Source organism: Aquarana catesbeiana, linkage group LG01, assembly GCF_042186555.1.
Source record: "Aquarana catesbeiana isolate 2022-GZ linkage group LG01, ASM4218655v1, whole genome shotgun sequence".
Classification (NCBI taxonomy): domain Eukaryota; kingdom Metazoa; phylum Chordata; class Amphibia; order Anura; family Ranidae; genus Aquarana; species Aquarana catesbeiana.
In genome coordinates, this window is record NC_133324.1 from 352,560,871 (window position 1) to 352,705,049 (window position 144,179).

The 144,179-nt window shown below is 43.4% G+C and overlaps 1 protein-coding gene across 1 annotated transcript; it reads left to right on the forward strand.

The window, feature by feature from the left end:
- Positions 1-19,509: 19,509 nt before the first annotated feature.
- RNF31 (ring finger protein 31) lies at positions 19,510-105,738 on the forward strand. Its single transcript, XM_073632763.1, has 22 exons — positions 19,510-19,629; positions 39,358-39,542; positions 39,700-39,843; positions 42,446-42,601; positions 42,714-42,773; positions 50,449-50,497; positions 51,330-51,492; positions 51,583-52,198; positions 52,283-52,480; positions 54,748-54,996; positions 62,603-62,785; positions 63,754-63,960; positions 69,271-69,444; positions 79,819-79,917; positions 83,618-83,707; positions 86,168-86,282; positions 86,368-86,486; positions 93,087-93,200; positions 94,382-94,439; positions 100,823-100,919; positions 105,341-105,509; positions 105,602-105,738. The coding sequence occupies exons 1-22, from the start codon at positions 19,581-19,583 to the stop codon at positions 105,656-105,658; spliced, it is 3,351 nt and encodes a 1,116-aa protein (XP_073488864.1). The 5' UTR covers positions 19,510-19,580; the 3' UTR covers positions 105,659-105,738.
- Positions 105,739-144,179: the final 38,441 nt, after the last annotated feature.

Below are 144,179 nucleotides of genomic sequence, written 5' to 3' on the forward strand. Positions count from 1 at the left end.
CCAGTGCCCCCCCCTCACATCAGGTGTCCCTCCCTCACATCAGGTGTCCCCAGTGCCCCCCCCTCACATCAGGTGTCCCCCCCTCACATCAGGTGTCCCCAGTGCCCCCCCCACTCACATCAGGTGTCCCCAATGCCCCCCCCACTCACATCAGGTGTCCCCAGTGCCCCCCCCCTCACATCAGGTGTCCCCCCCTCACATCAGGTGTCCCCAGTGCCCCCCCCACTCACATCAGGTGTCCCCAATGCCCCCCCCACTCACATCAGGTGTCCCCTGTGCCCCCCCCCCCACTCACATCGTGTCCCACAGCGGTGCGCGCGCTCACCCCCCACCTAGAACCCCCGCCCCTTTCCATAACAGACTGGCAGCGGGGCGGGGGGGTAGGCGGGGCGAGGCGGAGCGGGGCGGGCCGAGGCGGGGCGGGGCGAGGCGGAGCGGGCCGAGGCGGGGCGGGCCGAGGCAGGCCGAGGCGGAGCGGGGCGGGCCGAGGCGGAGCGGGGCAGGGGGTGGGCGGCGACGCAGAAGCTTCGTCTAGCCCCCCCCCCAGCCGTCTTCCTGAACTCCAACAAAATGGCGGCCGGCGGAGACAATGTCTCCGCCGGCCGCCGACCTCTAGCGGCGGCGGCGGCGGTTTCAAAAACCGGAACCGAATTTTTCGGGACAATTCCCGGGACGCCACAAATCCGGGAATGAAGTCCAAGTCCCGGGAATGTCCCGGGAAATTCGGGACAGTTGGCAGCTATGGGATTGCAGGAGTTGAGATAGGCAGATGAGGCCTGGTACTTCTAACATCCACATACCAAGGTGTTTTTCAGAGAGGCACCGGTCAGTTCATTAAGGGAAGAGGAAATAACTACTGGTAAAGGAACCAAAGATTAAGAGACAACTCATACTTCCTGGAGTCATAGACTGTAAATATTGCAAGTTCTTTTCTAACATGCTGCAAGGAAAAGAATAAAGTTTGTGTTCAAATGTTACTGGACTGTCTGCTGATGTAATTTTTGTGCAGGGGAGGACAACGGAGAGCCACTGACAGAAAGGTATGAACTAACAGCAGCTCCCAAGGGAGTAGTGCGCTACATATATATATATATATATATATATAAAATGAAAGGAACACTTTTTAATCAGAGTATAGCATCAAGTCAATTAAACTCCTGGGATATTGATCTGGTCAGTTAAGTAGTAGAGGGGGTTGTTTTTTCCCTACTCATAATTTCTGACTGTTTTTCACTAGTTTTGCATTTGGGTCAGTGTCAATACTGGTAGCATGAGGCGATACCTGGACCCTAGAGGTTGCACAGGCAGTCCAATTCCTCCAGGATGGCACATCAATACATGCCATTGCCAGGAGGTTTGCTGTGTCTCCCAGCACAGTCTCAAGAGCATAAAGGAGATTCCAGGAGACAGGCAGTTACTCTAGGAGAGCTGGATAGGGCTGTAGAACCCATCAGCAGGACCGGTATCTGCTCCTTTGTGCAAGGAGGAACAGGATGAGCACTGCCAGAGCCCAACAAAATGACCTCCAGCAGGCCACTGGTGTAAATATCTCTGACTAAACAATCAGAAAGAGACTTCATGAGGGTGGCCTGATGACCCGACGTCCTCTAGTGGGCCCTAGTGCTCACTGCCCAACACCGTGGAGCTCAATTGGCATTTGCCATTGAACAACAGAATTGGCAGGTTCGCCACTGGCGCCTTGTGCTTTTCACAGATGAGAGCAGGTTCACCCTGAGCACATGTGACAGAAGTGAATGGGTCTGGAGAAGCCGTGGAGAACATTATGCTGTCTATAACATTGTTCAGCGTGACCAGTTGGTGATGGTCTGGGGAGGCATAGCCATGGAGTGACACACAGACCTCTACAGGCTAGACAATAGCACCTTGACTACCATTAGGGATCGGAATGAAATCCTTGGACCCATTGTAAGACCCTGCGCCGGTGCAGTGGGTCCTGGGTTCCTCCTGCTGCACGACATTGCCCAGCCTCATGTGGCGAGAGTATGCAGCCAGTTCCTGAAGGATGAAGGAATTGATACCATTGAATGGCCCCCCACGCTCGCCTGACCTAAATCCAATAGAACACCTCTGGAACATTATGTTTCGATCCATCCAACGCTGTCAGGTTGCACCTAAGTCTGTTCAGGAGCTCAGTGATACCCTGGTCCAGATATGGGAGAAAATACCCCAGGACCTGTGGCGCCCGGTCCATAAGGGCCGCAGGATCCCCCTAGTTTGCATGCATGGTTCCGGACTTATGCCTTTCTATGGGGTCTGTCTTTTTTTTTTTCAAGCACATGATTAGAACCTAAGGCTCTAATTGGCTTGAAAAAGGTTCTGCTCACAGCTCAGAGCACTGCTCCCGAACCCTCCCACTTAGTGATACTAGTGAGTCAATATTCTCTATCGGTTTCCGGCTTCTCTTCCCGGCCAGGAGGCAGATCTAAATAAGACTGAGTTAGCCCGGGAGGAGAAGCTGGGGAGGTGCAGGAGGAGAAGCCAGGGAAGTGCGGACCTGGGGGGATGGTCTGCCGCTCCCTCAAAAATGTTTAGCACCAGCCGCCACTGCCCAGGACACCATCTGTCGTCTCATTAGGAGCATGCCCTGACGTTGTCAGGCATGCATACAGGGACGTGGGGACTATACAAACTACTGAGTACCATTCTGAGTGGCTGGTTTGATCACTTGGTACTATACTAGGGCACAGTTCAGCATATCATGCCCTGGCTGGCCTGAAAGGTGGAGGTGGTTTCAGGCCTGGTTTCAGGCCTGGTTAGGTTGGACTTCGGCACAGTATGTGCTGTATATGTAGTGGTGCCCCCGTGGGGTCGCTGCGTGCTCTAGTTCCACACGTCACCCTGATTGCTGTTCCAGGACACCTCTCAATGACCGTGTAGAGAGAGAGAGGCTCCCTCCCAGCTCCCGAGCTCCAGACCCAAGTTCACCCACCCAGAAAGGGTGTTCCCTCAAGGGCCACGACAGTCTAACACTCCATCATTCAGTTCTTCCACCCAACTCCTCCCACAACAGGCTGACCATGAGTATATATAGGAGGCCTGCCCCCTGACAATCCTAGTTGGGGATTGGTCAGGGCTCCCAAATACACCCCATGTCACTCTGGCCCTGTGACCTGCCTCTTTTGCAGAACCCTCTGGAAACAAAGGAGGTGCCAGAGAGATGAAGTACACATACCTCCCAACATATTGAGATGGGAATGAGGGACACCTACTTGCAAACGTATGTAGGCATAGGACACGTCCACTGACACACCCCATTAAAGGAGAATTAACCCAAAGAAAAAAGGTTAATTAAATTCACAAGGTTTTTTTTTACCACTAGTATTCCCTTACATTGGCTTTTAAAGTTTACAAATGCAGCAATTTAGAATTTGGATGAAAGGTTTAGCACTGGGAAACACTTTTTGGAAGATAAAAAGTGCATTTTATATAAGACTATATAGATCAGACCAAAATGAGGGACAAATGAGGGGGAAAGAGAGACAGAGGGACGTTGCTCCAAATCAGGGACAGTCCCTCGAAATCAGGGACAGTTGGGAGCTATGAGTACAGTACATGTTAGTCACCTGCTGCTACACTAAACCACTCCCCAGCCCCAGATCAAAAACAAACAGGCCTAGCTCACAGCTAGGCCTGCCTAAATTTACCTGCACTGGCAGTACAAACAAAAACACTACTCTAGCAGCCTACCTACCTAAGGTAGAGGGTGTTACACTCACCCCCCACCAGAATACAGCTGGTCCCCAGCTGAGGAAAAAAATAGAAAAATGCAAGGGCATCCCATTAATTTGTTGGATTGGGAAAGGGAAACAACTTGGACAGGGCTATGGTACAAATAATTTCTGTACAAAAATAAATATATACATTTTTGACAAGTATATACACTGTACATCATGCATAAACAAACATAGCTACAGGTCCCTGAAGCTAAACACATGAACATTTTTGAGCCAGAGCATTTCTCCCTCAGAAAAAATACTCTGCTCGCAGAATTCTTGTCCTCTGGAATGATGGGGATGGACAGCCGTCCCATCCCTGAAGATCCTAGAAGAAGACACAAATCATAACATCCTACACTTACATGCTACCTATACACTGCACATCACCACTGAAAGGGGGTTATGATCCTTCCAGCAGAGAAAATTAAAATTTGTGAACAGTCCTTCTTTTGCTCCTGATAGGAGGGGCCCCTCCCTGGACAAACAGGCTCCAAAAGAGGTGGACAGGAACAGTACACCCAAAGTATCCATGGATAGACAGTCCCTTTATCAGGCACCCTAGGTGGTAGGCATAGGCTGTTCCTGCAAGAGTCAGAAAGGAAACACACCCAACTTTGCCACTTCCCTGCAGTCCATGTGGCTACTTCTATGGTGGCTGCACAGCACAACAGTCCTCCTTACACATAGAAGCAGGGATCCAACAATCCCCTCCTATCCCCTTCCTCGCTGATAGAGACCCAATGGCTCCTGGTAGGTCGACCTGTCTTTACAGCCAGGACTCGATCCCTGTAGATGGCACACCGCAATTTCTACTCCTCAGAAATGTCCACAAATTGGGCCCAGGCTTCACTTTCTGGCACCCACAGGGGGTTTGGGGACGTGCAGAAAATCCCAGATAAGGTCATCCTCCAACTCTCCCCAGGAGTTCTCCACAATGTCCATTATCTGAGAGGTGACATATGGGTAGTCCAGATCCCACTCCAGAGTAGGGATGAGCTTTCTGTTCGAGTCGAACATTGGCTGTTCGATCGTTCGACGAAGATCGAACATTATGGGGCGTTCGCGCCAAATTCAAGCGGGGCAGGCCTGTGCTGGCCATCGGGACTACCGGGAGTTTCCTGGTGGGCCGATTGGCAGCGGGCCACTACACTTCTCTGACTGTCAGTGTCAGTGTCTCTCTCCGAGTCTCCATTGTCATTAACGCCTGGCGGCTCCTCTCCTGCACTCGGCGGGCGGCGCCGGCGTCACACAAACACAGGCATCATCACGCTATTCACTCCCCCAGGCACTCCCCCTAACATTATAGCCTTGGGTGGCCTCCAGGGGCGGGCTGGGCCGGGGGGCAGGGTGGAAATTTCCCCCCAGGCCGGCGCCTACATTATCTTTAAAACGGCCGCTGGCTGTCTGTTAATTTTTTTTTTCCAGCCTGTGACAGGCGGCGCCGCAGCGGCCTGGGTTACACAGTGGGCGGCAGTGCTAATAGATGTCAGCCACGGCGGCCGCCGATTGGTTAGCTCGATGCTGCTGGCCAGCCTGTACTGCATTGTGGGAGTTGTAGTCTGGCCGCGCTAAAGTTCCTGGTGGTGTGAGCGCAGCAAACTACAACTCCCACCTCCCAGGAGTCTCAGAGGCAGGCCAGGTCGTGTGGCACGTCAGGGGAGGGGGCACAGTATGTCCCCCCATGGGTTAAACAATGATTGTAACCTGTCAGTGTTCCTCACTCCTTAGTTCCCCATTAAGATTTATTACCCCCCTTTCTTATTTCCATGTAGGTAACACATCTATTAAGAAATATATATGCCCGATCCCTCTCCTTAATCATACTTTCCATTTCCTTATTCTAGCACTGTTTCCTTCTTTATTCTAATTCTTTTTTCTTTTTCTTTTTCCTTTTCTTTTTCTTAAAGTAGTTTTTGTAATTTACAGAGGTGGTGCACCCACGGACTGGTTCGTTCTATCTATTTACATAATTTTTGTTGTCTTCCGGTTTGAATGGCAGTCTATTCGTTGCGCTGTTGCCAGGCCAACAGATAGCTGATGTAACCACGTCTGTAAGTGGGAGGGCTATATAAGTTGTCCGCTCTGGCAACGGCGCATGCTCTGAGGAAATCCCTGTGACGGATGAAACGCGTCAGCATGACGCCATCACGCTCCATCTAGCGTACACACAGACCCACCCATCAGCCCCGGGTATCCCGTCCGCCTCTGTGTGAAGCCTTGTCGTACGGAACCAGGAAGCGGATGCTGATCCACGCCGCATTCAGGTGGCACGGCCTCCGCTCCTTACTATTCCTGCTGGAAACTGAGTACACAGATCCACGAAGCCCTATTCAGTTGGCCTGATCTGGATGCAGCTGTTCCGCACCACCTGAGATGGTCTAAGTAGGACTGGAATGATCTGCATGCCTGCCGAACCTCGGTACCCCCGGATTGGTGAGACTGTATCTGTTCATGTTCAATCGTGACTGCTGTCACCATAACTATACAGATGTCTCCCACCTACTGTTCAGTTTATATGCTGTGACCACTACCGATGCAGGCATATTTATAGCTTCATATATGCACAGTCTCTACACTACCACTTACCCACATTACTAGCCACTGTACGATACTCAGCTGCAAGTGCCCTAACCAGCTATCCTCACGTAACATATCACAAGGCTCATCCAAGGCCTGTCACTGGCATTCTGCAAGGCGGACTCCCCTCAACCATACGGCTGCACACACCTACCTCCCAGCCTTGACCAATAATTCTGTTGATATACTCATGAGACTTTTTTGTTATGCTATGCTCCATTCATTAATCAAGCTGGGCGTCTCTGTGTGTGTTTAATGGTGGCCATCTGTGTGTTGTTCTGTTCTTAGACAACGTTGTCTATTTTATTTTCTTAGTGGTGGTTTTTGGTTCACTTAATGTCATATTTCTTGATTTTGTGTTTGGTGTATATGTGGAATTTTTCAATTTCTATATTAAATTATTCATATTTTTGCTAATTTGCTGGTTCCTTGTTGACGAATTCTTTTTCCCTGGGTGGAACTGGTATCTATCCCATTCCCTCCCCTTGGGTCCCCCTTTTTTGTGATATGCCCTAACATTATAGCCTTGGGTGGCCTGACCTCTTTGTCCCGGCGCCGTGACGTCACTCACGGCCGGAGGGCGGAGGCGGCCTGGGGACGTAGGAGGAGGCGGAGCCAGGGCGTATACTGTTTTTGTGTGTGTTTGCAAAATTAAAGTGGGCCGGTCTGGATGAAGTCCAGGGCCAAATTTTTGTCCCAGTCCAGCCCTGAAGCGGGGTGTCACGCCCCATAATGCACTGCGTCATCTCAGTGCATTGCTTGGCTGATGATTGGCCAAGCATGCACTATGACCCGCATGCTTTGGCCAATCACAGCGCCGTCAGCAAAGAGAGCCATAATTGGCCAAAGGCAGGGTGCCTTTGGCCAATTATGGCTCAAAGGTTAAGTCCATGCCCCACACTATATAAGGCCGCCTGCACGTCTGCCTTGTGTAGTGTGTTGCTGGCGTTAAATTGAGCAGGCAGTCTGTTCCTGGTGTACTGTTTCTAATCTACTTCAGGCAGGCAGGTGATTCAGTTAGCTGCAGTGTATTTAATATACATATCAAGTCAGAATGGTATATACATATATCCACTGTATCCAGTTTAGCTAGATGTCACTGCAGTCCTTTCCTGGTGTATTGTTTCTAATCTACTTCAGGCAGGCAGGTGATTCAGTTAGCTGCAGTGTATTTAATACATAGCGTATTTATCAGCGTATAACCTTAAAATCAGGGGAAAATCGTGGGTGCGTGTTATACGCCGATCCCCGCTGATCCCCCCCGCTGTTTGTGAGCGGAGCGAGCTGGCCACCGATATACATACATAGCCGAGTGTACTCGGCTAGGCTTGGCTAGTTCCTCTCACAGTTACACCCAGTCCCTCCCTATGATGGACATAACACAGGGACTGGGCGTGACTGTGAGCGGAGCTAGCTGAACCTAGCCGAGTACACTCAGCTATGCATGTATATGGGTGGCGCTTGGCTCCGCTCACAGTCAAGCCCAGTCTGAGAGGAGCGCAGAGGAGCCGAGAAGAGCTGAGAAGAGTCGGCTCTGTGTATCTCGGCGCCGGCTGCGCCATTTTCAAACTGCAGTGACACTGACAAGTCACTGCAGTTTAACTGCAGCCTGGGCAAGACTGCAAATGTCACTGACAAGGCTGCAGATGGACACTGACAAGGCTGCAAGGCTGCAGGTGGACACTGATAAGGCTGCAAATGACACTGGCAAGGCTGCAAATGACACTGACAAGGCTGGAAATGACTCTGGACAAGCATGCAGATGGACACTGACAAGGCTGCATTGATGGGCATTTAAATGTAAGTTTTTTTCCTTAAAAAGTTTTTTTCCTTAAAAATCCCTCCTAAACTTGGGGTGCGTGTTATACGCTGGCGCGTGTTATACACCGATAAATACGGTATATACAGTCAGACTGGCATATATATATATATATATATATATATATATATATATATATATATATATATATATATATATATATATATCCACTGTATCCAAATAAAATTAAATAAATCAGCGCGAAATGGTGAGAGAATATGTACTAAAGCTGCTGAACACTAGGGTCAAAAAACAAATCCCTCAAAACAGTATAATATCAAATAGTGCAGCGCTAAAATTAAAATACAATATATAAAACATAAATGCAGTCCATAAAGGAGATAAAATGTCTTCAAGTGCAAACGAACACCCGTAGGAAGAGAAGTGGTTCAGGCAGCCCTCCACCAAAGGATAAGATGGCCTCTCACCTGGGGAAATGGACCCTTTAATTACAGAGGGTCAGAAAACGCCTTATGGTTGTAATCATACAAGATGCAGCATCCGTCAGGGTACAGGTGACACACACTCCAATAAGACCATAGGGCTCCGGAATAAAACACTCCAATGGGGTCGGGACATGAAACAAAATGGCAACAAATAGTGCTCTCTGTTTGCAAACTATTTATTTAAAATGTTAAAAATGTGCACTCACATAAGTAGCACTCAATATGTGCATGTCAGCAGTCAGATAGGAGAAACCTCCGTGTAGCTGTGTGGACGAGCGGCGGCCGCGGGTGACGTCACGGCGTATCCTCGTTCTGGACGCGTTGCGTCCCAGTGGGCGGGGACTTCATCAGCAGATGATGAAGTCCCCGCCCACTGGGACGCAACGCGCCCAGAACGAGGATACGTCGTGACGTCACCCGCGGCCGCCGCTCGTCCACACAGCTACACGGAGGTTTCTCCTATCTGACTGCTGACATGCACATATTGAGTGCTACTGATGATGAAGTCCCCGCCCACTGGGACGCAACGCGCCCAGAACGAGGATACGCCGTGACGTCACCCGCGGCCGCCGCTCGTCCACACAGCTACACGGAGGTTTCTCCTATCTGACTGCTGACATGCACATATTGAGTGCTACTTATGTGAGTGCACATTTTTAATATTTTAAATAAATAGTTTGCAAACAGAGAGCACTATTTGTTGCCATTTTGTTTCATGTCCCGACCCCATTGGAGTGTTTTATTCCGGAGCCCTATGGTCTTATTGGAGTGTGTGTCACCTGTACCCTGACAGATGCTGCATCTTGTATGATTACAACCATAAGGCGTTTTCTGACCCTCTGTAATTAAAGGGTCCATTTCCCCAGGTGAGAGGCCATCTTATCCTTTGGTGGAGGGCTGCCTGAACCACTTCTCTTCCTACGGGTGTTCGTTTGCACTTGAAGACATTTTCACTCCTTTATGGACTGCATTTATGTTTTATATATTGTATTTTAATTTTAGCGCTGCACTATTTGATATTATATCCACTGTATCCAGTTTAGCTATATCTCACTGCAGTCCGTTCCTGGTGTACTGTTTCTAATCTACTTAAGGCAGGCAGGTGATTCAGTTAACTGCAGTGTATTTAATAAATATATATATATATATATATATATATATATATATATATATATATATATATATATATATATATATATATATATATATATATATATATATATCCACTGTATCCAGTTTAGCTGGATCTCACTGCAGTCCGTTCCTGGTGTACTGTCTAATATACTTCAGGCAGGCAGTTTATTCAGTTAGCTGCAGTGTATATATACATCCCGGCTTTGTATATATAGATATATATATATATATATATATATATATCTATATATACACTGTATCCAGTTTAGCTAGATCTCACTGCAGACCATTCCTGGTGTACTGTTTCTAATATACTTCAGGCAGGCAGTTGATTCAGTTAGCTGCAGTGTATTTAGTATATATACATCCCGGCTTTATATATATATATATATATATATATATATATATATATATATATATATATATATATATATATATATATATATATATATATATATATATATATATATATATACACACACACACTCTAGTACGTATTCAAATACACTTTCAGGCAGGCAGGCAAGTGATTCAGTGATCTGCAGTGCATTAAATATATATACAGTCTCCAACATATATATATCCACTACATTCCAGTCTAGCCAAGCCTATATCTGACTGCGGGCCATTGCTGGTGTACGTTTTTAAATACACTTTCAGGCAGGCAAGTGATTCAGTGATCTGCAGTGCATTAAATATATACACAGTCTCCAATATATATATATATATATATATATATATATATATATATATATATATATATATATATATATATATATATATATATATATATATATTTATATATATATATTTATATATACACACTGCATTCTAGTCTAGCCAAGCCTATATTTGACTGCAGGCCATTGCTGGTGTACGTTTTCAAATACACTTTCAGGCAGGCAGGCAAGTGTTTCACTGATCTGCAGTGCATTAAATATATATACAGCCTCCAACATATATATATCCACTGCATTCTAGTCTAGCCAAGCCTATATCTGGCTGCAGGCCGTTCCTGGTGTACGTTTTCAAATATACTTTCAGGCAGGCAGGCAGGCAGGTGATTCAGTGATCTGCAGTGCATAAAATATATATACAGTCTCCTACATATATATATTCACTGCATTCTAGTCTAGCCAAGCCTATATCTGACTGCAGGTAGTTCCTGGTATATGTTTTCAAATATACTTTCAGGCAGGCGGGCAGGTGATTCAGTGATCTGCAGTGCATAAAATATATATACCATCTCCTACATATATATATCCAGTGCATTCTAGTCTAGCCAAGCCTATATCTGACTGCAGGCCATTCCTGGTGTTCGTTTTCAAATACACTTTCAGGCAGGCAGGCAGGTGATTCAGTGATCTGCAGTGCATTAAATACATATACAGTCTCCAACATATATATCCACTGCATTCCAGTCTAGCCAAGCCTATATCTGACTGCAGGCCATTGCTGGTGTACATTTTCAAATACACTTTCAGACAGGCAGGCAGGCAGGCAAAAGATTCAGTGATCTGCAGTGCATTAAATATATATATATACAGTGTCCAACATATATATATATCCACTGCATTCCAGTCTAGCCAACCCTATATCTGACTGCAGGCCATTGCTGGTGTACGTTTTCAAATACACTTTCAGGCAGGCAAGTGATTCAGTGATCTGCAGTGCATTAAATATATATACAGTCTCCAACATATATATATATATATCCACTGCATTCTAGTCTAGCCAAGCCTATATCTGACTGCAGGCCATTGCTGGTGTACATTTTCAAATACACTTTCAGACAGGCAGGCAGGCAAGTGATTCAGTGATCTGCAGTGCATTAAATATATATACAGTCTCCAACATATATATATCCACTGCATTCCAGTCTAGCCAACCCTATATCTGACTGCAGGCCATTGCTGGTGTACGTTTTCAAATACACTTTCAGGCAGGCAGGCAAGTGATTCAGTGATTTACAGTGCATTAAATATATATACAGTCTCCAACATATATATATATCCACTGCATTCTAGTCTAGCCAAGCCTATATCTGGCTGCAGGCCGTTCCTGGTGTACGTTTTCAAATATACTTTCAGGCAGGCAGGCAGGTGATTCAGTGATCTGCAGTGCATAAAATATATATACAGTCTCCTACATATATATATTCACTGCATTCTAGTCTAGCCAAGCCTATATCTGACTGCAGGTAGTTCCTGGTGTATGTTTTCAAATATACTTTCAGGCAGGCGGGCAGGTGATTCAGTGATCTGCAGTGCATAAAATATATATACCATCTCCTACATATATATATCCAGTGCATTCTAGTCTAGCTAAGCCTATATCTGACTGCAGGCCATTCCTGGTGTTCGTTTTCAAATACACTTTCAGGCAGGCAGGCAGGCAGGTGATTCAGTGATCTGCAGTGCATTAAATACATATACAGTCTCCAACATATATATCCACTGCATTCCAGTCTAGCCAAGCCTATATCTGACTGCAGGCCATTGCTGGTGTACATTTTCAAATACACTTTCAGACAGGCAGGCAGGCAAGCGATTCAGTGATCTGCAGTGCATTAAATATATATATACAGTGTCCAACATATATATATCCACTGCATTCCAGTCTAGCCAACCCTATATCTGACTGCAGGCCATTGCTGGTGTACGTTTTCAAATACACTTTCAGGCAGGCAAGTGATTCAGTGATCTGCAGTGCATTAAATATATATACAGTCTCCAACATATATATATATATATATATATATATATATATATATATATATATATATATATATATATATATATATATATATATATATATATATATATATATATATATATATATATATATATATCCACTGCATTCTAGTCTAGCCAAACCTATATCTGACTGCAGGCCATTGCTGGTGTACATTTTCAATTACACTTTCAGACAGGCAGGCAGGCAAGTGATTCAGTGATCTGCAGTGCATTAAATATATATACAGTCTCCAACATATATATATCCACTGCATTCCAGTCTAGCCAAGCCTATATCTGACTGCAGGCTATTGCTGGTGTACGTTTTCAAATACACTTTCAGGCAGGCAGGCAAGTGATTCAGTGATCTGCAGTGCATTAAATATATATACAGTCTCCAACATATATATATCCACTGCATTCTGGTCTAGTCAAGCCTATATCTGACTGCAGGCCATTGCTGGTGTACATTTTCAAATACACTTTCACTGGCGGTCGGCACATGCTCCATCACTGACTGATTGGATTCTAGAGATGGACCATATTGAAAGGATGGAGACTCTTCTATCACAGGAATTGGACACGTATGAACAATGTCGTCAAACTTGGCTTCCTTGGAAAGTGCTAAGGGAATCCCCTGAACTACGGAATCTGTATGTGGTTTGGAGGTAGGATATGAAACTAGTGCAGAGGCGGTTTGAGTGATACGACCCTGGTTTGAGTAACTATTTCGGGTAGTGTATTTATTCAGAACATTACGGTCTCTTTTTTTTTTTTTTCTCTTCATTTACTTTTTTTGTGTTGTGTTTTGTGTGATATAGCTAACATTACTGTGGGAGTTGAAGAAAGGGAGTAGGAAATTATATATTTTATTTTATCTAAATGGATGAAAGAAAATAAGGCAGGGATATCCCTATTAGGGTTTAGGGATGTATGGTCTTGGGCGGTGGTGGCGGAACTTGGTGCAGGGGATGTTTTGGGACCATGCCTCCCTTGAGTGTGGGGAGGGTAGGGGAGTGTGGCCAGGACGTTTGGGGTTCCGGGGTCCGCGCTCACGGGTCTGGAGTATGACCAGGGGTTGTCTCTCCCTTGTTTGTTAATGATTTTTTTTTTCTTTTTTCAGAGACCCCTGCAGTGTGTTGGTACATCTTTGTTTTATGTTTTATATATTATTATAATGTGGTATATATTTTTTTTTTATTGGCACCCATTGGATGAGATTAATGCTTGTCTTTTCTTTTTTTTTCCTTTTTTTGTTATGTAAATTTAACATTTTTTCAATAAAAACAGAATGCTGTAAAATACACTTTCAGGCAGGCAGGCAGGTGATTCAGTGATCTGCAGTGCATAAAATATATGTATATGTATGTATATGTATATGTATGTGTATATATATATATATATATATATATATATATATATATATATATGTGTATATGTGCAGGGACTGTCTAAACAAGGGAAACACACGCGAAAAAACTTCCATTTTTAAAACTTTCTTTTGCATTGATACAAGTCCCCTGGGGCAGGACCTGGGTCCCCAACCCCTTTTTAGGATAATAACTTGCATATTAGCCTTTAGAATTCACACTTTTGATTTCTCACGTTCGAGTCCAATAGACTTTAACGGTGTTCAAATGTTCACGTGAACTTTCAGTCGGTTCGCATGTTCTGGATGCGAACCGAAGCGGGTGGTGTTCGGCTCGTCCCTACTCCAGAGCAACCCTTCTCTGTATCTCCCTCTGGAAGCAGGAGAACCTGGGTAATTCTTTAGGCTTCCCCTTCCCTGGCTAGACACATGCATTCTGGGATCTCACCACCCAGGGCCTGTAGGTGGGCGCTCTGGTCTGGGTAGTAGGGATGAGGCCGATGTTCGAGTCGAACGTGGCCCCGCCCCCCTCTGACACCACGGTGACATGGACATTCATTGTACTGTTCATTTAAGCACAAGAGAATCCATTTTGTTCTCACTGTTGAAATGTGTTCTGTAACCTTCACCTAACACACAGACACTTCTCCTACTAAACGGTCTCTACTCCCCCCTCCCTTTTCAAGGTTTAACTTTTGCAATTGTTCTATTCGCTAGTTTTTAATAATATATTTCTATTTGTTAGCTTTTAATAACATATTGCTATTTGTTACTTTTTAATAACATCTCACACCACCCCTTTCTTATCTATGTATAAAATAACATGTAATAATAAATTTTTCACTGAACGGACATTTTAAACACAGTGATTGAGTCCTGTGAATCTGTTCCTGCAGCTGCAGTATTAACTTTGTTTTAGAGTCCCAATCAGAAATCAGTCATATCAACGGGGAAGCCATGGGGAATGTTCCCGTGGTGTCAGAGGGGGCGGGGTTACCCGGTTACGTCACCGGGTGGCCCCGCCGTCAGTTATATAAGAGCTGTCACAGCGAAGAAGCGTAACACGGCGGGAGCCTCCCATGGAGGCGGATCGGTTGCAGATTTTTTTTTTTCTTTTTCGGTCCGTCAGGTGGCGTGATAGAAGAAGATGAATGGACATCGTGGGACATTTTTATTTTTTAATAAAGGACTTGTCCCAAGCTGTCTTGTCTTTTTTAACATTTTGACACTTTTTTGTGAAATGGTAAGGGGACTTGTACCCCATTACCAATTCACACAGGGGGGGGGCCGGGGTCTGGGGGTGCCCTTGTTAAAGGGGGCTCCTAGATTCCGATAATCCCCCCGCCCGCATACCCCCACAACCACCGGGCAAGGGTTGTGGGGATGAGGCCTTTGTCCCCATCAACATGGGGACAAGGTGCTTTAGGGGACTACCCCAAAGCACTCTCCCCATGTTGAGGGCATGTGGCCTGGTACGGTTCAGGAGGGGGGTGCTCTCTTGTCCCCCCCTCGTTTTCTGTGGCCTGCCAGGTTGCGTGCTCAGATAAGGGTCTGGTATGGATTTTGAGGTGGACCTCTACGCCATTTTTTTATTTTGGTGCAGGGTTCCTCTTAAAATCCATATCAGACCCGAAGGGCCTGGTGTGGATTTTAGGGGGACACCCACACAATTTTTTTTTTCATTTTGGTTCGGGGTTCCTTTTAATATTCATACCAGACCCAAAGGGGCCTGGTAATAGACTGGGGGGGGGGGATTCCATGCTCTTTTTTTCAATTAGTTTTATCTATATTGCCGAGACCCGACAATTCATTACAGCCACGATCAGTTTTAAATGACAATTTTTCCTTTAGAAATGTCATTTTGCTGTGGTACTGTTCTAAACACGGGAAAAGTGCGCCACTTTACAGGCATACTATAGACACCCTCCAGGCACGATATTTAAAGGAATATTTAATTTTTATTGTTTCACTTTAAGCATTAAAAAAATCACTGCTCCCGAAAAAACGGCCTTTTTAAAAAAAAATGTTTGCATTGATACATGTCCCCTGGGGCAGGACCCGGGTTTTCAAACACTTTTTATGGCATACCCTGCATATAAGCCTTTAAAATTAGCACTTTTGATTGCTCATGTTCGTGTCCCTTAAACTTTAACGGTGCTCGTGTGTTCTGCAGAATTTTTTTGCCTGTTCGCATGTTCTGCTGCGAACTGAACAGGAGGGTGTTCGGCTCATCCCTACTGGGTAGTGGAGGGTCTGCTTACAAAGAGTCTGCTGCAAGGGACAGGGGTCCATACTGTAGGCTGAGCATCTTCTCCTGCCTCTGACTGGGACTCTGGGGGATGGGAACCTCCTGTCTCCCACTCCTCATCTTCGGAACTTTCCTCATGGGATGACCACTCTATTAGTCTCTCCAAAGACCCAAACTTTTTCAGTATTCTGGGAGAACCCCAATCTGTGACCTGGCCCTCGTTTACCTCATCCAACTCACCTGGAGGCACACCTTCCTCTGGCAAAGGCTCCCTCCGGGTAGGTAAAGCAAGGGACTTAGAGCTGGCCAGCTCTTTAGGGATATCATCCGGCTCCTGCACACTAGCACAGGCAGTTACCAGGCCCATTGCCAGGCCACGGGTCGCAGCAGCCTTCTCTTTGCCACATATGTCCTTTATCTTCATGCAACACCTCTCCGCCTCTAGGGAGTGATCCCTGGCCCTCTTTGGCCATCCGGGTCTTCCACAGCTGCGGTACACAAAGTCCGGAAAACAGGCTAATAGTGTAATACTGCTGCTCCTGCTGGATGGGTCCCAGCCTGGTAAGTGGCTCCCCACAATGGCCGCACCGGGCCCAAGCAGTCACCTCCGCCCTCGGAATCCGGCACTCAGGGCACAGCAGACAGAGTTGCTCCACTCCGTCCACCACTCCCAATGCGAGCCCTCCGCGTAGCTCCAGCTGGATGCCAGTATCCACAAGCGCCCGCTCCTGCATGTCAGGTAACCACTGGAATGTGGGCATCAGCCGATAGCCCTCCACCATCTTCAGCTGCCTCGTGGTGTCTGCTGCTAGTGGGAACGTGCTAGTTTACTCCAGGGTGTGGCTCCGCCCTCCAACTCTCCGTCTGCTCGGCCACTGAGGAACTAATAAGCAGGCTCCATTCTGCACGTGCTGCTTTAACCCCTTGTTTGACAAGCTGAAGTTAGCAAGCATGCTGATGCTAGCAGGTTTTGCCCAGACACGTTGCTCAGCGCGAACTGCACCAAAGTAACTAGAGACTGAGAGCAGGAAAAATGTCCAGTGGTTGCCTATGGCAACAATAAAGTCAATAGCCAATGCCTCCCTGTAAAGAACTGACTTAGTCCCACCCGCAGGCACCCCCAGGCTGCTTCCTATTACCCGGGGTAACAGTAGACATTCTAAGGCACACTTTACTGTCTTTTAGCAGGAGTTTGGAGCGAATTTCAAGTTTCTGGTAATCCAGTGGGAAATGTCCACGCCGTACAGAGCACTGGACATATTTGTAATCCATGGGCGCAATCGCCCGCCTTGGTTGCCATGGGTGACGGCACATATTTTACAGTCACTGAATTGCAGGATCGGTACAAGTTTCCACCCTAGCACTGGTTGAGGTGACTGGGTAGCAGAAACAGTAATATTGACAATCCTGGATGGTTGCTATTGACAACAGCACTTGTTAAACCTGAATTGCAGGCAAACGCACAAGTCTTTTCCCTTAGTTGTATCCTCTATGCAACAGGACAAGCAAAGTCCCCCCTCTTCTGCATTGCTAGGGGCGACGGCGAGCAGGTTAACCGTGACGGTGAATCTCGGCGGGACCTCCAAAATGTAGCGGTTCCCCAGTGGGGTCGCTGCGTGTTCTAGTTTCACCCTGTTTGGCCAGACATTCATTTCAGACACACTTTGCCAGTCAATAAACAGTTCTTTAGCTTGTTTTTGTTGTTTTTATTTAGGGGATTAAACTTGGACGGGGAAAAAGGACATTGGATGCCCAAATGATGAATCTTGCTTGGTTGAAATAAAGATGGTTGAATCTAAATCGACAGTCTCTAATACTTCACATCTCCTCCAGCACCCTACTTAAAATCACTTGCTTTTCTCTGTTGTACAATTCTAGATTCCTGTCACCGTTAGCACATGGTTAGGCCTCACTCTGAATAAGTCACAACATTTTACTAGTAGCCATTTGCAGGCAGGGGTCTGTAGTCCCGTTAGTTGTAGCAACCAATTTAGATGAAAAAGGATAGTTGTGCTGATACTTGGTGGACTACTGATCCCAGAAAGTCCAATGCAAATCCTGCCAACCCTCCTGGCTGCAGCAACTTGACTCCGACACCACAGTCTCTCCCTCTGGCCTCACATCCAATCCTGGCATGTCTCTCCCAGAGATTCTCACTGTGCTTCTCAATCACCAACCCTGGCATGGATCCCTCCTGAATGATTTGCCCGGCAGTGCTCCCCACTGTCCTCTTCCTGCTCCTGTCCCCCCCCCCAGAAAGGGGGTTCCCTCATTGGTCACTACAGTCTAACACTCCATCATTCAGTTCTTCCACCCGACAACTCCTCCCACAACAGGCTGACCATGAGTATATGTAGGAGGCCTGCCCCTTGCCAGTCCTAGTTGGGGATTGGTCAGGGCTCCCAAATACACCCCATGTCACTCCAGTCCTCTGCCCTGCCTCTTTTCCAGAACCCTCTGGAAACAAAGGAGGCGCCAGAGAGATGAAGTACACGTCAGTCACCTGCTGCTACACTAAACCACTCCCCAGCCCCAGATCAAAAACAAACAGGCCTAGCTCACAGTTAGGCCTGCCTAAATTTATCTGCACTGGCAGTACAAACAAAAACACTACTCTAGCAACCTACCTACCTAAGGTAGAGGGTGCTACATATATATGTGTGACTGTTTACCCTGTGCAAACACAGAACTCTCATTGCCTGTTCGCATTGTCCGCATACTAAACCACCGCACTTTAAAGTGCAGGCAGCTCTTTGTTCCAGCTGCAGTGAGCCCACAGTAGGGGCCATTGTGATGCACGTTTTAGTCACAAAATTCCTTTTTTTGTGTGTGTCAACTTTATTGCACAAAATGAGACTTCATTCCTGTCAATGCAACATTTCTGCATTTTATTGCAGCTTACTGCACCGCACCACTGGACTGCATTGCAGTGTGAACAGAACACATAAAAGCAATTGTTTTCTGTGTGTCCTAGCGGTGACCTATATTCATCCAGTGTGGTAAAAAGCAGGTTTACCGCATGTGAACAGATCCCTGAGCACTCATGGAGCACAGAAGCAGGGATCACTGCAGTCTGGCTGGCAGAGGTGATGAAGCAAGCGTTCACAATGTGCATGCAGTACTTGGGCATGTTACAAAGCAACAGTGCCTAGTGTGAGTACACCCTAAATATACTGTGGATTTGGTTCCAGGAACCTGCAACTGCAACTCTGCTGCATCCATATTAAATACCATTTTAACATTTTTAACAAACATCATATACCATATTTATCTTTTTTTTGCCGTGTTTACTCTGAAAACAGCTACATGGAGTCTAACATCATAGTAACCCACACACTGTCAATTACAGTTACTGTACTTTTACTAATGCTGACACACTGTTATTTACAGATAATTTTCACTAATGCTGTTTATGATCCATGCTGTCGTGGGAGGAGTGATGCAGTCATGGGATAGGTGTACTAATTCCTCCGGCCACTGGGTGTCGCAGTGTCTCAGTTGACGCGCATGACTTGATGTCACTTCTTGGAAAGAGGAAGTACGAGAAAAGAAAGGAGAGAGCAGGTAAGTGCGGACGTAGCTTGATAAGAGGGGTATAATACACACTGACAGGAGGTAGGTGGCTCTCTGGGGATATATATTAAAGACTATGCGTGTACAGAACTAGGGGAAGCGGCTGACAGAAAATAAAGCGGGGTTGTGCTGCGTGAATGTCAACACTTTGTAGGACTACAGGTTCCAGCGTGTGGAGGCAATGAGGACATGGGACCCTGACCCTCAGCTGTCCCCATTGGGGGGGATCCTGCTATCTCTGTGTTCCTCCTTCCTGGTGTGAAGACATACATACACCAGAAGTCTTCTATTACTCTAGTATCCAATCACACCATTTCTTTCCACACTCGCTCTGGGATATAGAAATCTTTTTACAGCCGGACTAGCAATATAACAGAAAAGTATTGTAGGAAAAAATACCAGCAGGACTAACTGATCATCCTGAGTGGTGTGACATGGATATAGTATGTGTTTATCTATGAATGTACTACTAAAACTTCCTGCTCCCTCATGTCATAACTCTATAGCAGCCTTTCTCAACCTTTTCAACACAGAGGAACCCTTGAAAAAACTTTCCGGGCTGGGGGGAACCCCTGCTAATAATTACTTTATCCAAAGCTCATGGTACATTAATGTGTAGGTCAGTGGGAAAAATGCTCCTTACACTTGTGGTCATTAGGAAGAGTTACCCCATTATGCCCCGTTTACACGATCGGAAATTTCGCCAGCAAAAGTCCGATGTGATTTTTTTTTTTTTTTGGTCGGAAATTCCGACTGTGTGTATGCTCCATCAGACTTTTACTGATGGAATTTCATCCAGTAAAAGATAGAGAGCAGGTTCTCTGTTTTTCCAACGGAAAAAGTTCCTGTCGGAAATTCCGATTGTCTGTAGCAATTCCTACGCATGCTCGGAAGCAATTCAACACATGCTCGGAAGCACTGGACTTCATTTTCTTGGCTCGTCGTAGTGTTGTACATCACCGCGTTCTTGACGGTCGAAAGTTCAGAGAACTTTTGTGTGACGGTGTGTATGCAAGGCAAGCTTGTGCGGAATTCCATCGTGTGTATGGGGCATAGCATATAGCTACAAAGATCAATGATGTCTGTGGGAACTTGCTCAAGGAACCCCTAGCAACCTCTGGAGGAATCCTAACGTTCCATGGAACCCCGGTTGATAAACAGTGCTCTATAGCAATGACCAAGGGTGTAACCACAAGTCATGTGACCCCATAGCACAGTAATGATGGGGAACTCCAGCTAGCTCTCTGTGGCTGCTAGCTCTGTCAGTAAACTTCATTGATCTTAAAGCACAGTTCCACCCAAAAGTGTAACTTCCAATTTAAGGGCTCCTGTTTATGAAACTGAGCTTTTTGGGGGGGGGGGGGAGAGCAGGTACCCAAATTTGACAGGTACCTGCTCCCACTTCCGTTCTGGCTGCCTAGGCGATCGGAAGCAGAAGCTTTCCCTCCCGAAGTCTTCTGGGACATATGACAGGTCCTAGAAGACTTGGGGACCAGTCACGGAGTGCAGCGTCGCATGTGTAATGGGCACACAGCTTGAAGCTGCAAGCTGTCACAGCTCTGGGTGCCCATAGTAGAGATGTTGGCGCCGCTGAGGGAGGACACGGGAACAACACAGCCCGTGTAAGTGCACCGCTGGACCGTGGGCCAGGTAAATGGCTGTTTATTAAAAGTCAGCAGTTACACTTTTTGTAGCTGCTGACTTTTAATAAACAAAAATATGACTGGAACTCCGCTTTAAAGCTGAACTCTGCCCACGAAAACTTTTTTTAACATGATATTAAAGGTTCCCGTTATGTTTATTTTTTTATTAAAAAAAAAAATCATACTTACCTGCTCTGTATAATGGTTTTGCACAGAGCAGCCCCAATCCTCTTCTTCTGGAGTCCCTGACTGGTGGTGCTCCTCTTTGGCAAGTGCCCTCATAGGCTTCCTATAGGGGCACTCGTGTAGGCTCGGTCCTGAGCCGCCTTGTCTGCTCCTCGTCATAGCATTTATTTGACAGCAGCGGTGCCAATGGCTCCTGCTGCTATCAATTCACCCAGAGAGGAGGGACAGAGCCAGGAGAGCGTCTGTTCTCATGCACAGCGTTGGATCGGGAATGGTCTGAGGTAAGTATAAGGGGGATTCTGCTACACAGAAGGTTTTTTACCTTCATGCATAGAATGCATAAAGGTAAAAAAAAAAACCTTTAGGCTTTAGAACCACTTTAAATATATTCCCCAATAGCTACAAAGGATATGCATTCACTATGTATGTACCAATGGCCTCCGCAAACCCAGATATTAACCGGTAAAAGTGGCAGTGACATCACTGTGCTGCACTTTAAAGAGATGTGCAGAATTAAAAAAAATAAAAATAAACATTCATACCCCCCCCCCTATGCAGATGCAACATCGATCGGATGCTGCAGCTGTGCCCCACAAACACTACACTGAGAACTGAGCAATCATAGACAATCACCGCTCTGTGGTCTGCCCCTCAGCGCTCACTAGCGTGTCGGGCTGTGGAGGGGGCGGGAGTGGCTGGTCAAGTTCTCTGCAGCGCGCTGAGGGACTGAGCCAGCTGCCAATCAGGCATCTGGGTGGATTCTGACATTGTTGAGATCCCTGCAGAGCCTGGTCTGGCTCGGTGACGTGAGAAGTCCCATTGTCAGAATACAAGAGCACAGCGGGGAGAATTCCTCCATCCACCTCATTTGTGTAGATGGGGGAATCCATTTGTTTTTTTCTTAAATGCTTCTTACTACACAGAGAGGGACCAGTGGCCATTCTGAGTTCTGACTTCAGCCATTCTATACTGGAAACTTAAAGGAGAAATGTAGCCAAAGCTTCTATAGATTACAGAAGTGTAGTTCGTTCTGCACTCTTGTGATCCGTTTTTAGCCAATAGCGGGCTGAAGCCCCCTGTCGGCTGATGTCACAGAGCTGGTCCAGGTCCATATGGTCGGGATCCGCCCGGAAGCCCAGACCGACAGCTGGCTCAGCCTCTCAACGATCATCTAGGCCAGCCCCTTCCGCCCACTCCACAGCCCAGTGCTGTAGTCAGGTAGGGGCAGAGCAGAGAGCTGGAGACTGACAGTCCCTGTCTCTCTGCTCACAAAATGCTAAGAACTGAGAGATTAAAGACCTCAGTGCAGAGCCGGCAGGGGACAGATGCAGTATTGGATCGATGCTGCATCCACCTAGGTGAGTATAAAAGTTTTTTTAACATTTTAGCTTTCTATAAGGCCAGCTTCACACTGAGGTGGTTTTCAGGTGTTTTAGCTCTAGAAGTAGCCTCTAAATAACGCCTGAAAACCACCTCCCATTCATTTGTGTGACTTTTCACACTGGGGCGGTGCGCTTACGCGACATTAGGAAAAGTGCCGCATGCAGAATCCTTGGGACAGTTTGGGAGCAGTATATACAGCACTCCCAAAATGCCCTGTCTGTTGAATCGAATGGGCAACGCTTCCAAAGCGCCGCAACACGGGTGGGCTTAACCCCTTCTTCAGCCGCTAGCGGAGGTTAAAAGCACCCTGCTTGTGGCCGAAAAGCGCTGCTTGAACAGCGCTAAAGCCCTGCTAAAACGAGCAGCCGCGGCTCAGTGTGAAGCTGGCTTAAATGATAGATTCACCTTTTAAAAAAGATTTCTAAATTTTACATATTTTTCAGAAAACAAAACTTGCATTTATTATTTTTTCCTGCAGGTGCCTGGAAAGCATTGCATCCATGATCAGTGGATCAGGGGTGCAATGTCGGGCTTCTGCAAACAAGCCCTGCAACTTTCAGGGCTTTCAGTTACAAAACTGCAGGGCTTGTAAATTAACTACAAGAGTGCTCTTCAGCGCTCTCTCAGTTCGTTCAGAACTACAAGCAGTCAGCCGCGGTGGCTGATGGTAGTTATGGTCTATCCATTGATAGGAAACTGTGAATAAATGATGCGGCCACGTGGGTGGAGTACTGCATGGCCGTGCTGTTTTTGAATTGTGACAGTTTTTTGGGGGGAAGATCCCTGTCCACTGTCACACTGAGGCCTAAATACAGTTGGAACAAGTAACATGTTCAGAAAGGTGAACCTATTCTTTAATAAACTCCCTTATGACCCAACCCCCCCCCTTTCTACCCCAGGCCCCATAGCAGCTTCATGGGCTGTCGTTGACAAAAACAAACATACATACTCGCCTCAATGCTGCATCAATGGTCTGATGCTGCAGCTGCCCCTTGCTATCTCTAAGCCCGAGAACTGATGATCGCTCAGTTCTTGGTCTGCTCTGAGCAGAGAGCTGTGACTGTCAGTCTTGGTGTTTTGCTTTGCCCCAACGCTCACTGGAACGCCGGGGAGGGGATTGAGTGGCTGGCTCAGGGTCTCAATGGCATGCTGAGAGGCTGAGCCAGCTGCCGGTCAGGCATCTGGGTGGATCCTGTCATTATTGTAAGGATCCTTCAAGAGCCTGGACTGGCTCTGTGACATTAGTTGACAGTGGGCTTCAGCATGCTTTTGTCTGATTCTGAGTCACAGGAGGGCACAAGCAAATGCACCCCTGTGACCCAGAAGAGAAGGATGGCCAAATAAGCTTTGGCTATAATTCTCTTTTAACCCCTTCCTGCCGAAGGGGTTAAGATGTGCGGCCTCGGCTTTCGGGGGTTATACCGGGATGATGCCCGCAGCTGCAGTTTTTTTTTTTCGTTTTTGGCCACTTTGAAAAAAAAAAAAAAATTTCTAAACGCGGCATGTAAACTCGGCAAAATGGACGTTTTAAACGTGGGTTTTTATCTGTCAAGTTAAATCGTTCAGGAGAGGTTGTAAAAACGTCCTGTGTACATTAAGCCTGAATGGATGGTTATGCCTGACATCAGCATATTGAGACAAGTAAGAACTCCTGATCTGCATACTTGTTCCACGTCAGTCACAATGACAATTCTGAACTAACTGCATCAACATAAGAGCCAGGGAACTAGCATTTTCCCCCCTCATCTTCCAGGACAGCTACTTGAGGGATGATTGGCTCCGCCCTCTACAGGAAACACATATCAGACACAATTTAAAAGGCTACGTCTGGGGTGTTTTTCTGTGTTTATAGACCGAGAAGGGCCCCCTGTATGTATTGGGTTACTTGCCTCCCTGGTGGTTTAGCAGCAGCAACTCCCTTCCATATCCAGCGTCTAGCTGTGTGGAGAGGCATCTTCCTCGTGTTTTCCCCGCGTTGGGTGTACCAAAATGGCTTTGGAGGACTTCCGGTGATGCGGCAAGAGGGCGCCGGAAGTGACATGACGCACTTCCTGGATGCTGTTTTCTTAAAGGATCTCAGCGTGGTACAAAGCAGGGGACTCGCTGCTTTGGAAACAGTCTGCCAAGCACAGGGCAGAGTAGTTTCGCAGTGCAGCAGCGGTCAGAGGAGTCTCACCAGCTGGTTTATGTTCTCCTCTATGGAGTCTTAGGACAGGACTGAGGATGGAGCACCCGCTCGAGTTGAGCCAATGGTGGCATCCGGGTCCAATGCTGCCCCCAAGGTAAACCCTTATCTGTGGATAGAGAGCTACTGAAGCAGGGGAGTCTGTATAAGCCTTTTTTATGGTTTTGTTTTCTGTTTTTTTCTAGGTTGACAAACCTGTAAAGAAAAAATGTGGGAACTGTAGAGCCAGGCTTACTGATAGTTGTAAGAAACTTTTGTGAGGATTGTATTCCATCAAAGGCAGGTTTTGGGGCTACTGCCTCTGTAAAGGAGTTGATGATTTCTATGAAGAAGGTAGTGGCCTCTTTTCGGTCCTTTAACGACAGAGTAGCCGGGCTAGGTCCTTCCACTTCTAAGCCTGTGACTTAGGAGCCTTCAGTCTCAGCTAGATCTCTACCTCTCTTAGTATCAAAGACCGTTAGTTCAGGTAATGTTTCTGACCTGGAAGAAGGTGAGAATCCGGTATCTATGTCTGAGGAGTCTGCATCAGAGAATGAGGATACTGGAAGCTCAACTAAGTATCTTTTCCAGTTGAAGTTATTGACGAACTATTAAAGTCAATATACAGGTAGTCCCCGAGTTACGAACGGGCTAGGGACTGTAGGTTTGTTCTTAAGTCGAATATGTTCGTAAGTCGGAACAGCATTAGCAGAACAGCAGATATGTCGTTTTCCTATGTTCCCGCCGTCGAAAAGGGTCCATCGAATGTGTCCGCTGTCGAAAAGGTTCCGTCGAATGTGTCCGCTGTCGAAAAGGTTCCGTCGAATGTGTCCGCCGTCGAAAAGGTTCCGTCGAACGTGTCCGCCGTCGAATGTGCCCGCCGTCGAAAAGGTTCCGTCAAATGTGCCCGCCGCCCCGTTCGTAAGTAGGAGTCGTTCGCAAGTTGGATATTTGTAACTCTGGGACTTCCTGTATACTGAACAGATCGAGATGCCTCAGCAAGCCCAGTCTGTTCAGGATAAGATGTACAGAGGTCTACAAGGATGGAAAACTGTCTTTTCCTGCACGTCATTCACTCAAGGATATGATCCTTTCTAAATGGAAAGAACCTGAAAGAAGGTTGTTCCAGTCTAGAGGACATGAGAAGGTTTCCCTTTCAGTCTGATTTTGAGGAGGTTTTTTTTCAAATGTCCTAGATTAGTAGCTCCTATGTCTCAAGTATCTTAAAAAGTCAGATCTTTCATTTGAGGACTTTGGAGTCCTTAAGGATCAGATGGATGGGAAGGCCGACTCTTTATTACGTAAGGTCTGGGATGCCTTTGCTTTTTCTTTAGGGCCAGCTGTAGCGTCCACCTGTGTTGCTAGGAATTTAGATGTGTGGGTCCAACGTCTGGATGACCTTCTTTCCTCCGACACCCCCATAGAGAAGATCAGGGATTCTCTGCCCCTTATTACCAAGTCAGTTGCTTTTTTTGGCTGATGCGGCAGCAGATTCTGTAAAATCTGTTGCCAGAACATCAGCACTCATTAATTCAGCTAGACGGGCCATTTGGCTGAAATTTTGGGAAGGTGATCTTGCCTCCAAGAATAAACTTTGCAGCCTACCCTTTGAGGGCAAGCTCTTATTTGGTTCTTCCTTAGAGGAAGTCCTAGCTTGTTCCTCGGAGCAGAGTAAACTGTTTCCATCTTCTCAAAAGAATAAGCCCCAGAATAAGAGGCCTTTTTTTGCGGCTTTCAGAACAAAGTTAATTTTAAGACCAATAGGCAACAGGCAAAGAAGAAGTGGTCATTTAACAAAGACAAGCAAAAAGGGGGGAGGGGGGCACTCTTTACTCCTTCAGCCCCTACCAAAAATCCCCAGCGACGCCAGAGCGGGGGTAGGAGGGAGATTGTCCCATTTCATCAAGGAATGGGCAGAGATTAACAGCAATCCTTTTATCCTCCAAAGGATAGAAAAAGGTTACAGGTTGGAATTCAAAAGCCCCCCACCCTAGAGGTTTTTTCTTACCCATCTGCCGAGTGATCAAGAGATGGCAGGCCATGGTGAATCTGATTGCGATGTGGGAAAGGAGGAGGTTATTTCTCCGGTTCCGGAAGATCAAAAATTCAAGAGGAATTTATTCTCGCGTCTTTCTGGTAAGAAAGGCTTCTAGCGGGTTTCGGATGGTCATCAATTTAAGTGTCCTGAACAGATTCATAGTCTACAGATGATTCCGGATGGAAAACGTTTATTCTGTAAGGAATCTGTTATTACCAGGAGTGTTCATGGTAAACCTGGATCTTCAGGACGCTTACCTTCATGTACCAATCTGCCAGAATCATCAAAAGTTCCTCAGATTTGCAGTTCTCATGGAGAACGGTCCAAGTCATTGGCAGTTCAGAGCCCTCCCTTTTGGTTTCTCGGCAGCACCAAGGATTTTCACGAAAATTATGGCCAAAGTCATGGCCTATTTTCGAATACAGAGGGTAGCGATCGTTCCATATTTAGAAAACTTTTTGGTTTTTGCCTGAGAGAAAGAGAGCCTTGTTCAGGATCTGCAGTTGATCTTACGGATCTTTCAGAAATTGGGGTGGAAGGTCAATCGGCAGAAGTCTTGCCTGGTTCCCTCCCGAAGCATGCCCTTTTTGGGTTACCTAATAGACACAGTTGCCCAAAAGATTTTTCTTCCGGAAGAAAAGATTTTAAAGATTCTTCTCTCTGTGCAGAACTTCAGGTTGCTCCCACAGGCCTCCTTTCATTGTCAGATCATGCAGTTATTGGGCTTAATGACTGCAGCCATTCCGGGGTGCCATGGGCCCAATTACTTTCCAGGCCCCTTCAGGCGTTTCTTTTGCGTCATTGGGATCACAGAAAATGCTCTTTAAATCAGCTAATACAGGTTCCAAGAGAGGATTTTCTTAATCTGTCCTCTGCAGGGACGGAAGAACTGGGCACAGTATTCCCCAATGAAAATTACTACAGATGCCAGTCTGTGGGGCTGGGGAGCTCACTCGGGGGACTGGCAGGCCCATTGAACCTGGCTGCCAGAGGAGGCATGCCAGTCATTAAATTTGAGAGAACTGTGAGCAGTGGGGAAGGCTTTAATTGCTCTGGAGGAAAGGGTCATTTCAAAAGACCTGTTGATTTTTTCAGACAATGCCACAACTGTGGCGTACCTAAACAAGCAAGGGGGCACTCGCTCGGATACTCTTCTATTGTTAAGCCAGCAGATTCTGTCCTGGGCAGAGAACAATGCCTCTTTAGTCAGGGCGGTGCACGTCAGTGGGACAGCGAATGTTCTGGCGGACTATCTGAGCAGAGTAAACATCAGTGGCAGCAGTTGGGAACTGAATCAAGACATGTTCCAGGAGATTGTGTTAAGGTGGGGTGTTCCCAGAGTGGATCTTTTTGCATCCAGTCTCAAGAAGAAACTACCGGCTTTTTTCTCGCTGGAAAGAGTGACTGAGTCCTTGGGGACAGATGCGCTCTCTTTCCCGTGGAACTTCACTGTAGCCTACGCCTTCCCTCCGTTTTCCTCTCTTGCCTCTGGTAGTTCGGAAGATTGTTCAGGATCAAGCAGAAGTTATCCTGATTGCCCCTTGGTGGCCCAGGAGAAGTTGGTTCTCCTCGCTGAAAGCTCTCTCAATAGAACCCCTCTAAAGCTGATGTCAGAGTGGAGGGATCTTCTCCATCAGGGGCCGATGCTCCATACAAATGCTCAGACCTTCAATTTGATGGCCTGGAGGCTGAGCGGCGCATCCTACAGCTAAGGGGGTGTTCAGAGAGGGTTTTTGAGACTATCCTGGACAGCGGTAAGTTAGTCATAAGAAAGATCTATGGGAAAGTTTGGAAAACTTATTTGCTTCCTGGCAGAAGAAGACAGGAATGGATTCTTTTTCTACTCCCTATATACCTTTTTACAGAGGGGAGCGAAGAAAGGACTTTCTGTCAGCACCCTAATCCCCCGTACACACGATCGGATTTTCCGACGGAAAATGTGTGATAGGACCTTGTTGTCGGAAATTCCGACCGTGTGTAGGCTCCATCACACATTTTTCATCGGATTTTCCAACACACAAAGTTTGAAAGCAGGATATAAAATCTTCCGACAACAAAATCCGTTGTCGGAAATTCCGCTCGTGTGTACACAAATCCGACGGACAAAGTGCCACGCATGCTCAGAATAAATAAAGAGATGAAAGCTTTTGGCCACTGCCCCGTTTATAGTCCCGACCTACGTGTTTTACGTCACCGCGTTCAGAACGATCGGATTTTCCGACAACTTTGTGTGACCGTGTGTATGCAAGACAAGTTTGAGCCAACATCCATCAGAAAAAATCCTAGGATTTTGTTGTCGGAATGTCTGAACAAAGTCTTAGGGTTCAGGTTGCTGCCCTGTCTCTGTTTGCAGAAAGAAGACTAGCTGAGGACATTTTGGTCAAGAGGTTCCTTTCAGCCAGAACTGTTAAACAGATTCCCCCCTGGGATCTGTCGTTAGTATTATGCTTTAACTAGGGCTCCCTTTGAGCCATTGAAATTGATTTCCTTAAAGATTACCTTTCTTTTGGCTATAACGTCAGGCAGAAGGATTTCTGATCTAGAATCCCTTTCCTGAGGATTTTAGAGGACAGGGTAGTGATCAGGCCCGATAATTTGTACTTGCCCAAAGTTTCTTCCAGCTTTCACAGGTCCCAGGAGGTAGTTCCTCCTAGTTTTTGTTCCTCCCCCAAGAATGCGGAAGAGGAAAGATTTTGTTTTTTGGACATGAGGAGATGTCTTCTGCTTTATCTGGAAAGGTCTAGTGAGTTTAGGAGATCCTCCCAACTCTTAGTGTTGTTCAGTGGCCCCAAAAAGGGGACCAAAGCATCAAAAAGTTCCATTACCAGATGGATTAGGGAAGCAATTTGTGAAGTTTACAGAACGTCAGGTCACACCCCTCCTTCCAGAATTAGAGCCCGTTCAACGAGAACTTTGGCCGCGTCATGGGCAGAAAGAGCGGGAGCATCACAGGAAGAAATTTCTAAAGCTGATGTCTGGTTCTCCTCATGCGTTTATCAAGCATTATAGAGTCCAGATGCTTTCCAGCCAAGACCTCTCCTTTGGTAGGAAAGTACTTCGGCCTGCCGTCCCTCCCTAAGGTATAGAATCTTGCTTATCCTCTCAAGTAGCTGTCCTGGAAGATGAGGGGGGAAAACCCCTGTTAGTCTTACCGCTAACGGTATTTCCATGAATCTTCCAGGACAGTGTCTATTTTCCCACCCTATTCTGTATTCGCTAGTCTCCTTTTGTTTACCTGGTGGTGGTGTTTTAGTGAGTTTCTGTTATTCCTCTGCTGAGTGAACTTTTGGTGAAGGTTTACTTGATCTTCAAACAACTGAGGGTCTGAGGAGAGGGAGGGGCCTTTTAAATTGTCTGATTTGTGTTTCCTGTAGAGGGCGGAGCCAATCTCTCAAGTAGCTGTCCTGAAAGATTCATGGAAATACCGTTACCGGTAAGTCTAATGGGGGTTTTCTGTAAAATTGCCTTGAATACATCCTTATTACAAAAAGTGGCTTGAATACATCCTTACTACAGATTTATGGTAAAGTGTATGTATGTTTGGCAATAAAATGTCTACAGTATATATACATTTCCCCAAGTTTTATTATTGTAATGTTCTAACTTACAGGACAGTACCTGTTAATCCCTTCAGCAATCCAAAGTTGTGTTATCGGCCTTACAAGGTTATTCTATTCTTGACTACAAAACAGGGCAGGGCTGACAACACTGCTTGGGTTTTCAGTGCAGCACAGATGGCGCTCTCAGCTTAAACAGGACCTTAAAGGCTAAGTTCACCTTTGGGAGCATGTTACATGTTATACCCAAATTTAGAGTGTAACGTGCTCTTAGTGACCCACCTCCCGCTGCAAGCATTCCTTGCTTTGTGACAGCAGCCCGGGAGCTATCCCCCCCCCCCCCCAGCACCCGCTGTCACAATTTGAAAATGGTGCATGGCTCCACCCACATGGCCGCATCATTCATTCAGAGTTTTCTTGTGAATAAATTAGACCAGTGTTTCTCAACCTTTTTTTCAGTCAAGGCACCCTTTAAAAATGATGGACAATCTCTAGGCACCCTTTAAAAAGTATGGACAGTCTCGAGGCAACCAATTCTAAAATGTAAAAGCTATTCTAATAGTTTTATATAATGCAACAACATCCACAAGTCCAAGAAGGACACCCAAGATTAGAGGTGATTTATTCTTCCAAAGCAAATGCATTTTGCAAACTGCTACTGACTAGTATTCCAATGTTTCTCTTCTCCCTCAGTTTTTCTCCATCACTCAGCTAATATGGCCCCAACGCTGATGGAGAGGGGCAGGGGAGGGTTAAACAAGGATGCTATGCAGGCGACTGACATCCTCTTCGTCAACTGATGATGCTATTGGTTATTAGAACACCATTTGGATAAATAATGAAGAAACTCCTGCGCTGTCAGAAATACCTATGCTAAGGGGCACTGCTGCAACACCTAAATGGCTGATCCAAACAGACAAAAGTGGTATGAATAAAGTGAGTGGTGATTGCGCTGTGATAAAAGGGGAAGGGGCTAGCTCAAATGTATAGAGAGGTGAATGAAAAATGAAACAATTATACAAAATATAAAGGTATAATGAGCATGAGGGCTAGTATCGTACTAGCACATAAAAAAATTTGTAAATACTGAAACAAAAGAAAAGAAAAATCTCAGTGCAAAAGGGCTAGTATCATACTAGCACATATGTGGTAACTCAGCAAATACTTATTGGTGACTCCAAGTAAATAAATAAATGGTGAACAGTCCCACCACCTTGTAGTACAAAGTGCTCAAACAATGAGTCAACAGTTCCAAAAAGGCAAGTCCACAAGCCACAGGGAAGGGAAAAAAGGTCTTCAGTGGGGACACCTCTGTGCTCGCAAGCAGCTCACCTTACTGCTGCAAGACAACAGCTTGTAATCCAATAAAAAATCACCAGCAGGCAAGGGTCCCATCCAGTAGTTCAGGCGATTCGGGTGGTGGGTATGCAGGATGGTATATAAAAAACATAAGCAGACAGTATATAGTATAACTCCGTGGCGGCCAGAGTGGAAAACGGGACAGGACACAGAAGGGGGATGCACTCACTTTTGTAAAATGAGTGTGGGCGTCAATCCAACGAACGCCAAGTTCGTATACCTCAAAAGGGTGTCTTCAAACTGTCCCCGTTTCCTCAATGCTCGTCACAATGGGATGAATATATGTGGAGTGTTGGAAGAGAGTGCACATAGCGTGATCCCGTATATAAATCAGTTTATTAGGTTAAAAACAACATGGTACACTTACATTTAGCAGAAGGCTATAGTAAAAAACATCCGCGAGCGCCGAGCTCGTATCCTATTGTCAGTCTGTGACAGTTCCCGTGCTCCAATCCTTATGCGTATTGTCACGTCACGTGACTTCATCAGAGGAACAATGATGAAGTCACGTGACGTGACGATACGCGTCAGGATTGGAGCATAGGAACTGTCACAGACTGACGATAGGATACGAGCTCGGCGCTCGTGGATGTTTTTTACTATAGCCTTCTGCTAAATGTAAGTGTACCATGTTGTTTTTAACCTAATAAACTGATTTGTTATTGGATTACAAGCTGTTGTCTTGCAGCAGTAAGGTGAGCTGCTTGCGAGCACAGAGGTGTCCCCACTGAAGACCTTTTTTCCCTTCCCTGTGGCTTGTGGACTTGCCTTTTTGGAACTGATGACTCATTGTTTGAGCACTTTGTACTACAAGGTGGTGGGACTGTTCACCATTTATTTACTTGGAGTCACTAATAAGAATTTGCTGAGTTACCACATATGTGCTAGTATGATACTAGCCCTTTTGCACTGAGATTTTTTCTTTTCTTTTATTTCAGTATTTACAAATTTTTTTATGTAAGCCCTCATGCTCATTATACCTTTTATATTTTGTATAATTTTTTCATTTTTCATTCACCTCTCTATACATTTGAGCTAGCCCCTTCTCCTTCCTCCCCCCCCCCTTCCCCTTTTATCACAGCGCAATCACCACTCACTTTATTCTTAGAACACCATTTGACCACAGAAAAGAGTATCCCCCTTAAATTGGGACTTTAACCACTTGCCGACCGCCTCACGCAGATATACTGTGGCAGAATGGCACAGGCAGGCAAAGTAACGTATGGGTAAGTTACTTGCCTCCCGCGGGCGGGGGGTCCGACACCCCCCCCCCCCCCCCCCGGTACCCGAGGCGGTCGGCAACTTCACCATTCGTGGCCACCCCCTCGCGATCGCTCCCAGCCAATGACAATCTTCCTCTGCTGCTGTATAGTAAACAGCGGCAGAGGAAGTGATGTCATCTCTCCTCGGCTCGGTATTTTCCGTTCCGGCGCCGAGGAGAGAAGACATCTGAGGAAGTGCACAACACACACACACTTACAGTAAAACACACCAGGCACACTTTACACCCGTCCCCCCCCCCCCCGGTACAGTGACACCAAGCAGTTTTTTTTTTTTTTTTTCTTTTTTCTTATTACTGCATTGGTTTCAGTTTGTGACAGTTAGAAGTGGTAGGGCGGTTAGTGGTAGCCCCCTTTAGGTCTAGGATACTCCCCTAACCCCCCCATATAAAGTTTTAACCCCTTGATCACCCCCCGTCGCCAGTGTCACTAAGCGATCGTTTTTCTGATTGCTGTATTAGTGTCACTGGTGACGCTAGTTAGGGAGGTAAGTATATAGGTTCGCCGTCAGCGTTTTATAGCGTCAGGGACCCCCATATACTACCTAATAAAGGTTTTAACCCCTTGATTGCCCCCTAGTTAACCCTTTCACCAGTGATCACCGTATAACTGTTACGGGTGAAGCTGGTTAGTTTTATTTTTTATAGTGTCAGGGCACCCGCCGTTTATTACCTAATAAAGGGTTAGCCCCCTGATCGCCCGGCGGTGATATAACTTAGGTTTTAGGGTCAGATAGAGTCTGCGTCGCCCCAGACAGCGTCAGGTTAGCGCCAGTAGCGCTAACACCCACGCACGCACCATACACCTCCCTTAGTGGTATAGTATCTGAACGGATCAATATCTGATCCGATCAGATCTATAGTAGGGTCCCCAGCAGTTTAGGGTTCCCAAAAACGCAGTGTTAGCGGGATCAGCCCAGATACCTGCTAGCACCTGCGTTTTGCCCCTCCACCCCGCCCAGCCCACCCCACCCCACCCAAGTGCAGTATCGATCGATCACTGTCACTTACAAAACACTAAACACACATAACTGCAGCGTTCCATAAGTGCAGTTCAAGTTGGTGAGGTGACAAGCACAAGTAGTGTCCCGCTGCCACCAAGAGGAAGACAAACACAGGCCCGTCGTGCCCATAGTGCCCTTCCTGCTGCATTCGCCAATCCTAATTGGGAACCCATCACTTCTGCAGCACCCGTACTTCCCCCATTCACATCCCCAACCAAATGCAGTCGGCTGCATTAAAGGCATTTTCTTTATGTCCTCCCGAGTACCCCTACCCAACGAACCCCCCCAAAAAAGATGTGTCTGCAGCAAGCGTGGATATAGGCGTGACACCCGCTATTATCGTCCCTTCTGTCCTGACAATCCTGGTCTTTGCATTGGTGAATGTTTTGAACGCTACCATACACTAGTTGAGTATTAGCGTAGGGTACAGCATTGCACAGACTAGGCACACTTTCACAGGGTCTCCCAAGATGCCATCGCATTTTGAGAGACCCGAACCTGGAACCGGTTAGTTATAAAAGTTACAGTTACAAAAAAAAGTGTAAAAAAATTAAAAAATACAAAAAAATATATAGAATAAAAAAAAAATAGTCGTTTTATTGTTCTCTCTCTCTATTCTCTCTCTATTGTTCTGCTCTTTTTTTACTGTATTCTATTCTGCAATGTTTTATTGTTATTATGTTTTATCATGTTTGCTTTTCAGGTATGCAATTTTTTATACTTTGCTGTTTACTGTGTTTTATTGTTAACCGTTTTTTTGTCTTCAGGTACGCCATTCAGCTGCAGCGCGGATTTATTTATCTTGACAGCAACAGCGTTTGCTCCCACGATATATAAAGCCGTGACTCCAGCGGAGGTGATATATGCCGAAGCATGGGGGCAGCATTGGCGAGTGAGCGATTTGCTCCTAACTTTTGGGGCAGATGCCCCCATGCTGCAGCATATATAAATGGTGCATGTATGCCCATCATTAGAAGTGGGTGGATGAAGGGAGGTATTCTAATGGTGGGCATACCCACCAATCAATCTCTTTTTTTTCGTTCAGCCCACAGGCTGCATGAAAAAAAAAAGATTACAATATATGCCCAACAAGGACCAGCAACGTACTGGTATGTTGCTGGACTTTGAGTGGTTATGCCAGAATGATGCCTGCAGGTTTAGGTATCATCTTGGTATCATTCTTTTCAGCCAGCGGTTGGCTTTCATGTAAAAGCAATCCTAGCGGCTAATTAGCCTCTAGACTGCTTTTACGAGCAGTGGGAGGGAATGCCCCCCCCCCCCCCCCACCGTCTTCCGTGTTTTTCTCTGGCTCTCCTGTCCCAACAGGGACCTGAGAATGCAGCCGGTGATTCAGCCAGCTGACCATAGAGCTGATCAAAGACCAGAGTGGCTCCAAACATCTCTATGGCCTAAGAAACCGGAAGCTACGAGCATTTCATGACTTAGATTTCGCCAGATGTAAACAGCGCCATTGGGAAATTGGGAAGGCATTTTATCACACCAATCTTGGTGTGGTCAGATGCTTTGAGGGCAGAGGAGAGATCTAGGGTCTAATAGACCCCAATTTTTTCAAAAAAGAGTACCTGTCACTACCTATTGCTATCATAGGGGATATTTACATTCCCTGAGATAACAATAAAAATGATTTAAAAAAATGAAAGGAACAGTTTAAAAATAAGATAAAAAAGCAAAAAAATAATTAAAAAAAAAAAAAAAAAAGCACCCCTGTCCCCCCCGGTCTCGCGCAAAGGTGAAGCAAGCGTCGGTCTGATGTCAAATGTAAACAGCAATTGCACCATGCATGTGAGGTATCACCGCGAAGGTCAGATCGAGGGCAGTAATTTTAGCAGTAGACCTCCTCTGTAAATCTAAAGTGGTAACCTGTAAAAGCTTTTAAAAATGTATTTAGTTTGTGGCCACTGCACGTTTGTGCGCAATTTTAAAGCATGTCATGTTTAGTATCCATGTACTTGGCCTAAGATCATCTTTTTTATTTCATCAAACATTTGGGCAGTATAGTGTGTTTTAGTGCATTAAAATTTTTTAAAAAGTGTGTTTTTTCCCAAAAAAATGCGTTTGAAAAATCGTTGCGCAAATACTGTGTGAAAAAAAAAAATGAAACACCCACCATTTTAATCTGTAGGGCATTTGCTTTAAAAAATATATAATGTTTGGGGGTTCAAAGTAATTTTCTTGCAAAAAAAAAAAAAAAAAAATTTTTCATGTAAACAAAAAGTGTCAGAAAGGGCTTTGTCTTCAAGTGGTTAGAAGAGTGGGTGATGTGTGACAAAAGCTTCTAAATGTTGTGCATAAAATGCCAGGACAGTTCAAACCCCCCCAAATGACCCCATTTTGGAAAGTAGACACACCAAGCTATTTGCTGAGAGGCATGTCGAGTCCATGGAATATTTTATATTGTGACACAAGTTGCGGGGAAAAAGAAATTTTTTATTTTTTTTTTTTTGCACAAAGTTGTCACTAAATGATATATTGCTCAAACATGCCATGGGAATATGTGAAATTACACCCCAAAATACATTCTGTTGCTTCTCCTGAGTACGGGGATACCACATGTGTGAGACTTTTTGGGAGCCTAGCCGCGTACAGGACCCCGAAAACCAAGCACCGCCTTCTGGCTTTCTAAGGGCGTAAATTTTTGATTTCACTCTTCACTGCCTATCACAGTTTCGGAGGCCATGGAATGCCCAGGTGGCACAACCCCCCCCCCCCCCCCCCAAATGACCAAATGACCCAATTTTGTAAAGTAGACACCACAAGCCATTTGCTGAGAGGTATAGTGAGTATTTTGCAGACCTCACTTTTTGTCACAAAGTTTTGAAAAAAGAAAAAAACACTCTTCGGTTCTTTCCCAAGAGCCGGCCAAGGTGGGACCGTTTTGGATATTTATCCACCCGGCATGCAGCCGGCACAATACTGGTTCCAACGAACGCTTATCCCACTCTGGCTCATTTAATGAACCTGGATCATGGTAACACAATATGTACACAACCTATTTAGGCTCTGGGTCTGGCGTCCATGAAAAACACGTTATTGTACCTTTGGGGGTCATAGGTGCTGCCTGAACACAAGTCATTCCACCGGAATCCATACACTTGTAAAATACTTGTAAAATACTGATGAAGGTATCAGAATACCGGAAACGCGTTTGGTATCGGGGTATATCACCCCTAGGAGAGTACATCTAATATCATATTTGTATAATTCCTGTTCTAATCTTGTATCAATTTTGTATGGAATGCACTTTCTTCTTTGTATGTTATAGACGTTTTTAAATACATTAATAAAATATACATTTTTTACCTCAAGAGTTGGTGGTCTATTAAAGTCCCAATTTAAGGGGGATACTCTTTTCTGTGGTCTAATACGTTAGGGATGGGACCACCATACTCTACACTTGTCATGATGGAAGCCTCCTTTCTATTAGAACACCATTAGCTAGGAGGTTATAATAGTGCACAATGTAAACCTGTGACTTGGTGTAACTAAAAAGGCAGCGTTTATCCATATGCTGACTTGTATACAATTTTTGGGCAGTTTTTAGGCATTTTGCCTGGGCACCCTGGTTGAAGAAGGCTGAATTAGACTACAAGTACCATTGGGCTCTGCGGCCTAAGGCTTGTAGTTCTCAACGAACTGTGAGGGCTCTGGTGAGCATCCTTGTAGTCCATTGATTCTTCCAGCCAATCGGTAACTGCGTGCCTGTATCGAATGTATGGGCAGACAGTTTACTGAGTGTCTGCAGGTTCAACACATTGCACCCACTATCTGCTGATCTTGGCTGCAATGTAAAAAAATAAATAAATTTACATTTTGTTACCTGCAAAAAGATGTGCATTTAATACTGTAATGTTCGATACAAGTTGCCGGCAGGTTGTTTTTTATATAGTTTATCAGCCATTCCTGTTAATACTGTATATTCACATTTAGTATTGGAACTGCCCGATTCTTCATTTTATGCATAAATCTAGTTCTGTTCAAGGGATATATTTCTATAATTTTCCTCTCTTTCTTTGTAATATACAAAGGTGTAAAGAGACGTTTGTATGCATAGTAATGCATGTTATTTTATATACGTATATTGCTATGTATTTTTACATATCAGATTAGTTAAAAAAAAAAACACAACTGCAAAAAAGCATTTCTGCAGAACTCTATACTTATTTTTATTTTTTTAAATATTGCATACATAAGTGTAAAGATTATACAGTAGATAGGTATATTACCGGAAACTAAAGCAATATCTGCACCATTCAAGTCCCAGCATTGCCTAAAACACTGTAAATGAGGATATATAACAGTAATGGTAAAATCAAAGCACCATTATGACCTTAATCAACCTCCAGGGAAAACTGAGAGATAGTTTAAAAGAAATCCTGTAGAAATATCAGGAAAGGAGTCCATTCTTAGTCTGCGAATAAATTAAGAGTTCCCTGAAGTAAGTCTATAACTGCTCGTCGATTAAGATATTTCAAGAGGATACCCAGCGGGTTCAACCAGGTCTTGTGAGACAAGTTTTTGATAGTTGCAGTAACATATGTAGAAGAGGGCGGTTGTTTGGTGGCTGCATTTGCTAAACTTTTTTTTGCATTGGATGTCCGCATTGTGCCATGACTTGTGAATATGCATTCCTATGGATTCTGATAAGTCATTTCCAGTGTGAGAAGAAGATTGAGACCGCAAGCACAAATTCTATGCCAGGCATGCCAGTTGAGGATTTGGAGACATCAGAGGAGGCAAATGCTCTTTGTGGAAGTGGAGAGCATAGGCTAAATTTTAATCTGCGGTAAAACAATTTGATCAAGAAAAAAAATCAGTGTACAGTGATGTACAATGAATCCAATCCCTATTATATCTTGAAATAGAAGCCAAATTACACAGTTCACACTCATGCAAATTCAGTCCACCATTGGTAGGGTGCTGCTGTAAAGAATGAAAACTAATAGTCGCACTTCTTACATCCCAAATGAACTCTCTGAATGGCCTGTAAAGACTGCTCCATTGGATTAGGGAGGGCTTGGGATGTTTAAAAATGTTTGGGTAAGCTACAGTTTTAATGAAACTAGTCCTTGTAATTCTATTTCTTAGGTCTTTATGCTGGCTATATTGGCAAGGCCATGGCGAACGAGCAGCTCAGAGATGTTCTGGAACTTGCTTTAATTAACGAGCCAGAGGCCGTAACAATGGATCTGCTTGACAAGATGTTCAAAGTCCCTTTCAGAGAGCGATATCGTAGGCTGGATTTACCGAGTCTTCTTTCAGGAGGAGCACAGGTAAATGTTAATTATATTCTTTTATTATATAGCATATACCAAGAAAGCTTGAACCCATGAAGACGTTCCCTCTTCTGCATTTTTACTGTAAGTTGCATCCATGAAGATTCACTTATTCTAACAATTGCTGTCTTTTTTTCCCTCTATATGGACTCAGGGACCAGCTCTGCGGTCTGTAATCACAGCTCTCAATATACTAGAGAAATATGGGAAAAACCTTCTTTCACCAAATCGACCCAAATTCTGGAGAAGTGTCAAGTTTAATAATCCTGTATTCAAGACAACAGTGGATGCTGTTGAGGTGATATTTTTTATTATGCTAAAATGATGTCATTTGCAAATGGAAAAAAGGCGTCTTATTTAATTCTTGCACCTTAAAAAATACACAAAAAAATAAAACTAATGTAAACAGAAACATGTAAATATAAATGGTAACAAAAATAGAAACAATAATAAAAATAGCTAAGGGAATATAAGGGGTTAATTAGGCCTGATTAGGGTTAACTAAGGGTTAAAAGGGGTTAAATCAGAATACATTTTATTTATTTTACCCGTTACATTATTGTTCAGCAATTCCTATTCTTGATGTATCCGATATTAAATCTTGGTCCAATCTCTAGCAGTTTCTATGGGCAGTGTGTGGCTGTTCAATAAATTGGAAGTGATTTTGACACCTTTAGTGCTGGTTCACACCAGGATCCCACAGGAACACGGGGCACAAGTTCCTGCATGTCCCTTTGCGGCCCGATTTTTGCAGCCCGTTCATTTGAATGGGCTGAAATCGCAACAGAATTTGGGAAAGTAGTGCATGCACTACTTTAAAAACAAAACTGTGTACTGTGGCACCATGCGATTTGGTGTCCGCAAGCGCACTGCTTTTGTGATCTGCCTTTGCGGTGCTGTGGCACCCACAGCACATCACAAAGGCAGTGCGTTTTGAGGTGTAAACCGGCTCTTACAGAGTGTGGGACGTGAACTCGAGCACGTAGATTGAAAAGGTGTAAGGTCCTCCTGAACTGTATATTGTCTGCTCTCCTGTTTTAGGAAAAGTAGCAAATTATTTTAAATTAAACGTGAAATTTAAAGTACAACTTCACTAGAATCAAAGTTATACTTTTTAGAAGCGGGTGTAATTAACATTCATGTTTCAGCTCTGACAAAGCTGGAAGGTGGCAAGGGAGTTTGGGTCGTTAAGTATACCTTGTGTGGGAGGCACTGTCTCTTTGCCCTGAATGGGCAGAGTGACAGTGCTTTTTTTTTCTTTTTTCTTTCTTTTTTTTTTTTTTTTTTTAACACTTTATTAGACATATTGAGAAAAATGCTCAATATGAGCACCATGAGATATATAATACAAGCAAGCCTTCATATAACAAGATATTGGAGAAAACAAATACAGCTTTGCTTGGATCATAAAACAAAAAGGAAACCTAAAATAAGTCAAAGTTGCACACCTGGGTACATAGAAACAGCGGTTGGAGGACAACGTTTTAGAAAGTTTAATATACCATACCCCTAAATCAGTAGACCCAGCAATATATGTTTTCTTAATTGCTGGAAATAGAGTGGAAGAACACCACACATCCCATATTTTATTATATTTCTTAGGGCAACCTCCTATGTTCGTACACTAATTTTTCAAAGGGCAATAACTGATTTACCCTCTGAATCCATGTTCGGACAGATAGAGGACTGGGTTGAATCCATTAAGCGCAATAGCCTTCCTGGCCAAAAATCTTTCAGCAAAACTCGTTGATATCTCTGCCACTGTTCCTCATCTAATATACCTAGGAGACAAATCCTAGGAGTGCATGGTACAGAAAAGAGAACAAGAGATCTGAGTTAGAAGGTATATATCTCAGAAATGAGTCCTACAGTGCATTTTTAAGTAGATAAAGTCATGCTATGGCTGACCCCATTATGCAGCTCACTATTGGTTAAAGTGGAACTAAAGTCTGTGGTGATTACCTCTCCTTCAGTGGTCCAATATCCCTTACTGGCATCTTGTACCTGTCTTCTCCTGGGTGCTGTGCAGAGTCTGTCTTCATTGCTCGATGTGGGATGATGTAATTCAGCCATCCCAGCAAACAGGATCTGTGTCGGAATGTAAACCGAGCTGTGCTTGCGCAGCTCAGTGTGCATTCCAAAGAAGACTGCAAGCAGGCAGGAGGAGTTATTTTATTGTGGAATAGATATTGCATGTCTCCTTAGCAATAAAGAACCTGCCTACGCACTGTTTTTTAAACTGAAACTTTAGTTCCTCTTTATTGATGCTATTTGATTTTTTGTAAAATAAACAAAGAAGCAATAAGAGGTGAAACATGACTTTCGTAATGTATAACATTGTCAAGAGCAGTGTGAGATTCCAGTGAAATCGTGGCTGTGGCTGTGGGGGCCTATATACAACTGATGACCCCTGGGACACCAAACTATTTGAATGCCTGTAGTTTTCTTTCAGTTCCTAGGGAATGTTACTAGGTTTAAAGAAATTACAAGTTTATGGTTATTAGGCAGCGCATCACAGCAATGGGCCAATAAGGAGGTGAGGTAGGGGATAGGGTCAGCTCAGGGCTAAACCAGGAAGTTTTGTGGGGTGTGGGAATTTTACCTTTTTAGACCGTTAAAATCCTCTAAGGCAGGGATCCTCAAACTACGGCCCTCCAGCTGTTGCAGGACTACATGTCCCATGAGGCATTGCAAAACTCTGACATTCACAAACATGACTAGGCATGATGGGAATTGTAGTTCCTGAACAACTGGAGGGCCGTAGTTTGAAGACCCCTGCTCTAAGGCATTCCTTATCTGAAGGTATGTGCAGACACTTTCTATTGGACATACTGGTTTTTTTTTGTCTGTCTTTTCTTTAGTGTCCTTTATTGTTAATACCCCAGTTTAATGTCCTATAGGGTGGACGCCATGTGTTGTCATTGTATGGATACACGCACTCTCTTCCGGATGGCCTCAGCTTTCCAGATTCAGTGGCTGAGCCAGATACAACTGAAGTTGCTGCAGTAACTGCTGATGTCCTTATCCTCCATCGAGAACTTAATCTTCTGATTTCAGTTAGTGTTGCATTGTTAAATCTAAACATTATTATTACTTTTCATTTTTCAAAAATGTCCTACTCCCATTTTCTTTTAGTTTGCTGATATTGTTATGGGGTTCCTTTTACAGAATTCTCACCCACACCAGGATGAAGCTGCTCAAGAACTATTGGGAGCAAAACTGCCACAGGTAGGGTGACATGACCATATAGAGTAGATCATGAGGATATGCCGTGCTTAGGCTTAATGCTGCGTTTATTTTGCCTTAACGCATTTCTGTCATAGGGGAATGCACTGCTATCAAGGATAAAGTGCAGGCACATTTTTCAAGTGGTTGTAAACGTCAGACATGAAATATGAATAAATCATATCCCTCTATAGTGTGTACTTGTCTCAATCCAGAGCACTGTCATTTCTGTCTGATGTCTTGTTCCTTTACTATCTGCATGAGTCACGCAAAAGATGCCAGAAGAGGGATCTCCAGTGCACAGCCTGTGATTGACAGGCTTAGCTCTATTCCTGTGTGCTGTGTGAAGGGGGGGGTGTCGTCTCCCCCCCCCCCAAGCAACTTTGAGCTCTCCTCACTGAGCTCTGCAGTGTGTAATCTTAGCTCTCTGCTCCCTGTTTTCTGACAGCTCAGACAAGCTTTATAAATACTGGACTTTCTACGAATGTAGAGAAGAGAAGACTGCAGATAAACAGGCAAAACTTATCTAGTAGGATTTTTTTTCATCCCTGTGTGTCACCTGAGTCCAGTCACTTCACTGGGAATATGTAAGGGTTTACAACTCTAAGTTCTGTAGTGTCCAAGTCTCCACTGTTGGGCAAGTCAAACTTGCTTATTGGTAGTAAAGCTTGAAACTAAATGGAAGGTTATATATAAATACATCATCCAAATAAGTATTTGGTTATCGGTATGAGGAGACGCAGCAACCAAAATTGTATCAAAAAAGTTTATTCCAAAAATGTAAAAGTAACACATTTAAAACATTCAGAGCAAAAGTTCATATAAGAATGTAAACAATTGGCCAAACTGTGTTAGCTTGTACTGTTCTGTCGAGGTTGACGCGTTTCGCAATCTGCTCCTTTGGGACCGTTTTAATCTTGACAAACAGTAGGCCTATCCAAAAGAAATGCAACATAATTAATTAAACCTAAACATGCAAGGTAGACAGCGTCGCATATACAGCACAAATAAATATATGGAATTAAATGAAGAAAGAGGGGAGAAAACCATTTACATGCCTTCTAAGTTAGGTAAAATAATGGCACGCCATGCATAGTGCAGATGTAGCTTTGTATTTAATAGGATAACATCATAGAGAAAGAGAGAACCCTTTCAAAATCATCCTGGCAACAGGAAAAGACCAGGAGGTTAGCTGTCTTGTCATATAACACCTTTTTGAACTTAATCAAAAACATAGAGAGGGGAAGGGGGCCAGCAAGGGGCGGACACTCTCACCTCAAACCGAATGGAAAGAGGAGAAAGGAGAAAAAAATCAGATCAGAATGTGGAATCAACCACACATCTATTGATAGAAGATATCTCTTATGATGTTAAAAATAATTATCTATATTAGATATCATAATCATCATATGCTCCTTCCCACAAGTTGCATATAAAACCTTAAAAGACAAAAGTAGCTGCGCTATAAAACTTAGATGATAAATGTAAATAGAACAATTCAATCACCTCTAAATATAATGATTATGCGCCCGTTATAACGTGACAAGCAGTGAAAAAATTAAAAAATACATCAAAGAATAAAAAACATGGATAAATGAGTATATTCAGTCCATTCCAAAGATACAAAGAACAATCCTTCAAGGGTAGGTAAGACAAGCATCCATGCAGTGTGAATCATGCGACCATAACACCCAGAAGAGCGTGGTGACAGAAGGGTTCCTCCACCAATAAAAATGCTGCCCCTTACCAGCTCCTAAGATCTCTTGTTACAGGAGATCATGCAGGCGTGTGGCTTTCTACCCCAGCCTCGAGTCTTTGATAAGGATGGATCCTAATGTTTCTCCCCACCATGAATCTTCTAGGCAGTGGATGGGCACTCCTGGCCATATAAAAGTTACAAAGGAGGAACAATTTACATACTTATTGTGCGGGACACAGAGCCACAAGAAGGGCTTTTTCTTATATGGCAAAGGATCAAAGTATCATCCGTTCTAGAGCAGCATTAATTTTGTGTATGCTGGTTGTGATGATATATGTAAGTTCCCAGAAGAATGCAAAAAAACAGAGGAGTTAAAGGGACCCAGGACTAGGTATTAGCGGACCACAGATGTAGGGGGTGACCCCATATATCCAACCACCTCAACTCCACCACCTTGGCCAGGCGGAGACCTGTGAACAGACCTTCCGTCCCCAGATCATATCTAAATATGGGGCCCCATATAATTAGATGAATCTGCAGCACCCAAAAGGTGCATGGCGCGCCACTCATCCACTTCAAAACAAGAAGGCATCATTGGTCCCTCCTGACAATTGTATGCTGCCACATTACATATTACAATGTCTACCTGTAACATATCTAAGAGCCTGTGCTTAACATATAATCTCACCAAAATTCCATATTAACATTTTTACATCGCATGTTACATTTATGGCTAAAGCCTGACACATCCCCATCCCCCATAACTCAAACCTTGTAGATGAATCTATATCTCAACATCTGTCCACCATACTATGCTGGTACAGATATATAGATGTTTTTATGTTGTGGAATTCGAGTGAGGCCAATCTACTGAAATTTATGGATCACCTAGCAGATAATGTTTACAATCTCAAATTTACTATGCAAAGTAATTTGACATCAATCCCCTTTCTGGATGTAAACCTCTTTAAGCAGGTGGATGGAACACTGGGTACATCGCTATATAGAAAACCCACAAAATACTCCACGCATCTAGTGCACACCCCCAATTTCTGATTAAAAGTATACCTTATTCACAGTATTTGCGGATCAAGAGGAACTGCTCAAATGCTGAGGATTTTGAAAGAGAATCTAAACTTTTACGATCCAGACTTCTCCAAAGGGGATATTCAAAGACCACTTTGAAAAAGGCCTATAACAGAGCATGCCAACAAACTAGACATGAGGCCATATGAAAACATTGGTATCTCCTGACTAGGTATCCCATTGTGAAAATATATCAAGGATTGTCCCCAACTGACCTATAGGAAACGTAGATCATTTAAAAGATCAATTGGTCCAAAGTCATTTTCAGAAATCTCCTGAGTCTTTTGACTCTAGGAAAGGGATACATTTATGATCACATATATTATATTAGGAAAAATCTTCTCTATACTACTATTGGAAGACATTTAGCTCTCAAACACAAATGTGATACATCTATGATTCAATTTACGGTTTTAGAGAAAGTTGTAGAGGACCCCAGAGGGGGAGTTTTTGATAAGAAACTATTGCAACATGAGACACGATGGGTTTTCAAGCTGAATGCTTTGCCACCAGGGCTAAATGAAGCACTGAGCTACAAACCCTTTCTGTGAGGTTTGAGTTATGGGGGATGGGGATGTGTCCGGTTTTAGCCATAAATGTAACATGCTATGTATAAATGTTAATATGTAATTTTTGGTGAGATTATATGTTAAGCACGGGCTATCTTAGATATGTTACAGGTAGACATTGTAATATGTAGCGTGGCAGCATACATTTGTCAGGATGCCTTCTTGTTTTGAAGCGGATGAGTGGCGTGCCATGCACCTTTTGGGTGCTGCAGATTAATCTAATTATATGGGGCCCCATATTTGGATATGATCTGGGGGTGGAAGATCTGTTCACAGGTCTCTGCCTGGCCAAGGTGGTGGAGTTGAGGTGGTTGGATATATGGGGTCACCCCCTACATCTGTGGTCCGCTAATGCTTTGTCTTGGGTCCATGGGTTTTTTGCATTCTTCTAAGAAATTTACATATATCGTCACGACCAGCATGCACAAAATGAATGCTGCTCTAGGACAGATGATACTTTGATCCTTTGCCATATAAGAGACTGGTGGATTCTGTCTTGTGGCTTTGTGTCCCGCACAATAAGTATGTAAATTGTTCCTCCTTTTGTAACTTTTCCATGGCCGGTAGTGTGCCCTGCATGAATTTTGATAGGAGGGGTTCCCCTGTTGATTATTGTCGGGAAGTGGCGTTCACCGCACATGCGCGTACTTTCGTTTCATTTCATCTCATTGTAGCTGTGGTGGTGATGACGACGTGCGCGAAGAGGGACGCGCTTTACGGTCACGCCCATTGGCGAATACGGAGTGATGCACTGATATCCCTGATTGCAGGGAGGCGTTTGATGTGGAAGGGCGGACCTCCCACACTCACGTAGGACAGGTTTGCGTGACACAGGTGTATTCATTAGGTGATTAGACGCCGTTTTTTTGGCGCCAAACACAGATACTTAAGACTGTTGATTTTCAGTGAGACAATGGTGGCTGATGCTATGCAGGAGATGACAGTCTTGGAGGTAAGCTGCATTGGATGGCTGTGGCTGGCGGATTGATGGTTTTGAATATTGGATTAAAGTAATGGTTATATATTGTTTTCAGATGTCTGCTTGAAGTGGGGTCAGGCTATTTGTAGTGAGACATGCTTAAAGAAAATGGCATATCAGACTAAGTGGATCTTCTCATATACAGTATCTCACAAAAGCGAGTACACCTCTCACATTTTTGTAAATATTTTATTATATCTTTTTTCATGTGACAACACTGAAGAAATGACACTTTACATTGTAGCAAAGTAGTGAGTGTACAGCTTGTATAACAGTGTAAATATGCTGTCCCCTCAAAATAACTCAACACACAGCCATTAACCCCTTCAGATCTGCGCTATAGCCGAATGATGGCTACAGCGTGGATCTGCTTTGCTGGAAGGCCGTCATTAGACGTCCTCCCCTTTGCACGCTCCCCGTGCATGCTATGATCACTGAGTCAATGAGACTCGGGTGATCACAGATCCCGGCCCCTTACCACATGATCAGCTGTCAGCCAATGACAGCTGATCACGTGATGTAAACAGAAGATCGGTAATCTTCTCTTTTTTTTCTCCTCACGCTGATGCCAATCGGTGTCTCATCAGTGCCACCTAGCAGTGCTGCCTACCAGTGCCGATCAGTGCTTATCACTGGCACCCATCAGTGCCGCCTCTTAGTGCCCACCAGTGCCGCCTATTAGTGCCCATCAGTGCCGCATTATCAGTGCAGCCTATCGGTGCCTATCAGCGTACATCAATTAAGGAGAAAAATTACCTATTTGCAAAATTTATTAACAAAATATAAAACGTGTTTTTTTTTTTTTTTTTTTTTTTTTTTTTTTTAAATTTCGGTCTTTTTCTTTTTTTACCACCAAAAGAAAGCTCTATTTGTGGGAAAAACATGATAAAAATTTCATTTGGGTACAGTGTTGTATGACCGCGCAATTGTCGTTCAAAGAGTGACAGCATTAAAAGCTGAAAATTGGTCTGGGCAGGAGGGGGGTTTAGGTGCCCAGTAAGCAAGTGGGTAATGTCTAAACCGCTGGCAACAGAAGTGAGTTCATCCCTAAGTGAAAATGTCCAAATTGGCCCAAAGTGTCAATATTTTGTGTGGCCACCATTATTTTCCAGCACTGCCTTAACTCTCTTTTGCATGGAGTCCACCAGCGGAGCTGGTGGATGTTAGAGACCTTGCGCTCCTCCACCTTCCATTTTGAGGATGCCCCACAGATGCTCAATAAGGTTTAGGTCTGGAGACATGCTTGGCCAATCCATCACCTTTAGCCTCAGCTTCTTTAGCAGGGCAGTGGTCGTCTTGGAGGTGTGTTTGGAGTCATTATCATGTTGTTATATTGCCCTGCAGCCCAGCCTCTGAATGGAGGGGATCATGCTCTGCTTCAATATGTCACAGTACATGGTGGCATTCATGGTTCCCTCAATGAACTGTAGCTCCTCAGTGTTGGCAGCACTCATGCAGCCCCAGATCATGACACTCCCACCACAATGCTTGACTGTAGGCATGACACACTTGTGTTTGTACTCCTCACCTGGTTGCCGCGACACACGCTTGACACCATCTGAACCAAATAAGTTTATCTTAGTCTCATCAGACCACAGGGCATGGTTCCAGTAATCCATGTCCTTAGTCTGCTTGTCTGCAGCAAACTGACTGCGGGCTTTCTTGTGCATCATCTTTTGAAGAGGCTTCCTTCTGGGGCATGCAGACCAATTTGATGCAGTGTGCAGCATATGGTCTGAGTACTGACAGGCTGACCCCACCACCCCTTCAACCTCTGCAGCAATTCTGGCAGCACTCATACATCTATTTCCCAAAGACAACTTCTGGATATGCCGCTGAACACGTGCACTCAACTTCTTTGGTCGACCACGGCGAGGCCTGTTCTGAGTGGAACCTGTCCTGTCAAACAGCTGTATGGTCTTGACCACCGTGCTGCAGCTCAGTTTCATGGTCTAGGCAATCTCCTTATAGCCTAGGCATCTTTATGTAGAGCAACAATTCTTTTTTTCAGATCCTCAGAGTTCTTTGCCATGAGGTGCCATTTTGAACTTCCAGTGACCAGTATGAGAGCGATAACGGCAAATTTAACACACCTGCTCCCCATTCACACCTGAGACCTTGTAACACTAACGAGTCACATGAAATCGGAGGGGAAAAATGGCCAATTTGGCCATTTTCACTTGGGGGTGTACTCACTTTTGTTGCCAGCGGTTTAGACATTAATGGCTGTGTGTTGAGTTATTTTGAGTGGACAGCAAATTGACACTGTTATACAAGCTGTACACTCACTACTTTACATTGTAGCAAAGTGTCATTTCTTCAGTGTTGTCACATGAAAAGATATAATAAAATATTTACAAAAATGTGAGGTAAGTAGCCTCTTCCCCTTTTATGATATAGCAGTATTGGATGTTTCATTCACCCTTCTGTGGGGTGCTTCTGTATATATTTGCTGGATTCTAAATGGAGGGCCCTTATTGTGTTTTTCTATATACTAGGAATATCTGGCACTGTAATATACCTGTACAGGTTAATACTGTAACCTGAGCTGTTTGACTTACTTATTATGGCAATTGTGATAGGCTATGTGGATGTATGGCTCTCTCTTTCTTTATGATGTTATCCTATGAAATACAAAGCTACATCTGCACTATGCATGACACGCCATTATCTTACCTAACTTTGGAGGCATGTAAGTGGTTTTCTCCCTTCTTTCTTCATTTATTGAGGATATGCTGTATATGCGATGCTGTCTACCTTGCATGTATTAGGTTTAATTATTTTATGTTGTATTTCTTTTGGATAGGCCTACTGTTTGTCGAGATTAAATGGTCCTGAGGAAGCAGATTGCGAAACGCGTCAACCTTTGGACAGAACAGTAAAAGCTAACACAGTTTGGCCAATTGTTTACATTCTTATATGAGCTTTTGCTCTAAATGTTTTAAATATTTTACTTTTACATTTTTGTAATAAACTTTTTGATATAATTTTGGTTGCTGCGTCTCCTTCTGATACCGATTTAAAGTCCGTACATTTGTTCTCTTTTTTTCTGGTAGTAAAGCTTGTTATCTCCTTTCTGTCTCCCATACCTTCATGTTGGCCTATCACTATGATGTTAGAAATGTGGGTGTGTGTTGGGGGTGGGGTAATCAAGCTTTGGCACTACTAGGAAGAATTGTCGATGATTTGCACAGGGTATTCAGCATTTAAAGAAAAACCTGGAGATTACTTCTTCTCTAGGTGGCTGCAGTTGATACCTAATGACAGCGTTTTATTTTTTGGTTCTTTTGAATGACATTCACTTTTAATTTCTTTTACGAACATTTATTCTTTCTGTTCCCATAGCCATCTTTCGTTACAGATGCCATTCCCTTCACTCAGCCTCACTCCTCAGGTAATCTTGTAGCATATTTGTAGTTATAATAATTTCTGTCTTCAACTTTTGTTGCATACAGTATGCTCATTGCAAAGTTGTTGAAATCCTAGTATTCCAATTTTATAGGAAACCGTTATGTTTTGGAAAGGTTGCTGTTTCTACTGATTTCTGCATTCTGATACCATGGTTTGTAAAAATCATCTATTAGCTTTTCTGTTCCTTTTTTATTGAAAATATGGCAGAGGTTCTGTGATTGGTAGATATGAGTAACAGACATCTCTTTCATATACTGTCATATCGGATACATTATGTGCTGCTTAGCTCTAAGCATGATGCAGATATCCTTGTGTGAGCAGTGAGAAGTATATATTGATCATGCACACAACATAGTAGATACATTTGTTCTGTTATTGAAAAACTAACAGTAAAGTCAAATAAGCAGTTTCTGAAAAATAGTGGCCAAAAATATGTGCTGTTGATCTTGTCCTAAAATGGCTATACAGTTATTTTTCGTTCGTCCAGCAGGCTGAATGAAAAAATCGTACAGTACAAACTCCTCCATCCACATAAACGAGGTGAATGAGTGATTTCCTCCCCTGCTTGGCCACTATTTTCTGACAGAGGCACCCGCCACTGTCAGAATACGTTGGTCAGTGTCTATAGCTGAAAAGATTTTCAACATGATCCTTTGTCAGAAGTCGATTAAACAATTGGGTTCTGTCAAGTGGAGGATGCCCACACACTGATCAGATTTCTATCAGTGTGTGGCAAGCTTTATTTGTCAGTTGCTTACATGGATTTTTTATGTCTTCTACTGATTAAACAGTGGATCAACTTTGTTTTTTCTCAGATGGCATTTCTGCTGGATGCTGCCTATGTGGTGTGAAGAATGTCTCTGTAGTGTGCACTTCATGTAATGAGACCCTCTGTTTGGCTTGTGATCAGCGAGTACACTCTCACCCCAACCGATCACATCACCTGCGCTCTCCTTATGGTATTTCCACTACTCACAGGTACTGGCCACTTCTTGGTTTTAGTTATTGTAAGGTCAGCAAAAGACCATCTAGCAGACTTAATGTGTTTTTCTTTTTTTTTTCTCCCAGGCTTAAGGAAGAGGAATTTATTTCACACCTTTCCTCTCGTCCTCCTTGGGAATGTATGACTTGTAGTACATTAAACAAAGGTGGTTCCGTGCTGTGCATCACTTGTAAACGTCCTCGTGGCTGTAACAACATCATGTCCAGCATGTTACAAGAAACTTCCTTACAGAAGGATATATGGGAGTGCCAAGCATGTACCCTACAAAACCCCTCTTCTGCTGTGCTGTGTGCAGTTTGTGACCGGCCTCGACTAGCTCGGAAACCATCTAGAGAAAATGCTGAGTCCACTGTGTCATCTAAAGATGGCACAGATACTAGGGATCGCTACAAAACTATGCCCCTTCCTCAAAAGACTAGCCCTTTGTTGACGGAGAAAGAAATACCGCAGTCATTTGCATTTGGTAACAAAATGGAGAGTGTGGAAAGAGCTAACCAAACATCAAGGATCTACGGTGCAGAAGATATTGGTGCTTTCCCAAAGAAGGATAGCTTAGATAACACATATACATCTGAGAAATCCATCAATGACCCAATCCATTCTTTAAGAAGCAGTCTGGCCAATGTTGCTGAATCATCAAAAGGAAGCCTTGAGCAAGGAATAAAAGTGAGAAAACTAGAGGTAATATATGGGGCAGCTAGCTCTCAGTTTATGTGCCATGATATGTTCAGATTTTTTGCGTGACTATTGTTCTATGATCTACAGGGCTGGGAATGCTCCCACTGCACCTTTTACAACAAACATAGTGGACGTGTCTGTGAGATGTGTGACCGCACAAGTGGAGTGGCAAGTCCTGCCGGAGATAAAAAGATACTTGACGCACACAGGCAATTACTAAACCAGGAGGCGATGAGGCAGAAGCAGCTAAAAGAAGATGGTGTCAAATTGGTGGCCTTAATTAAGGTAATGGTAATTTGTCACTATCTTGCACATTGCATGACTTATTACAGATCTGTACGTGGGCACCAGCCACTTCACAATATTTTAAATCTATCACTGCCAGACTTATAAGCTGTATGGAGACACAGAATATGCAAAAAAATAACTGTATTGTGTTTTTTTATGCATTCTTTAAAGAAAAAGGTTTTCATTTTTATAACAAGAGATTACAGCAAAACACAAACCACCTCAAGAACTGTATTGTTAATTACTGCCCAACAAATGTACTCCAATACTACTGCGCATGTTTTTTAAACCAGCAGAGTGGTGGACGTGTGTTTCTGGTAAGCTGTTCTTAAATGTTACTGCAGAAAACACACACGGCTAATGCGCACATGAATGGCTGTGATCTGAGCTTTTGAGAGCCCTATGTTCTGTACTAACGATCAGGAAGCGGGAGGTCTGATACCTGATCACTGTGACAAACAAGTCCTTGTAAAAAAAAAAAAAAATAGGTAGATCAGAGTTTGATCTAGGTCATTGTTAGGGTCAGAGTCCGTGTATTTTAGGTAGGATTTAAAAAAAAAGCTTTTTTTAAATTCGTATCAGTATGTTTTAGGTAGGATAAAAAAATGCGCTCTATTCTGGGCTGCAATTGTCAGGAGCAGGTCAGTTTATTTTTGGTGGTAGGTTTTGATAATAGCAAGAAATATACAACTAAATTTTTTTTTTTATTACTGCCAGTTTTCCTTTGATAATGAAAACAAAAATCAAGATTTATCATTTACCACTTTTGTCCTGAGAAAAACAAGATATAGCACCCCTAGATACACTAAGTAGATATGTACAGTCTTACTAACACATGTCAAATGAGAAAAAATGTGTTCAGGTTAGGATTTGTTTTACCCCCCTCATGACAAGGTTAAGGAGCCTTAAAGTGGTATTAAAGGAGAAGTATAGCTAAAGCTTGTTTGACCGTACTTCTCCTATGGATCACAGGAGTGCAGTTGGTTTTGCACTCCTGTGACCTGTTTTCAGCAGAGAGCTGGTTGAAGTCCGCTCTCTGCTGACGTCACAGAAGTTGGTCCTGGCACCGCTTCATCCCGACAATGGAAGTCGGAATCCGCCAGGAGCCTGAACCCACACCCAGCTCAGCCTCTTGGCAAGCTGCTGAGAGCCTGAGCTGGCTGCTCCGCCCCCTCCACAGCCCTGCGCTCCAGTGAGCGAGGAGGGGGTAGAGCAGAGAGCTGTGACTGATGGTCTCCGGCTCTCTGCTCAGGAAGCTGTCAGAACCGAGTGATCGGCGGTGTTTGATTGCTCGGCTCTCAGTGTAGAGGCGCCGGGGGACAGATGCAGCATCGGACCGATGCTGCATCCACCTAGGTAAGTATAAATCTAAAAAAAAAAAGACAAACCCATACTTCTCTATTAAAGGATCAGCTTTTTTGAAAAACAATAACAAACATGTCATACTTACCTGCTCTGTGCAGTGGTTTTGCACAGAGCATCCCCGATCCTCTTTTCTGTGGTCCCCCACACTCCTGGCTCATCCTCTTGTGCAAGTGCCCCCAAAGGGAATCCCTTCCTATGGAGGCACTCATGCAAGCTTGATCCTGAGCCACCCTGTCTGCATATATAAACACAGACAGGGTGGCTTGGCCTAACCCCCTCTTCCTTGTCACAGAAATTGATTGACAGCACTGGGAGCCAATGGCTTAATCTGCCCTGTGACTAGGGAGAGAGCAGAGAAAGCCGCTGCTCTCAGGCACAGTGCTGGATCAAGATCGGGCTCAGGTAAGTATAAGGGTGGATTGAGGAGGGGAATCCTCTGCATGATGATGTTAAAAAAAAAAAAAAAAAAATGGAGAAGGAGAGAAGAACGAAGATTTAGTGCTGATTAAGGATAAATAAGGGCTGATAAGGGATTAATTAGAAACATAGTTGGTTTTATTTGTTTTTTAACTAAAAATGTAAAACTGCTATAAAAGAACCAGAGAATTCACAATGAAGCACTAATATTATTGCTACACTGTAACTCTTCTTAACACTGCAGAAATTCTGTGAGTGTCAGTTTACACTAGAGCAGAAAGATCCACTGCTGTGTAAATAAAACAAGTTGCGGATGTCAAAATGACATCTACATATTTCCAGTGTAAATTCACTCGGAGAGCTGCGGGGGAGGAGGGCCTAGACATACTCCACGCACCCAAAATATTTAGATGGAGATATTTTGGCATGCTTGGCACGCGCATAACAGTGTCCTTTCAACTTTTTTCCCCTGCAACTAACAGGAAGGAGAGGCTCATGGTGTGTCCCCTGAAGAGGTGTACAGTACCGTTCAATACTCTGGAACAGAGGTGCCCTTAGGGTGGCTGCAGACAGAACTTCCCTATGTACTGGAACGGGTGATTGAAGCTGCCCAGAAAGCAGCACCTGACCTGGGGGCTTTTACAGCAGAAGAGGCTCGTACCGCATGGGTGGCTAGTGGAGGTGACATGGAAGATGCTGTGCACTTATGTATTATACAGCGGAGGAGTAAGGTACAATGATTAAGACATACATGTTCTTTGATCACTCATTTATTAATGTTAAAGAAGTTAAGACTGACCATCATCCGTCTTTGTTTATTAATGTCCATCCTTAGGGCCCTTTCACACTGATACGTTTTTCCTGTGTTTTTTTCCCTGCAAGAAAAATGTTTCCCTTTAAATCCTATGGGACTTTTCACACCTCATTACAGATGCAGTGCTTTTTAAAAAGTCCTGCATGCTGCATCTTTGGTGTGGTTTTGAAAACTGCACAAAAACCCAGCTTCCCATTGAAATGAATGTCAATCGTGGTAAAAACACACTGCGATTTTGCATTTTTGGTGCTTTTTTGAGTCACATGTCTACTTTTCTCTGGTACAGGCAACTTAGAAACGCATAGCGAATGCTGAAGCACAGCAAAATCGTGGTAAAAACAGATATGCATTTTTAACGCGGTTTTGCTACAGAGTACCCGAAGTCCCAGCAATGCTACTTTTTTTTTCAAACTATACTGACAAACTGCATGCTGTCATATTTTTTTTTTTTTTTGTATTGTTTTACTGACGAAAGTTGCAGCTATTTTCATTGTTACATCAAAAAATAAAATAAAAGTCAAGTAAGATTTTACCAGTGATATTGGCTAGGGCAGATCTGCATTAATAAGTGTCCTGCACTAATTATCTTGCATGTGAAGAAAATGGGCAACTATTACCATCCCTCAAGGTGTTTAGCACTGCTGTTCTGTTTTTTGTTTTTTTTTTCTTTAAGGCACCAGCCTTTTGCTGTTTGTTCAGGCTCCGTTCATATCTAGGGGTTGTTATTATACAGGCATTTTTCGGGCGTTTTTGCACAGGCGTTTTGAAGTTTAAAAGGTTACCAATGTAAAACGCCAGTAATCTGCCAAAAGAGAAGCTCCTGTACTTTTTTGAGCAACGGGTATTTTGCTTTAGGCCCCATGTACACAGGATGCTGAGGCAAAGTCCTCTCAAAAAATTTTTTTGACACCTTGAAACCGGCGTTTAAAACGCCCGTTTAGCCGCGTTTGCATGCTGCGTTTAGCCGCGTTTGCGTCTAGAAGCGTTTATTAAGATTCCCTCATTTAAGACCCTCCCCAAGCTCAAAAAACATTGTTAGTTAAGGCCCCTTTCACACTGGGGCGGTGGGGGTGTCGGCGGAAAAAAGGCCACTTTACCCTCGTTTTAGCGGCGTATTTGGCCACTAGAGGTGCGGTTTTAACCCCCGCTGGCGGCCGAAAAAGGGTTAAAACCGCTCGCATAACGCCGCTACAGTGGCGGTATAGCCGCGCTGCCCCATTGATTTCAATGGGCAGGAGCGGTGAATACACCGCTCCTTCACCGCTCCAAAGATGCTGTTTGCAGGAGTTTTTTTTCTCTCCTGCCAGCGCACCGATTCACTGAAGAAACAGCAGCGGCAGTTTTAGGTCGGTTTGCAGGCGCTATTTTAACGCAATAACGCCTGCAAACCGCCCCAGTGTGAAAGGGGCCTTACTATTTCAGCCATTTTCACCAGAGTGAGTAGCAGCAGCAAAGAAAGCAGTTGTCTACTTGTATTTGCCTCCTATTTCTGTGCTCTTTTTTGCAATGGATCCAATAATGAGCATATGTGAGGAAATGCTCCTGACATTGCTCTTGATGAGGCTAGAACAACGTAGAAAATTGCGTGAGAGGTCCAGAGTCACCTGCCACAAGTTGTGGATTGTCCACTTGCCATGTCACCTGCCACAAGTTGTGGATTGTCCACTTGCCACGTCACCTGCCACAAGTTGCTTGTTCAAATCTAACAACATATGGGTCAAATTCCAATTATACTTCGGATAACAGCAATGCTAGTGGTGTATTGGATTGGACCAAGGCTCATTAGGGTATATAAATGGTCTATGAATCATTACAATTACAATTTTTTTAAATTGTTTTTTTAATGGTTTTTCATCATTTGCCATCATTTTTGAGATTTTTAATGTAAAAAAAATAGTGTACATGGTCACATAGGATAACATTGAATGAGTTCAGGGGCAGTTGAAAAAAGCGTCCAACTGCCTCTGAACGTGCGTTTAGCAGCGTCCCGCGTACATGGGGCCTAAGGCGACAGAACGCTCAGATGTGAACAGGGGCCATTGAAATTAATGGGATTTGTCTTGTTGGGCATATTTTAGAGCTGAGGCTTAGAGCAGAAAAACACCCAAAAATGCCTAGATGTGAATGGAGCCTTAGAGAAGACCTGGTATGTCTTATTTAATTGGAGTATCCAAATTATAACATACAGTTGTTTTCAAACCTTTAATGCAGTGGCTTTAACCAGTGCCCAGAACTGCTGTTCTCATTACTGGGTGCGTGTTCCACTATCAAAATGCTGCTGTCTATAGACATACTATCAGCCTGATGCATGTACTAGATGGAAAAAATGGAGCTGCTATGCTGGCTTCACACAGTCAGATTTTGTTCCAAATTTGATCTTATTTATAATAGAATTATCCTAGAAAAAAGAGGGCATTCTTTATGATTTATTCATGTTGGAAGTAATTAGTGTTGTAAAGACTTGTAAAGAGAGCAACATTGGTTTAGCAGTACATTGAGTCATATTAAAATTCAAAGGCCCCAAGTCAAATTATATAGAGAGAAAAATGGCTCCTCCCACTGGCCATCAGAGCATGCCTGATGGGGAGCTGCAAAACCCAATGCTGGTTCTGCCCAACAACAAATTGGCCAAAAAAAAAGCATAAAAAATGCTAAATCACGGTAAAATCATGTGAGCAAAAAATGCAATGCAGAAACTACCAAAAGCAAACTGCATAGGTGTGAACCGAGCCTAAAGGCTTTTAAAGTGTCTCCTATGGATAATATAATGTACGTAGTTTGTTGCTGTTACACGGGCGTGCACATTTTTAAAGTGTGACATGTTTGGTATCTATTTAGTTGGTGTAACATCATCTTTTATATTTTACCAAACAATTGGGTATTATATTGTGGTTTTGTGCGTTAACCACTTGCCAACCGTCCACAGTATATATGCGTCATTACTTTGACATTAACCACTTAAAGTGGTTGTAAGCCCACTAACAAAAGCAAAAAACCTGCAAGACAAAGGCATAATGAGCTAGTATGCATAGCATGCTAGCTAATTACGAAATACTTACCTTAGATCGAGAGCCCCCGCAGAGGTCCTTGTACACTGTTCCGGCCAGCAACATTGCTCCCGGAGTTATTTCCGGGTATTGCGGGCTCCGACGCTGTGATTCGCCAGAGCCGCGATTACGTCACTCCCGGGCAGGCACGCAGGAGCCCGCCGGTAAAGGCACACTAGCTGAAGCAACGGCACCAATGACGTCGGCACATGCTGATACAGGGGATATCTCCTAAAACGTGTTTAGGAGATATCCAGGGTAGCTACAGGTAAGCCTTATAGGATTACCTGTTGTAAAGGGTTTACAACCACTTTAACCACCTCAATACAGTGCACTTGCACCCCCTTCCTGCCCAAGCCAATTTTAAGCTTTCAGCGCTGTCGCCAAAATAATTTTTATCATTTTGTTCCCACAAATAGAGCTTTCTTTTGGTGGTATTTGATCACCTCTGGGGTTTTTATTTTTTGCTAAACAAATAAAAAAAGACCTAAAATTTTGAAAAAAGAAAAGTTTTTTTTCTTTTGTTTGTGTTTATAAAATTTTGTAAATAAGTGAGTTTTCTACTTTACTGATGGGTACTGATAAGGCGGCACTGATGAGGTGGCACCAATGAGGTGGCACTGATGGGCACTGACGATGGGCACTGGTAGGTGGCACTGATGGGTCGCACTGAAAGGCTGCACTGATGGGTACTTATGGGTGGCACTGATGGGCGGCACTGCTGGGCACTGATATGCGCCACTGATGGATGGCATTGATAGGCATCACTGATGGCACTGGCATGCATTTGGGATGGGCACTGATTGGCAGCTGCCTAGGCACTGGTTGGCATTTCCCTGGTGGTCTAGGGTGGCATACCTGGTGGTCCAGGGTGGTGCCAATCCCTGGTGGTGCTTTTGGCATCCTGGTGGTCCTGGGCGGGCATCCGAGGCTGGGCTGCGCTGATAAACAATCAGCACAGACCCCCCCCCCATCAGGAGAGCAGCCGATCGGCTCTCCTTTACTCGCGTCTGCCAGACGCGAGTGAGGAAAAGCCGATCAACGGCTCTTCCTGTTTACATCGTGATCAGCCGTGATTGGACATGGCTGATCACGTGGTAAAGAGCCTCCGTCAGAGGCTCTTTACTGAGATCGGTGTAGTGATGTGTCTGACTGACACACCGCACCACCGATCTCTGCGATGCGTGCCCCAGCGGTCGTTCTGGGAGGAAGTCATATGACGCCCGCCCAGAACGAGCTGCGCCGCCTGGCTGTCATTTGACGGCGGCTGGCGGGCGCGAGGCGGTTAAGGACTGGGCCTGTTTTTCAGACTCTGTGTTTACAAGTTAAAATCATTTTTTTTTTGCTAGGAAATTACTTAGAACTCCCAAACATTTTATATATTTTTTTCTTACACCCTAGAGAATAAAATGACTCTCTTTGCAATACTTTCTGTCACAACGTATTTGCGCAGCAGTCTTTGGAAAAAAATACACTTTTTTTTTTAATTACAAAAATAAGACAACAGTAAAGTTAGCCCAATTTTTTTTTATAGTGTGAAAGATAATCTTACGCTGAGTAAATTGATACCCAACTTGTCATGCTGTAAAATCGCACTAGCTCTTGCCATAGCGACAAACTTTTACCCTTAAAAATTTCCATAGGCATCATTTAAAAATTTCTACAGGTTACCAGTTTTGAGTTGCAGAGGAGGTCTAGGGCTAGAATTATTGCTCTCACTGATTGCGGCGATGCCTCACAAGTGTGGTTTGAACACCGTTTTCATATGCCGGCGCTACTCACGTATGCGTTTGCTTCTGCGTGCGAGCTCGTCGGGACGGGGCGCTATAAATTTATTTTGACACTCCTTTTTTAAAAAAATAAATACATTTTTGGGTCACTTTTATTCCTTATACAAGGAATATAAACATCCCTTGTAATAGAAAAAAAGCATGACAGGACCTCTTAAATATGAGATCTGGGATCAAAAAGACCTCAGATATCATATTTACACTAAAATGCAATAAAAAAAATAATAAAAAACCCTCCTTTTAAGAGCATTGGGCGGAAGTTTGGCATCGCTTCTGCCAGTCAATGCTATGGAGCCATGTTGGGGCCATGTTCCCCTCGCTTGGCAGCCAGCCTGTGAGGGGAGAGGACACAATTGTCTCCACCACCATCGGCGGCTCTGGTAAGCGCCGGAGACCACCGGAGCACGGCGGGATGGGGGCCCTCTCCCGCCCCCGATAAAAGTGATCTCCCAGCGAATACACTGCAGAGACCACTTTTATTTGAAAGCGGACCGCTAGCTGAAGAAAAGAATACCGAGGTTGTGGCAGCTAGCTGCTGCCATAACAATGATATTCTTCTTTAAAGTGCTGACGTATAACAACAGCGGGTGGTCTGCAAGTGGTTAGCTGCAATAACCCCTGGTATCATTTTTACTGTGGGCAATGCGGCTTCGGATCAAAGTGGTCCCGCTGATGCATTCACTTTTAGGCCTGATGCACACTTGAGGCTTTTACAGCTGCTGTTTTTGCTTTAGGCGTTTTTTCTGCAGCCAGTAACTCCCCAGCATATTATCCTATGTGTCCATGCTTTTGTCAGCATTTTTTGGCAGAGGCGTTTTCTGGCTGGAAAACCCCCCAGAACTAGTGGGTTTTGAGGGGAGATTTTCAGCTGAAAAAACACTCTAAATCTGAAAAAACTTGAAGCCTCTGAAAAACGTGGCTATTCTGCATGTATCAGCGTTTTTGAGTCATAAGCTTTAGTGGGAGTATACGTTTGCTAAAAAAAAAAAAAAAAAAAAACTACAAAACGCAAACGCTAAAAAAACTCCCACTGCAAAAACGTTGCAAAACTCCTTATACAGCTACAGCTAACTCTACTGGTGTTTTTTTAATAATGTCCAGTGAGGCCTTAGAGGTGCACCCTCTCCCGTCGCTTCCCGGTTGTTTCAATCCGATGTCGAGTGAGAACAAGATGGCCCCCCCACTCGTCTCTATGCCCTTGGAGAACTGGCATGACCTCTAACACCCCTTCCGGTTCTTGGGCATAAAGAAATGTTTTTTTTATTTTTTTGATTATTAACGTAAAAATTACAAAAAAAAATTTGCATTTTTTTTTTTTTTTTGCACAAATACTGTGTCACATAAAATATTGCAACGATCGCCTTTTTATTCTCTAGGGTCTCTGCTGGAAAAAAAAATATAATGTTTGGGGGTTCGAGGTAATTTTCTAGCAAAAAATACTAATTTTAAACTTTGTAAACAAAAAGTTCCAGAAAAGGCCTGGTCAGCAACTGGTTCATTAACCACACTAACCCCCTCCCCCGGGTGGATGCCTACAGTTACAAGCATCATCCTGGTATTATTTTTTTTTTTCAGCCAGCCATTCCCTTTTATGTAAAAGCTATCTAGGCTAATTAGATGCTGACCCCCTCCCCGGGTGGATGTCTACAGTTACGGGCATCATCCTGATTAGATGCTGGATTGCTTTTACAGACCACCGGCGCCTCTCTCGGCTCTTCCGTGTGACTGGGGAGCCCGAAATCTGATCTGGTGGTGCCGCTGGGTTATCATATAAGCTGGTCATGGACCACACAGTCTCCAGCCATCTCTATGGTCCTGGCAGATGTAAAAATTGCCATTTTTTTTTGTTCTGGAAATCATAAGATTAATGATTTTCTTTATTTTTTTTTTAATCTATTCAGGGATAGAGAGAGATCCATGAAGAGGACCTGTCATGCCAAAAAATGTTTGCATTTTTTGTGATTGCAATAAAAGAGACAATTTAAAATAAATTAAAATTTTAAAGCGCCCCCGTGCTCACATGCAGCAGCCAAGGCATATGTAGGTTGCACACACATATCTAAACTGTGTTCGCACGTGAGGTATCACCGTGAATGTTTTAGTGAGAGAAATAATTCTAGTGCTAGACCTCCTCTGTAACTCCTGTAAACATTTTTTAAAGCACCGCTTATGGAGATTTTTAAGTACCAGAGTTTGTCGGCATCCCACGAGTGTACACAATTTTTAAAGCAGAGCGTGTTGGGTATCTAGTTACTCACCATAACATCATCTTTTACATTTCACAAGAAAATTGGGTTCTGTATTGTGTTTTGTTTTTGCATTAAAATATATTAAATTAATTTTTTTCCAAAAACATTGTTTGAAAAATCGCTGCGCAAATACCGTGTGACATAAAAATTGCAACGCCCACATTTTATTCTCTAGAGCCTCTCCTTAAAAAAATATATATTTAATGTTTGGGGGTTCAAAGTAATTTTCTAGCAAAAAAATACAGATTTTTAGAAGCATGTGAGAAGTGTCAGAAAAATGCCTGGTCTTCAAGTGGTTAAAAATGCCAGCTGTTTATGTGAAATACTTAGAAATCTAGTTTCTTAATAGCTGTGGAATGCTTGTAAGTTGCATCTGGTTTGTGGTATTGATCAGAAGACTTTGTTCAACATTGTGGTCTTTATGCTTTGACATCCAGGTAGAAGAACTATGTACATTGGGTTTCCAAAACCGCGATAATGTGGTTGCTGCCCTTTTTGAAACTGCTGGGGATGTTGGAAGAGCACTCTGTACACTACAAAAAACACTTTTAGAGCCCTTTCTTCAGCGTGTGTGGGAAGACACAGAAGTTCCCTTGCAGCTGGATTCAAAAGATAAGCAGGTATGTATGTTGTTTAACTTAAACTTGTCTTCCATACCTGAGTTGATCACTGTGACATCAGGCTGCCAAGGCTTTATGCCACAATCATGGAAAGGCTGTAGTCTCTTAAAGTTGTTCTAAAGTTTTTTTATTTTTTTTTTTTTTTACCTTTAATGCAATGTTTCAGAGTTCTTTTCTTGATCTAGCGCTGTGTGCAGCAGTGCTGGTCTTTCACCCAGCTCTCAAAGGAAGGATTGATAGCAGTGAGAACCATTGGCTGTCGATCAAATCCAGTGAGGAGGGGGTGGGACGGTGGCGCGCTGTGTCTGTCTATGGATGCACACAGCTCGACTTTGGAACATGCCATCACAGCACATGACCTGTTATGGGGGCACGTTCAGGAGAGAGGGAGCAGAGAGCACTGGTGTGGGACTCAAGAAGAGGAGGTGCAGACCTCCTCCTTTTTTTTTTTTTTTTTTTTTTTCATTCTAGGTTAAAGAATTCCAGTCTTTACTATCACTATAACTATAATTTTGTAACTTTATAATATGTTAATAAAAGGCCCCTACCACATGGGGCATATTTTGTTCCGATCAGAAGGGGTTTAGCTCACAGATCCCCTGCTGATTGGAGCAGAGCAGGCTGATGACACATCCGTGTCCGCTCAATTTCTGCAGAGTGGGCATGGCTAGAGCCTACTGTGCTCTATGGGTGGCTGGGAGTAAATACACGCCACTGTCCATTTGCACCTGACTATCCTCCAATCCACTACGCTTGAACATAAGAGAATGAATCCCATTGCTTTTTTTTTGTTTTGTTTTTTTAGCAAACCTGGAGGTAGGCGGGTGTAAAGGGACACAAGTCTGTCCATAGGGATAAATAAACCTTCTGATTAGGTCCGCCTGAAAAACTGAGAAGCAGACTCGATTGGAATGGCTGTGTGAAAGGGGCCGAAAAGGGTGTAGTTGTAACAGTTTGTGATCCCATAGGCACTTCTACGAAGATTGCTTGCAGAACATTCTCTACACAGTTGGGGCCGCGCTGAACTGGCTTTGTCGCTGCTTCAGGAGGGTGAAGGACGCTTTAGCCTACAGGATGTTGTTGAGGCGGTAAGAGAATCTCAGGACCGTGATTTCATCAAGAGGATGCTAACTCAGGAGTGTGCAGTCTGCGGATGGGAGCTTCCCCGCAACAAGGTGAATTCTCCAACTTTTCATGCAATGCAGCTTTCAGCTGTCATTTCCTTGGTGGTGATAGCTATAATATATATAGTGAATATTATAATGCACGTAAAGCAAATTTCCCTTTTTGGACAATGCAGTTGACAGCTGCATATAAATTGCTACAAAATGTAGTGCTTCACTTTTACACATTGTTGTATAGTAGAACCAGACATGGGGGTAAGTCACACATGTGCAAGTCACAAGCAAGTCTCAAGTCTTAACCTTCAAGTCATAAGCAAGTCCCAAGTTACTGTGGCGAAAAGCAAGCAAGTCAAGTCGAGTCCCTGCTAGAAGTCAAGCAAGTCAAGTCAAGTCATTTATTTTGGTCAAGTCACAAATTAAGTCAAAATACTGATCTACCCCATTTCCATCCTTAAAATTAGTTAAAAGTCAGTTTTCAGGAAAGGTTTTGTTTCATTTTCAACATTAACAAAACTGCTTAGTGCTTTTTTCTTGGCATATTTTGCCTAGGCCAAGACACAGCACTGGTGGTGCCAAGTCATTGCAAGTCATTGCAAGTCAAATAGCCCAAGTCAAAGTCAAGTCGCAAGTCATTAGTGGCAAGTCAAAGTCAAGTCGAGTCATTTATTTAATTTTGTCAAGCAAGTCACAAGCCCTCAAACAGGTGACTCGAGTCCGACTTGAGTCAAGTCATGTGACTCGAGTCCCCCACCTCTGAGTAGAACATCTAACAGGAAGCATTGCAGACTTCCTGTATGGATAAAAGCATCCGCACCACAATTATCTAGAGAGATAACTGGCTCTGTTTATCAAGTTACTGTATCTAGCTTGTGGTGATTGTTATCTAAAAAGGAAGAACAGATAGTGTTGTCCAAACTTTAAAGCGTTTGTAAACCCCTGCATATTCATAATATGCTAGTATGCATCACTTTTATGTCAATATTACATTGTATATCCCTGTATGTTGTGGTGGTTTAGGTGCCTATCTAATAGTTTTTTGAAATTATCTATGCTCCCTGCTGAAACCATAGCTTGTGGAAAAGAATTCCACATTCTTTCCGCTCTTACCGTAAAGAACCCTCTATGTTGTTTCCGGTTAAATCGCTTTTCCTCTAATTTTAGTGAATGGCCGAGAGTCTTTTTAAATGCCCTTTCACAGAAAAGTTTTATCCCAATTGTGGGGTCACCAGTACAGTATTTGTACATTGAAATCATATACCCTCAGAAGCGTCTCTTCTCCAGAGAGAATAAGTTCAGTGCTTGTAATCTTTCCTCATAACTAAGATACTCCAGTTCCTTTACTAGTTTTGTTGCCCTTCTCTGTACTCTCTCCATTTCCAGCACATCCTTTCTGAGGTCTGGAGCCAAGAACTGGACGGCATACTCCATGTGCGGCCGGACCAGAGTCTTGTAGAGTGGGAGAATTGTCGTTTTATCTCTGGAGTTAATTAATGCATGCCATTATTCTATTGGCTTTGCTTGCAGCAGCTTGGCATTGCATGCGGTTGCTGAGCCTGTCATCTACTAGGACCCCCAGGTCATTTTCCATTCTAGATTCCCTCAGAGGTTCTCCCCCTAGTGAGTAGATTGCATTCATGTTTTTGCCACCTAAATGCATTATTTTACATTTTTCCACATTAAACCTCATTTGCCATGTAATTGTTCACCCCATTAATTTGTTCAGATCTTCTTGAAAGGTTTCCACATCCTGCGGAGAAGCTATTGCCCTGCTCAGCTTAGTATCGTCTGCAAATACTGAGATTGAGCTGTTTATCCCATCCTCTAGGTCGTTTATTAATAAATTAAATAGGATTGGCCCCAGGACAGAACCCTGAGGGACCTCACTTTCCACATTGGACTATTCTAAGTACTTCCCTTTTTCACTACCCTCTGAACTCGCCCTTGTAACCAGTTTTCAATCCAGGTACTCACCCTTTGGTCCATGCTGACAGACCTTAGCTTGTAAAGTAAACATTTGCGGGGAACTGTATCAAATGCCTTTGCAAAATCTAGATACAGTACTAACTTGGTTTGCGGGCATAATTCGTTCCAGAAGCATGCTTGTAATCCAAAGCACTCTTATATCAAAGCATATTTTCCCATAAGAAATAACGGAAACTCAGATAATTTGTTCCACAACCATTTATTCATATAAAAATGAGCAAAAGCTCATATTAATACTGTACAGTACTGTAGTAGGAATACTGTACTGTACCTCTGTTTTGAGGAAAAAAAAGAATCGCAGTTTTAATGTAAAAAAAAATTATTACACTCACAATGTTAAGGAGACTGATGCTCATCCATGTAATGCCGCTGTGTATATTACAGTAAAGCCACTGGTGTACAGTGCTATATATGGCTGAGGTTCGGGGGCGATAGTGGCTCCCATCGCTTCCTAGAGAACTCGGAGACACTCGGGAACTGTTTATCACTTCCGGGTGCTCTGAACACACGTTACGCCCGCCCCATCAAGCTGGGAGTGTCTCTGGGTGTCTCCGACAGCTTTACTGTACATACACACAGCGGCTTTACATGGATTAACACCAGACGCCTTAACATTGTGAGTTTAATGCTTTTGTTTTTACAGTAAAACTACTGCTCATAAATCAAGGCAGCGCTTGTATAGCAAGACAAAAAAAAAAAAAGATACTCGTCTTTCAAAATGCTCGTATACCGCGTTACTCGTAAACCGAGGTATTACTTACACTAAGTCTACGGGTCTTCGTTTTGGGCAGCTCACCTTCTCATAGAAGGTTAGTGGATTTGTTTGGCAAGAATGATTTTTCATGAATCCGTGCTGATTACTGCTAATGATACTGTTTTCATTACTAAAATCTTGTACGTAAATCTTGTACATGGTCCCTTATCTTCCCTTCAAAGAGCTTGCACTTGCACTATTGATGTTGGGCTAACTGGTCTGTAGTTCCCAGGGATATATCTTTTTTTTTTAAAGATTGATGCTGCATTGGCTTTTCTCCAGTCAGCTGGTACCATACCAGTCAGTAGACTGTAAAAATTAGGAACAACGGTCTGGCAATTACTATGCATATTAAACGACAGTGCGGTGGCTTTACGGAGACTGGAGAGGCCAGAATCTGGAGCAGCTGTACATAGTAACCAGTCAACTTCTTTCTTTCATTTTCAAAGCTTAATTGAACAAGCTGACGTTAGAAGCTCCTTGGTTACTATGCACAGCTGCTCCAGATTGTTTGCTCCCACTTTAGTAAATCCCGACCCTGACCACCCCCCCCCCCAAGGTTGTTTTTCAAATTGCATATACTTTTTACAGCTGCTGTGCTAGTTACACACTGTAATTTTCTGGCAGCTACCTTCAACCAGCTTTGTAATTCAGAAATTACCGAACAAATCAATACAATCTACCACTAACTAGGGCTGAAACAATTAATCGATAATGAAAATCGTTGTCAACGATTTTCATTTCGATTAGTTGGCCCGCACCTTCCTCCCTGTCCATCCGTTAAAATCCTTCTCCTTTGTACTGGGTGCCACCGTATGTGATCAGGCCCATCATTGGTGTTCCCGGGAGGAATGGTGCCCCATCATTGGTGTTCCTGGGAGAAATAGTGCCCCATCATTGGTGTTCCCGGGTGGAATAGTACCCCATCATTGGTGTTCCCAGGTGGAATAGTACCCCATCATTGGTGTTCCCGGGTGGAATAGTACCCATCATTGGTGTTCCCGGGTGAAATGGTGCCCCATCATTGGTGTTCCTGGGAGGAATAGTGCCCCATCATTGGTGTTCCTAGGAGGAATAGTACCCCGTCATTGGTGTTCCCAGGAGGAATAGTGCCCCATTATTGGTGTTCCCAGGAGGAATAGTACCCCATCATTGGTGTTTTATTCTGCAGTTTGAGTGTAACACTCAGTTTTTTCATTACTTTTAAATAAACGGAAAAATGGCATATTACATTTTTTTAAATGATTTTATCCGATTAATTGAACAAATAATCGGCCGATTAATTGATTATGAAAATAATCTTTAGTTGCAGCCCTACCGCTAACTATTCTATTGAAATGTGTAACCATCAGATCTGTTGGTTTATAGGTTAACTTCATCTAATCAGTAACATTTGCAATTGAAACTGATATTACCTGATGATTGCCCTATAGATGAATTAATATATTACAACTTCTCTTTTACAAAGGCTTTTATTAACAAACAGCATAGTCATACCAAGCCAACTGACTAAGACAAAAATCCAATATATAATGCAATAATCAAATGATCCACAGTATGAAAGTGAAGTACAGGTGTTTCTAAAGGTTAGAATATAATTGTCAATAGTAACAAAAATAAAGGATGCATAACCTCAAAACCTGTGAGGAGATGTACTAAGCTACTGAGCTACAGTGTGTTGTCTGCCACTGAAATGGAGGAGAGTCAGTGAACTGAAGTATACAAAGGAGTATAAGGCAAATAAGACCTCCCTGGTAGAATAAGAGCAGGCTAAAGATGCAGGAAAAAAAGAGAATGCGAGAAAAAAAGAGTAGAAGAAAGAAAAGAAGAGAGAGAAAGTGGTCTCAGAGGACAATGTACCTAAAAGTATCATGGTGTCAGTAATGTATGGTCAAAGCATGAAGGATGAGCATAGGATATCCAGGGTTGCCAAACTTGCAGAAACTGATCATGGGAATCGGACAGTATAGATCTTCGTTTCTCACTGATCATAACATCATAACATTGTTCATGCGATGTTTCACTGCTTCAAAACTGAGAGGCCTTCGCTATAGTGAACTTAGTTGCAATAAAGAGGTGCGTTGCCAGTTTGCATTCTGCCCCTAATAATGAGTCTATAGGTTTAAAAAGGAGGGTTTTGCAAGGTTTCCTCTTCACACCTGAGTGAAGTAATGTTCGTAATATCATGTAAACCCAGATCTATAGTCTAGACGCTATAGGGGCAGTACCATCAGATTTGGGCCATGGACCCCGGCTGGGAACACCCGCTGAAGTAGGCTGATGGATATTGGGGAACTATATGGGCCAGCCGAACTGGTGTGTCGTACCAGTGGTATTATACCTTTAGTGGTAAAGACCTAAGGATCTTCTAAATAAAATGATGAAGCTTAAGGTAGCAGAAATGTTCTCACAGCGGTATCTCATGCGACAATTGGAGTGCATTGAACGTCATGATTCTAGTTGGGGTGTGCTGGGAATGAACATCCGAGACCTCGTATTGATATATTACAACTCCTAATGGTCTAGTTGCTGTTTAGTTGTAAGCCTGAGTGGCCTCTATTTTCTATGAAAAGGTACAGTGACCACATCTGGCTGTCTTTTTACCCTTCTGCTTTATTCCATAGATGCGCTCTCTCACTTCATGTGAGTGTTGTATCTGCCCTGACTGCTTTCGGATGCACTTTACAGTTGCAGTAAAGGAGAAACACATCAGAGACATGGTGTGTCCAGCATGTGAGGAGCCTGAAATTAGCGATGAGGGTGAACTCCTGCATTATTTCTCTACATTGGATATCTTGGTAAGTTTAAGCAAAAGGCTGTTCTTATGTGACAGCATATCTAGAGCCACTGAGCAATTTTACTGAGTGTTTTACTCTCCAGGTGTAGAAGATGCACAGAACAAAAGTGATAGGCAGAAGGATAAAATTAATCCGGTCATAAAGCTGCATGTAGGATGCTATATCTTGAATTTATTACTTTTTTTTTTTTTTTTACAGTATCTCACAAGTGAGTACACCCCTCACATTTTTGTAAATATTTTATTAAATGTTTTCATGTGAAAACACTGAAGAAATGACACTTTGCTACAATGTAAAGTAGTGAGTGTACAGCTTGTATAACTGTGTAAATTTGCTGTCCCCTCAAAATAACTCAACACACAGTCATTAATGTCTAAACCACTGGCAACAAAAGTGAGTACACCCCTAAGTCAAAATGTCCAAATTGGGCCCAATTAGCCATTTTCCCTCCCCGGTGCCATGCAACTCGTTCATGTTACAAAGTCTCAGGTGTGAATGAGGAGCAGGTGTGTTAAATTTGGTGTTATCGCGCTCTCTCTCTCATACTGGTCACTGGAAGTTCAACATGATACCTCATGGCAAAGAACTCTCTGAGGATCTGAAAAAAAAGAATTGTTGCTCTACATAAAGATGGCCTAGGCTATAAGAAGATTGCCAAGACCCTGAAACTAAGCTGAAGCATGGTGGTCAAGACCATACAGCAGTTTAACAGGACAGGTTCCACTCAGAACAGGCCTCGCCATGGTCAACCAAAATAGTTGAGTGCAGGTGCTCAGCGTCATATCCAGTTGTTGTCTTTGTGAAATGGATGTATCAGTGCTGCCAGCATTGCTGCAGAGGTTGAAGGGGTGGGGGGTCAGCCTGTCAGTGCTCGGACCATACGCCGCACACTGCGTCAAATTGATCTGCATGGCTGATGTCCCAGAAGGAAGCCTCTTCTAAAGATGCACAAAAAATCCCACAAACAGTTTGCTGAAGACAAGCCGACTAAGGGCATGGATTACTGGAACCATGTCCTGTGGTCTGATGAGACCACGATAAACTTATATGGTTCAGATGGTGTCAAGCGTGTGTGGCGGCAACCAGGTGAGGAATACAAAGAGGAGTGTGTCTTGCCTACAGTCAAGCATGGTGGTGGGAGTGTCATAGTCTGGGGCTGCATGAGTGCTGCCGGCACTGGGGAGCTACAGTTCATTGAGGGAACCATGAATGCCAACATGTACTGTGATATTCTGAAACAGAGCATTATCCCTTCCCATTACATTGCAGCAAAGTGTCATTTCATTAGTGTTGTCGCATGAAAAGATATAATAAAATATTTACAAAAATGTGAGGGGTGTACTCACTTGTGTGAGATACTGTAGGTTGCAAGCACATTTCATGACAGTTTACATAAAATCAGATTAACACAGCTCACCACAGTTCTGTAACATGATGATAAAATCTAAAATAAGCATTGCTTCCAATTCACCTAATTATTTTTAGTCCTCTTAGAGCCATTCACCTTTACTCATATTAATTTGAATGTGCATTGGCACATTGTCCCAATATTTTTGTTGAATTAAAGTGAATATAAAGCCAAAACATTTCTTTTTCATTTTGGATAGAGTAAAGAAGGGTTAAAACCCTTGTCAAGCTGGTATCCTGCTGGGGAGATTTTCTTCCCTTTCTGTACTGGAAATGCAATAGGAAATAAAAGTTCATCTTCTCTAAGGGGAGGGGATTCTCATCTTAAGCTGGCCACAGATTCCTCCATCCACAAAAACGAGGTGGATGGAGAAATCCACCCACGCCAGGACATTGTATTCTGATAGCGGGATTCTCCGCTGTAAGAATACACTGATCAACAGCTGCAGACACTAATCGAGAGAGGTTTTCAAGTTTGTTCGACAGAAGTTGATCTAATGATCAATTTCTGTCAAATATGGATGGCCACACACAGATCAAAATTCATCCGGTCCGTGCTACAGAGTAGCTGTCCCTATTAGAAGATTTACCCTTTCTTTTCACCCTTTCTTTTCTCTTGTGATAATTCAAGAAAATGTAATTTTCCCGTACTTTCTATTCCCTTAACAATAGACACTAGGACAAACAGAGGGGTGAAGTAATAAAAACTTGATGGAATATAACTGACAGAAGAGCTAACCTTTCCCTACTCTGTCCAAACCTAAACATGTATTGTATTTACATACACACTTTATTGCATTGTAAATATGTGCATAGGTTTTGTCATTTTTGTTTTTAAATTGAATTGTCCTATATTCTTCCGTAATGGCTCAGTTTATTGTTTTTCCATCTGCTGTCATAGATGTTCATTAAAATAAATGTAACCCCTTCACCTTGTAAAACAAATCAACCAAAACCTTTGTGTGTGGATATAAAAAAAATATATACGTACTGTCTTTTTTCCCTTTTTTATAAGTAATCACCTAACTTCTGTTGTCAGCTGCATAAAAAGCTAAGGAAGGAGAAACATGGGGGGAGGGGGCGTGTCAGTATATGTCTGATCATTGGAGGAAGGAGAGCAGGATAAGTTCCTAGCATAGCTAGAGAACTGACCACGCTGTGATCTCCTGCTTAGTGTGGTCAGTTTTCAATGCGTAAGCAGAGGGACTGACAGGAAGATCAGGGTTTTCACACAAAGAGAACAGGATACTTCCTCATACAAGTACAGCCCTGGCCAAAACTTTTGAGAATGACACAAATATTAATTTTCACAAAGTCTGCTGCTTCAGAGTTTTTAGATATTTTCGTCAGATGTTACTATGGTATACTGAAGTATAAATACAAGCATTTCATATGTGTCAAAGGCTTTTATTCACAATTACATTAAGTTTATGCAAAGAGACAATATTTTCAGTGTTGACCCTTCTTTTTCAAGACCTCTGCAATTCACCCTGGCATGCTGTTAATCAACTTCTGGGCCACATCCTGACTGATGGCAGCCCATTCTTTCCTAATCAACGCTTGGAGTTTGTCAGAATCTGTTGGTTATTTTTGTTCACCGTCCTATTGAGGATTAACCACAAGTTCTCAATGGGATTAAGATTAAGGTCTGGGGAGTTTCCTGGCCATGGACCCCAAATTTCGATGTTTTGTTCCCCAAGCCACTTGGTTATCACATTTCCCATATCGCAAGGTGCTCCATCATGCTGGAAAAGGCATTGTTCGTCATCAAACTGTTCTTGGATGGTTGGGAGAAGTTGCTCTCGGAATATGTTTTTGTATCATTCTTTATTCATGGCTGTGTTCTTAAGCAAAATTGTGAGTAAGCCCACTCCCTTAGCTGAGAAACAACCCCACACATGAATGGTCTCAGGATGCTTTACTGTTGGCATGACACAGGACTGATAGTAGCGCTCACCTTTTCTTCTCCGGACAAGGTTTTTTTCCGGTTGCCCCAAACAATCGGGATTTATCAGGAAAATGACTTTACCCCAGACCTCAGCAGTTTAATATGTACCTTTTGCAGAATATCAGTCTGTCCCTGATGTATTTTCCTGGAGAGAAGAGGCTTCTTTGCTGCCCTTTTTGACACCTGGCCATCCTCCAAAAGTCTTTGCCTCACTGTACGTGCAGATGAGCTCACACCTGCCTGCTGCCATTTCTGAGCAAGCTCTGCACTGGTGGTGCCCCGATCCCACAGCTGAATCAACTGTAGGAGACGGTCCTGGCCTTTGCTGGACTTGGGTGCCCTGAAGCTTTCTTCACAACAATTGAACCTTTCTCTTTGGAGTTCTTGATCCGATAAATGGTTGATGTAGGCGCAATCTTAAAAGCAGCAATATCCTTGCCTGTGCAAAAGCACCTTGCAGGTAACCATGGTTAACAGAGGAAGAACAATGATTTCAAGCATCACTCTCCTTTTTAAAGCTTCCAGTCTGTTATTCTAACTCGGTCAGCATTACAGAGTGATTTCCAGCTTTGTCCTCGTCAACACTGACACCTGTGTTAAAGAGAGAATCACTGACATGATATCAGGTCCTTTTGTGGCAGGGCTTAAATGCAATGTAAATGTTTTTTTTGGGGGGGATTAAGTTCATTTCTTTATCGTACATCACGAGACACAGAGCCACAGTAATAACTGTATGGGGTATGTGGCACCTTCAGGTGATGGACACTGGCACACCCTAAACAGGAACTTCAATGCCCCATATAACCCCTCCCCTTACCGGGAGTACCTTAGTTTTTTTCGCCAGTGTCTTAGGTGTTGGTCACGAGTAAAGATGTGCTGTGCTGAGCTCCGCTGGAATATTCTTTACTGGGGCACACTATGCAACCGGATCCATTCAAAATGTTTTTTCCAGGCCGAATTGAATGGTACCTGGGCCTCGTGCCCGAAGAAACGAGGTTTTACCTGTAACGCTGCTCTTTTTAGAGCTGGACCCCGGGATCTAGTATTTGTTTTTTTTCAGCCATATTCTTGGCGGGGTGCTTTTTACAGGCCCATGGCTGTGGATCCCCCGATTAAAAAGGGGGCCCCAGTCCCTGAAGGTTTTCCAATGGAGCCCATGTGAGAGGTGAAGATTAGGTCTGTTACCACAGAACCCTGCAGCTGGATAAGGTGAGGGAGATTCCTAAGGAATTTTTCTAATTCTTGTGCGTTTTCTCCTTTAAAGTAAATGTTGCTATGCCTATAGTCGCCACCGGTGGCTGTCAAGAGCACGTACCTGTTCCATGCTTGTCAGTCTTGCCTCTGTGTCTCAAGCAGCACGCTTCCTCCAGCCCAGGCTCCAGGTAAAGTCATGGGAAAGGGGGGTTTTCTTCTCCTAGGTATGTCCCCCCACCTGGATAGCTTTCCTCCAGGCAGAGGGAGCATAACATTAGATGCCGGTGTGCCGCGCCGCTCCCGCCGCCATTACGGCGGTTCCCTTCGGCAGCTCTCATCCACCCCAGTCCTCCCCCATGCGGTTTGGTTTGGATCGGAGCCCGCTCACACGGGAAAAAGCTCTATTTTAAAATAGATGAGGTAGGGGGCGCGAAGGGTGGTCGGAGGATAGGCGCGGGACTTAGCGGCATTGGCGCCATTTAACATCCACAACGCGGGCTGAATAGCTATAAAATGCGCCTTTTTCAGGTGCATACAGCTAGGAGGGACACAGAGCGGATGGGTAACATGTGAGTGGGTGACACAGGCATTCCCAGGCACATTTACTTTAAGCATCAGGCTGATCTTAATAGCAGCGGCAGTTGCTGGACTATTGCTTAGCAGTGGGTGCATTTTTTTTGGTGGTACCTCTGCGTTTGTGCTCAGCACTATGACTAGAGGAGGTAGTTCAAATGCCACAAAGACCAAGGACACAAAGGGGTTGCCCTCAGGTCCTAGGGATCTTCCCTCTGCAACACCATCCTGTACTAAGGAGGCTGGTCAGAGTGAGTCATCAGGGGCTGCAATTGCTTCCCACACTTAAGCCCCTGTCTATATAACTGAGCAGGGTTTCTCCTCAGCTATGAGTGGTTTAGAGGAAAGATTAGTGGCTTTAATCACGTCTTTACAGAGTGGAAGAAAACGCATTAGGTCCCCTTCTACCACCCAGGATCCCCAAACTGAGGAACTGTGGAATGGGCAAGATGAATCCCCCTCAGGGGACCGTGAACAGGCTGATGATTCCTATTCCAAGGAATCAAGTGGAGAAGGACCTTCTTCAGCTTCACACGCTGAGACGTTGCTGGTGCATTCTCTTACTGAAATGGTCCGCGCCACATTTAAGCTACCCTTAACGGAGTCGGTTGAAGAGCCCACTTCCTGTTTGGGTTCACTAAATCCTCCGCAAGCCTTGCGTGCCTTTCCTGTCTATTCATTACTAGAAAAGCTTATGTATTCTGAGTGGAATCACCCAGATAAGCACTTTTTTCCTCCTAAAAAGTTTTCAACACTTTATCCTATGGAGGAAAAATTTACTAAGATGTGGAGTATACCAGCAATTGACGCTGCTATATAATGTGAATAAAAGTTTGACTTGTCCGGTTGACAATGCGCAAATGCTTTGGGATCCAACTGATAAAAAAAATTAGAATTCCTGTTAAACATTTTCTCCCTGGCAGGTTCAGTGGCTCAACCTGCAGTGGCGGCAATTGGGGTATGTCAGTCCTTGAGAGACCATTTGAAACAGGTACTCAAGGTGTTCCCTGAACAGCAGGCCAGGGAATTAGCTGACCTGCCAGCAGCTTTGTGCTTTGCAATTGACGCAATCAGAGATTCTATTCTTCAAACCTCTCGCCTTACACTTGGGTTTTTACATATGTGTAGAATCTTATGGTTAAAAAGTTGGTCAGCCGAAGCGCCATACAAAAAGCCCCTGGCTGTTTGGGGAGGATTTGGACAAATATATCCAAAAAATATCAAGAGGGAAAAGTACCCTTTTACCAGTTAAGAAAAAGAGTAAACGTCCCTCATTTAAACTGGCTTTTTCTCCAGTGCCAGGGGCATCAGCCTCCAGGCAGTCACGACGGCCTCCACCGTCAGGTTCAAGAGGTAAACCTCAGGGTCAACCCCAGGGACAAAAAAAATCCTGGGGGAGGAAACCCGCAAGACAGAATGCTAAAGCATTATGAAGGGGCGCCCCCACTCGCTCGAGTGGGGGGAAGACTTCTGCAGTTCTCAAAGGTCTGGCAGGAAGAGTTTTGGGACAGATGGGTGGTCTCCACAATAGCTCTAGGTTACAAACTAGAGTTCTGAGAATTCCCGTCTCCTCACTTCCTCAGGTCAAATGTCCCCAAAGATCCAGAGAAAAAGGAGTCTCTCTTTCTAGCGTTAGACCGACTTTTGTCACAAAAGGTCATCTTGGTTCCTGTGGAAGAGCAGGGGTCAGGGTTCTATTCAAACCTTTTCATGGTACCAAAACCAAATGGGGATGTCAGGCCCATTCTAGTTCTCAAAGATCTACACTGCTTCCTGAGGAATCGCTCTTTTCGCATGGAATCAATCCGATCAGTAGTCTCCATCATACAAGGGGGAGAGCTTCTGGCATCAATCAACATCAAGGATGCATACCTGCATGTACCTATTTTCCCCGCTCACCAGAAGTACAGTATCTGCGTTTTGAAGTAGAAGGACTTCATTTTCAGATTGTAGCCTTGCCTTTCGGTCTAGCTACTGCACCTCGGGTGTTTACAAAACTTCTGGCCCTTCCCCTGGCCAGATTAAGGACTCAAGGTATAACAATAATAGCATACCTGTACGACCTGCTCTTAATAGACCTGTCGGTAGACCACTTGGACCAAAGCGTGGTCACCACAGTCAACTACCTGGAATACCTAGGTTGGGTCATCAACCTAGAGAATTCTTCTTTAAAGCCAGTGAGAAGATTAGAGTACTTGGGTTTGATCATAGAAACAGCCCAGAAGAAGGTGTTTTTACCCCAGGCGAAGATCAGCGCCATAAGAGAGCTGGTCCAAGGGGTCAGGGCACTAGTTTTTCCAATGCGTTTGTCGCCAAAAGTGCGCCAGAGCCTCAGTTGGATTATTTCCGAGAATCTGCAGAAGGGGAAATCCTTCTTACCGGTTACCTGGAAGGTGGTAACAACAGATGCCAGCCTTTCAGGTTGGGGAACAGTCCTGGAAGAAGCGTCTGTTCAAGGGAAATGGTCCAGAACCGAAAGGACCTTGCCCACCAACATTCTAGAAATTCGAGCAGCGCGTCTAGCCCAAAGGGCCTGGATATTCAGGTTGCAGAATTCTCCTGTCAGGATTCAATCCGACAATGCCACAGCAGTGGCTTATATCAATCACCAAGGGGGCACCAGCCGTCAGGCAGCCCAGGGAGAGGTAAACCATATCGTAACCTGGGCATAAAAATATGTGCCGTGCATTTCGGCAATCTTCACTCCAGGGGTAAAGAACTGGCAGGCAGATTAAGTTGCCAGCAGTAGTTCCCGGGGGAATGGTCCCTTCACCCCAACATTTTCCCGGCTATATGCCTAACATGGGGCATCCCGGATGTAGATCTGTTTGCGTCCAAGTTCAACAACAAAGTCGACAACTTTTTGTCAAGAACAAGGGATTCACTCGCATGTGGAACAGATGCGTTGGTGACCCCGTGGGATCAGTTCTCACTAATTTATGCATTTGCTCCTATTCTGCTGCTACCTCCATTTCTTCGCAGGATCAAGCAGGAAAGGAAGTCGGTAGTTCTTGTGGCCCCAGCGTGGCCCAGAAGATCTTGGTATGCAGAAATAGTAAAGATGGTGGTAAGGGCCCCATGGCCCCTACCACCACATCCAGACCTGCTATCGCAGGGACCAGTGTTCCATCCTACTTTAAAAGTGCTAAATTTAACGGTTTGGCTATTGAAACCCACATTCTAAGGAATGGTGGGCTTTCAGGCTCAGTGATGCCTACCTTGATTAATGCAAGGAAGCCAGCTTCCAGAGTCCTTTATTAGAGTCTGGAAGGCATATGTTTCTTGGTGTGAATCCAGGAGTTGTCCATCTAGGAAGTATGTCATGGGTAAAATTCTTGCCTTTCTGCAAATGGGGCTAGAAATGAAACTGGCCTTGAGTACTGTCAAGGGCCAGGTCTCGGCCTTATCAGTATTGTTTCAGCGTCCGCTTGCTTCGCATTCTTTGATCCAAAGCTTTATACAGGGGGTAACGCGGCTTAATCCACCGGTTAGGGCACCCCTGAACCCTTGGGATTTGAATTTAGTTCTGTCAGCATTACAGAACCAGCCTTTTGAGCCGATACGACATATTCCTTTGATCCTTTTGACAAGGAAGCTAGTTTTTCTGGTAGCCATATCTTCTGCAAGAAGGGTATCAGAGTTGGTGGCTCTTTCTTGTAAAGAGCCATATTTAATCGTTCACAAGGATAGAGTAGTATTGTGTCCGCATCCTAGCTTTCTGCCAAAGATGGTTTCAGGTTTTCACCTAAACCAGGATATTGTTTTACCTTCATTTTTTCCAGAACCCTGTTCTAAGGAAGAAAAGTCACTATACTCTTTGGATGTAGTGGGAGCAGTCAAGATCTATTTGAAGGCAACTGCTCAGATTCGAAAAACAGATGTTTTGTTCGTGTTGCCTGAAGGTCCTAGGAAAGGACAGGGAGCATTGAAATCCACTATTGCCAAATGGATTTGGCAGGTAATTATTCAAGCTTATGGCTTGAAGAAGAAGGTTCCACCTTTTCAGGTCAAACGCACTCCACCAGGGCTGTTAGTGCTTCGTGGGCAGTGCATCACCAAGCCTCCATGGCTCAAATCTGCAAGGCCGCAACCTGGTCTTCAGTCCATACATTCACCAGATTCTATCAGGTGGATGTAAGAAGCCATAAGGATATTGGCCTTTACGCGCAGTGTGCTGCAGGCAGCAGTATAGGTCCTCAGGTCTGATTGCACCCTACTTTTGTTTGTGTCCCCTCCCCTCAGGTGGCATTGCTCTGGGACATCCCATACAGTTATTACTGTGGCACTGTGTTCCGTGATGTACGATAAAGAAAATAGGATTTTTATACAGCTTACCTGTAAAATCCTTTTCTTGGAGTACATCACGGGACAAAGAGACCCCTCCCCTCTTTCTGGTTACATGTATATTGCTTTGCTACAAAACTGAGTTACTCCCAGTAAGGGGAGGGGTTATATGGGTAACTTCCTGTTTAGGGTGTGCCAGTGTCCATCACCTGAAGGTGCCACATAACCCATAGTTATTACTGTGGCTCTGTGTCCCGTAATGTACTGCAAGAAAAGGATTTTACAGGTAAGCTGTTATAAAAATCCTATTTTTCATGGCAAAGAGGGACTTTGCAATTAATTGCAATTCATCTGCTCACTCTTCATAACATTCTGGAGTATATGCAAATTGCCATCATAAAAACTGAGGTGGCAGACTTTGTGAAAATTAATATTTGTGTCATTCTCAAAACTTTTGGCCAGGGCTGTATGTAGTAAATATCAGGAATATGAAATGTTGGGTTACATATTCTTTAACTCCCTCACACTGCAGTCTGTATATTATCGTTCCTTGACATCAGGAATACATGAGTATATATTATCCTCTATGTAAACCAGCAGCTGACACTTCTTGCAGACGTTGGTTCTCAATCTCAGCTACAGTCAGGTTCTCTGCTGTCAAACCAGCCAAGCTGGTTCCATAGAATGTGATGACCTATGTCAGGTTGGCTCTGACAGAGTGATCACATGCAGTTTGAAGACTCCGTTGACAAAAAAGAAAGACTTTGGCCTGCAGATGAATGCTGTCAATATGACCTGGGCATCTAGGTATCAGTGACTTTTGATCACCAAAGGGACAAGTTACTGTACATAATGTATTTGGATGTTCCATGGTGTAGACTCTGGTTGAGTGAAACTGATGTGGTTTGCTGAAAGATTTGGAGATTCTGGAGAAGTACTTTCATGGTGTCTTCTGTTGTTTATCTTAGTTACGGGATACTCTGGATGTAGATGCATACGATTTGTTCCACAAAAAGCTGACAGAGCGAACCCTGATGAAAGATCCAAAGTTCCTCTGGTGCACTCATGTGAGTATTTGCTGAATAACTGCTTTAATAAAGACTTAACTGATGGGCATTAGGTTTTTTTTTTTTAACCACTTCAGCCACCATAACATACCTGTATGTCACCAGGTGGAAGGTGTTATACCGGGATGATGGCTGCAGCTCTTGTTTTCTTTCTTTCTTTTCTTTTTTTTTTTTTTTTTTTTAAATCATGTTTCATTAAGGTTTTACGATACAAAAATGTAAAAGTAATATAGTATACATTTTGCCTGGTCAAATACATTATAGTATAAATAGCAGATAAACAATAGAGCACAGTCATCAAACCAGCCAATGTAATGACAGTAGCAAGGTTTCTCAAAAGTATTATGGCACCCACATGAGAAAAAAAAACAATGAAAGACACATATCCTAAAAAAAAAAAAAAAAAAAAAAAAAAAAGTAATGAAAGTACGCGAAGGATAAATTGGGGGCTGCAGCTCTTCAAACCAGCGATGCTTTGTAATGTAAAAGCACTCCTAGCAGCTAATTAGCCATTGGATCACTTTTACAGGCAGCGGAAGGGGGTCCCTCCCTTCACCTTTCTGAGCTCTCCCGTCCCATCGGAGAGCCCGGGACTGAAGCCAGATGACTCTAGAGATGACTGAGGACTGGAACATCATGATCATCTCTATGGTTTAAGAAAGCAGAAGTAACGAGTAGTTTATCACTTCCGGTTTTGGTCCAATGTAAACAGGCCTGTAAAAGTATCAGATCAAATCGATCTTGATTGTTACTGGTATACGATAACTGGGTATCATGTTATCCCTATGATTGATCAATTGATCATAGCGATCACATAACACTGTAAACAACCTGTCATGAATAGCTTTCCATCCATGAACGGCTTGCTTACTGTTGTGATCGGCCCAAAGGAAAGGGCTACCTGTACCATGTGATTAGCTTAGCCAATCACAGATCACAACCATAAGCAAGCTGTTCATGAATTGTTAACCCATTCATGACAGTCAAAATTATTGCTTATAATGTGATAATCACTGTATAAGCAATAACAGTGTTAAAAAAACAAAAACCTGATCACCCACCCAGAGTAATACAGTGGTGACACTGAGTTACTCTGATGACAGGATGTAAAAAAAGAAACAGATATTTAAAAAAATTGAATAATAACTTTTTTTTTTTTTTTTTTACATGCTGTCACCAGTCTGTATCCCTGATTACTGCCACACCAGTCATATGATGACACTGTACTCCACCGGTGACAGTATGTTAAAAAAAAAAAAAAAAAAAAAAAAAGCACCATGTCTTTTACCAAATGCCTCAGACTGTCTACTTTCCAAAAAGGGATCATTTGGGGGGTATTTGTACTGTCCTGGCATTTTGGGACCTTAAGAAAAGAGGTGGCTCTCAGTACATCCGGATTGATCAATTTTCAAATATATATACCATAGTTTGTAGACGCTATAACTTTCACACAAACCAATTAATATACACTTATTGGGATTGTTTTTTTTACCAAACACATGTAGCAGAATACATTTTGGACTAAATTTATGAAAAAATATTTTTTTTGTTTTGTTTTTTTGTTTTGGATATGTTCTTTAACAGAAAGTAGAAAATATTGCTTTGTGTTTTTTTTTCAACATTGTTGTGTGTGGTTTTTTTTACATAATAAAAAAACCCAGTGATTATCTAATACCACCAAAAGAAAGCTCTATTTTTGTGAAAAAATTAAATAAATTGCGTACAGTGTTGCATGACCGTGCAATGTCCAGTTAAAGTAGCACAGTGCTGAATAGCAAAAATTTCCTCGTCGTAAAGGAGGTAAAACCTTCCGGCGCTCAAGTGGTTAACTTCATGGTAATTGAGGGCCAGATGTTTACATCAGATTGCTTACAAACTATGGAACAAGAATTCATCTATTATAATCAGAAATCCCAAAAGTTATAACCAAACAAGTCCATACTGATAATACTTGTGTGTTTTTCGGCAGTAAAATGTTTGTTTTGCTGAGAAAAAAAAGTAATTCATGTATGAAAAATAACATATTGGGATCCTTTGAGACATACTGAGATCATTGTTTTTAGAAATTCTTGCATATTTTTTTATTTAGACATGTTAGGACGGCCTGGTGAAGCTAATGGTAAATGTGCAAACAAACATTATTTTTTTACTTTTGCTCAGCAGCTGCAGATTTTCTCTTCATCCTTATTAACCACTTAAGGACTGGAAGGATTTACCCCCTTAATGACCAGGCCATTTTTTTGCGAAATGGCACTGCGTCGCTTTAACTGACAATTGCGCGATCGTGCAACGTTGTAACCACACAAAATTGATGTAATTTTTTCCCCACAAATAGAGCTTTCTTTTGGTGGTATTTGATCACCTCTGTAGATTTTATTTTTTGCGCTATAAACCAAAAAAATATATATATTTTTTGCTATAATAAATATCCAAAAACAAAAAATTTAAAAAAAAAACAAATTTCTTCATCAGTTTAGGCCAATATGTATTCTTCTACATATTTTTGGTAAAAAAAATCGCAATAAGCGTATAGTGATTGGTTTGCGCAAAAGTTATAGCGTCTACAAAATAGGGGATAGATTTATGGGTGTTTTTTTTTTTTTTTTAACTAGTAATGGCAGTGATCAGCGATTTTTAGCGGGACTGCAAAATTGCGGCGGACAGATCGGACACTTTTGACACTTTTTTTGGGGGGACTGGTGATGTTATTACAGTAATCAGAGCTAAAAATAGCTACTGATCACTGTATAAATAGCACTGGCAGGGAAGGGGTTAAGTGTTCCCTGGGAGTTGTTTCTAACTGGGAGAAGTGGACTGGCTGCGATTACAGAGAGATCGCTGTTCCTGATCACTAGGAACAGACGATCTCACACCACTCTCCTGTCAGAACATGGGATCTGCTTTGTTCAGAGAGCCGTTCTGCCTCTCTGAAGTGCGATTGCGGGTGGCCGCCGGACATCGCAGCCTGCTGGACCCGCGCATCGGCTCCCCCGCTGCGCAGCGGGCGCACGTGCCCACAGTGACTTGTGCACTAAACTATGTATGGGTACGTCGTTTCGCTCAGTAGGGCTGCCCTACCGCAGTATATATGCGGTGGGCGGTCATTAAGTGGTTAAAGTGGACATTTCAATACCTTTACAAGTCTGCATAAATTCCTGACATGCCACAATATACAGCGACGGTATCCTGTTTCCGAAAATCTCCTCCACAATCATTGGTCTGCAAACCAGTGACTTTGCCTAGGTTGAGATGATGCCATCAATCTGCTTCAAGCAGGAGGAACAATTTCCTCATTCCCCTTTAGTTTGTATCAAGTCACAAGGTGTAAAGCTGCAACAGGGGGCACATCTGTGTCAGACATTTATGAACACATAGGTACCAGGTTTTACATGAATTTGTCAACTCTGAACCATTTCGATTCAGGGAGCAGATGCTGAACCTGTATGATGCCTAAAGAAAAAAGGCTCCATCCTCCTATAGAGAAAACACAATAATGCATGGTCGAGGCATACTGTGAACTTTGCAAGAGGTAATACATACCTAGAAGTGTTATGCTCACACAATATCTACACGTGCATCCATTTTAAGGAAATATATATAAATCTTGGTCCATTTAAAATAAAACAGTACAATTATTGTTCTATTTATTCCAAGTTGTTGTGCTGAGCTAAGTAAGTAAACTGCTATTTTTCTATTTCAGTGCTCATTTGGATTCATTTATGAACGAGATCAACTAGATGTCAAATGTCCTCAGTGTAAATGTAGTTTCTGCAGGAACTGCAAGAGACTAGTAAGTGCTTCAAATGCATGGGAAGATGGACTATAAGATGTCACTGTTGCAGGTCCAAGCTACTTTCTCACTGGTTAAGCCCTTCCCACCCAGACCCAGCAACCGTTTAAACTGGATTATAATGTCAGGGGTGGGGGAGGGCAGGAATTTGTACCATTGCATGACCACTGTGATTGGCTGTCACATGATCGAAAGTCAACTTTGCCGCAAACTCCCTGTAACTTTGTTATGCAGATAGTTGCAGCATTGTTAAAGCTGGAGGTAAAGAAGCAAAATATTGCTTTCCAACTGGATCACTTTTTAAGGAGGTGGTGGACACCACTGCAAGTGTTTAATAAGCCATTTTAAAGCAGAACTCCAGCCCAAAACCTGAATAGCTCATTAAAAGATAAAATAAAAAGCAGCATTTGGTGTGATAACCATCCTGACTTCAGGGCTGTTTCACACAGTAATTCATTTTTGACACTAGATAATCGAACTCTACTGGGTTAAATAATGTCCAGCATCACCTAGACCACTTTCACTAAACCCAGGCTGTCATAGACTTGGCCCCTGGTGGGATGTTAACAAGCAGTCTGGGCTCAGATTATTTCTACACTGCATGGTGCTAACACCTCATTACCTAGACATCATGAAGTGCAGCAGTAAGGACCACCATAGGAAAAGAGGAAGGACCTGTGATGCCCTCAGGCTAGCCAGAAAACCCTTGAAAAAAGATTTATATGAACCTTATGGGGTGAGTGAGTATCTGTAAATGAGATTTCATCTGCAAATATATTTTTAAAACTAGTATAAGTACCAGAATCTGTATTGATAGTGGCCATCTCCGGAATATCAGCAATCCGATTTGGTCAAATACTAGGAGTCAGATGTGAGGAAAATGCCCACAGAAAGAGAGGAGAATGTTGACCTCATTACTGTACTCAATCTTCTTCATTGTCCATTTATAGGCTGGAGGCAGAAGGAGACCTATCTGTATTAAAATGTATATCGGGGTCGGCAATCTGTAGATTGTAATCCACCAGTAGATTGCGGACAGGTGACTGGTAGATCACGGTCTGGGCATGCTGCCCCTCCTCCATTCCAGAGCATCAAACAGAGTGCAGTGCAGAGGGACTACTTGTAAACTTAGAGCTGTAGAAGGGAGCAAGAGACGCATGCCCCCTCTGTAGTGCTAGCTCCTGTCCCATGCGGAGTAATACCAACTGCAATCCACCTCTTATCCCGTCTAGCGGTCTCCAGAGAAGTGCCAGCAGCAGGAAAGAGGAGATCTTCAGGTCAGTGCGAAGCAATACACTGGGCATAATAGTATAGAGCTGCTTTCACACTGATGTGTTGCAGTTCACCCACACTGTGGGTGCAGTGCAATGTGCGCTTAGCCATAGACTTGAATTTTATAATGCTGTTTTACCACCCCCTAACTTTACGTGTAACGAGCACAAGTGCTGCTCCTCTGAAAAGCGATCCAAGTGTGTTTTGCTAGGTGATGAGGAGGCGATATATTGCCTTCTCAACACCTGATTTAAACCCATGATTGCTGTGCCATGCAATGCACGCATTTACGACACGGTAATCCTCCAGATAGACATTTAAATCAGGTGTGAGAAGGCGACACTGTGCCCGGTGATCTTTGACTTCTTCTGTGTTGTTCAGGTAGATCTCCACCTCCTTTAAAGTTGCCTACCCCAATGTATATTAAGGCAAATAAAAAACATATTTACAAAAACAAAACATATGTACAAATACTGTAGCTGATGACTTGTAATATAAGGACACTTCCCTGTCCAGAGATCCAGCAATGTCCTCAATTGGCTTGATTCTTCAATCGGCTTCAGGTGCAGGTGCCAGCATCGTAACTAAGGAAAACCGGCAATGAAGCCTTGCGGCTGTACAGCCGGTTTCCTACTGCATATGCGCGAGTCGCGCTGCACTTTGTGAATGGAATGGCCCCGCAGTCTTCTGGGACCTGTGATATGTCCCAGAAGGCTGCAGGAGAAGGGGGGGCGCTCGCGAACATCTGGTGAGTGAGGAAAGTACTGTCAATGACGTTTTTTATTGCTGTCTGTGCCTTCCTGTTCCTAGTAACAACCACTCTAGTAACAACCACTCTCCCAGGAATTAAGGGGTAACCAACCCCCCCCCCCCCCCCCCCCGGGCTCACAGGCAGAGATAAAAACCTATCCAACCAATTGTTGACTAGAGTTAGGCTTAGAGTGTGGGTATTGCAACATCATAGTCCCAAAAGTGCTAGTGAATTAACCTTCAAACAGTGTATAAAGTAATTTCTATAGGGTAATTGTGCACATGTAAAGTCCTTTTAGAGCATTTCATCACCAGTATGTCAAAGCTCCTGCGTGTCTTTCTTCATCTGCCCTGTCTCAGTAAACTCTTTTTGACCTGACTTCAGTGAACTAATTCCCCTTATTTTTCATTCGTCCTTCACTACCTAACTCTTTGTAGTGGGAGGAGCAGCACCGAAATCTGAGTTGTGAAGATTTCCAGAACTGGAAGAGAGAAAATGATGCTGAATATCAGGCGCAAGGCTTGGCTGTATATCTGCAGGAAAATGGAATCAGTGAGTAGATTATAAAATTATTTTCTCATCCTCATCATGGCTGGAATGTTGTATAGCTTTAAAAATTGCTTATGTTTTTTTCCAGCATGCCCACACTGCAAATTTTCCTATGCCCTTGCACGAGGTGGTTGCATGCACTTCATTTGTTCTCAGTGTCGCCATCAGTTCTGCAGTGGATGTTACAATACATTTCACCCCAAAAATGTGAGTAATTTGTTTAATGGTGTAATATGTAACTTACTGTTTTATCAGTAAATAGTTTGATCATAGGCCTAGACTCCATGAGGTTTATTAGCATTTTTGGTATAATAATTTTTTATTGATGAATTTGAGAATTACAAAACAACTGGTCACCAATGCAGGGGGATCGTAACAAAGGAGCATAAAGTAGAAATATAGGTAAGAACACCTACAATATGGCAATTTTAAATTATAAAATATCAGCAGGTGGACCTCGCAGAGTAAGCTGTGGGTCTGCGTTTGTGACCGATGTCCAGGGACCTAGGGGTGAGAAGGAAGAAAGAGGAGGGGGGATAAAGGAATGGGGTAGGGGGAAGGAAAGGGGTCAGGTGGGGTTTCTGCAGGTTTTGGTGTAGATAAGGTCAATTATAGGTTGCTCAGAGTGGTCGGATGCAGGGTTAGGAGAGCATACAACCACCAAGGTGCCCACACTTTAAGAAATTTGGCATGGGAATCATATAAAATATTATTCATCTTTTTATTCAGTGGTCAAACTGCTGTTCACCACAACAAACAAGACAGAGGGTTCTTCCAGGCCCTAGTTATGGCACATTTGGTGGCAACAAATGGGCTGCAAGCTTTTTTTGGTATGAAAATAGGACTTGGATCAGGCAATGTAGTAGGGCAAGCTTAGCATCGTTGTGGAAATAAGTTGTAGAGGAGTGCAAAAACCTTGGACCAGAACTCCCTTTTAAAGGTGGGCAGGACCACCAGATATAAACAATATCCCTGTGTTGGCCATAGCCCCTAAAGCATCTATCGCTGTATGATGGGTTCGAACTTGCTAAATGGGCCAGGACTCAATACCATCTAAAGAGGACCTTGTATGCTGCCTCTAAGGTAGTAGTGTTAAAAAAACATTTAAGTGTGGAAGATCAGACCATACTCCACTCCTCAGGGTCACTAGAGGTTGCTAGATGACGTTCCCACAGGGATTTATAAGAGGTGGAATTTGGAAAGTCGATAACATTTAGGGAGGAGTATATCATCAAGATGGTGCCCGGGGAGTCAGGAGAATGTAAGCAGGTATGTTCAAAGGCCGTTTTTTAAAAGGGTTAATTTGAATTACGTTTTAGGGAGGACACACAGTGGCAGAGTTGGGTGTAACAAAAAAACTCCACAGGCAGTGCTTCGTGAGTTTCCTGGATTGAGGGCCAGGGGGGAAACTTGCAGGACTTAAGGAAATGGTGGACCTCTGTGAAGCCATGAGATGACCACTGGGAGAATGCTACTGGTTGTTCAAGACCTGGTGGAAATAAAGGGATGTTTAGAAGGGTGGAGGAGGGGTAGGAAAGGGGACATAAGGTTGCACAGAGTCTCAAGCTACTTAGAATAAGGGGACTTGGGGAGGATGGAGTCCTTTGGGGAGCCACAGTATGGCCGACACTGAAATTGGCGCGTAATTGGGGAGCTCCAAGAATACCCACAGCGGAACGCCTGTGGTTACATGGTGCAGAGCTAGTTGGGAGCTTTGCGTGGCCATGTAGTAATATTTATTAGCATTTCTACAACTAGACACATACCCTTAGTTGTTACCCAAGGGAAGTGACCACAGCCTAAGGTCTGGTTAATACTAACAGCTGTGTTAGAAAGCAGCTGCTGGTGTGGGCTGTTTCAGTACCGGTGCTGAGGCACTGTAAACAGCACATTTAGTTCAGTTCTGTTCAGTGGTGCAATGTGGTGTACTGCTTTGCAATGTGCTGCAGTGACAAAAAGTACAGCATGCAGCAGAATGGTGGCCTGAACTGACCCATTTGTAAAGGAGACAAATTGCAGCCTAACACACCTGGTGTAAACAGGCCCTGAAACAGTTGTAGACAGCATAGACATGTGTACCAGCAGTTCCCTATCAGCTAATAATATGTTTGTGGGCAGGCTATGTTTACACCCTTCCCTTAATCACTTGACCTCTGGAAGATCTACCCCCCTTCATGACCAGGCCATTTTTTGCGATACGGCACTGCATTACTTTAACTGATAATTGCGTGGTCATGCAATACTGTACTCAAATAAAATATATGTTCTTTTTTCCCACAAATAGAGCTTTCTTTTGGTGGTGTAAACAGTTTGCTGCGCTTAGGGTTGATCAAATTCATGTAAACGTGCAGAACACACAAAGCATTATTAAAGTCCCATTAGGTGATGATACAAAGTGCTTGTGCTTGAATTAACATCTCCTGTGCAATGGTGCACAGACTGGGTGCCCCACATTAGATGTACACTCACGCTGGATGTTGACCAACTATCGCTAGTGTGGTTGGGATGACTTTTCATGCAAGAATGTACCTCATAGGGATGGATGGAAATAACAAACCTTCATTGCGCAATGCCATTAAAACGGGTTTATTGAGTACACAAATTAAAATAATTCCACTCACATTTATAAGTGCCTTATAGTCCTGGCACCCGGCATGTATAGCAGGCGATTAATAAAGGTAATGAGCCCTGATAAGGGAAGTCACCGCTTGCGGCGTTCTGCTCGATTCCCGGGTAGTTACGTATGGGCGGAAATGACGCGGTGTAACCTTCGTTTCGGCCTATCACAAAGCCATCATCATGAAGTAATCAATCCGCCATGTTTGTTGTGGGCATATATACCCTTACTTCGTATCTGATTAGTTGGTTAAATATAACACCTGCTACATACCCGGGGAGCGTACAATCTATGTTAGACAATGTGTATAAGGACTAAACTAACATTCATATCTACAAACAATAACAATGATTTGTATAAATATATTCATCCATATGGGATGAAAATAAAAGTAAAAAAGTGGAAAGTAAAAATAAGGAAGGTGGGATGGAGAAAAAAATACAAGGCCCTCTGCTGGTCATAGGCAATAAGTATAGACTCTAGCTCGATCACATTTAAAGGGGCCATCTAGTGGAGTAATAGGATATTACATTAAAAAGTGATAAAGGTGGATGTTGGAGGACAAATTACTAGGTGAGTATCAGTGATACAAGGGTGATATAATAAATATGGTATATAAAGTGATCAATGAATAGGTTGGGTATATTAGTGACTCATATGAACACTAAAAAGATTTATTAAATATTTAAATTATTAAAAAGGTAGGAGTGGGAAAAAAATATAAAACGCAAGATGACTAGCTGGTCATATATAAAGCATTCCATTCGAATACTAATGATTCGAAATGCAAAAAAATTGAATCAATAAAATTGAGTTCATTAAAATAAATGATTGCACTAAGGGAATTTAATAATGATAAAATCGTAGGAGGTGACCTCTGACATTAATCTGTGATGAAACAGTTTAAATCTAGTTCTACATTTAACCCTAGTGGTGTCAAAGTTTGTAATTCAAAGATCCATTTAGTTTCATTCTGGGATATCTTCTTGATCATATTTTCACCTCTCCAGGGTCTGTTGATGGTGGCAATTGCATAAAATGATAACCCAGCTGGAATAAAATGCTTTCAAATCCTGGGTGGGGTTTTTTGTAAGTATTTTATTCCAGCTGGTTTATCATTTTATGCAATTGACACCATCAACAGACCCTGGAGGGGGTGCCAGTCTGATCCAGAAGATATCCCAGAATGAAACTAAATGGATCTTTGAATTACAAACTTTGACACCACTAGGGTTAAATGAAGAACTAGATTTAAACTGTTTCATCACAGATTAACGCCAGAGGTCACCTCCTACGATTTTATCATTATTAAATTCCCTTAGTGCAATCATTTATTTTAATGAACTCAATTTTATTTATTCAATTTTTTTCCATTTCGAATGGAATGTTTTATATATGACCAGTTAGTCATCTTACGTTTTTATATTTTTTTCCCACTCCTACCTTTCTAATAATTTATCATTTAATAAATCTTTTTAGTGTTCATATGAGTCACTAATTTACCCAACCTATTCAATGATCACTTTATATACCATATTTATTATATCACGTTTGTATCACTGATACTCGCCTAGTAATTTGTCCTGCAACATCCACCTTTATCACTTTTTATTGTAATATCCTATTACTCCGCTAGATGGCCCCTTTAAATGTGATCGAGCAAGAGTCTATACTTATTGCCTATGACCAGCAGAAGAGGGCCTTGTATTTTTTCCCAATCCCACCTTCCTTATTTTTTATTTTCCACTTTTTTACTTTTATTTTCATCCCATATGGATGAATATATTTATACAATCATTGTTTGTAGATATCAATATCAGTTTATTCCCTATACTCATCGTCTGACATAGATTGTACTCTCCCGAGTATGTAGCAGGTGTTATATTTAACTAACCAATCAGATCCGAAGTAAGGGTATATATGCCCACAACAAACATGGTGGATTGACTACTTCCTGATAATGGCTTTGTGATAGGCCGAAATGTTGAAGGTTACATCGCGTCACTTCCGGCCATACAAAACTACCCGGGAATCGAGCAGAACGCCGAGAGCGGCGGCTTCCCTTATCAGGACTGATTACCCTTAAAATCACCTGCTATACATGCCGGGTGCCAGGGCTATAAGGCACTTATAAATGTGAGTGGAATTCTTTTAATTTGTGTACTCAATAAACCCATTTTAATGGCATTGCGCAATGAAGGTTTTCCTTTGTCATTTTATTTATTTATTTCAGGTACTTATATAGCGCCGTCAATTTACGCAGCACTTTACATATATTGTACATTCACATCAGTCCCTACCCTCAAGGAGCTTACAATCTAAGGTCCCTAACTCACATTCATACATACTAGGGACAATTTAGACGGGATCCAATTAACCTACCAGCATGTCTTTAGAGTGTGGGAGGAAACCGGAGCACCCATTTCCCTCCATCCCTATGAGGTACATTCTTGCAGGAGAAGTCATCCCCACAGGCTCCCTAGGGGTATCCCCACATGCTTGAGAGACCACACTAGCGATAGTTGGTCAACATCCAGGGTGAGTGTACATCTATGTGGGGCACCCAGTCTGAGCACCATTGCACAGTACATGTTAATTCAAGCACGAGCACTTTGTTTCATCACCTAATGGGACTTTATTAAAGTTTTGTGTGTTCTGCACGTTTACATGAATTTGATCAACCCTAAGCGCAGCAAACTGTTGTTTACATTCGTTTTTTGCTACCTGCTTTTTAGCAAATTGTTACTGCAGCTAGAGTTTGATGATCAGTTTTTTTATTTATCCAAAGGCGCTAAGGTTTTTTTCTCTGTTTCTTTTGGTGGTATTTGATCACCACTGCGTTTTTATTTTTTGCGCTATAAACAAAAAAGAGCGACAGTTTTGAAAACAACAAAAACAATATTTTTTACTTATGAGAAAGGAGGGGAAGGAGAAAGGGGAACATGTGGGACTTTAAATGAAACGCAAGAAACCATACGTCGCCATCCCTAATATAATATAAAACAGCAGCAAGGTGGGACTTTAAATGAGGCATGTTCAGTGTGGCTAAAGAATGTGTGACTAATAAAAAATACATTTGTTTATTATCTAGACAGTAAGAAACAGTCTCATATTGAATTACAACAATTGATAAACATACAGAAAATATATTAAAGACTTGTCCTAAAAATAGATCATAGCATAAAAGTAAAAACTGCATGTTGTAACATAAAACATCGTCCTCCATGTTCTATGTGACTTTCAAACAAAGTGGTATAATATTAAATCCAACTGAGCTAAAATCCAATAGACCATCTATATAAAACACAAGATGCATCCAGATATGCCCGACATGTTTCGTGGAAAAAAAAACACTTCCTCAGGGGCAGGTGCATCCAAATTTGTAGAGAAATATAGATAAGCTAGTATGATATTATCTAAACAGGAAGCATGATTAAATTATATGTAAGAGATAGTGGTAATCTATTCCCAAATATACTCCCAAAAAAACGAAGCCTGGAACCTGCGAGACCAAAACCTGGAGGCTTCGTAAGGTGTCCATACCGGGAACTGTGGCAGAATGGGCCCGTCAGAGTCAAATGCACACACAAAAAATATATATTTTGTATGTTTATCAATTGTTGTAATTCAATGTGAGACTGTTTGTTACTGTCTAGATAATAAATACATATATTTTTTATTATTGACTCATTCTTTGGCCACACTGAACATGCCTCATTTAAAGTCCCAACTTGCTGTTTTATAATATGTTTTACTTTCTGTTATAAAACACATCCAATAAAAAAATTGAAAAACATCCAATTTCTTCATAAGCTTAGGCCATTATGTATTTTGCTAAATATGTTTGTTGAAAAAAATCCCAATAAGTGTATATTGATTGGTTTGCGCAAAAGTTTTATAGCGTCTACAAACTATGGGATATCTTTATGAGTTTTTTTACTAGTAATGGTGGCGATCAGCGACTTTTAGCGGGACTGCGATATTGCCGTGGACATTCTGACACTAACTGACACTTTTTGGGGACCAGTGACACTAATACAGTGATCGGTGCTAAAAATTTGCACTGTCACTGTACTGATGACACTGACTGGGAAGGGGTTAACATTAGGGGCAATCAAAGGGTTAGGGTTTAGGTGATGCCATTTTTTTTATCAATGCTTAAATATTCATGGCTTTATTTTGTCCCATAGAAATGCACAGTCCAGTCCTGCACAGTAAGAATGTCTCTTCATGCCCATCATCCCAGAGACTGCTTATTCTATCTGCGAGACTGGGAGGTGCCTCGTCTACAGAGACTTCTTACAGTGAGTAGACCTTTCTTTTTCTGTTTTACACTTTTTGTTAAACAATTCATCATCAAAACCCACTGCAGTGGTATGCACTGAACTTATAGGAGGCATGGCTGCAAACTGCCTTATCTATGCACTGGGACTGTGTTGGGCAAGACTGCACAGCGGAGCCCATCGCATATGGTGTGAACAGGTCTTTGTAACCATTTAGCTGGTTGAACACTTGGGGCAGCCAGGGAGCATCTCCACAGTTGTGTTTTGAGACAATATACTTACCTTCCTGCAATATTGCCTCTTCTTTCTACAGGTTGTGCTTTTTCCTGTTTTGACTTTATAACTTTAGGTGAGCTAAAGGGAAATGTAATGTGTAAATATGAAATATTGTTAATGAGAGTGTTTTATTTTTATATTTTCAGCACAAAGAGAGCTCTAATTCTTTCAAGTTTTCAATGCTATCCTTATCTGCTTTGCTTGAAGAAAGCCTGTTTACAGCGCTCAATAACTAGTGTGGTGACTCCTACTTTCTGTATGCTAATTCAATCATAGTAAAACACCTTGTCTTGTTCTCTCTTTTTAGAAAACCCATAATGCTCTGTGAATTATCTGCCATGGGTGCACCAATATTAAAGGTTTTTTGAAACGCAAAGATTTTATTAAAAAAAAAAAAATACACATTTAAAGAGTGTTAAAATCCTGGTAAAATTGATTGTTTCTCTCATTATCAACAAGATTTTACTGGGCATGTCTGAACAATAATTATGTTTATGTAATGCCTTTTCCAATCTGTTATTTTAAACTGCTAAAGTACAGATTTGCACATGCCTGGTCAGTACTTAAAGCAGGGAATGTTTAATATAAAGTGGACTGAAGCTGATGGGTAATTGAAGCAAACTGCATACATGAAAGAAGAATAAGATAGGAGAAAAATGACAACTTACATGTGCAAAACTGATCGTTTTATAGAGGGTGACTTCCTGCTATTGCCATGCTTGTTTTAGCTGAATATTACAGCTTTAGGTTACTAGGCTATAATGGTCCTTTTTTCTTTGACCATTGATCTGTAATGGAACGTTTTCATTTTCTACAACACTTCTTTTTGTTCCTTTCTTCTTTCAGAAAAACTAGTAGTATCTATATATTTAGAACAAAAACAAATATTCATGACTGACCGTGTGACATTTCTGTCTTGTTTTAAGATATCCAATGTGCAGTTTAACACGGATCCTCCAACTGGAACACAAGCTGGACCTGGAGGTGAAGAATAAATAAGATATTTAAAATTTTTACAATGCATTGAAACACATTAACCTCTTGGCGACGGCTGAACACAAATATGCGGCCTCTCAGTGGACGGGCCTTGGCGCAGAGCGGCCGCATATTTGCATGCATCAGTGCAAATATAGCTGTGCTAAGAGCGTGCACCTCCTGTGTGCTTCCAACACAGTTACCTGCGGTCACATGATCATAAACCCCTCCTAGCATCCTAAACCACTTAAAGTGTTACTAAACCCACAACCGTAAAATCAGTCTGTATATGCAGTAAAGCATGCTTGTTATACTCTCTGTGGAACCTAAGTGATTAATCCTCTGCATTGTGTATAAAGGCTGTGTGATCCTGTCTCTCTGATCCTCCTTCTTTAACTGACTCCAACCCATCTACTGGTAGAATAGAGCATTAGGAGTCGGGATGCACATGCTCAGTTTGGGAGAGTGCATGTGATCAGCACATGGCCAATCAGCACCAGACAGGATCGGGGGAGAATGAAAACTCCTCCTACAAGCTTTAAGCAGATACTGACAGAAGTCACAAGAATGCTGATGAAAAAACGTTTTAAGCCGTTTATATATTTACTAAAATAATTGCATTTCCATGTTCTGTGTACTGTGGGAGACCAGATATAGTGAATACAGGGCCCTGGGTTTAGTAACACTTTTGGGCTGGGTTCACATATGAGCACGCAGCAGCTCACAGCAGGTGTCTGGTGCGTCCTCGTTCACCACTTCAGGTCCGATTTCAGCCCAAATTTTTGTCTGTATTCAGACCTGAAACAGACCAAAAGACACACAGGGCTCCTGTGCAAATCACACCGGAGCCGCTGCGGAGATATGTGAACAGGCTCCATAAAGGGACAGTCACAATCTCCTGCTGTGCGAATTGGATGCAGGGAAATCCGCATCCAATTCGCACTAGTGTGAACCCAGCCTAAAGAGCCGGGAGGCGCCGGCTCCAAGGGATTTACTGAAAGCCTGTTGTGAAAATATAGGGACCTCTGTTTTTGTAAATGCTAGCTACATGGCTTTCCTGTTATTCTAAGAGCTCTAATGCTTTTAGTCATTGATCTGGAACAAGCATGGAGTTCTGACTTCACGTTCTTTATTGCTAGTTCTTAGTCAGTGATTCTTAAAGCGTAACTTTACCCATAACAGCTTGATAAAAAAAAATGTTCTTTAGCAAGGAACTTGCATTCTACATTAATATTTATGCCACCAAAACTAGTGTGTAAATTGCCTCCAGCATTGCTCCTGTTTTATCGCTTTTTTTCTTTTTCCCCCTCACTTTTTGCTGGGGGCTGCCATTTTGCTGCAGCCCAGAACCCCAGAGCTGCAGTATATACTATAGACTGTCAGCAGATCAGCCTCTACATTTACGGAACAGTGCCAAAAAATAGAGAGCAACTGAGCATGTGCAGAGCAGGGTGTATTACTTGATTCTAAATAGTATAGGGACTTATTTTTAATATTTTACATAGCTATACCTGCAAAACGGGCCACCATGAAGTAATTTAGCAGAACTTAATTTTCTTACTAAAGTTCCATTTCAAGTTATAGAAGCCAGAGACAGCCAGGCAACTAGCATTTCTTTTTCATACATCATGGAACACAGAGTCAGGCTAATATTCATTACCTACTGGGTTATACTCCATCTCCAGGTGAATGGACACTGGTAGACCAAAGGTCTTTAGACAGGAAGTGATCCCCTAACCCGTCCCACACAGGAAGCACTTCAGTTTTTGCCAGTGTCTGCAAGGTGGATGGCATGGTTTGAGCTGTCTGAGCTCCAGGTCTCTAGTCCCACAAACTGTTCTTAACCACTTAAGGACTGAGCCTCTTTCTGAGATTTGTTGTTTACAAGTTAAAAACAGGTTTTTTTGCTAGAAAATTACTTTTACCCCCAAACATTATACGTTTTTTTTTTTTTTTGTTTTCCCTAACACCCTAGAGAATAAAATGGTGGTCGTTGCAATACTTTCTGTCACACCATATTTGCGCATCTTACAAGCGCACTTTTTTTGGAAAAAATACACAATACAAATTTTTTGAATTAAATAAGACAGCAGTAAAGTTAGCCCAATTTTTTTTTATACTTTGAAAGATAATGTTACGCCGAGTAAATTAATACCCAACATGTCACGCTTCAAAATTGCGCCCGCTTGTGGAATGGCGACAAACTTTTACACTTAAAAATCTCCATAGGCGACGTTTAAAAAAATTCTACAGGTTGCATATTTTTAGTTACAGAGGTCGTCTAGGGCTAGAATTATTGCTCTCGCTCTACCGATTGCGGCGATACCTCACGTGTGGTTTGAACATCGTTTTTATATGCGGGCGCTACTCACATGTGCGTTCGCTTCTGCACGCGAGCTCGGCGGGACGGGGCACATTTACATTTTTTTTTCTTATTTATTTTACCTTTTTATTTTTACATTGTTCTTTTTTAAAAAAAATGTCACTTTTATTCCTATTACAAGGAATGTAAACATCCCTTGTAATAGAAAAAAAACATGACTGGAACTCTTAAATTTGAGATCTGGGGTCAAAAAGACCTCAGATCTCATATTTACACTAAAATGCAATAAAACAATAAAAATAATAATTTTGTTATTTAAAAAAAAATTGCAAAAATGTCCCTTTAAGAGCTATGGGTGGAAGTGACGTTTTGGCGTCTCTTCCGTCCTGCAATGGTATGGAGACGGGTGGGGGCTATCTTCCCCTCACTCATCTCCATACCCAGCATGGAAGAGGATCCGTTCGCCTCCGCCGCTGCCGACGGCTCCGGTAAGCGGACACCAGAGTGTAGCAGGAAGGGGGGGCCTCTCCCGCCGCCGATTAAAAGTGATCTTGCGGCGAATCCGCTGCAGAGACCACTATTATCGGAAACCTGACCGCCGGCCGAAGAAGAGGATGCCAGGGTTATTGCAGCTAGCCGCTGCCATAAAAGATATCCCTCTTCAAAGTTAGGACATGTGTCGGTGTGCGGCAGTCCAGAAGTGGTTAAATGAATCAAGGGATTGACCGATCGGATCCATTTGACACAGGCTTTATATGCTTGGATAAATAGTACCCGAGCCTCCCAAAGAAGACTCAAGATCCTACAATGTTTTGCCTGTAATGCAGCCTCCGGGCGCTGGCCCCTGGACCCTGCGAAGTGGAATCCTGGGCACCACAGCGCTAAGGCATTCCTGCGGGGTGCTGTACAGGTCCAAAGGAGTGGACCCTAAACATGAAAGGGGTACCCAGTCCTTGAAGGTCCTCAAGTGACAGGAACCCGCCGTGATGGGTGAAGTTTGGGCTCTTAGTTTCTAAGCTGCCCTGCGCCTGGACAGGTAAGTGAAACCCCTTTACTTATTATTGAGGGGTGTCCCAGTGATTGTAACAATCAGTCAAGCTAGCTAGAGGCTGGACACCTGTGTGCGGTGACCAGACGAGGGAGTTTTGGGCTAGCTGTGGGTGTTTGCAAAGTGTACCTTTTTTGCTTATGCCTGGCTGTTTTTTTTACCTGTATGATGGTGCACGACGATGCGCCATATCAGCTTGGTTCACTAGGGCGCGTGTGCGTTCGCAAGAGTGTCGCTGTGCTCAGCAGTTGTTTGTCGGCCAGGGCGCACATACATTCACGAAAGCGCCGCTGGACTTAGCAATTTGGCGCCCATGCCACACGCAGCTTCGCCGCACATGCGCAGTAGCCTTTATCTGGGTGCACGAGGATTCGCTTCATAAGCAAATACAGCCACGCCTGCTCCTCGCGAGCGCACGCACAGAACGTTCCAGCGCACACCCAGCTTATTTAAGCTGTGTAGGCCAAGCATGCGGTGCTTCCAGAAGGCAGCTGTTGGCATCCAGGTTGGCAACCTGTTGGCATCCAGGTTCAACAACAAGCTACAGCAAAAGGCCCTGGTTCCCGGAGATTATGAGACTGACAATAGACGGACCATGGACCCTTCCACGTCACCCCGATCTACTGTCTCAAGGTCCTATATTCCACCCCAATTTACGGTCTCTAAATTTGACCGGATGGCAATTGAAGCCAGGGTGCTGAAGGACCATGGCATCTCTGGACCAGTAGTGTCTACCCTAGTGAATGCTAGAAAAGCTGTCACCTAGGAAAATGTATCATAAGGTCTGGAAGACTTATTGCTTGGTGTGAAGCCAGAAAATGGCATCCTCAGAAATACGTGATTGGGAGAATTCTCTCTTTTCTACAGTCAGCTGTGGAAATCTAATTGGCTTTGAGTACAATCAGAGGTTAAGTTTCGGCTCTATCAGTATTCTTCCAAAGCCCTTTAGCCTCCCATTCACTGATCCGAACCTCTATGCTGAGGGTAACTCGCTTGCTTCCCCCCCCATTAGGTCATCTATCTGTCCTTGGGACTCTGTGTTTTCTGTTTTACAGAAACAAACATTTGAACCTATCAAGGAAATTCCATCAGGCTTGCTGTCACACAAGCTAGCCTTCCTGATGGCCATCACCTCAGCTGAAGGGTGTCGGAATTGGCAGCCCTTTCGTGCAGGGAACCATTCTTGATCCTTCACCACGACAGGGTCGTGTTATGACCTGTTCTATCCATCCTTTTTGCCAAAAGTGGTGTCGGCCTTTCATTTAAATCAGGACATTATTTTGCCTTCTTTGCACTCATTGGACGTTGTCTGGGCAGTCAAGGTTTATTTGTCTAGATCTGCGGAGATCTGAGGATCAGACTTTTTTGTTTTACCAAAGAGACCCGAGAAGGGGCAGGCAGCTTCCAAGGCTTCCATTGCCAATTGGGTCCATCAATTTATCATTCAGGCCTACGGTCTGAAACATAAACCTCCTCCCTTTAGAGTGCAAGCTCATTCTACCAGGGGTGTAGGAACCTCCTGTGCTTTTCGCCATCTGGTATCTCTGGCTCAGATTTGTAAAGCTGCTACCTAGTCTTCAGTGCATATGTTCACAAAATGTTATCAAGTGGATGTTCGAGCAGCCGAGGATTCGGCTTTCGGCCGCAGTGTACTGCGGGCTGCCGTATAAGTTCGGATGGCTGTTTGGCAGGGTGTCTCCCTTCCCTCAAGGCTATTGCTCTGGGACGTCCCAGCAGGTAATGAATATTAGCCTGACTCTGTGTCCCATGATGTATGAAAAAGAAAATAGGATTTTTTCATCATACTTACCTGTAAAATCATTTTCTTTGAGTACATCATGGAACACAGAGATACCTCCCCTCTTTTTTATGAGGATTCATTGCTTGCTAGAAAACTGAAGTGCTTCCTGTGTGGGAGGGTTTATATATGGGATCACTTCCTGTCTATAGACCTTTGGTCTACCAGTGTCCATTCACCTGGAGATGGAGTATAACCCAGCAGGTAATGAATATTGGCCTGACTCTGTGTCCCACGATGTACTCAAAGAAAAGGATTTTACAGGTAAGTATGAGGAAAAAATCCTATTTTTCAAAAGGAGGTCTGTAGTTACTGCTACATATTTCTTCAAGTGCAGGTTTACTTTCATTGGGAGCAGAATAGTATACAACTTGCTCATTTATTTCAAATTTGTGTACATCTTCCAGTAAGTCTTTCAGGCTAAATGTTATATATTGTCCTGGTTCAGAAATCGTTCATCCATTTTGCTCAGTACAATGCTTCTTTAACACCTTCATGAGGAGGGTAAAACAAATCTTAATGCCTAAACAGTTTTGCAACTTTCACATGCATTAGTAAAATTGTACATAGCATTACTACCTAACAGACCCATGTGATGGATATCTCTTGAATTTTTATATATTTTTATCATCAAAGAAAATCTGGCACAAAAATGTAAAAATATATATATATTTTATAAATGTAGCCGTATATTTCTTGCTTTTATCATAATCTACCACCAAAGAACAACCCAAAATAAATTCTACTCCTGATGATTGCACTGATACATATGTGTATGTTGTTTTTTGTTTGTACCCATAGTAGGGTTCAGAAACAATAGTGCATATCTTTTATCCTACCTAAAACACACTGACACAAATACTAAATTTTAAAAAAAATACAGTGGTGTTGTGTGTGTTTATTTATTTTTTTTTCTTTTTTATTTTTTTTTTTTTAACACACACTTCTTTATTCTTTTCTCCTCTAGCAAGGAGATAAAGATGCAATGTATCATTTTCTCCATTCAAGAGGAGAAAAAACAAACCAATATCTGGGTGAACAGTGACTGATCACTGTGATAGCCAATCACAGGCTATCGCAGTGATCAGGTACCAGGCCTCCTGGTTCCTGATTGTTGGTATAAGACTTGAGGCTCTTGGTGAGAGCCTGGTCTCTGTGCTGGGAGTGCGCTGTATATATTCGTATGCTTGTCGTGAAGTAATTCAATGTTCCTTCTTTTTTAGGTGGGTGTCGGGTCATGGAGCAGAAAGAAACCCTGGATGGAATGAAAGATGAGGCATGTGGAAAACAAACAGCAGTGGGCTATGCTGGTTTGTGTGAGTGAGTATCACACTATACTTTATACCTGAATGGACATTGATCTACTATATTTTTTCTTAAAAAAAAAAATTGATTATTTTGAAAACATGATTTAAAGTATGATTTATGCCATTTCTGTCTAACATATCTCCTTGTAAGTCATTAGCTTCTTGTGTTATGTTTTTGTATATTAGCTTCTTATTAACAACTTGAAACTTCAAATCTTTTCATGGTACTAAAACCAAATGGAGACGTCAGACCCATTCTAGATCTAAGAAAACTAAATCAATTCCTGAAGATCTGCTCCTTTCGCATGGAGACAATCAGGTCGGTAGTTTCTTTCCTTCTAGGAAGAGAACTTCTGGCGTCAATCGACATCAGGGATGCATATCTGCATGTCCCTATACTTCCTGCTCATCAAAAGTTTCTGTGGTACGAGTTAGAACAGCAGCATTTCCAGTTTGTAGCCCTGCCCTTCGGGCTAGCCACAGCACCCGGGTGTTCACCAAAGTGCTGGCCCCACCTCTAGCCAGGTTAAGGGCATAACAGTCGTAGCGTACCTAGACGATCTATTACTTATAGATCAATCGGTGACTCGTTTGGAGCAAAGCGTACGCACTACAACCGACTATCTGAAAAGTTTGGGCTGGAGTACTTGGGTCTGATCATAGACACAGCTCAGGAAAGGGTGTTCTTGCCTCAAGCAAAGATCAACTCCATAAGAGAACTGGTGCGGAGGGTCAGGTCAAATGGCAATCCCTCCATTCGCCTCTGCATGAGGTTGCTAGGAGCCATGGTGGCTTCATTCGAAGCAGTTCCCTATGCCCAGTTCCATTCAAGACTGTTGCAAAACCGTATCCTGTCTGCTTGGAACAAAACAATTCAAGCTTTAGACTTGCCAATGCGGCTGTCCCCAAGAGTGGCCCAAAGCCTCACTTGGTGGTTATTAACCCAGAATCTGCTGAAAGGAAAATCCTTCAGACCAGTCTTCTGGAAAGTGGTAACGACGAATGCCAGCCTTTCAGGCTGGGGAGCAGTACTAGAAAAGACAACTGTCCAAGGACAGTGGTCAAGAACCAAAAGAATCTTGCCCATCGATATCCTAGAGATTCAGGCAGTACGTCTGGCTCTAAAGGCCTGGACTTTAAGGTTACAGGATTGTCCTGTCAGGATTCAATCCGACAATGCCACAGTTGTGGCCTATATCAATCACCAAGGGGGCACCAAAAGTCTCTCAGCACAGAGAGAGGTGAACCATATTCTAACTTGGGCAGAAAGGAATGTTCCATGCCTTTCTGCAATCTTCATTCCGGTAGTAGAGAATTGGCAGGCTGAATACCTAAGTCACCAGCAGATATTCCCAGGGGAATGATCTCGTCTCCCCGACATATTTCGGGCTGTTTGCCAAAGATGGGGGACTCCGGACGTGGATCTTCTAGCATCCAGGATCAACACGAAGTTGGTCAACTTTGTGGCCAGAACAAGGGATCCATTCGCATGCAGGACGGATGCGTTGGTGACCCCATGGGATCAGTTCTTACCGATCTATGCATTCCCTCCTATTCAGTTGCTGCCTCGACTTCTTTGCAGGATCAAGCTGGAAAGAAAGCCGATAATTCTGGTGGCACCAGCATGGCCCAGAAGGTCATGGTACGCAGAAATCGTAAAGATGGCAGTGGAGGGCCCATGGTCCCTCCCACTACGGCGAGATCTGCTCTCTCTGGGACCGATTATTCCATCCTTCCTTACGGTCTCTAAATTTAACGGCTTGGCTATTGAAACCCACATTCCAAAGAAACGTGGGCTTTCCGGGTCAGTTATCTCTACCCTGATTAATGCTAGGAAGCCAGCTTCCAGAACTATATATTATAGAGTCTGGAAGGCTTATGTTTCCTGGTGTGAATCCAAGGGTTGGCACCCTCGGAGATATATCATAGGCAGAATTCTTGCCTTTCTACAATTAGGGGTAGAAATGAAATTGTCCTTGAGTACTATTAAGGACCAAGTCTTCAGCTTTATTTCAGAGACCACTTGCTACTCATTCTTTAGTCCGGGGCTTTATACAAGAGGTGACGTGGCTTAATCCGCCCGTCAAACCTCCCTTGAACCTTTGGGACTTAAACTTAGTTTTGTCTGGTGTTACAAAAACAGCAATTTGAACCGATACAACACATTCCCCTAGTCCTTCTGACAAGGAAGTTGGTATTTTTGGTTGCTGTATCCTCAGCAAGGAGGGTATCAGAATTGGCTGCTCTTTCTCGTAAAGAGCCGTATTTGATTTTTCATGAGGACAGAGTGGTGTTATGCCCTCGTCCAGGCTTTTTGCCAAAAGTAATTTCAGGTTTTCACCTGAACCAAGATATTGTTCTGCCATCGTTTTTTCCAAAACCATGTTCCAGGGAAGAAAGGTCACTACATTGTCTTGATGTGGTGAGAGCCGTGAAAATCTGTTTAAAGAAAACTGCTCAGGTTCGTAAGACTGATGTCTTATTTATTCTGCCAGAGGGTCCTAAGAAAGGACAGGCAGTGTCGAAATCCACTGTCGCTAAGTGGATTTAGCAAGTGATAATTCAAACTTATGATTTAAGGGGTAAGATTCCCCCGTTTCAAGTTAAGGCGCATTTTACCAGGTCGGTTAGTGCTTCTTGGGCAGTGCGTCATCAGGTCGCCATGGCTCAGATCTGTAAAGGCCGCAACTTGGTCTTCAGTGCATATATTCACAAAATTTTATCAGGTGGATGTAAGGAGGTATGAGGATATAGCCTTCGGGCGCAGTGTGCTGCAAGTAGCAGTATAGATCCTCAAGTCTGGGTGTACCCTGCGGGTTGTTTCTCCCACCCCTCAAGTGGCATTGCTTTGGGACATCCCATTAAGTAATTACTTAAGGCTCTGTGTCCCATGATGTACGATAAAGAAAATAGGATTTTTATTACAGCTTGGCTGTAAAATCCTTTTCTTGGAGTACATCATGGGACACAGAGGTCCCTCCCCTCTTTTTTGGGATCTAAGTATATTGCTTTGCTACAAAAACTGATGTGCTCCTGGAAGGAGGAGGGGTTATATAGGGAGTGAACTTCCTTTGATTGGGTTTACCAGTATCAACACCTGAAGGTGGCCTTTAACCCATTAAGTAATTACTTAAGGTTCTGTGTCCCATGATGTAATCCAAGAAAAGGATTTTACAGGTAAGCTGTAATAAAAATCCTATTGTCTTCCTTTAGTTTTTTGCAATGAAACTTTAAGATAATTTGTGAAGACCCAAGTACCTACTCTAAAGTATAACTTACAAAGTCGTCTGTTTAAACAGTCCAGTTATTTGTAAGCAGAATGGTAAGTCAAAGTGAACCTTTTACTTCAGCTGAGCACTAGAGCCCTTGCACGCGGGGGGCGGCGTCGGCGGTAAAACGCCGCTATTATTAGCGGCGTTTTACCTTCGGTATTCGGCCGCTAGCGGGGCGGTTTTACCCCCGCTAGCGGCCGAGAAAGGGTTAAATACCACCGCAAAGCGCCTCTGCAGAGGCGCTTTGCCGGCGGTATAGCCGCACCGTCCCATTGATTTCAATGGGCAGGAGCGGTAAAGAAGCGGTATACACTCCACTCCTTCACCGCTCCGAAGATGCTGCTGGCAGGACTTTTTTTACCGTCCTGCCAGCGCACCGCTCCAGTGTGAAAGCCCTCGGGGCTTTCACACTGGATACACAGCAGCGGCACTTTCAGGTCGGTTTGCAGGCGCTATTATTAGCGCAATAGCGCCTGCAAACCGCCCCAGTGTGCAAGGGCTCTAACTCCCCTTTTTATGATAAATTGCCACACACACAAGAAAAAAATAATGGCTTATGTATATTGTTAGAATGACATTAAGCTTAGCTCAAGTCAGGATGGAGAAGACACAAATTGGCACAATGGCAACATTATGACAGGTTTAATCGATAATTCAGAATGACATTGCGGTAGCTTATATGGGAATTTGAAACTTTGGCAGACGTCATTCAGATCATCCAATGTTAAAGGAAATGTTTTATTATAAAAACAAAACATGGACAGAACCTGTGGAAACGTTTGTATTTATGAATGTTACTTTCAGCTTCTCTACATAAGGTTACCTCTATTTTACTGCAAAAGTACCTCTATTAGATTGTGCTTTGCGACACCCCAGACTGGTCAGACTGGACAAGATAATTGAATGGTATTGCAAATGTGTCATGATAGGTGATATTAAACAAAAAGAAAAAAAGTGCAATAATAGCAATGTTCAAGTAATTATTTTACTTCTTTAAAATGTTATGGAATATATTTGCTGTCATGTTTACAGCCAGTTTTACAATAAGTTACCATAAGTTTTTAGCTCTGTAATTTTCAGAAAATATCCACTTATATATATACTGTATGTACATTGATACATAGTACTGGATGGTAAAGTAGTCATGTGTGGTCTTTTCCAGATCTCATTATAAGGAGTACCTTGTCAGCCGCATTAATGCTCTCTTTTTGGACCCCTGTATACTTTATGACTTAGAAGAGGTTGTTACTGTGTGTAAACGCTACTTGCCAGGCTGTCCTCCCAAAGAAGAACATGAAGATGAGGCCACTTACAAAAGTCACCTTATTCAAGTATGTTTTCATTTCATTTTTAAGTCTGTCCTTACTATGCATTAATAAATACTCTCCTAATATCTGTTTGTGCTGGGACTCTTTCCATTTAGGTACTGATGACAGAGATCCCCCTGAATCTTCATGTCCAAAGAAGTCAACACCCGTAACTGCCTTCTTTTTGCTTGCTTTATGTACAGTCATGGAAGCTTTAAGTTTCTCAAACAGAATAAAAATATCTATATTGTTACTTTGGTGTTCTTTGTTATTTATATGACTTGTCATTTTGGGAGGGCAGGGGATCCCACCAATGAATCTTGTCACTGAACCCTGCAGCTTTAGTTACATATATATTTGTTCTTGGCTGTCTCTGCTTTTAAAAGCTGCACATAAACATATAAGGCTTTAGATAGACTGAAAAAATTGATATTTTTAAATCGAGTTATAATAAGTTTTACCAGATCCCTCACTTACCATTTATGTTGTATTGGGTAAAAATATCTAAACCACACTCCTTTTTTTTTTTTTTTCCTTTTTTACCCCGGTATACGATCTGTGTTATATTTTGTTGCCTTGGTTTCAAGCCAAGATGTGCTCTATATGACAAATTCTAAAATTAGTAGGGTGTTGACTGCCAGTGCTGTGCATTTGCTTGTGTTGTAAGTTTTCACTGCTGCTAATCAGATCTGAATAGAATGCAGGGTGTGGGGGAGCACAGATCTATTTCAGATAGTTCAGAAGAATGCGTCAGTGCAACGTCAGGGTCATGTTCTGATAGAACAAACTTAAACTGTAACTAAAGGCAAAACTTTTTTTGGGGGGGGGGGGGGTGTTTGTCTATCGTTATCACTGAAAGTAAAAAGTCCCAAATTTTGAGCTGACATCAGAACACGAATAGAGGTGAAATCTTCCAATGAGGACACTAGTTCTGGTGCCACCCCAGGATTCCATCATTTTAGATGAAGTTCCTCTCACTTCTGGTTTTAGCTATGGGAAAGGAAGTAAAGGGAAATCTCCGCTAAGGGGCATAGATGGCAAAAAAAAACTTGAAAGGAGTTATAACCCTTCCTTATTTTATTGAAAATGAAAAAAAAAAAAAGTTTTGCATTTAGTCACAATTAATCCAAGAGAATACAAGTAGCTAGTTTTAATGGTAATTTCACCCACTATTTGTCATTCCAGTTTTCGGTAGATGCTGGAATGTTAAACCACCTAGAAGTTTCTTAAACAAAACTTTTTTTTTTTTTTTTAAGTTCTGGATAGAGTGAAGAAAAGCTAGGTGTGGCGCGATAACAACAAATGGGTTGACTTGGGCAGGAAGGCCCATAAAAAGCTCAAAGATTTTCTAACTTTTTTTAGTTTTTTTACGCCTTTGCCCTTGTTAAAAAAAATGTATTACTTCCTGTTCCTGACCTATGTTACCAAGACAGGGTCAAGGGAAATCTCAGCCCACTGGGGAGGAATACAGAGGTTGATATCTCTCTCCACTCTATCCAAAAACTAAGGTTTTTCTGGTTTTGGGCTACAACACCTATACACAGATTGAAATATGGCCAGTCCCTGCTGAATCAGATGTATTTTGATCAGTGGGTGGCCATCCATCCTCAACAGAAGTCGATTGTTTGATCAACTTCTGTCAAAGGGATATATTGGAAAACGTTTCTCGATTAGTGGCTGCAGCCAATGATCAGTGTATTCTGACATCCCCCTTATTTGTGTTGAATCTTTGAATGAAAAAAAAAAAAAACTAACAGTGTATGGCCAGCTTAAAGCGCAAGTAAACCCATTGATTTAACAGTTTCAAAAAACATTCTTGGCATGCAACTGTCACATTGGTTGTGCTCTCAGCCAAACTGTCAAACCATCCAATGGCTGGTGTCATAACTGATCACATGTGCAGCATAATCGCAGTTGAAGATTAAACAGAGGCCAAGATGGCAGCTTCCTTGGCTGAAAACGATAGAAGGGTTTACTTCCACTTTTGAGGCTGCGTTCACATCTTGGCGTACTGAATCGTGGGCAGAGTCGCCACAATTCTGCTCACGATTTGAATTAGTGGCAAATCGCAGGACGCCAGTGTGATCCCTGTCACTTCCAATGGCACCCCGATTGCGGCGTGATTTTGCCGTGTTTCGTCGAGCGACAATCGAGATAAAATCACGCAAACAGAATCGTGGGATGCCTGTCGCCCAAAAGAAGTTCTTGTACTTCTTTTGGGTGACAGACGTTCCGCGATTCTGTTTGCACAGTTTTCCACGATTGTCGCCCGACGAATCGTGGCAAAATTGCACCACGATCAGGATGCCTTTGGAAGTGTCAGATCTGACGGGCATCCTGCCATTTCGAATCTTTGACAGAATTGCGACGATTCCAAACGCCAAGATGTGAACGGAGCTTAAAACTGTATGTCATAATGATCAGTAGATCCAGAGATACAAGCAGTTGATGTTACAGTACCAATTTTTTCCTACCTCCTTATTGGCTGACCATTATTGGAGTAAGCAAAATAAAAGCAGGAAGGAATGGGGCAAAGCTTGACCTTTACCAAAAAAAAAAAGAATTTTATATATATATATATATATATATTATACACAGTGGCTTGCGAAAGTATTTGGCCCCCTTGAACTTTTCAACCTTTTGCCACATTTCAGGCTTCAAACATAAAGATATAAAATTTTAATTTTTTGTGAAGAATCACCAACAAGTGGGACACAATTGTGAAGTGGAACGAAATCTTTTGGATTGAAACTTTTTAACTAATAAAAAAATGAAAAGTGGGGCGTGCAAAATTATTCGGCCCCCTTGCGTTAATACTTTGTAGAGCCACCTTTTGCTGCGATTACAGCTGCAAGTCGCTTGGGGTATGTCTCTATCAGTTTTGCACATCGAGAGACTGAAATTCTTGCCCATTCTTCCTTGCAAAACAGCTCGAGCTCAGTGAGGTTGGATGGAGAGCGTTTGTGAACAGCAGTTTTCAGCTCTTTCCACAGATTCTCGATTAGATTCAGGCTAGGACTTTGACTTGGCCATTCTAACACCTGGATACGTTTATTTGTGAACCATTCCTTTGTAGATTTTGCTGTATGTTTGGGATCATTGTCTTGTTGGAAGATAAATCTCCGTCCCAGTTTCAGGTCTTTTGCAGACTCCAACAGGTTTTCATCCAGAATGGTCCTGTATTTGGCTGCATCCATCTTCCCCTCAATTTTAACCATCTTCCCTGTCCCTGCTGAAGAAAAGCAGGCCCAAACCATGATGCTGCCACCACCATGTTTGACAGTGGGGATGGTGTGTTGAGTGTGATGAGCTGTGTTGCTTTTACGCCAAACATATCTTTTTGCATTGTGGCCAAAAAGTTTGATTTTGGTTTCATCGGACCAGAGCACCTTCTTCCACAGGTTTGGTGTGTCTTCCAGGTGGCTTGTGGCAAACTTTAGATGAGACTTTTTATGGATATCTTTGAGAAATGGCTTTCTTCTTGCCACTCTTCCATAAAGGCCAGATTTTCCCACCTCAGCTGTAGTTCTCTGCAGTTCATCCAGAGTGATCATGGGCCTCTTGGCTGCATCTCTGATCAGTCTTCTCCTTGTCTGAGCTGAAAGTTTAGAGGGACAGCCAGGTCTTGGTAGATTTGCAGTGGTCTGATACTCCTTCCATTTCAAAATGATCGCTTGCACAGTGCTCCTTGGGATGTTTAAAGCTTGGGAAATCTTTTTGTATCCAAATCCGTCTTTAAACTTCTCCACAACAGTATTACGGTTCTGCCTGGTGTGTTCCTTGGTCTTCATGATGCTCTCTGCGCTTTCAACAGAACCCTGAGACTATCACAGAGCAGGTGCATTTATACAGAGACTTGATTACACACAGGTGGATTCTATTTATCACCATCAGTCATTTAGGATAACATTGGATCATTCAGAGATCCTCGCTGAACTTCTGGAGTGAGTTTGCTGCACTGAAAGTAAAGGGGCCGAATAATTTTGCACACACCACTTTTCAGTTTTTTAATTGCTAAAAAAGTTTAAAATATCCAATAGATTTCGTTCCACTTCACAATTGTGTCCCACTTGTTGGTGATTCTTCACAAAAAATTAAAATTCTATATCTTTATGTTTAAAGCCTGAAATGTGGCAAAAGGTTGAAAAGTTCAAGGGGGCCGAATACTTTCGCAAGCCACTGTATATATAATTTTAACATCAGCAGCAAAAACCTGTCTGATCCTGCTTGGTTCTGCCCTCCTCTCTGTACAGCTGACCATGGTTTATTATGGCTGCTGAGCCCTGACACAGTGATCAGCTTACTTGCCTCCATCAGCCGCAGCTATCTGCAGCTCTCCTCTGTCCTCCTCCCCCCTCCCCTCCCTGCCTGTCAGCTCGTCTGTGCCATTCTTCCCCCCGCCCCTTCCCTTCCTGCTGCTATATCTGTATTACAAACATACCATCCCCTCTGTTAGCTAAAAGTATGTGTCCTAGTGTCTGTGCTGAAAAAAAAATGCAGATTTATACCTATATCAGAGCGTCTCCCAGCGCTCACATGACTGCTTGGCTCTCTCCTCCTCTCCTCCTCCCGGCTGATGTCAGCGGGAGTTCTCGGCCCGTCACGCTATAGCTGTCAGCCTGGGAGAGAAGAGAACCAAGGAGTCACGTGAGTGACGGGAAACACTTTGATATAAAGGTATAAATTGTCTTTTTTTTTTTTTTTTTCAGCACAGAAACTAGGACACATAATGTTATTTAACAGAGGGGATGGTATGTTTATGATACAGTGACTACACAATCACTTTATATCTCTGGATTCAGCAATAGTTTTAACATACAAATTTCACCAAAGGTAGGCTTTATGTGTATATTTCATTGTATGCCCAGGTTTGTAACAGATGCTATGAACGTACAAATGGGGATGATCTTAAGAAAAACAGGTTAGTGAAAAGGTAACAACTGTTGGCTGAACCAGGTGGTATGATACAGAAATATACAAAATAACATATAACAGAATTATAGGAAACGAATACCACTGGTTGTGGTCTGCTCCAAACCAGAAAAACGCATGGACATTGGAACCTCTTTTGAGCTGGTCAACATGTTATATTTATTAACTAGATATATAATCAAACACAACCAAATAATGAGGTGTAAGCCTTATGGCTAACATACACACATTAAAGGATTCCTATTTCTTCAAATTCATACACTAATCTTTGAAGAAAGAAGCAGAACTCCCAAAATAATCATTATTTATATTGGTTCATGCTCACATTATTCCACCAAATTAAAATCTCAATCGCACCAAGTATGTTGCAGAGCATTTAGCATACATAACAAAAAAAATCATCAAAGGAAGAAGTGTACAAACATTAGAATATGGGCAAACATCCTATGATACACAGGTAACAGAAAAGTAGCTTTAGGAGTCATTTACATTGGCATTGACAAATGTGTGTTTATATGACCTTTCTAAATACAATAATTTTGGCCCTTTCGCATCAGCAGTGGCCAGTCCAGTCAGCAGGGGATCAATGGACAGAACCCCTAATGAATAAGAGTTGAACTGTACAGATGTCACTTTTTTTTTTTTTTTTTACATCTGTGTCTGTTCAGTTTTCCCCATCCTAGAGCTTAATAGACCCATATTGGGTCAATGGGCAAGTTAATGTAAATGTACGTGGGTTTGTTTACATCTCACTACCTCAGATCTTTATATTTATGTCCCAAAAACAAGAAAAGGAGGCAAACCTTTTATTTTTTATTTTTTTTAGACCTAGGTGGCTTAGAGTTAATCGCATGTAAATAGGCGCCTGTCTATTCACATCCGCCTGCCCATAGACTAACATGGAGCTTCCGTTCAGACCCGCCTGAAAAACCCGACAGCCAGATCTAATCAGACCACCCACATGAAAGTTGTGCATTTAGGTGATTTCAGTTTAGCTGCTCGTAGAGAAAATAGAAGTCTGTGTGTCCCGGATCCAATTAGAAACTGTAAACACCGGTTAAACTCACGCCAAAGTCATGTATAGCTAAACTTGATCAAACTTTATCTGGGAAGCATAAGTTGTTTTTTTTTGTGCTTTCTATATAATTTATTTTGGGTTTGAAGTACTCGTGTGAATGTAGCCTTCATATTTGTTTGTTTTTTTTTGTTTTTGTTTTTTTTTATAGTCAAAAACTAGAATAGTGCCTCTCCAGGTATCACAAACTTTACTAAGTGCTACTGTTTAGAATAGTGCCAGCAGTGATTTATTACTAGTTGCATATTTGTCCAGGAAAAATTCAGGCACAGAATCAGTCATACCCTCTACAGTCTACACCCTTATCCCCTGAAGTTGCCCGACCCACCTAATTACCAGAACCCATTGCTGCCCTTCAAAGCCTAGGGCTGTTAACAAGTACCGTATATTTACATCCCATAAGCTCTGAAACATAGGCCTGTTGTGCTGCAAAAAAAAAAGTCAGATGTAGCATTTGTTTACTGGGTGGATGTACAAACTGTTCAATGAGTATTGTCAAAGATTGTTCAGTGGTATCTACAGGATGGAGAAATGCATTCCTCATTATTGTTTGCACACAAAACCTTAAGCCACCGTTCACACCAGTGCAACTTGTCATACGACTTGACAGGTCCAAATCGCATTACAAGTCTCCCTCTATTGACGATGGAGCTGTTCAAAATTGGTGCGACTCTGACTTGCGGTGCAGCACCGGTTTGGAAAAAGAGATTCCTGCACTATTTTTTACGATTTTAGGTGTAACTTGCATAGACATCTGTGAATGAAGTCGCACAGATGTCAGTCAAGTCGCACTGACATGCGGCTTTGAAATCATGCGACTTCAAGCGAAGGCAAAAGCTGTATTAAACCTAAAACAAAAATGTAATATACTGCAGTTTTTCAATCATGTGGTGGCTGCATTGGTTATCTTTTTTTTTTTTTTAGACCTTTTTTCACCTGGTGATCTGGCCAGTAGCACACTTGTATTAGAGTGTCTCCACTCTAGAGCAGAGGGGCACCTTTAGACAGTATAATTGTTAGTCTGGGGAAGGGGAGTGTTAAATGCCCCAGTAGATTTAGATACACTAACAAATTGAAATCAAACTCCAGATCACACTGCAGTTACACAAGCAGTTACAGCAACAGGTTTTTTTTTTTTTTTTTTTTTGTGATGAAGGTTTTAGATAAATAAAAGTTAATCGTAAGCACCACTGTCAGTGGGTAAATGGTTTGTGTCAACACTCTGATTTGCAGGAGAGCTTGTTCTGTTGAAAAACAGGCTTACTGGCCAGATCACCAGGTGAAAATAAAGGAAAGAAGATAAAGGCCTAAAAAAAAACAAAAGCAGCCATCACACATAAAAACTGGTAAGCTGCAATATGTTTGCTTTTGAGTTTAATACCACTTTAACGTGATGGTTCACTTTAAAGATTCTGAATTTTAGACTGACATCTAAAGCAGGCACCTAAAGATGCCTGTAGGTAGGTTCATATACTTTATAGAGATCTCTGAAGCCAGAAAGCTTGATGAGCTCAGTTATGCAGATATGGTGGACCAATAGTATAAGACTCCTGTGGAGCAATGCAAGAAATGTCGATATATAAGCAGGCAGATTTAGGTACCTACTTTATATTTCTGCCTAACCTTTAGGAGATGTAAAGGGAAGCTGTCACAAAAGAATCATAATGTCCCCTCTGACTGTTCCCTCTAGCAAAAAATGCTAACTGCGTGATGCCATGACTGTGCGAACGGGGTGTGACGTCACCTGCAGCCATTACAGATTGTTTGTTTACATGCTGTGTTGCCTAGCACTTGGTCTAAGTGCTATTCTTGTGAATTTGTATTCATTTTTATTGCTATTAAATTTATATATGCGGCGAGCACTATGTATTGCCTTTTATTTCCTTGATATATGTGACTCTGGAGTGGACAGTGCTGATTATCACATCCTTCCAAGAGGTGATTGCCTAGGACATGTGTGCTGATTTCATCATTTGATATGCCAAGTGGGAAGGCATATGAGACCCTCTATAACCAAAGGGTCCATTCGGTGAGGTGAGAGGCCATCCTCTACTCTGGTGGAGGTTTTGATATTCCCACGAAGTCACCCTCATGCTTATACTTGTAGTTCATCATGGAAGATTGCATGGATTGTTTTATTACATTTTTTGTTTTCTGTTTTTTAATCTGGACTTATTTAGCGCTGCACTACCCTCTTTATGAGCTTTCTCCTGCTGCCTGGACCCCCCGCATGTCCCCCCACTCCCTGCAGCGCTGCTGGCTTCCCGCCTCTCTTCTCCCCCACTAGCTACTGCGGGGGATGTTTCAGGATTGAGAGCGAGAGAAGGGGTCGGTAAATATGTTAGCAACCGCGCCTTCCTTTTCTGTTTCACAAAGATTTTATTGGGTTTTTAGATATTTCCAGGACAGCACAAGAAAATACAGTAAGGCACAAAGAACATTAGGGTGTACAGAGGTGTAATCCTGTAAAAGGTTTTCACCATAATCCGTACTGATCACTCTGTGTTCATTCATAACTGAAGCATAGTAAACTGAGCACTCCCCATTCATTCACTGTCCAGTGCAGCTGAGGCTGCAGAGAAAAGAACTGGGGAATCTTTGTCCTTAGTCCCTTGCTCTGTCTCAAAAGTGCAACATTAGGAGTCTGTTTAAACACCTGATATTCCACCACAGCCAGAAAAATTGTAAAAAACATTTGTAAACAATATTATTGTAAAAAATAATAGAAAAGCCCGGAATCGATCCGATGCGGCCGTTAGCAAGGTATGGAGAGTGAGGGCAAGATGGCCCCTACTCTTCTCTATGCCCTTGGAAGACCGGAGCGACCTCTGATGTCACTTCTGATTCTCGGGCCAAAACAAATAACTTTATTTGTAAATAATAAAATTGTATTTTTTTTTTCTTTTGCTTTTAAAGAAAAATAAGAGATCTGGGGTCTTTTTGACCCCAGATCTCTCGATAAAGAAGACCTGCCATCCTTATTTCTATTGCAAGGGATGTTTACATTCCTTATAATAGGATTCAAAGTGATGAAATAAATAAAAAATAAAGGGACAGTGTAAAAATGAAAAGTGAAATAAATAAGAAAAAAGAAATTTAAAGCGCCTCATGCCTCCGTGCTTGCACAGAGAAGCGAATGCATATGCAAGTCACACACGCATATGCAAATGGTGTTCAAACCACACGTGAGGTATCACCGCAATAATTGTAGTGCAAGACCTCCTCTGTAACGCTAAACAGGTAACCTGTAAAGATCTTTAAAGCGTTACCGTAGTTTTTTGCCATTCCACGAGCGTGCACAGTTTCAAAGCATGACATGTTGGGTATCTATTTACTCGGCGTAACATCATCTATTCTATTCCATTATACAAAAACACTGGGGTAACTATTGTGTTTTTTTTAATTCATCAAAGTGTATTTATTTTTCTAAAAAAAAATTGCGTTTGAAAGACCGCTACGCAAATACTGTGTGACCTAAAATATTGCAACAATCGCCATTTTATTCTCTAGGGTCTCTGCTAACAAAAAATATATAATGTTTGGGGTTTTAAGTAATTTTCTAGCAAAAAATACTTATTTAAATGTTTAAACAAAAAAATCACAGAAAAGGCCTGGTCTTCAAGTGGTTATTACACTTTGAAATGTTTGTTTTCATTTATTTATAAGTGTGTGGTATGTATGTGTGTATGTATATACAGTATCTCACAAAGTGAGTACACCCCTCACATTTTTGTAAATATTTAATTATATCTTTTCATGTGACACCACTGAAGAAATTACACTTTGTTACAATGTAAAGCAGTGAGTGTACAGCTTGTATAACAGTGTAAATTTGCTGTCCCCTCAAAATAACTTAACACACAGCAATTAATGTCTAAACTGCTGGCAACAAAAGTGAGTACACCCCTAAGTGAAAATGTCCAAATTGGGCCCAATTAGCCATTTTCCCTCCCCGGTGTCATGTGACTCAGTGATACAAGGTCTCAGGTGTGAATGAAGAGCAGGTGTGTTAAATTTGGAGTTATTGCTCTCACTCTCTCATACTGGTTACTGGAAGTTCAACATGGCACCTCATGGCAAAGAACTCTCTGAGGATCTGAAAAAAAGAATTGTTGCTCCACATAAAAATGGCCTAGGCTATAAGAATATTGCCAAGACCCTGAAACTGGGCTGCAGCACGGTACCAAGACCATACAGCGGTTTAACAGGACAGGTTCCACTCAGAACAGGTCTCGCCATGGTCGACCAAAGAAGTTGTGTTTACATGCTCAGCGTCATATCCAGAGGTTGTCTTTGGGTAATAGACGTATGAGTGCTGCCAGCATTGCTGCAGAGGTTGAAGGGGTGGGGGGGTCAGCCTGTCAGTGCTCAGACCATATGCCACATACTGCATCAAATTGGTCTGCATGGCTGTCATCCCAGAAGGAAGCCTCTTCTAAAGCTGATGCACAAAAAAGCCTGCAAACAGTTTGCTGAAGACAAGCAGACTAAGGACATGGATTACTGGAACCATGTCCTGTGGTCTGATGAGACCAAGATAAACTTATTTGGTTCAGATGGTGTCAAGCGTGTGTAGTGGCAATCAGGTGAGGAGTACAAAGATAAGTGTGTCTTGCCTACAGTCAAGCATGGTGGTGGGAGTGTCATGGTCTGGGGCTGCATGAGTGCTGCCGGCACTGGAGAGCTACATTTCATTGAGGGAACCATGAATGCCAACATGTACTGTGACATACTGAAGCCAAGTATGATCCCCTCCCTTCAGAGACTGGGCCGCAGGGCAGTATTCCAACATAACGACCCCAAACACACCTCCAAGACGACTACTGCCTTGCTAAAGAAACTGAGGGTAAAGGTGATGGACTGGCCAAGCCACACCTAAACCCTATTGAGCATCTGTGGGACATCCTCAAACGGAAGGTGGAGGAGCGCAAGGTCTCTAACATCAATCAGCTCTGTGATGTCATCATGGAGGAGTGGAAGAGGACTCCAGTGGCAACCTGTGAAGCTCTGGTGAACTCCATACCCAAGAGGGTTAAGGCAGTGCTGGAAAATAATGGTGGCCACACAAAATATTGACACATTGGGCCCAATTTGGACATTTTCACTTAGTGGTTGTGACAGACCTAGCCGGGACAGAGGCTTTTGGAGAGGACTGAATGCCAGCCTCTTGCCAACCGATTATGGGCCCTGGCATTTGGGGGAAAGGTGCTTGTTGTGAGCTGTATGCCTGGGGACCCTTGAGGTGGCATTACTTTAGATTCAGGTCCATGTCCCCCAAGACACACTGACTCTGGGGACCCTGGATTGTAAGGGAAAAATACTCTTTGCGAGGTGAATGAGGAATCCAGTCTGATCTGTGCTAGTCAGACTCAATGCTGTATATATGTACATATATTGTGTGTTGTCTCATTGTGTTGTGTACTATTTGCTGTGCTAGTTTGGGTGGGGCTGTATTCCAATGTTTTATTGTGTCTGTCTGCCTTAGATATCACAGGATATTTATCTCTATGGAGGGAGGGGGGGATTCCTCCAGCAGCCCCCTGCTAAGACTGTTTACTGAGGAGAAGTTTGAACACACCTGACCTGTGTGTCCATTGTCATTGGACAGTCTAACCTGCCCTGTTTTCCAAGGGTGGGGGGAAAGAGTCTCTGAGTTATTTTATCTGTTGTGTCCATGTGTGATAATAAATGAGTTTGTTGTTTGCCACTCCAAAACTGGTGTTGTCTGGTGACTGAGTGGGCTAAAGGGTCTTGGATAGTGCTGGTTCTGGACAGAGGAAGCATTTACGGTGGACAGAGACCTGTTTGAGGACAGGGATTCGTCACAGGGGTGTATTCCAGTGTTGCCAACCGCCCGTAGATTTACGGGCAGCCCGTAAAAACAACCCAGTTTTCGGGGCGCCCGTGAATGCCCGTTACGGGCACCGGTGCCCGTAAAAATGATGGCCGCGAGCCGGCCACGCAACTGCGCATGCGCCGTTCCGAAGCCGGCCGGGCTCGGGAAAGCTCGTACGCGCTCGGCCGGGCGGCGCATGCGCAGTAACGTAATACCGCCGCCCGGCGCCATTTTCGAATCGATCTAGCGCGGCGGCAAGGCAAGCTGACAGCTGAGCTGAGCCAGGCCCACTCTGTCCTGTCATGCAGTGCATGACTTGGCTGGCTGCACAGTGCACACACAGGAGGTACGGAGAGTAAAGCTGTGGGGGGGATGGGATTGGGATCTAAAGGAGGACATTACTGGGACTCACTGGAGCCGGGACCGGGAGAAGTAATATGATGGTGAATAGAGCACATCAGTCTCTGTCCCTAGGCCCTGGCTGCATGGCATATGCAGGGGACAGAGACTGATGTGCTCTATTCACCATCATATTACTTCTCCAGTCCACATCAGATTCATCAGTGTGCTGTGTCCTCCTCCTGTACCCCTTTCACCTCTCCACAGGTCAAGGCAGAGGTGAAAGGGGTACAGGAGAAGGACACAGCACACTGATGAATCTGATGTGGACTGGAGAAGTAATATGATGGTGGACAGGGGAGGAGGCTGCTGTGAGGATGTGTCCTGACCGCAGTCTTTGTCCCCCTCCTGCAGTATGTCCGCAGCCTCTGTCCCCCTCCTGTAGTATGTCCGCAGCCTCTGTCCCCCTCCTGCAGTATGTCCGCAGCCTCTGTCCCCCTCCTGCAGTATGTCCGCAGCCTCTGTCCCCCTCCTGCAGTATGTCCGCAGTCTTTGTCCACCTCTTGTAGTATGTCCGCAGTCTTTGTCCACCTCTTGTAGTATGTCCGCAACCTCTGTCCCCCTCCTGTAGTATGTCCGCAGCCTCTGTCCCCCTCCTGTAGTATGTCCGCAGCCTCTGTCCCCCTCCTGCAGTATGTCCGCAGCCTCTGTCCCCCTCCTGCAGTATGTCCGCAGCCTCTGTCCCCCTCCTGCAGTATGTCCGCAGCCTCTGTCCCCCTCCTGCAGTATGTCCGCAGCCTCTGTCCCCCTCCTGCAGTATGTCCGCAGTCTTTGTCCACCTCTTGTAGTATGTCCGCAGCCTCTGTCCCCCTCCTGTAGTATGTCCGCAGCCTCTGTCCCCCTCCTGTAGTATGTCCGCAGCCTCTGTCCCCCTCCTGTAGTATGTCCGCAGCCTCTGTCCCCCTCCTGTGGTATGTCCGCAGCCTCTGTCCCCCTCCTGTGGTATGTCCGCAGCCTCTGTCCCCCTCCTGTAGTATGTCCGCAGCCTCTGTCCCCCTCCTGTAGTATGTCCGCAGCCTCTGTCCCCCTCCTGTAGTATGTCCGCAGCCTCTGTCCCCCTCCTGTAGTATGTCGGCAGCCTCTGTCCCCCTCCTGTAGTATGTCGGCAGCCTCTGTCCCCCTCCTGTAGTATGTCCGCAGCCTCTGTCCCCCTCCTGCGGTATGTCCGCAGCCTCTGTCCCCCTCCTGCAGTATGTCCGCAGCCTCTGTCCCCCTCCTGTAGTATGTCCGCAGCCTCTGTCCCCCTCCTGTAGTATGTCCGCAGCCTCTGTCCCCCTCCTGTAGTATGTCCGCAGCCTCTGTCCCCCTCCTGTAGTATGTCCGCAGCCTCTGTCCCCCTCCTGCAGTATGTCCGCAGCCTCTGTCCCCCTCCTGTAGTATGTCCGCAGCCTCTGTCCCCCTCCTGCAGTATGTCCGCAGCCTCTGTCCCCCTCCTGTAGTATGTCCGCAGCCTCTGTCCCCCTCCTGCAGTATGTCCGCAGCCTCTGTCCCCCTCCTGCAGTATGTCCGCAGCCTCTGTCCCCCTCCTGCAGTATGTCCGCAGCCTCTGTCCCCCTCCTGCAGTATGTCCGCAGCCTCTGTCCCCCTCCTGCAGTATGTCCGCAGCCTCTGTCCCCCTCCTGCAGTATGTCCGCAGCCTCTGTCCCCCTCCTGCAGTATGTCCGCAGCCTCTGTCCCCCTCCTGCAGTATGTCCGCAGCCTCTGTCCCCCTCCTGCAGTATGTCCGCAGCCTCTGTCCACCTCCTGTAGTATGTCCGCAGCCTCTGTCCACCTCCTGTAGTATGTCCGCAGTCTCTGACCATCTCTTGTCTCTTATCATGTCTGCAGTCTTTGAGGGGATCCTAGAAAGGATTCAAGAGTGGGAGTGCTGCCAGGATGGAGGGTTACGGGAAGAGACAGACACGTGTGGACTGTGGAGAGGAGACTATAGAATAGCCACCAAGCTGGAGCCATCTGACTGAGCCCTGCTGGGTGCACCTGAGAGGAGGTCAGTGACAGTGCCGCCAGGCCAGTCTGGGGGGGGTCACTGATGTAAGGCGGGAGTGAATACAATAATGTAAGGGGGCACTGATATAAAGGTTTCCCCCCCTATATTAGTAATCCCCCCCCTTACCTTAGTGTATTCACACTGCGGAAGGTGGTCTCTGGTCACCATCCTGCAGACTCTGATGTAAGGGAGAACTCTCTGCTGGCCGGGTTATAGTAACCTGACCTTCATGTAAATTGAGAAATATATTTTTTTGACTTTTGTTTAACTTAAACACATTGCTAATAGCACTAGCTATGTGTTTATAGTTCAAATATTAATATTTTCAATGTTTAGCACTAAAAACAGTAATTTTAGGTACTTTTTTTTGCAGTGTCAGTAAAAAATGTGGATCTGCCAGTAAATTTCATGGGTTTTTTTTTGCCAGTAAAAAATGGGCACTGTTTGTAAATTTTGACGTTCTGCCAGTAAATTTCACTTCGGGGGGTTGGCAACACTGGTGTATTCACTTTTGTTGCCAGCGGTTTAGACATTAATGGCTGTGTTAAGTTATTTAGAGGGGACAGCAAATTTACACTTATACAAGCTGTACACTCACTACTTTACATTGTAGCAAAGTGTCATTTCTTCAGTGTTGTCACATGAAAAGATATAATAAAATATTTACAAAAATGTGAGGGTGCACTCACTTTTGTGACATACTGTGTGTGTGTGTGTGTGTATATATGTGTGTGTACAGTGCCTTGCAAAAGTATTCACCCCCTTGGCTTTTTATCTATTTTGTTACATTACAGCCTTTAGTTCAAATTTTTTTTTAATCTGAATTATATGTGATGGATCAGAACACAATAGTCTAAGTTGGTGAAGTAAAATTAGAAAATATTATACATAAAACTATTTTCAGACATAAACTGATAATTGGCATGTGCGTATGTTATCACCCCCTTTGTTATGAAGCCCATAAAAAACTCTGATGCAACCAATTACCTTCAGAAGTCACATAACTAGTGAAATGATGTTCACCTGTGTGCAATCTAAGTTTCACACGATCTGTCATTACTTACACACACCTTTTTGAAAGGCTGCAACACCTAAGCAAGAGGCACCACTAACCAAACACTGCCATGAAGAGCTAGGAACTCTCCAAACAAGTAAGGGGCAATGTTGTTGAGAAGTGTAAGTCCAGGGTTAGGTTATAAAAAAATATCCAAATCTTTGATAATCCCTAGGAGCACCATCAAATCTATCATAACCAAATGGAAAGAACATGGCACAACAGCAAACCTGCCAAGAGACGGCCGCACACCAAAACTCATGGCCCGGGCAAGGAGGGTTTTAATCAGAGGCAGCACAGAGACCTAAGTTTCAGCAAGCACTGGACACTTTTTTGAGCACAGAGTCACTTTGTTTTTTGCACATGAAGAGAACATAATTGGTTCCTTTTGCCATACTTATTTAATGTTATAAAGTATCCTCAATTGTTTGCGTCTAACCCTTCTGGGTTTAACAGCTTCGTAGCTCATTGGACATAATTAGTTGTAACCATCACTCTTTGAGAATGTATCTGCAAGAGGGTACAACACATTAAATAATACTTTTATTGGTTCATGTATTAAATCCACCGAAATCGCACTAGCACATATTCAAGACACATTTAATTCCAGAACCATTTTAGAGGGTGTAACTATAGAAATAATTTGGCAGCAGCTACATTGAATATTACACCCAGTAGAAAGTGTTTTATTATTCTCTGTGGCCATACATTACAGCACGTATTTATACCCCACACTGGTTGAGGGTATAACACACTGGCTGAGGGCACAACACCAGACACTTTGACAAAAAGGTCTTAGCAATACACTTATTTTTTGTTTTCTCACTATTAATTTGTTTTTTCTTTTTTTTCTACACCAAAGGTAATTACACTGGTTCAGAGATGTATTGCGCAGAGGGTGTAACACAGTAGTACACTCCTACTATATATAAACTGCCAAGGGGGATGAATACTTTTTGCAAGGCACTGTGTATATGTGTGTGTGTGTGTATATGTATATATAGGGGGTCCCCGAGTTATGAACCTCCGACTTGCGAACGACTCCTACTTACGAACGGGAGGCGGCGTCGGTGGGCACAGTGGAAAACATCGGTAAACTACGTCAGAAAAAAGCGGAAAACGACTTCTCTGCCATTCTGCGCTTCCGACTTACGAACAAATCCGACTTAAGAACAAACAGGCAATACCTAACCTGCCTGTATATATACACAGTTGTGCTCATAAGTTTACATACCCTGGCAGAATTTATGATTTCTTGGCCATTTTTCAGAGAATATGAATGATAACACAAAAACTTTTCTTTCACTCATGGTTAGTGTTTGGCTGAAGCCATTTATTATAAATCAACTGTGTTTACTCTTTTTAAATCATAGTGACAACAGAAACTAGCCAAATTACCCTGATCAAAAGTTTACATACCCCAGTTCTTAATACCGTGTATTGCCCCCTTTAACATCGACAGCTTGAAGTCTTTTGTGGTATTTATGGATGAGGCTCTTTATCTTCTCAGGTGGTAAAGCTGCCCATTCCTCTTGGCAAAAAGCCTCCAGTTTCTGTAAATTCTTGGGCTGTCTTGCATGAACTGCACATTTGAGATCTCCCCAGAGTGGCTCAATGATATTGAGATCGGGAGACTGAGATGGCCACTTCAGAACCTTTCCTTTATTCTGCTGTAGCCAATGACAGGTCGACTTGGCCTTGTGTTTTGGATTATTGTCATGTTGGAGTGTCCAAGTACGTCCCGTTCATAGCTTCCTGGCTGATGAATGCAAATGTCCCTACAGTATTTCTTTTATAACATACTGCATTCATTACTGTGCCTTTGTAGCTCACACATCCCCAAAACATTAGCGATCCACCTCCATGTTTCACAGTAGTAACGGTGTACCTTTCATTATAGGCCTTGTTGACTCCTCTCCAAATATAGCATTTATAGTTGTGGCCAAAAAGCTCAATTTTGGTCTCATCACTCCAGAATGACTTTGTGCAAGAAGGTTTGAGGCTTGTCTCTGTGCTGTTTGGCGTATTGTAAGCGGGATACTTGCGTAGGATAGAATGTGGCATTTGCGTAGTAATGGCTTTGTTCTGGTGACTCAACCATGCAGCCCATTTTTTTTCAAGTGCCTCCTTATTGTGCATCTTGAAACAGCCACAACCCATGTTTTCAGAGTCCTGTATTTCACCTGCAGTTATTTGTGTTTTTTTCTTTGCATCCCAAACAATTTTCCTGGCAGTTGTGGCTGAAGTTTTAGTTGGTCTACCTGACCGTGGTTTGGTTTTAACAGAACCCCTTATTTTCCATTTCTTGATTGGAGTTTAAACACTGCTGATTGGCATTCTCAATTCCTTGGATATCTTTTTATATCCCTTTCCTGTTTTATACAGTTCAACTACTTTCTCCCGCAGATCCTTTGACAATTTTTTTGCTTTCTCCATGACTCAAAATCCAGAAACGTCAGTGCAGCACCGGATAAAAGATGCAAGGGTCTGTCAGGAGTCCAGAAACTCACTGACCTTTTATACACACACGCTAATTACAAACAGATCACAGGTGAGGATGGTTACCTTTTTAATAGCCATTCAAAACCCCTTTGTGTCAATTTGTGTGCATGTTATCAGGTCAAAGTCACCAGGGTATGTAAACTTTTGATCAGGGTCATTTGGGTAGTTTCTGTTGTCATTATAATTTAAAAAGAGTAAACATAGTTGATTGTTGATTATGATTGAAATCATAAATTCTGCCAGGGTCTGTAAACTTATGAGCAAAGCTGTAATATATATATATATATATATATATATATATATATATATATATATATATATATATATATATATATATACACATATGTGGAACAATTATAACCCTACATAGGTACCATCCCCCAAAAAAAATCAATAACAAAGGTAGGGTGGAGTGGGTTTTTGTATGTACCTCTCTAGGGGTTTAAAAGGGTTTAAATGAAGATATATACCACAGAGTAAAAATATAGTTAAACTTTATTTTCCATATATCAATGGTCAAATAAGAGCATTTTACAATTATAACAGGTTAAAATCACAGTTACTGTTATTTGGTCCAGGACATGCTGATCCTGACAAAGGATCAAAACAGATGGCCTACGCATTTCACGGGGAGCCCCACTTCGTCAGGACATTAAAGTAGCACAAATTTGGTACAAATATTGTAATAACCTATGAATGAAATATTGACAAGGTTATAGGTAAATAATAAATGCTTAAATCATTAAAAGAGCATAGAATTTAGAAAATGTATGAGGCATTCACAATTGCCCGAATAACATTACAGTGTAATATAGCATAAAACTTAACAAATTAAAGTTGCATTCTATTTATTTGATGTCCAACAATGTGTCAAGAAAACAAGAACGAAGCAAAGGAACAAATGGATAAATTAATGCCTATAGCTCAAAGTTATATTAATGTATTGTTCTTTGTATAATGTCAATAATATAATCAGTCCAATGGGGGAGAAGCCTAGTAAGCCCATGGGGATGACCTCCGCGTCCTCACTGGGAAAGCCGAGCTCTGCTTTCCCGGTGAGGACACTGAGGTCATCCCCACTGTGTATATGTGTGTGTGTGTGTGTATATGTGTATGTATGTATGTGTGTGTATATATATATATATATATACACACACACACACACACAGTGCTGTGAAAAAGTATTTGCCCCCTTCCTGATTTTTAGTTTTTTTTCATATTTCTCACACTTAAATGACTCAGATCATCAAACAAATTTTATTATTACACAAAGATAACCCGAGCGAATACAAAATGCAGTTTTTAAATGATGGTTTCATTTATTAAGGCAAAAAAAGCTGTCTAAACCTGCCTGGTTTTATGTGAAAAAGTAATTTCCCCCTAAACCTAATAACTGGTTGTGCCGCCCTTGGCGGCAAAAACTGCAATCAAGCGTTTGCGATAACTGGCAATGAGTCTTTCACATTGCTGTGGAGCAATTTTGGCCCACTCTTCTTTGCAGAATTGTTTTACTTCAGCCACATTGGAGGGTTTTCCAGCATGAATGGCTTGTGTAAGGTCATGATACAGCATCTCAATTGGATTTAAGTCTGGCTTTGACTAGGCCTCTCCAAAAAAATGTTGCTTTGTTTGAACCATTTGGAGGTGGACTTGCTGTTGTGTTTCCGATCATTGTCCTGCTGCATAACTCAAGAGCACTTGAGCTTGAGGTCACGAAATGATGGCTGGACATTCTCCTTTAGGATTTTCTGGTAGAGCTCAGAATTCATGGTTCCATCAATTATGGTAAGTCGTCCAGGTCCTGAACCTGCAAAGCAGCCCCAGACCATCACGCTACCACCACCATGTCTGACAGTTGGTATGATGTTCTTGTTATAAAAATGCTGTAATAGTTTTATGCCAGATGTAACGGGAGGCACACCTTCCAAAAAGTAAAAAGTTTTGTCTCATCGGTCCACAGAATATTTGCCTAAAAGTCTTGGGGATAATCAAGATGTTTTTTTGGTAAACGTGAGATGAGCCTTTGTGTTCTTTTTGGTCAGCAGTGGCTTTGGCCTTGAAACTCTCCCATGTATGCCATTTTTGCCCAGTCTTTTTCTTATTGTTGAATCATAAACGCTGATCTTACCTGAGGCAAGTGAGGCCTGCAGTTCTTTAGATGTTGTTTTCGGTACATTTATAACCTCCTGAATGAGTCATCGTCATGCTCTTGGAGTAATTTTTGTAGGCCGGCCACTCCTGGGAAGGTTCACCACTGTTTCAAGTTATCTACATTTGTTGATAATGGTTCTCCCCGTGGTTCACTGGAGTTCCAATGCCTTAGAAATAGATTTGAAACCCTTCCTAGACTGATACATGTACATTACTTTGTTTCTAATCTGTTCTTGAATTTTTTTTAGATTGTGGCATGATGTGTGGCTTTTTTGATCTGTTAGCGTGCTTCACTTTGTCAGACAGCTTCTATTTATGTGATTTCTTGATTCCAAAGGTCTAGCAGTAATCAGGCCTGGGTGTGGCAAGTGAAATTTAACCCAGCTTTCCAAAAAATTATGGTTAATCACAGTTCATTCATGATTCAGCATGGGAGGGGGCAATTACTTTTTCACATAGGGCCAGGCAGGTTTGAACGGCTTTTTTCCCCTAATAAATAATTTAAAAACTGCATCTTGGATTTACTCGGGTTATCTTTGTGTAATATTAAAATAAATCAGAAAGGGGGCAAATACTTTTTCACAGCATTGTATATATACGTGTTTGAGCTTTGGGGCGTACACCCTAATGCAATAGGCTGCGCACACCTATGTGTGGTGCTCATAGGTGACCTCTCTGGCTTACATATGTTGAATCACTAACCTGGTACAGGTATGCAGATTGGGAAAGTCACTGAAAAGTCAAAAATCCCTATCTCCAAAATGTTTCCGATATCAGACAAACAGGATATATTAATGCGACACTGTCACTAAGTACACTAAAAGATCTACGCTTTTTGCTGAGCCATGTCTTCTTATAACTTCAACGGAGGTACTCAACACGTGTGTGTGTGTGTGTGTGTGTGTGTGTCAGGTACCTGCTCCCCTGCTTCTCACTGTTTTCTCCTACTGGCGCCGACATGCGGTGTCATTGCGAGTGCAAGTTTACAAGACAACCTGTCACTTCTCCCTGAGTAGAGCTAGAATGGGAAGTAGAGGGCCAACTGTATGTCCTATTTAGAGGTCGACCAATATATCGGCCGATATTTGGCCTTTTTTAAGAAATCGGCATTGGCCGATTTTTGTCCAAAAATCGGCCGATTACCTCCCTTCTCCACACTCCACTGACAGTTTCACACACTGAGCGGCTCTGTGCTCAGTGTGTGAAACTGATTTGCAACTGAATGCAGAGAGAGGAGCTGTCAGAATTCAGAGTGATGTCGGGGGTGAGCGGGACCCAGATATCAAACACCAGCCAATGGGATGGGATCTGGGAGGGCCGCTACGTGTAAGTGGCCCCGCCCACTTAAGCAGCCCAATCATTAGCTGCTGTTTGATAGCTGCAGGGCCCTGCAGGGCCCCGCCCACCCCCGACATCACGCTGAATTCTGACAGCTGGTCTCTGCATTCGGTTACATATAGTGTAACTGAAACTGACAAATCGGCTCAATGTGAAACCTGCCAGTTCCAACCAATGCCACCTGCCAGTGCCAACTGCCAACCAGTGCCAACTGCCTGTGCCAATCGATGCCAACTGTCAGTGCCAACCAATGCCACCTGCCAGTGCCAATCAGTGCCACCTGCCAATGCCAACCATTGCCAATCGCCAGTGCCACCTGCAAAAAAAAAAAGAAAAATCGGCTTAAAATATCGGCTGCAAAAATCGGCATCATATATCGGCCATCGGCCAGCCCGATTTCTAAATATCGGCATCGGCCAGAGAAAAACCCATATTTGTCGCCCTGTTTACTTAAAAAAAAAAACTGTTTTGGTGCAGTCTAGTATATCAGTGCTAGCACTGAGCAGTCTCGTGGTGTGCAGTCTAGTATATCAGTGCTAGCACTGAGCTGTCTCGTGGTGTGCAGTCTAGTATATCAGTGCTAGCACTGAGCAGTCTCGTGGTGTGCAGTCTATATATCAGTGTCTAGCACTGAGCAGTCTCGTGGTGTGCAGTCTATATATCAGTGTCTAGCACTGAGCAGTCTAATGGTGTGCAGTCTATATATCAGTGTCTGGCACTGAGCAGTCTAGTGGTGTGTAGTCTATTATATCAGTGTCTAGCACTGAGCAGTCTAGTGGTGTGCAGTCTATTATATCAGTGTCTAGCACTGAGCAGTCTCGTGGTGTGCAGTCTATTATATCAGTGTCTAGCACTGAGCAGTCTCGTGGCGTGCAGTCTATATATCAGTGTCTGGCACTGAGCAGTCTAGTGGTGTGCAGTCTATTATATCAGTGTCTAGCACTGAGCAGTCTCGTGGTGTGCAGTCTATATATCAGTGTCTAGCACTGAGCAGTCTCGTGGCGTGCAGTCTATATATCAGTGTCTAGCACTGAGCAGTCTAGTGGTGTGCAGTCTATTATATCAATGTCTAGCACCGAGCAGTCTATATATCAGTGTCTAGCACTGAGCAGTCTAGTGGTGTGCAGTCTATATATCAGTGTCTAGCACTGAGCAGTCTAATGGTGTGCAGTCTATTATATCAGTGTCTAGCACTGAGCAGTCTCCTTGCGTGCAGTCTATATATCAGTGTTCAGCACTGAGCAGTATAGTGGTGTGCAGTCTATATATATCAGTGTCTAGCACTGCGCAGTCTAGTGGTGTGCAGTCTATTATATCAGTGTCTAGCACTGACCAGTCTAGTGGTGTGCAGTCTATATATCAGTGGCTAGCACTGAGCAGTCTTGTGGCGTGCAGTCTATATATCAGTGTCTAGCACTGAGCAGTCTAGTGGTGTGCAGTCTATTATATCAGTGTCTAGCACTGAGCAGTCTATATATTAGTGTTTAGCACTGAGCAGTCTAGTGGTGTGCAGTCTATATATCAGTGTTTAGCACTGAGCAGTATAGTGGTGTGCAGTCTATATATATCAGTGTCTAGCACTGAGCAGTCTAGTGGTGTGCAGTCTATTATATCAGTATCTAGCACTGAGCAGTCTATATATCAGTGTCTAGCACTGTGCAGTCTATATATCAGTGTCTAGCACTGAGCAGTCTAGTGGTGTGAAGTCTATTATATCAGTGTCTAGCACTGAGCAGTCTAGTGGTGTGCAGTCTATTATATCAGTATCTAGCACTGAGCAGTCTAGTGGTGTGCAGTCTATTATATCAGTGTCTAGCACTGAGCAGTCTAGTGGTGTGCAGTCTATAGATCAGTGTCTAGCACTGAGCAGTCTAGTGGTGTGCAGTCTATTATATCAGTGTCTAGCACTGAGCAGTCTAGTGGTGTGCAGTCTATTATATCAGTATCTAGCACTGAGCAGTCTAGTGGTGTGCAGTCTATATATCAGTGTCCAGCACTGAGCAGTCTAGTGGTGTGCAGTCTATTATATCAGTGTCTAGCACTGAGCAGTCTCCTTGCGTGCAGTCTATATATCAGTGTTCAGCACTGAGCAGTATAGTGGTGTGCAGTCTATATATATCAGTGTCTAGCACTGCGCAGTCTAGTGGTGTGCAGTCTATTATATCAGTGTCTAGCACTGACCAGTCTAGTGGTGTGCAGTCTATAGATCAGTGTCTAGCACTGAGCAGTCTAGTGGTGTGCAGTCTATAGATCAGTGTCTAGCATTGAGCAGTCTAGTGGTGTGCAGTCTATAGATCAGTGTCTAGCACTGAGCAGTCTAGTGGTGTGAAGTCTATTATATCAGTGTCTAGCACTGAGCAGTCTAGTGGTGTGCAGTCTATTATATCAGTATCTAGCACTGAGCAGTCTAGTGGTGTGCAGTCTATTATATCAGTGTCTAGCACTGAGCAGTCTAGTGGTGTGCAGTCTATAGATCAGTGTCTAGCATTGAGCAGTCTAGTGGTGTGCAGTCTATTATATCAGTGTCTAGCACTGAGCAGTCTAGTTTTGTGCAGTCTATACATATCAGTGTCTAGCACTGAGCAGTCTAGTGGTGTGCAGTCTATAGATCAGTGTCTAGCACTGAGCAGTCTAGTGGTGTGAAGTCTATTATATCAGTGTCTAGCACTGAGCAGTCTAGTGGTGTGCAGTCTATTATATCAGTATCTAGCACTGAGCAGTCTAGTGGTGTGCAGTCTATTATATCAGTGTCTAGCACTGAGCAGTCTAGTGGTGTGCAGTCTATAGATCAGTGTCTAGCATTGAGCAGTCTAGTGGTGTGCAGTCTATTATATCAGTGTCTAGCACTGAGCAGTCTAGTTTTGTGCAGTCTATACATATCAGTGTCTAGCACTGAGCAGTCTAGTGGTGTGCAGTCTATTATATCAGTGTCTAGCACTGAGCAGTCTAGTGGTGTGCAGTCTATAGATCAGTGTCTAGCATTGAGCAGTCTAGTGGTGTGCAGTCTATTATATCAGTGTCTAGCACTGAGCAGTCTAGTTTTGTGCAGTCTATACATATCAGTGTCTAGCACTGAGCAGTCTAGTGGTGTGCAGTCTATTATATCAGTGTCTAGCACTGAGCAGTCTAGTGGTGTGCAGTCTATATATCAGTGTCTAGCACTGAGCAGTCTAGTGGTGTGCAGTCTATTATATCAGTGTCTAGCACTGAGCAGTCTAGTGGTGTGCAGTCTATTATATCAGTATCTAGCACTGAGCAGTCTAGTGGTGTGCAGTCTATATATCAGTGTCTAGCACTGAGCAGTCTAGTGGTGTGCAGTCTATTATATCAGTGTCTAGCACTGAGCAGTCTAGTGGTGTGCAGTCTATTATATCAGTGTCTAGCACTGAGCAGTCTAGTGGTGTGCAGTCTATAGATCAGTGTCTAGCACTGAGCAGTCTAGTGGTGTGCAGTCTATTATATCAGTGTCTAGCACTGAGCAGTCTAGTGGTGTGCAGTCTATATATATCAGTGTCTAGCACTGAGCAGTCTAGTGGTGTGCAGTCTATATATATATCAGTGTCTAGCACTGAGCAGTCTAGTGGTGTGCAGTCTATAGATCAGTATCTAGCACTGAGCAGTCTAGTGGTGTGCAGTCTATTATATCAGTGTCTAGCACTGAGCAGTCTAGTGGTGTGCAGTCTATAGATCAGTGTCTAGCACTGAGCAGTCTAGTGGTGTGCAGTCTATTATATCAGTGTCTAGCACTGAGCAGTCTAGTGGTGTGCAGTCTATTATATCAGTGTCTAGCACTGAGCAGTCTAGTGGTGTGCAGTCTATAGATCAGTGTCTAGCACTGAGCAGTCTAGTGGTGTGCAGTCTATAGATCAGTGTCTAGCATTGAGCAGTCTAGTGGTGTGCAGTCTATTATATCAGTGTCTAGCACTGAGCAGTCTAGTGGTGTGCAGTCTATAGATCAGTGTCTAGCACTGAGCAGTCTAGTGGTGTGCAGTCTATTATATCAGTGTCTAGCACTGAGCAGTCTAGTGGTGTGCAGTCTATATATATCAGTGTCTAGCACTGAGCAGTCTAGTGGTGTGCAGTCTATTATATCAGTGTCTAGCACTGAGCAGTCTAGTGGTGTGCAGTCTATAGATCAGTGTCTAGCACTGAGCAGTCTAGTGGTGTGCAGTCTATAGATCAGTGTCTAGCATTGAGCAGTCTAGTGGTGTGCAGTCTATTATATCAGTGTCTAGCACTGAGCAGTCTAGTTTTGTGCAGTCTATACATATCAGTGTCTAGCACTGAGCAGTCTAGTGGTGTGCAGTCTATTATATCAGTGTCTAGCACTGAGCAGTCTAGTGGTGTGCAGTCTATAGATCAGTGTCTAGCACTGAGCAGTCTAGTGGTGTGCAGTCTATAGATCAGTGTCTAGCACTGAGCAGTCTAGTGGTGTGCAGTCTATTATATCAGTGTCTAGCACTGTGCAGTCTATATATATCAGTGTCTAGCACTGAGCAGTCTAGTGGTGTGCAGTCTATATATATCAGTGTCTAGCACTGAGCAGTCTAGTGGTGTGCAGTCTATAGATCAGTGTCTAGCACTGAGCAGTCTAGTGGTGTGCAGTCTATTATATCAGTGTCTAGCACTGAGCAGTCTAGTGGTGTGCAGTCTATATATATCAGTGTCTAGCACTGAGCAGTCTAGTGGTGTGCAGTCTATTATATCAGTGTCTAGCACTGAGCAGTCTAGTGGTGTGCAGTCTATAGATCAGTGTCTAGCACTGAGCAGTCTAGTGGTGTGCAGTCTATTATATCAGTGTCTAGCACTGAGCAGTCTAGTGGTGTGCAGTCTATATATATCAGTGTCTAGCACTGAGCAGTCTAGTGGTGTGCAGTCTATAGATCAGTATCTAGCACTGAGCAGTCTAGTGGTGTGCCGTCTATTATATCAGTGTCTAGCACTGAGCAGTCTAGTGGTGTGCAGTCTATAGATCAGTGTCTAGCACTGAGCTGTCTAGTGGTGTGAAGTCTATTATATCAGTGTCTAGCACTGAGCAGTCTAGTGGTGTGCAGTCTATAGATCAGTGTCTAGCACTGACCAGTCTAGTGGTGTGCAGTCTATAGATCAGTGTCTAGCACTGAGCAGTCTAGTGGTGTGCAGTCTATAGATCAGTGTCTAGCACTGAGCAGTCTAGTGGTGTGCAGTCTATTATATCAGTGTCTAGCACTGAGCAGTCTAGTGGTGTGCAGTCTATATATATCAGTGTCTAGCACTGAGCAGTCTAGTGGTGTGCAGTCTATATATATCAGTGTCTAGCACTGAGCAGTCTAGTGGTGTGCAGTCTATAGATCAGTATCTAGCACTGAGCAGTCTAGTGGTGTGCAGTCTATTATATCAGTGTCTAGCACTGAGCAGTCTAGTGGTGTGCAGTCTATAGATTAGTGTCTAGCACTGAGCAGTCTAGTGGTGTGCAGTCTATTATACCAGAGTCTAGCACTGAGCAGTCTAGTGGTGTGCAGTCTATTATACCAGTGTCTAGCACTGAGCAGTCTAGTGGTGTGCAGTCTATTATATCAGTGTCTAGCACTGAGCAGTCTAGTGGTGTGCAGTATATATATATCAGTGTCTAGCACTGAGCAGTCTAGTGGTGTGCAGTCTACATATATCAGTGTCTAGCACTGAGCAGTCTAGTGGTGTGCAGTCTATATATATATCAGTGTCTAGCACTGAGCAGTCTAGTGGTGTGCAGTCTATAGATCAGTATCTAGCACTGAGCAGTCTAGTGGTGTGCAGTCTATTATATCAGTGTCTAGCACTGAGCAGTCTAGTGGTGTGCAGTCTATAGATCAGTGTCTAGCACTGAGCAGTCTAGTGGTGTGCAGTCTATAGATCAGTGTCTAGCACTGAGCAGTCTAGGGGTGTGCAGTCTATTATATCAGTGTCTAGCACTGAGCAGTCTAGTGGTGTGCAGTCTATATATATATCAGTGTCTAGCACTGAGCAGTCTAGTGGTGTGCAGTCTATAGATCAGTATCTAGCACTGAGCAGTCTAGTGGTGTGCAGTCTATTATATCAGTGTCTAGCACTGAGCAGTCTAGTGGTGTGCAGTCTATAGATCAGTGTCTAGCACTGAGCAGTCTAGTGGTGTGCAGTCTATAGATCAGTGTCTAGCACTGAGCAGTCTAGTGGTGTGCAGTCTATTATATCAGTGTCTAGCACTGAGCAGTCTAGTGGTGTGCAGTCTATATATATCAGTGTCTAGCACTGAGCAGTCTAGTGGTGTGCAGTCTATAGATCAGTATCTAGCACTGAGCAGTCTAGTGGTGTGCAGTCTATTATATCAGTGTCTAGCACTGAGCAGTCTAGTGGTGTGCAGTCTATAGATTAGTGTCTAGCACTGAGCAGTCTAGTGGTGTGCAGTCTATAGATCAGTGTCTAGCACTGAGCAGTCTAGTGGTGTGCAGTCTATTATATCAGTGTCTAGCACTGAGCAGTCTAGTGGTGTGCAGTCTATTATACCAGAGTCTAGCACTGAGCAGTCTAGTGGTGTGCAGTCTATTATACCAGTGTCTAGCACTGAGCAGTCTAGTGGTGTGCAGTCTATTATATCAGTGTCTAGCACTGAGCAGTCTAGTGGTGTGCAGTATATATATATCAGTGTCTAGCACTGAGCAGTCTAGTGGTGTGCAGTCTACATATATCAGTGTCTAGCACTGAGCAGTCTAGTGGTGTGCAGTCTATAGATCAGTATCTAGCACTGAGCAGTCTAGTGGTGTGCAGTCTATTATATCAGTGTCTAGCACTGAGCAGTCTAGTGGTGTGCAGTCTATAGATCAGTGTCTAGCACTGAGCAGTCTAGTGGTGTGCAGTCTATTATTTCAGTGTCTAGCACTGAGCAGTCTAGTGGTGTGCAGTCTATAGATCAGTGTCTAGCACTGAGCAGTCTAGTGGTGTGCAGTCTATAGATCAGTGTCTAGCACTGAGCAGTCTAGTGGTGTGCAGTCTATTATATCAGTGTCTAGCACTGAGCAGTCTAGTGGTGTGCAGTCTATATATATATCAGTGTCTAGCACTGAGCAGTCTAGTGGTGTGCAGTCTATAGATCAGTATCTAGCACTGAGCAGTCTAGTGGTGTGCAGTCTATTATATCAGTGTCTAGCACTGAGCAGTCTAGTGGTGTGCAGTCTATAGATCAGTGTCTAGCACTGAGCAGTCTAGTGGTGTGCAGTCTATAGATCAGTGTCTAGCATTGAGCAGTCTAGTGGTGTGCAGTCTATTATATCAGTGTCTAGCACTGAGCAGTCTAGTTTTGTGCAGTCTATACAGATCAGTGTCTAGCACTGAGCAGTCTAGTGGTGTGCAGTCTATTATATCAGTGTCTAGCACTGAGCAGTCTAGTGGTGTGCAGTCTATAGATCAGTGTCTAGCACTGAGCAGTCTAGTGGTGTGCAGTCTATAGATCAGTGTCTAGCACTGAGCAGTCTAGTGGTGTGCAGTCTATTATATCAGTGTCTAGCACTGAACAGTCTAGTGGTGTGCAGTCTATATATATCAGTGTCTAGCACTGAGCAGTCTAGTGGTGTGCAGTCTATATATATATCAGTGTCTAGCACTGAGCAGTCTAGTGGTGTGCAGTATATATATATCAGTGTCTAGCACTGAGCAGTCTAGTGGTGTGCAGTCTACATATATCAGTGTCTAGCACTGAGCAGTCTAGTGGTGTGCAGTCTATATATATATCAGTGTCTAGCACTGAGCAGTCTAGTGGTGTGCAGTCTATAGATCAGTATCTAGCACTGAGCAGTCTAGTGGTGTGCAGTCTATTATATCAGTGTCTAGCACTGAGCAGTCTAGTGGTGTGCAGTCTATAGATCAGTGTCTAGCACTGAGCAGTCTAGTGGTGTGCAGTCTATAGATCAGTGTCTAGCACTGAGCAGTCTAGGGGTGTGCAGTCTATTATATCAGTGTCTAGCACTGAGCAGTCTAGTGGTGTGCAGTCTATATATATATCAGTGTCTAGCACTGAGCAGTCTAGTGGTGTGCAGTCTATAGATCAGTATCTAGCACTGAGCAGTCTAGTGGTGTGCAGTCTATTATATCAGTGTCTAGCACTGAGCAGTCTAGTGGTGTGCAGTCTATAGATCAGTGTCTAGCACTGAGCAGTCTAGTGGTGTGCAGTCTATAGATCAGTGTCTAGCACTGAGCAGTCTAGTGGTGTGCAGTCTATTATATCAGTGTCTAGCACTGAGCAGTCTAGTGGTGTGCAGTCTATATATATCAGTGTCTAGCACTGAGCAGTCTAGTGGTGTGCAGTCTATAGATCAGTATCTAGCACTGAGCAGTCTAGTGGTGTGCAGTCTATTATATCAGTGTCTAGCACTGAGCAGTCTAGTGGTGTGCAGTCTATAGATTAGTGTCTAGCACTGAGCAGTCTAGTGGTGTGCAGTCTATTATACCAGAGTCTAGCACTGAGCAGTCTAGTGGTGTGCAGTCTATTATACCAGTGTCTAGCACTGAGCAGTCTAGTGGTGTGCAGTCTATTATATCAGTGTCTAGCACTGAGCAGTCTAGTGGTGTGCAGTATATATATATCAGTGTCTAGCACTGAGCAGTCTAGTGGTGTGCAGTCTACATATATCAGTGTCTAGCACTGAGCAGTCTAGTGGTGTGCAGTCTATAGATCAGTATCTAGCACTGAGCAGTCTAGTGGTGTGCAGTCTATTATATCAGTGTCTAGCACTGAGCAGTCTAGTGGTGTGCAGTCTATAGATCAGTGTCTAGCACTGAGCAGTCTAGTGGTGTGCAGTCTATTATTTCAGTGTCTAGCACTGAGCAGTCTAGTGGTGTGCAGTCTATAGATCAGTGTCTAGCACTGAGCAGTCTAGTGGTGTGCAGTCTATAGATCAGTGTCTAGCACTGAGCAGTCTAGTGGTGTGCAGTCTATTATATCAGTGTCTAGCACTGAGCAGTCTAGTGGTGTGCAGTCTATATATATATCAGTGTCTAGCACTGAGCAGTCTAGTGGTGTGCAGTCTATAGATCAGTATCTAGCACTGAGCAGTCTAGTGGTGTGCAGTCTATAGATCAGTGTCTAGCATTGAGCAGTCTAGTGGTGTGCAGTCTATTATATCAGTGTCTAACACTGAGCAGTCTAGTTTTGTGCAGTCTATACAGATCAGTGTCTAGCACTGAGCAGTCTAGTGGTGTGCAGTCTATTATATCAGTGTCTAGCACTGAGCAGTCTAGTGGTGTGCAGTCTATAGATCAGTGTCTAGCACTGAGCAGTCTAGTGGTGTGCAGTCTATAGATCAGTGTCTAGCACTGAGCAGTCTAGTGGTGTGCAGTCTATTATATCAGTGTCTAGCACTGAACAGTCTAGTGGTGTGCAGTCTATATATATCAGTGTCTAGCACTGAGCAGTCTAGTGGTGTGCAGTCTATATATATATCAGTGTCTAGCACTGAGCAGTCTAGTGGTGTGCAGTCTATAGATCAGTGTCTAGCACTGAGCAGTCTAGTGGTGTGCAGTCTATTATATCAGTGTCTAGCACTGAGCAGTCTAGTGGTGTGCAGTCTATATATATCAGTGTCTAGCACTGAGCAGTCTAGTGGTGTGCAGTCTATTATATCAGTGTCTAGCACTGAGCAGTCTAGTGGTGTGCAGTCTATAGATCAGTGTCTAGCACTGAGCAGTCTAGTGGTGTGCAGTCTATTATATCAGTGTCTAGCACTGAGCAGTCTAGTGGTGTGCAGTCTATATATATCAGTGTCTAGCACTGAGCAGTCTAGTGGTGTGCAGTCTATAGATCAGTATCTAGCACTGAGCAGTCTAGTGGTATGCCGTCTATTATATCAGTGTCTAGCACTGAGCAGTCTAGTGGTGTGCAGTCTATAGATCAGTGTCTAGCACTGAGCTGTCTAGTGGTGTGTAGTCTATAGATCAGTGTCTAGCACTGAGCAGTCTAGTGGTGTGCAGTCTATTATTTCAGTGTCTAGCACTGAGCAGTCTAGTGGTGTGCAGTCTATAGATCAGTGTCTAGCACTGACCAGTCTAGTGGTGTGCAGTCTATAGATCAGTGTCTAGCACTGAGCAGTCTAGTGGTGTGCAGTCTATAGATCAGTGTCTAGCACTGAGCAGTCTAGTGGTGTGCAGTCTATTATATCAGTGTCTAGCACTGAGCAGTCTAGTGGTGTGCAGTCTATATATATCAGTGTCTAGCACTGAGCAGTCTAGTGGTGTGCAGTCTATATATATCAGTGTCTGGCACTGAGCAGTCTAGTGGTGTGCAGTCTATAGATCAGTATCTAGCACTGAGCAGTCTAGTGGTGTGCAGTCTATTATATCAGTGTCTAGCACTGAGCAGTCTAGTGGTGTGCAGTCTATAGATTAGTGTCTAGCACTGAGCAGTCTAGTGGTGTGCAGTCTATTATACCAGAGTCTAGCACTGAGCAGTCTAGTGTTGTGTAGTCTATTATACCAGTGTCTAGCACTGAGCAGTCTAGTGGTGTGCAGTCTATTATATCAGTGTCTAGCACTGAGCAGTCTAGTGGTGTGCAGTATATATATACCAGTGTCTAGCACGGAGCAGTCTAGTGGTGTGCAGTCTATAGATCAGTGTCTAGCACTGAGCAGTCTAGTGGTGTGCAGTATATATATATCAGTGTCTAGCACTGAGCAGTCTAGTGGTGTGCAGTATATATATATATCAGTGTCTAGCACTGAGCAGTCTAGTGGTGTGTAGTCTATAGATCAGTGTCTAGCACTGAGCAGTCTAGTGGTATGCAGTCTATTATATCAGTGTCTAGCACTGAGCAGTCTAGTGGTGTGCAGTCTATAGATCAGTGTCTAGCACTGAGCAGTCTAGTGGTGTGCAGTCTATTATATCAGTGTCTAGCACTGAGCAGTCTAGTGGTGTGTAGTCTATAGATCAGTGTCTAGCACTGAGCAGTCTAGTGGTATGCAGTCTATTATATCAGTGTCTAGCACTGAGCAGTCTAGTGGTGTGCAGTCTATAGATCAGTGTCTAGCACTGAGCAGTCTAGGGGTGTGAAGTCTATTATATCAGTGTCTAGCACTGAGCAGTCTAGTGGTGTGCAGTCTATATATATCAGTGTCTAGCACTGAGCAGTCTAGTGGTGTGCAGTCTATATATATATCAGTGTCTAGCACTGAGCAGTCTAGTGGTGTGCAGTCTATAGATCAGTATCTAGCACTGAGCAGTCTAGTGGTGTGCAGTCTATTATATCAGTGTCTAGCACTGAGCAGTCTAGTGGTGTGCAGTCTATTATATCAGTGTCTAGCACTGAGCAGTCTAGTGGTGTGCAGTCTATAGATCAGTGTCTAGCACTGAGCAGTCTAGTGGTGTGCAGTCTATTATATCAGTGTCTAGCACTGAGCAGTCTAGTGGTGTGCAGTCTATAGATCAGTGTCTAGCACTGAGCAGTCTAGTGGTGTGCAGTCTATAGATCAGTGTCTAGCATTGAGCAGTCTAGTGGTGTGCAGTCTATTATATCAGTGTCTAGCACTGAGCAGTCTAGTTTTGTGCAGTCTATACATATCAGTGTCTAGCACTGAGCAGTCTAGTGGTGTGCAGTCTATTATATCAGTGTCTAGCACTGAGCAGTCTAGTGGTGTGCAGTCTATAGATCAGTGTCTAGCACTGAGCAGTCTAGTGGTGTGCAGTCTATAGATCAGTGTCTAGCACTGAGCAGTCTAGTGGTGTGCAGTCTATTATATCAGTGTCTAGCACTGAGCAGTCTAGTGGTGTGCAGTCTATATATATCAGTGTCTAGCACTGAGCAGTCTAGTGGTGTGCAGTCTATATATATATCAGTGTCTAGCACTGAGCAGTCTAGTGGTGTGCAGTCTATAGATCAGTGTCTAGCACTGAGCAGTCTAGTGGTGTGCAGTCTATTATATCAGTGTCTAGCACTGAGCAGTCTAGTGGTGTGCAGTCTATATATATCAGTGTCTAGCACTGAGCAGTCTAGTGGTGTGCAGTCTATTATATCAGTGTCTAGCACTGAGCAGTCTAGTGGTGTGAAGTCTATAGATCAGTGTCTAGCACTGAGCAGTCTAGTGGTGTGCAGTCTATTATATCAGTGTCTAGCACTGAGCAGTCTAGTGGTGTGCAGTCTATATATATCAGTGTCTAGCACTGAGCAGTCTAGTGGTGTGCAGTCTATTATATCAGTGTCTAGCACTGAGCAGTCTAGTGGTGTGCAGTCTATAGATCAGTGTCTAGCACTGAGCAGTCTAGTGGTGTGCAGTCTATTATATCAGTGTCTAGCACTGAGCAGTCTAGTGGTGTGTAGTCTATATATATCAGTGTCTAGCACTGAGCAGTCTAGTGGTGTGCAGTCTATAGATCAGTATCTAGCACTGAGCAGTCTAGTGGTGTGCCGTCTATTATATCAGTGTCTAGCACTGAGCAGTCTAGTGGTGTGCAGTCTATAGATCAGTGTCTAGCACTGAGCTGTCTAGTGGTGTGAAGTCTATTATATCAGTGTCTAGCACTGAGCAGTCTAGTGGTGTGCAGTCTATAGATCAGTGTCTAGCACTGACCAGTCTAGTGGTGTGCAGTCTATAGATCAGTGTCTAGCATTGAGCAGTCTAGTGGTGTGCAGTCTATAGATCAGTGTCTAGCACTGAGCAGTCTAGTGGTGTGCAGTCTATTATATCAGTGTCTAGCACTGAGCAGTCTAGTGGTGTGCAGTCTATATATATCAGTGTCTAGCACTGAGCAGTCTAGTGGTGTGCAGTCTATATATATCAGTGTCTAGCACTGAGCAGTCTAGTGGTGTGCAGTCTATAGATCAGTATCTAGCACTGAGCAGTCTAGTGGTGTGCAGTCTATTATATCAGTGTCTAGCACTGAGCAGTCTAGTGGTGTGCAGTCTATAGATTAGTGTCTAGCACTGAGCAGTCTAGTGGTGTGCAGTCTATTATACCAGTGTCTAGCACTGAGCAGTCTAGTGGTGTGCAGTCTATTATACCAGTGTCTAGCACTGAGCAGTCTAGTGGTGTGCAGTCTATTATATCAGTGTCTAGCACTGAGCAGTCTAGTGGTGTGCAGTCTATTATATCAGTGTCTAGCACTGAGCAGTCTAGTGGTGTGCAGTATATATATATCAGTGTCTAGCACTGAGCAGTCTAGTGGTGTGCAGTCTACATATATCAGTGTCTAGCACTGAGCAGTCTAGTGGTGTGCAGTCTATAGATCAGTATCTAGCACTGAGCAGTCTAGTGGTGTGCAGTCTATTATATCAGTGTCTAGCACTGAGCAGTCTAGTATTGTGTAGTCTATAGATCAGTGTCTAGCACTGAGCAGTCTAGTGGTATGCAGTCTATTATATCAGTGTCTAGCACTGAGCAGTCTAGTGGTGTGCAGTCTATAGATCAGTGTCTAGCACTGAGCAGTCTAGTGGTGTGCAGTCTATAGATCAGTGTCTAGCACTGAGCAGTCTAGGGGTGTGCAGTCTATTATATCAGTGTCTAGCACTGAGCAGTCTAGTGGTGTGCAGTCTATTATATCAGTGTCTAGCACTGAGCAGTCTAGTGGTGTGCAGTCTATATATATATCAGTGTCTAGCACTGAGCAGTCTAGTGGTGTGCAGTCTATAGATCAGTATCTAGCACTGAGCAGTTTAGTGGTGTGCAGTCTATTATATCAGTGTCTAGCACTGAGCAGTCTAGTGGTGTGCAGTCTATAGATCAGTGTCTAGCACTGAGCAGTCTAGTGGTGTGCAGTCTATAGATCAGTGTCTAGCACTGAGCAGTCTAGTGGTGTGCAGTCTATTATATCAGTGTCTAGCACTGAGCAGTCTAGTGGTGTGCAGTCTATATATATCAGTGTCTAGCACTGAGCAGTCTAGTGGTGTGCAGTCTATAGATCAGTATCTAGCACTGAGCAGTCTAGTGGTGTGCAGTCTATTATATCAGTGTCTAGCACTGAGCAGTCTAGTGGTGTGCAGTCTATAGATTAGTGTCTAGCACTGAGCAGTCTAGTGGTGTGCAGTCTATTATACCAGAGTCTAGCACTGAGCAGTCTAGTGGTGTGCAGTCTATTATACCAGTGTCTAGCACTGAGCAGTCTAGTGGTGTGCAGTCTATATATATCAGTGTCTAGCACTGAGCAGTCTAGTGGTGTGCAGTCTATAGATCAGTATCTAGCACTGAGCAGTCTAGTGGTGTGCAGTCTATTATATCAGTGTCTAGCACTGAGCAGTCTAGTGGTGTGTAGTCTATAGATCAGTGTCTAGCACTGAGCAGTCTAGTGGTATGCAGTCTATTATATCAGTGTCTAGCACTGAGCAGTCTAGTGGTGTGCAGTCTATAGATCAGTGTCTAGCACTGAGCAGTCTAGTGGTGTGCAGTCTATAGATCAGTGTCTAGCACTGAGCAGTCTAGGGGTGTGCAGTCTATTATATCAGTGTCTAGCACTGAGCAGTCTAGTGGTGTGCAGTCTATATATATATCAGTGTCTAGCACTGAGCAGTCTAGTGGTGTGCAGTCTATAGATCAGTATCTAGCACTGAGCAGTCTAGTGGTGTGCAGTCTATTATATCAGTGTCTAGCACTGAGCAGTCTAGTGGTGTGCAGTCTATAGATCAGTGTCTAGCACTGAGCAGTCTAGTGGTGTGCAGTCTATTATATCAGTGTCTAGCACTGAGCAGTCTAGTGGTGTGCAGTCTATATATATCAGTGTCTAGCACTGAGCAGTCTAGTGGTGTGCAGTCTATAGATCAGTATCTAGCACTGAGCAGTCTAGTGGTGTGCAGTCTTTTATATCAGTGTCTAGCACTGAGCAGTCTAGTGGTGTGCAGTCTATTATATCAGTGTCTAGCACTGAGCAGTCTGGTGGTGTGCAGTCTATAGATCAGTGTCTAGCACCGAGCAGTCTAGTGGTGTGCAGTCTATAGATCAGTGTCTAGCACCGAGCAGTCTAGTGGTGTGCAGTCTATATAGATCAGTGTCTAGCACTGAGCAGTCCAGTGGTGTGCAGTCTATATAGATCAGTGTCTAGCACTGAGCAGTCTAGTGGTGTGCAGTCTATTATATCAGTGTGTAGCACTGAGCAGTCTAGTGGTGTGCAGTCTATAGATCAGTGTCTAGCACTGAGCAGTCTAGTGGTGTGCAGTCTATTATATCAATGTCTAGCACTGAGCAGTCTAGTGGTGTGCAGTCTATATATATCAGTGTCTAGCACTGAGCAGTCTAGTGGTGTGCAGTCTATAGATCAGTGTCTAGCACTGAGCTGTCTAGTGGTGTGAAGTCTATTATATCAGTGTCTAGCACTGAGCAGTCTAGTGGTGTGCAGTCTATAGATCAGTGTCTAGCACTGACCAGTCTAGTGGTGTGCAGTCTATAGATCAGTGTCTAGCACTGAGCAGTCTAGTGGTGTGCAGTCTATAGATCAGTGTCTAGCACTGAGCAGTCTAGTGGTGTGCAGTCTATTATATCAGTGTCTAGCACTGAGCAGTCTAGTGGTGTGCAGTCTATAGATTAGTGTCTAGCACTGAGCAGTCTAGTGGTGTGCAGTCTATTATACCAGAGTCTAGCACTGAGCAGTCTAGTGGTGTGCAGTCTATTATACCAGTGTCTAGCACTGAGCAGTCTAGTGGTGTGCAGTCTATTATATCAGTGTCTAGCAGTGAGCAGTCTAGTGGTGTGCAGTATATATATATCAGTGTCTAGCACTGAGCAGTCTAGTGGTGTGCAGTCTATAGATCAGTATCTAGCACTGAGCAGTCTAGTGGTGTGCAGTCTTTTATATCAGTGTCTAGCACTGAGCAGTCTAGTGGTGTGCAGTCTATAGATCAGTGTCTAGCACCGAGCAGTCTAGTGGTGTGCAGTCTATATAGATCAGTGTCTAGCACTGAGCAGTCTAGTGGTGTGCAGTCTATTATATCAGTGTCTAGCACTGAGCAGTCTAGTGATGTGCAGTCTATAGATCAGTGTCTAGCACTGAGCAGTCTAGTGGTGTGCAGTCTATATATATATCAGTGTCTAGCACTGAGCAGACTAGTGGTGTGCAGTCTATTATATCAGTGTCTAGCACTGAGCAGTCTAGTGGTGTGCAGTCTATATATATATATATATATATATATCAGTGTCTAGCACTGAGCAGTCTAGTGGTGTGCAGTCTATTATATCAGTGTCTAGCACTGAGCAGTCTAGTGGTGTGCAGTCTATATATATATCAGTGTCTAGCACTGAGCAGTCTAGTGGTGTGCAGTCTATAGATCAGTATCTAGGACTGAGCAGTCTAGTGGTGTGCAGTCTATTATATCAGTGTCTAGCACTGAGCAGTCTAGTGGTGTGCAGTCTATAGATTAGTGTCTAGCACTGAGCAGTCTAGTGGTGTGCAGTCTATTATATCAGTGTCTAGCACTGAGCAGTCTAGTGGTGTGCAGTCTATAGATTAGTGTCTAGCACTGAGCAGTCTAGTGGTGTGCAGTCTATAGATCAGTATCTAGGACTGAGCAGTCTAGTGGTGTGCAGTCTATTATATCAGTGTCTAGCACTGAGCAGTCTAGTGGTGTGCAGTCTATAGATTAGTGTCTAGCACTGAGCAGTCTAGTGGTGTGCAGTCTATAGATCAGTATCTAGGACTGAGCAGTCTAGTGGTGTGCAGTCTATTATATCAGTGTCTAGCACTGAGCAGTCTAGTGGTGTGCAGTCTATAGATTAGTGTCTAGCACTGACCAGTCTAGTGGTGTGCAGTCTATTATACCAGTGTCTAGCACTGAGCAGTCTAGTGGTGTGCAGTCTATTATATCAGTGTCTAGCACTGAGCAGTCTAGTGGTGTGCAGTCTATTATACCAGAGTCTAGCACTGAGCAGTCTAGTGGTGTGCAGTCTATTATACCAGTGTCTAGCACTGAGCAGTCTAGTGGTGTGCAGTCTATTATATCAGTGTCTAGCACTGAGCAGTCTAGTGGTGTGCAGTCTATATATATCAGTGTCTAGCACTGAGCAGTCTAGTGGTGTGCAGTCTATAGATCAGTATCTAGCACTGAGCAGTCTAGTGGTGTGCAGTCTATTATATCAGTGTCTAGCACTGAGCAGTCTAGTGGTGTGCAGTCTATTATATCAGTGTCTAGCACTGAGCAGTCTAGTGGTGTGCAGTCTATTATATCAGTGTCTAGCACTGAGCAGTCTAGTGGTGTGCAGTCTATAGATCAGTGTCTAGCACTGAGCAGTCTAGTGGTGTGCAGTCTATAGATCAGTGTCTAGCACCGAGCAGTCTAGTGGTGTGCAGTCTATATAGATCAGTGTCTAGCACTGAGCAGTCTAGTGGTGTGCAGTCTATATATATCAGTGTCTAGCACTGAGCAGTCTAGTGGTGTGCAGTCTATTATATCAGTGTCTAGCACTGAGCAGTCTAGTGGTGTGCAGTCTATATATATCAGTGTCTAGCACTGAGCAGTCTAGTG

Coding starts and splice junctions, on each gene's coding strand:
- RNF31 (XM_073632763.1), top strand. CDS start 19,581: ATGTCACTTCTTGGAAAGAGGAAGTACGAGAAAAGAAAGGAGAGAGCA. Junction 51,493..51,582: donor GGTATTTCCACTACTCACAG/GTACTGGCCACT, acceptor TTTTTCTCCCAG/GCTTAAGGAAGAGGAATTTA. Junction 86,487..93,086: donor ATACATTTCACCCCAAAAAT/GTGAGTAATTTG, acceptor TTTGTCCCATAG/AAATGCACAGTCCAGTCCTG.